Source organism: Pinus tabuliformis, chromosome 7 (assembly GCF_031772625.1).
Source record: "Pinus tabuliformis cultivar Carrire ecotype Pingquan chromosome 7, CPIR1, whole genome shotgun sequence".
In the NCBI taxonomy this organism is placed as follows: Eukaryota; Viridiplantae; Streptophyta; class Pinopsida; order Pinales; family Pinaceae; genus Pinus; species Pinus tabuliformis.
The window spans coordinates 1,615,324,087-1,615,468,265 of NC_142293.1; the positions used below are offsets into that span (position 1 = coordinate 1,615,324,087).

A 144,179-nucleotide genomic window follows, 5' to 3' on the forward strand; every position below is an offset into this window, starting at 1 on the left:
ATACATCCTCAACATGTCTTCCAATATTCTGTTGACCCTCTCTATCTGCCCATCTATCTACGAATGATAAGTTGTGCTGAAGGTTGACTCTGTACCCAAACCTACAAACAACTCTTTCCAGAATCTAGAAGTGAACTTGGCATCTCTATCTTACACAATCTTATTTGGTACACCATGCGCCTCACTGTATCTCTAATGAAGACATGTGCTATGTCACTAGTTTACACTTTGCTTTTACATGTTGACAGTCCAAACAGCTAGCCACAAACTCTGCCCCTTCCTTCTTCAGATCTGGCCAGTAGTAGAACTTCTTCATCATTGTTAGAGTCTTATAATATCCTAGATGACATGAATATGGCTTAAAATGAAATTCCTTCAAGATAAGCTTCTTGAGCTCACTGTTATCCGACACATAGATCTTGTCCCTAAATCTAATCAAATCGTTTGTTGTGAGACAATAGTCCACATCATGATCACATGTACCCTGTTATAACCTATGCCTAAGCTCCCTGCACCTGTCATCCTGTTGTCCTGCCTATAACATTTGATCTTGTAGATATGTCCCATAAGAACTCATAGCTGCTATATGATTCACCTGCACTGCAACCCTGTTTTACTTTCCCTTAATGTACCTGATCTCGAAATCAAACTCATTGATCGTGGCCAACCATTTAGCTTTACTAACATTTATATTCGGTTGGTCAAACAAGTATCTAAATCCACTATGATCACTCATTAGTACAAACCTCTTGCCAAGAATATAGTGCCTCCACATCTTCAAAACATGGATGATCGCTGCCAACTCAAGATCATGTGTAACATAATTTTTCTCGTGCTCATTCAGTTTCCTTGATTCATAACATACCACCTATCCCTCTTGCATAAAGACTCCACCAAGTCCTCTCTTGCAAGAATTTGTACACACTACAAGCTCTTTATTTGGATTTTTAATCTTTAGAACTTGATCTTTTGTCAACAACAGCTTCAACTACTCAAAATTGGTTGCACATTCCTCTATCCATTAAAATTTATTACCTTTCCTTTGCAACGATGTAATAGGATAAGTAATATGTGACAAGTTCTTGATGAACCTCCTATAATAACCTACTAACCCCATAAATGACCTTACCTCATCCACATTCCTAGGAGACGCCCATTCCATGATATCTTTTATCTTTTGTGGATCCATTATTATCCCTTCCTTGGAAACTACAGGCCCCAAGTAATGTGCCTTTGTCTGAAAAAAGTTGCATTTACTAAGCTTGGTATACAATTGATGTTCCCTTAGAAATCTCAACATTGTTGCTAAGTGTTTGGCATGTTCTTCCTCATTCTTAGAATATATCAATATATGATTAATGAACACAATAATAAACTTGTCCAGATAAGGACACAACACACTATTCATAAAGCACATAAAAGTAGCTAGAGCATTAGTCAAATCAAATGGAACTACAATAAACTCATAATGTCCACACATGGTCCGGAAAGTAGTCTTGTAAATATCCTCTTCTTTGATGCATACCTTATGGTATTGAGAACACTGCTCCTCCCTTCAACTAGTTAAACAAATCATCAATCCACGACAACGGATACTTGTTCTTGATGGTTAATTTGTTCAACTGTCTATAGTCATTGCACAACCTAAGAGTACCATCCTTCTTCTTTATGAACAATGTTGGTGCACCGCAAGGTTACACTTAGCCTAATGTATCCCTTGTCAAGCATTTCCTTCAACAGCAACTTCAACTCTACTAACTCTAGTGTGCTCATCTTGTATGGTGCCCTTAATGTTGGTGATACCCCTGGTACCAACTTAATGGAAATGTCCACTTCCCTATGAGGCAACAACTCTGAAATTTTTGTGAGAAATACAATATGAAAATGTTGTAAAATCGGGTACCTGCACAATACCTCTACATCCTCGACATACTTACCTTTATCACTGGAAATATGTACTGCAAATAACACACACCCTTTCCTGCGATTACACTTTTCCTGCATAGTTGTAACCATTCTAACTGATGTTTTCTTCTTCTTACCCTGCAAGATACTTTATTCTCCATTGTCATCCAAGCACTCAATAGCCTTGTCATAACAATCCACCTTAGTCCTATGAATATACAACCATTCCATACCCAACAACATACTATATGCTCCCAATGGAAGCACATTCAAATGCATTGATGTGGGCATACCATTCAACTCAAATGCACAAGCTCTTATCCAAAGATGAACTATTTTCTTTGTACTTGTAGCCAACTGCACTAACCAAGAATTTTCATGCACTTATTTATTCAAACCACACTTATCCACCAGGTCAGGATTAATATAACTACAATTAGATTCAGAGTCAATCAAAATATAAACAACTTGATCACAAAGCTTAACATCTATCTCGATAATAGGTGCCTCATGATTTGTCTGCCTATTATCCAATGTTGCATAGATCCGTGGAATGCTCTGCCCAACATCCCCAAATGTTTGTGCTTCCTATGCACTGTAAATCTGAGGCCTACCACCCTGATTCTACAGACAGTCCTTCTTAAGATGCTCCTTACCACATGTCCAACACTGCAATTGTCTCCTACCGTCACCTTTGTTCTGTTGTTCTCCAAGCTGAGGTCCATTAAAATTCTTGTATGGTGCAACATTTTCTTTCTCACCTGCATCTGGGGTCTTGTTCTTTTCGAATGCCTCTGCATCTTCTGCATTCTTCAAATCTCCATCAAAGGTAGGTGGCTTAGCTTTCTTGAACTCCTCTAGCAAATATCCCCTGTCATTCCTCCTGTAAGGATGATAATGGTGATAACCATGATACCTGTCAGAACGAGAACTATAATAGAACTTGTGTCCATCACCTCTCCTATCAGGTGTGTCCAAGAACCTTCCATCTCTGATCGTGTCATCCCTATCTGACATGTTCCCACCATGAGACCTACTCGCATATGCTCCATTAGTCTTATTCTCCTCTCCATGATTGATCCTAAGCAATCCCTGTCTCTGCAAATCTAACAAACTACGAAGGATAATTGCATTAACCTCTACTTTATTCTCTTGGTCGTGAATGATTTTGTCAATATTTGCTTTGGAACTTCTTATTTTTTCCTTCAAACTTCTCAATGTGTATGCTATGTCTGGAGAGTACCCATCACCATGTTTCCCATATGATCTATAGGGAGAATCTCATGAATTGTAGTCTACCATCTTTCTAGTCATCTTTGATCTTCTTCCTACAAGTATACCATGTTAGCTAAACCAAAATATAAACATAATCAACATACCTCAGTATGGTTCAAGGGAGGATATCTCATATGTAAGATAAACCATATTAGCACAATACATGTATAAACATAATCATAGCAGTATATAAACATCATATCAATCATCATCCAATTACCATGTGTGACCATACAAACTGCATAGCATGACCTCATGCACGACAACTATAACCATGACAATGCATGCATACATCTATATAGCCAACTTTCATACACAACAAAATCATATTCAACCAACATGCATTCACGACAAACACATCCCAACAACAACACCTTCAAATTCTACATGACAACACAACTAAAACAATAACCATCACCATGCATACACATCAAACAATTATACAACCTACATGCATGCATGACAACCATATTCTGCCCATCCACTCCAAGGGGTACACCATGTTCTGATACCACTCTATAACACCATCCTCCCACATTTACCCAAGCTAACCGGTCCAACGGGGTAAACGTGTGACGAAGAGTTACTATGATATGATTCAACTCCCCATGTATAGTTAAGTAAGTGGAACCAACAAGATAAGACCAATTTGACCTTCCTCGGGAGCTTGAAAACCTTCAGGATCTGACCAACCCCTCTAGGTGTCCAACCCCTGAGCCAACTTGATGTTTTTTTGAGCTAGACCTCCAGTCACTCCCATGACAAGCCTTCCATGCAACTAGGACCCAACAGTCACTCCCATAGCAAGGCATCCATGCAACTGTGGCCCTTTTCAGGCATTTTTATGCCACTGACTTTGGATTATGAACCATTTTTTTAGGGCCATGACTCAGGCATATGCCTAGAATTTGATCAAACTCTTAGAAATGATACATAACAGGATGACAAGGCCTCTAATGCAAAACTTGAGCAAGGACCAGATCTGACAAGACCTATCCATGACAGACATTTGGTAAAACACATCATGAACATGTAATCTACAAGTCATTAAACACATTTGAGCATAGGGACTCCATACTTATCTGAGAATCCTCAAGAAGGTCGGATACCCTCTCACAATATTTGGATTATCATGTATTACGGCATGTGCTTATTAACATTTCATTTAACGAAACAAAACAAGATGAGAGCCATGACTCAAGTCTGTCATAAACCATGCCTATAACCAGCATAATAACAATGATAGAACAACCATTATAACCACATAATAACAAACACATTTACACATAATACACAAAAGGAAAAGAGCTCTTATTAACATATGTAAAATGCAACCAAGTCAAGAACTTCCATGTACCACCCGACCATAGATTGGGTTGAACCAAATCTTTCTTTCAACCAATCACCCTCATGCCAAATTCCAAGCATGAATATGGGACTTACAATAAAACAACGAGGGCTTCCTCAGGATTTACAGCAATCCACCAAGGTATTCCTAGGCCCAAGCCCTCGTTTATACAACCAGGGTTTACCACAATCTTGCCAAGGGATTCCTAGGCCCAAACAAGAAACATACACTACCAGGCTTTACCACAATCCCACCACATACTGGTTTAGGGGGATCACTAGGCCTATACAAGAAAGGATGCCTTTGGATTTCTCAACCTAAGCCATGAGGAATTTGTCTGTCTCCACCCTCTAGGCTTTACCATATATCTCACCATTCACAGAAGGATTCCTAGGCTCAACGATGGCATACACAATTAGGTTCTGATGGGATGGGCTCCCTTGGGTCAGTTTTGGGGTTAAGATAACCCAAGTTTTGATACAATTTTGTTATTAATGTAAAGTCTCTGCGAATTGTGGATGTGAAGCACGTAGAGGATTAGGAGTCAAAGGGGTTTAGCCCCTTGTTTTATGTAAAGTTTGAGTCGGTTTTGAGATCCATAGAGTCTAAGACATGTCTTGGATGTGATGAAAAGCAATGGGTCGATAGAAGAGAAGTGATAACAAAGAGAAGTGGGTCAGATAGGAGAAGAACGGCTATGCAGCTGAGTGCGCGGAGGCCTAGGTAGAGTTCGTAGCTGAGTGCGCGGACCCCTACAGCTGAGTGCGCATGGTAGTTTTGAGTCTGTAATCCTAAATTCAAGATCAAGAAAGGCAGTTTCTGAAGAATTATTGTGTATTTCTGTTTATTGTTGTTAATATTATATGTTATCGATGAATGATGTGTTTTATGAAATATTGGTTGAATGTTGTGTGATTTTACTAAATAACTGTTAATGATGTACGAAAAGTATGTTTATGTATTTTTTTGAAGACTTTGATGAATTATATGATGCGTACTAATAACTTAAGTAAATTTGTGTGAACCCTAATTTAGGACTACTTTCTAATATGTGTAAGTAGATAGATTGACTATTAAGGGTCAGCATAGGCTAATCGTAGACCTTCGCGAAGGTATAAAAGCTAGTTTGACAGAGTTGCAGCAATGTGCCTTAAGGATGTATTGATTTGTGTGAAGGTAAATCAGAGGCGTTGGAAGACATCACACTAGTCTTTGGATGGAGAAACTTGGTTCTAACATCCCCCCATACTGCTTCAGGTGAGACTGCAGCCTGCGCTACACGGGTTGTTTCCAAAAGGGTCAGTAGTGTAGGAATTTATTGGTTCTCGCAACTAACTCCGAACCTGGGTCAGGACCCCCTAAGCCAATAGGCTTTATCGCAATCCCGCTTTCACTGGTCCATGGATTTCTAGGCCTTGTGTTTCCTCCTAAGACCACCCCACTTAGTTTCGAAACCATCTCGCAATCCAGCTCAACAACATGAAAGAACCTGATCACACAATGGCTATCCAAAAAACTCAAGGCAAGGCTAAAAACCGTTGTCACACCTGACAAAACCATGCCAATGACAACAAGATAACCAAATACACACATGCATGTATCATGCATTCCAAAAATAGCAAGGAAATCATACATGCAACTTGATACCTGCAATTAATCCCGTTGTAGCCACTTGATCCTACTTTTCCTTGCTTTAGGGAGAATCTCGTGAATTGTAGTCTACCATCTTTCTAGTCATCTTTGATGTTCTTCCTACAAGTATACCATGTTAGCTAAACCAAAATATAAACATAATCAACATACCTCAGTATGGTTCAAGGGAGGATATCTCATATGTAAGATAAACCATATTAGCACAATACATGTATAAACATAATCATAGCAGTATATAAACATCATATCAATCATCATCCAATTACCATGTGTGACCATACAAACTGCATAGCATGACCTCATGCACGACAACTATAACCATGACAATGCATGCATACATCTATATAGCCAACATTCATACACAACAAAATCATATTCAACCGACATGCATTCACGACAAACACATCCCAACAACAACACCTTCAAATTCTACATGACAACACAACTAAAACAATAACCATCACCATGCATACACATCAAACAATTATACAACCTACATGCATGCATGACAACCATATTCTGCCCATCCACTCCAAGGGGTGCACCATGTTCTGATACCACTCTATAACACCATCCTCCCACATTTACCCAAGCTAACCGGTCCAACGGGGTAAACGTGTGACGAAGAGTTACTATGATATGATTCAACTCCCCATGTATAGTTAAGTAAGTGGAACCAACAAGATAAGACCAATTTGACCTTCCTCGGGAGCTTGAAAACCTTCAGGATCTGACCAACCCCTCTAGGTGTCCAACCCCTGAGCCAACTTGATGTTTTTTTGAGCTAGACCTCCAGTCACTCCCATGACAAGCCTTCCATGCAACTAGGACCCAACAATCACTCCCATAGCAAGGCATCCATGCAACTGTGGCCCTTTTCAGGCATTTTTATGCCACTGACTTTGGATTATGAACCATTTTTTTAGGGCCATGACTCAGGGGTCTGCCTAGAATTTGATCAAACTCTTAGAAATGATACATAACAGGATGACAAGGTCTCTAATGCAAAACTTGAGCAAGGACTAGATCTGACAAGACCTATCCATGACAGACATTTGGTAAAACACATCATGAACATGTAATCTACAAGTCATTAAACACATTTGAGCATAGGGACTCCATACTTATCTGAGAATCCTCAAGAAGGTCGGATACCCTCTCACAATATTTGGATTATCATGTATTAGGGCATGTGTTTATTAACATTTCATTTAACGAAACAAAACAAGATGAGAGCCATGACTCAAGTCTGTCATAAACCATGCCTATAACCAGCATAACAAAAATGATAGAACAACCATTATAACCACATAATAACAAACACATTTACACATAATACACAAAAGGAAAAGAGCTCTTATTAACATATGTAAAATGCAACCAGGTCAGGAACTTCCATGTACCACCCGACCATAGATTGGGTTGAACCAAATCTTTCTTTCAACCAATCACCCTCATGCCAAATTCCAAGCATGAATATGGGACTTACAATAAAACAATGAGGGCTTCCTCAGGATTTACAGCAATCCACCAAGGTATTCCTAGGCCCAAGCCCTCGTTTATACAACCAGGGTTTACCACAATCTTGCCAAGGGATTCCTAGGCCCAAACAAGAAACATACACTACCAGGCTTTACCACAATCCCACCACATACTGGTTTAGGGGGATCACTAGGCCTATACAAGAAAGGATGCCTTTGGATTTCTCAACCTAAGCCATGAGGAATTTGTCTGTCTCCACCCTCTAGGCTTTACCATATATCTCACCATTCACAGGTCAAGGATTCCTAGGCTCAACGATGGCATACACAATTAAGTTCTGTTGGGATGGGCTCCCTTGGGTCTGTTTTGGGGTTAAGATAACCCAAGTTTTGATACAATTTTGTAATTAATGTAAAGTCTCTGCGAATTGTGGATGTGAAGCGCGTAGAGGATTAGGAGTCAAAGGGGTTTAGCCCCTTGTTTTATGTAAATTTTGAGTCGGTTTTGAGATCCATAGAGTCTAAGACATGTCTTGGATGTGATGAAAAGCAATGGGTCGACAGAAGAGAAGTGATAGCAAAGAGAAGTGGGTCAGATAGGAGAAGAAAGGCTATGCAGCTGAGTGCACAGAGGCCTAGGTAGAGTTTGTAGCTCAGTGCGTAGACCCCTGCAGCTGAGTGCGCAGGGTAGTTTTGAGTCTGTAATCCTAAATTCAAGATCAAGAAAGGCAATTTCTGAAGAATTATTGTGTATTTCTGTTTATTGTTGTTAATATTATATGTTGTCGATGAATGATGTGTTTTATGAAATACTGGTTGAATGTTGTGTGATTTTACTAAATAACTGTTAATGATGTACGAAAAGTATGTTTATGTATTTTTTTGAAGACTTTGATGAATTATATGATGTGTACTAATAACTTAAGTAAATTTGTGTGAACCCTAATTTAGGACTGCTTTCTAATATGCGTAAGTAGATAGATTGACTATTAAGGGTCAGCATAGGCTAATCGTAGACCTTCGCGAAGGTATAAAAGCTAGTTTGACAGAGTTGCAGCAGTGTGCCTTAAAGATGTATTGATTTGTGTGAAGGTAAATCAGAGGCGTTGGAAGACATCACACTAGTCTTTGGATGGAGAAACTTGGTTCTAACATCCCCCCATACTGCTTCAGGTGAGACTGCAGCCTGCGCTACACGGGTTGTTTCCGAAAGGGTCAGTAATGTAGGAATTTATTGGTTCTCGCAACTAACTCCGAACCTGGGTCAGGACCCCCTAAGCCAATAGGCTTTATCGCAATCTCGCTTTCACTGGTCCATGGATTTCTAGGCCTTGTGTTTCCTCCTAAGACCACCCCACTTAGTTTCGAAACCATCTCGCAATCCAGCTCAACAACATGAAAGAACCTGATCACACAATGGCTATCCAAAAAAGTCAAGGCAAGGCTGAAAACCGCTGTCACACCTGACAAAACCCATGCCAATGACAACAAGATAACCAAATACACACATGCATGTATCATGCATTCCAAAAATAGCAAGGAAATCATACATGCAACTTGATACCTGCAATTAATCCCGTTGTAGCCACTTGATCCTGCTTTTCCTTGCTTTATATTTGATTCCCTTTGCTTTCTTGTCCTTCCTTTCTCCAATGCTAAAGTGCTCCAAGAATACTCTAAGTATATGAGAGTATGAGAGAGTAGAGAGAATAGAGAGAGAGAGCTCCAAAACTGAACTGAAAAAAGTTGTGAAATGATCTATAAAAGCCTTTTTATCATTGAGGCCTCTATTTTCTTCAATTTCCATTATTTTCCTTCATTTTCCTACTCACATGCAACCTATGACCTTTCACCTTCCTTTACTCCTAATTTCCATTATTTTCGTAAATAAAATTCCAATTAATGCCTCTTACCTTTTCAAAGCCTTTGACATTTCCTTTGTCAATTTCCCCTTAGCCATATTAAACCAAATGAACACCCACACTAAGATTTTTTGCCTAACATTCATCTTGGAATAAGTGTCCCATGACCTTGGTATTATTTTGTCTTTATTAACATTATTACGTGGAATTTTTAACCCAGGGTTGTTACACTAGGGAAACCATACTAGTGGCAGTGTCATAGTTTATTCAACTCCAACATACTTTGAGTTTAGATAATATTGGAAGCAAAAAACTAATATGCAATGGCTTCAGACTAGCTAGAATAACTACCAACTTAAAACTAGAAAAAATAAATATCAAGAGTAACACGAAAAAAAGGAGTGAGTACTTCATGGAGACTAGAAGATTTAAATTTCTCAAAGATGATTTGTTCCTTATTTCTTTCTAGTTAACAACCTGGATCTAGAGGAATGCTTAGGCTTGACTCAAATTTCTCCATGTGTCAATCATGTCCATGAGAAATAAGTTGAATTTCATATAGTGTGAGCAACATTTCCTCCCTTGCTATGTTCCATTCCACTAACACTCGTCCCATGAGCATATTGAGATGCCAATAGATATCAATGGTCTAACAACTCCTGGTTCATTTCATATGTAAATACAAAATAAGGCCACTAGTACAAAATGGTTAATTAGTTACTGCATATAAACAACCAGTTTTCAGTTGGTGACCAACAGTGGCTAATTTACAGTATCTTATAACGCGGCCAACTTTTAGCCTTATTTAGCTTACACATTAATTGATTGTCTCAATTTTATCGTCTAGTAATATATTTAGTCATAAATTTGGTCATTAATTTAGTCATTAATTATCATAATTGATGATCAAATACACAACAAAATATATTATTACATTATCACCTAAGAAAACTTATTAATGACCAAAATGTTGGTCGCGTTATAAGATACTGTAAATTAGCTATTAATAGTCACATATATGCAAATTTTAATTATCGTTTGAAACCAATTCATGACCAAAGAAATATGACTAAATTTGGGTCGTGTTATAAGATACTATAAATTCGCTACTAATAGTTGTATATATAAAAAATTTAGTTCTCATTTGTAATCACTATTTTTTCATTTACACTAGTCATTTATCTTTTTTTGGTAGTTTCATATTCATTTTGTAAACGAATGATTTGGTAGTTTATATTCATTTCATTTTCTTTTCATTAATAATCATTATAGATGACTAATTTAGTCATTGTATATTCATTTTATTTGTGTTCATAATTAATAAATATAAACTATCAATTTAGTAGTTTTAGATTGATTTTATGTGTTTATTATTAATCAACATAAATTAATTCGTACGCTTTAAAAAATAAATGTCATACAATGTGCATATTCATCTAATAAGAAAACTCAAAGTTACATATCTCAATACTAAATAATATCAAGTACAACTATAAATTATTTGAACCACATAAATTATATTATATGAAATGTCAAGTATTATAATATGAGTTTCCAACTTAATATTGGTTGGACAACTTCATAGTTGCAGGGATTTTTTCGCTCGCTCTGCGGGAAACCTAGCGCGCGCAGCCTGCCGCCTTCGGCCTTCTGACCTGCGCTCTCCCCTTGATGGCTTCTCCGGAGGAGTCCGCCCAGCAACAGGCCTTCTCGGCTCTTGTCAGCTCTCTGCCGCCTCAGCGAGATCGCCCATCACTCTCCAAATTTGTTAAAAAGTTAGAAGGACTTCAGGAGGTTTCCCTTCCTCCTTCTATGCCTAGATTGGCTGCTCTAGCTCTGGCTGAGAAAGGTTTGATCGGACAATTCACTGGTCTTTGGCCCTCACCTAAAACTGTTCAGAGGTGGGTGGAAAGAAACTGGTTGGACAAAACACAAGGAAAAATTGCCATTAGATTCTGCGGGAAAGGCTACTTTACCTTTCACTTCGAGACAAAGAATGACAAGGATCTGATATTTCGCAACGGACCATATTTTATGGACTCCAGAGGTCTGTACCTAAACAAGTGGACACCAGACTTCGACCCAGAGCTTGACATTCCTAATGCAGTTCCTGTTTGGGTTCGTCTCCCACATCTCCCATTACACTGCTGGGGAGATGACTCTTTAAGAGCCATTGGAAACGCAGTCGGCAAATATATTGACAGAAGCGAACCAAGAGACAACATGCAAGCCTGCGCTCGTATCTGCGTCGAGGTCGATCTGGGCAAAGGACTTCTAGAAGCTATCAAGATCAAAGTCGATGAATGGTCACACATACAACAGCTCGACTATGAACAGATCCCCTTCAAATGTAAGGTATGTCATGAGTATGGTCATTTTGCCAATCGCTGCACTAAGATTATTAATGTGGATAATAATACTCAAGATCAGCAATGGGAAGTGGTAAAAAAAAAAAAAAACTGCCCCTAGCCCCTCTTTACCCAATGAACCTGGTCCCTCATCTCTTAAAACCTCTGCCCATATCCAGTCTCCTCCGCCTCCCCCTCCTCATCTATCTCACTCCCCCGTTCTTGAAAATCCCCTTCACTCTCCTCCATCCACCAACCCTTTCCATGTTCTTTCCCTCCCTGAAGATGACCCTTCCCCCTCGATCCCTTTCCCCTCGATTCCCTCTGCCCAACCCTCCTCCCCTCCTGAACAGTCCTCCTCCCCTCATATGAGTGCCTATCCTCCTCTCTTAACTGAACCTCTCCCTCCTAGAATTACCCGTAGCAACTCTAAGGATCAGGGTTCCTCCTTTGATGGACAAAAGAAGCCGGGAAGAAAGACTACAAAGCAGCACAGGGATGAAAACGCGCAAAAAGACATAGCACTTGGCCTGCAGCATCCAATAGAATCCTACATTCAGGCCACAAAAGATCAAGAAGTAGCCAGCAAAGACAAGGGAGGCAAAGCACCTTCTCGAAACATTGGTTTGAAATGATCAAAATACTCTCATGGAACAGCAGGGGACTTGGGCACCCCGCTAAAATCAATGCTCTAACAGACCTTATAGTGCAGGAGAAACCATCCATCATTTTACTTCAGGAAACGAAACAAAGAGAAATAGAAATCAGCAAAATCATTGGAAAGTATAAAAATTACAGACGAAGCATATGCGAAGCGAGAGGAGCTTCGGGAGGAATTACTACAATATGGAATCAGAATGACTGGCAATGTGAATCTGAGATAGTCGATCAGCATTGGATAAAATCAGTCCTGAGAAACAATAACAGCCATCAGCAGATTGTCATCTTCAACGTATATGTCCCCAATCACTACAGGGATAAAGGAAATTGCTGGGAAACTCTTAGCAATCACATTCTGGAAGGAGACAGCAACAATACCATCGTAGGCGGTGACTTCAACTTAATCCTCCATGCAAATGAAAAGCGAGGGGGGAATTTTCTGCCAGACCCATTCAGGAACCAAATGGAAAATGTAATGCACATTGGTGACCTGATAGACATAACTCCAAAAAATCGCAAGTTCACATGGAACAATCGAAGACTGGGCAGTCACAATATCATGGAGAGATTGGATAGATTCTTGGTGAACATTTCTCTTTTGTCAACCTTTTCATCTGTCAATTCCGCCATTTTGCCTTTCACTGCCTCAGACCACTATCCAATTACCCTCGATTTGATCACTCACTGCGCCCTTGGTCCGCTGCCTTTTAAATTTAATCAGATTTGGAGTGATCAACAAGCTGCCCGAAATATCATTCAGCTCACCTGGAGGCAGCATATTGAAGGATCCCCAAGCTACATATGGGAGAGCAAACTGAAGAACGTGCAAAGAGCACTTAGACAATGGGCCAAATCGTATTACAAGGAGCCAGAACAGGAAAAGCATGAGCTAAAGTTACAAATCGCTGAACTCCAGAGCACAATTGAGCAAAATGATTACTGCCACAGTAAAAAACTTCAAGAAGAAGAGCTGTACAATAAACTGAGCAAAATTAAAAGGTAGGAGGAGGAAAAATGGCGCACCAAATCAAGGCAAGTATGGTTGGAAAGCGGGGATAAGAATACTTCATTCTTCCATAAGCAAGCCACCGCTAGACAAGTCAGAAATACCATCACTGCTATCTCGGACAGCGCAGGGACACACCATGTGGAACAAGTAGATATTAAAGAAGCAGCTACAGAGCACTTCAAGGAACTGTTAACTGAGGTGCCAGAGGAAGAAACTTATGAAGACTTACTACATCATTTGCATCCTAAATTCACAGATGATCTAAACAAAAAGAGGAAGAAATCGTTGAAGCAATCTGGACCCTTCATCCCAACAAGGCTCCTGGTCCAGATGGGTCCCCTATTAGCTTTTATAGGGATTACTGGGAGCTGATAAAGAAATACCTCATCAAATACATCAAGTGGATTCAAAAAAAAGGTAAAATAGGTGGATACACAAATGCTACCCATTTGGCCCTTATTCCGAAGGAGAACCGACCATCCAACTTTTCTCGCTTCAGGCCCATATCTTTATGCAACTCATCATATAAAATCTTCACTAAAATCATAGCCTCTCGGCTTAAACCTCTTCTACCGATGCTGATCTCAGACAACCAAGGAGGCTTTATAGCAAACAGACAAATTTTAGATTCTATTCTTTTAGTTCAAGAGGCCATACATTCAAGTCATGCAAGGAATGAGAAAGGCTTCATTCTAAAACTAGACCTAGCCAATGCCTTTGACAGGGTAAGGCATTCTTTTTTATTTGCAGTACTCCAAAGGATGGGTTTCTCATCTCTCCTTATTAATGTCATCAGAGGCTGTATCTCTGGGCCTTGGATCGCCCCCCTCATTAATGGAAGACCTGGTCCTTCCTTCCAATCCTCAAGAGGATTAAGGCAAGGTTGCCCATTATCCCCTTATCTCTTCATCCTTATGGCAGAATCATTTAGCAGTGCCCTTGATCAAAAGAGGCAGTCAGGCCTCATTACGGGCATCAAGTTTGAAGATGGCATCAAAAATATAAATCATTCTCAATTTGCAGATGACACCCTACTGCTAGGGGGGGCGACCACCATCATTGCAAGAAGATTTAAGTCCCTGCTTGACAAGTTCATGAGATACTCAGGAGGTAAAATAAATTACCTTAAGAGCTGCATTTATGGTTGGAATGTCTCGGCCCAAATGATACATAATATCGCTAACACTTTTGGTGTCCCCTGCAAGTTAGATTGGGACAGCTTCAATTATTTGGGAATGTCGGTAACCATAGGGAAAGCAAAGACTGGAGTCTGGGATTTAACACTGGATAAAATGAAAAGGAAACTTCAGAGATGGGGAACTCAGTGGCTCAATCCAGCTGGGCGACAGGTTCTCCTAAAATCAGGGCTCTCTTCCCTCCCCTTATACCAGTTCTCTCTTGCCCATGCTCCAGCTTCATTCCATCGAAAAATGGATAGCATTCTCAGATTTTTTCTCTGGCAAGGAGGCAAGAATGAAAAGAAAAAGTTTAACTTAGTAAACTGGAAACAGGTTATACAAAGTCCTGAGAATGGCGGTCTGGGCATCAGGTCCCCATCTCTCATGAATTTAGTATTCGGTGGGAAGTTGATCTGGAGACTTATGGACAACCAACCAGCATGGTGGAAAAATGTCCTTGAATCAAAATATCTCAGCCAGCCAAGATCGCAAATCCTCAACGCTGAAATCCCTAATAGACACTGTACAAAGATATGGAAATTCTGCAAAAAAGCCATAGTCTTCATGGCGCAAAATGTCTCTAAAGTGCCAAAAGGAGGTGAAACTGTGAATATAGGTTCGGACAAAATCATGGGGAATCCTCCCATAAACAACCTCCCAGATACCGATCCTATTCTTCGTTATCTTCATAGCAAAGGCATATCCAAACTGAGTCAAATCTCCCAATGGGATGATTCAACTAATGCCTGGGTTCAATGGGAATTCCCACCCATACCCCATCATCTCAAAGTCAGTTTTGGCTCTCTCTGTAGCAGCTTACACAGTATAGCTCCCACCATCAAAGGCGCAAAGGATGAGTTTCGTTGGGATCCTTCAAGAACAAATTACTCCATCAAAGCAGGTTACAGCTACCTGAGCAGCAAGGAATTTCCCACCGCAGTCTGGGCTTAGAGGAAGATTCTAAAAAGAGCTGAAGCAATTCCAAAGATCAAATTCTTTATGTGGACTCTTCTCCATGGAAAAATCTTAACTGCTGAGAACCTCAAGAAGAGAGGCATCTTCGGTCCCTCCAGATGCCCCAACTGTCAATCGGCGGAGGAATCCCTACAGCATTTGTTTATAGCCTGTCCCTTTGCTGCCTATTGCTGGAACAATATCGCTCTTCCCGCCCCCTCCATTTGGAACCCCCATCTCTCTATTGTCGACATCTTAATCAACTGGAGAAGAAGCTATCCCTGGCACACAGCGAACCAAAACCCAGCTAGAAGAGTGTGGAACGCCATCCCGTTTGCTCTTCTGTGGTGCATCTGGATCGCCCGAAACAGCTTGATTTTCCGAGACAAAGCCACCACAACTAGACACGTAATTCTCAAAGCCATCAGTCTAGCTTCTGAAACAATCGCTGTCAAGCTAACTCAGAGAATCGATCCCAACAGTTTATGGACAGAGGAGAGGAATTTTATTTCGAATTTGATAGACAGGTCCAGCATCATACCAGCAACAAAGATGCGTAAATCCATTGGCAAATCTCACAATCCAGAATGGAAAATCTGCCTTACAAAAAATGAGTTCGGTAAATGGCTTCATTCAAAGAATACTCATTCATTATTTTTTGACGGAGCTTCCAAATCAAATCCGGGAGCCGCGGGCGCAGGGGGCATCATTCTGGATCCTTCAGGTGTAATGGTATCCTCTTTTGAATGGGGTCTGGGAAGCTTGAGTAACAATCGAGCTGAAGCTCTGGGTCTGTTTCAAGGCCTCTTGCAGCTTCAGAACCAAGGGATCAATAAATCCCTTGTCTTCGGCGACTCGGCTATAATAGTCAGCTTAATGAACAGCAACAGACAAGCATCCAATCTCTTCCTCCATCAAATCATAAGTCGCTGTAAAAATATGCTGTCTCAGAATCTGAAGTGCCAATTTTTTCATGTCCTCCGATCCAGCAACCAGGAAGCGGACAAGAGAGCTAGCCATGCTTGTTCACGGGAAAAAGGAAGCCTCTTATGCAATCAAGCGAGTCTGATTCAATTCATCCCTTGATCCACATGACAGCGCCAAAAGCCAAGGAGTCTCCTATCCATATGACTGTGATTCTAATATCAAGGAATTTGATCAAACTTCTTTCTTGCAGCAATTCCTATCTAAATGTACTTTTCAGCAGAACTTGTGATTCTTACAGCCAACCAGAAGCCTCAGCTGACTGACTATTCAGATCTAACATTTTTGTCTAAATGTACAGCAAAACCAGTCTTCTATTGTCCCAATTTATAAGAATCTATACTTGCTCTAGGACCTTACAAGCAAGCAGTAAAGGTACTCATGTGTACTGCCACAATGAAATCCAGAAACAAGTTACTTCTGTAACTCCATCTACTGTAAAATTGGAGCTTAGACTCCTCCATCTTTTTTGAATATAACAAGCATCCGATTTTGTTAAAAAAAAAAAAAATATTGGTTGGACTACAATTTACACATAAAATATTGTTTCATCACTTCAAAACATTATTATTGTGTTGTCAAGGAACATTATCATTGTGTTTCCAAGGCATTGCAAGCGAATTCACCAACTCTAAAGGCTTTACCATTAGTCTGTATGTGTGTGTCTCATGTGGGATATTAGCTTTAAGGGTGTCACTAGACCAGTTGTCTTCTCTCTCACTTTTTGCATTTGTCACTCTAGTGTTATTGTTCTCCTCTTTCTTCAATCCCTGCTTCTTACCATGAATACTGAGTTCCTCCTCTAAAAATGAAAGAAAATACAACACAGAGTATAAGATATAAAAGATGATGAACACTGAAATATAAACTAAATTAGATTATAAAATATTTATATGACATATACCTGAACATCAGCAATGTCAATGCCATTTTCCCCTTGGAAAAGCAAGAAACTCGAACAAATTTTCTTCAGTTGGGAGATAGTGGCCACTATATGGTCAGATGACCTATATAAACAAAACAAATAAAATGTCACCATAGAAAAGAACACCTTAGGAACTTAGTATTTAACCTTCACGAAAAAGCTTAGCCACAATCATGCCAACTAAGTTACATGCTAAAAAGCTAAGGTTGTAGATAACTTGTAAAAATAAATAGAAAGAAAAAGACAACATATAGTAAATAATGTATGACATCTTGCTAGCAAATTGCATCATAGACGAAAAAAATTCAATGAGGCAAGTACCATTTATTATAGAAATCATACATATTAAGCATTCAAAGTGAGGGAGCTAGTATCATGCTAGCACACTGCAGATTTCACCTCTCTTTGTTGGTTTTCTAAGCGAACGATATTAACTGCTAGCAAATAACTCCATAGGACTCGAGGACAATAGATCGTGTGACCATCTTGGACATTATGTCTTTCGTATAGAGGGTGTTGAACAAATTGAACTATCCCCTAGGATCAAACTCCATGTCTTGTCATAAATAGGGAACATAAATTTATGGTACGAAATTTTTTTAGAAAATGGACAATGACCGATATAAATTATATTCCATCCAATGATAAATAAGCCTAAAATTGGTTTTCTCCTCACTACTTCATTGAATCGGCATATCTATCAGGTGCCTCTCCTCTTTCAACAATTATTTGGATGCCACTAACCACTTTCTTCCCCTCCATCAGGAGGTCAATAAGAAGAAAATCAAGGATGACATCAACTCACAATACAAGCTACTTAAATCTCCCCTTCCCAGCCCTTGGAATGATGATAGTTTTAGAATATTTTTATATCAGTGAAGGATGGTATTATAATCCAAATAAGAAATTAAAACAATAGTATAGCCTACACTATCAAAGCAACATCACCAACTCTTTCATTGACGATGATGATTATTAATGTCCACTAAGACCAACTTTACTTTATTGGATCTTTGGAAAAATGGTAAGGAATTGATTGGTTTGCTTTAGAACTTTATTTTTATATGCAATAAAGTGAAGAGATGTTTTCCTATATTTCCATAGTTTTGATAAGTTAAAAAGGTTAGAAAATTTGTTATTATTGCACCATTTTGGGAAAAAAAAAAGAAGGTTGAACAATGTGGAGAGGTAAGCCATCCCACTAACGCTCTCACCCAAAAATGCTTAACTATGAAGTTCTAATGGAACCAGTACATTAATGCTGGTGTCAAATTTTTTCCTATTTCTGACTATACAAATGGTCCGTAGAACTTCAAACATAAAGCACCAAAAAAATTGCACCATATAAAACATATACATATCCTCCAAAGTAACAATTTCCCATTTGAATGTCGAAAGTGATGAGCCTAAAACACTATGCAAAAATTACATGGATTACATACCCTCAGATGGCTCCAAAAAAGGTGCATGGCACTAACAGGGGCAACACTTAAAAGAGCAATTTTTGATCAAAGTTAAAAAATTTACCCTCCAAAAGTGTTCTTGTGCTTCTATGAATTCATCCCCCTCTTAAAAGTAGTTTAGACATGCTCTAATGAGCATCCTACTATTAGCAGCTGGTTGAAAAATTTTGACGTGCTAAAAGTTGTATTTACTAGGCCTAAATCAAATTTAAAGGAAAAGCATTGGAAAAGATGCCCCGTTGTCAGTGCCAAATTTCTTTCCTCTAAAATTATTCTCCTTTCTTATGACTAACTGCATATCTACACTTAAATGGTTTGCATTATATATATGTTGGGACTCTTATTGTCCACCCTGAGTATACTTGGCATCATTGATATCAATAATCTCAAGGCCTCGGGGTCCAACTTACATAGTTCAAGGTAGGTTCTAAATAGCATCGAATTGACTCGCACTATAGCCCCTAGTAGGAAACAAGATGTTAGCTTTCCCATCTGCAATAAGTTGAGTCTAAGGAACATTTCATCTTCAAACTCCTAATCTTTAATGAAATCTGTGGGAGATACAACTGCCTATTCCATGAGTCAAGTCAACCCTATCAACATCAGATTTGCCTTTGTAAATCTAGGTGTTATTTTCCAGCATATTTCCATGGGCATCATTACAGGTGAGCTCAACATTAGATTTCACCATTTTGAAATGGAACTCCACTGTATCTGCTAGTTGTGAATACAGACGAAAATAACAAGGAAAGAGATATTTTATCTTCCTCCCTAACTATTTATCTTGGGGATCAAGAAACCCAATATGCAAGAAAAACATAATTAAATATATTTAGTATCAAGAAGTTCCATTCCTTGAGAGGTCAAAATATTGTGTTTTTTTTCTTTATATCAATTTTTTATTCCACAATGTATGAGTAAAAACCAAATCAGTGAAAGATTTCTTACCCTTGCTTTGCTTCAATGTCTCTACTGAAGTAGATATTGGGCTCACAATCCAGCACTAACGATGGAACCTGAAGTTGACATGTTTGCATTAGAAGTAGCCAATTAGCATCATAAAATATAGCAGCATTAGCATACAAGTCGATTATAAATATCAAAGATCAATATTTGGCTTACCTTCTGAATAATTGCATGTACATGCTCTACGTACAAAAAACGTGTGATCTTTGATCTCAAGATGTAGAGACTTGTTAATATCAAGAGGTAATTGGCTCATAGACAATAACTCATGACTGCCACTTTGAGTAGGGAAGATCCAGTTCTCATTTTTTTCGTGCAAACCTCTCAAATAATCTAATGACACGTTAATTACTTGTGCCTCTTTCGTAACTGCAAACGTCTATGGCATGTGTCTCGATTGGTCCTCAAGTAAATAAACCCACCAGGTACAAGCGCAGGTAAAATAGAAAAAATTGGATCAAACCTTGAATCATAGATGCTAAGCTCCATCCCATTCATCCACTTTGCCTCATGAACAACTCGCACAAACACCTAGTATATTCAAGACCAATAAATTTGTTTCTAACTTCTTGTTTCCAATGCTAAAATGTTAACAACTGCACTAAAAGCAGGCACTAGAACACAAAGTAGATATGAAGAAACAAAGAAAGAAATTAGACTGACTCTTAACAGGATAGATACACTACAACATCAATTTACTTGTAAATTTATTTATCTTTGACAATAATAAAATTAGACTTGAACAACATAGTGTATGAAAACTAAGACTCTCAAGTTACTACACTGCATAAATGTATGAGAGCCTATTGACCTTTCTACCAAAATGAACCTCAAAACACACCACCCAATCACCGAAAACACTTATTTCCATGAGTCATAGAGGCTTTAAGCCACCTGTAGACTCTCACTCTTGCATCACCCTCGTTACAAAAACATAATTATGAAATGTGTAGGCATATCGTTGAGGTTCAACATAGAAAGCATCCAATATATTGAAATGATCAGGCCCAAATCTTGAAACTTAGAAATAAGCTCAGGAACCACCTCTAAAAGGTCACATAACTCAAGTGTCTCTTTTGCAATCCTCTATAAAAATGTGGTTTTCCCAACACTAATATTACCTTCCTAAGGGGAGGATGTTGGGCACCCAATCTGTTAGGGTCATGGTCTAGAATGTGAACCGTCACAAGGATTCCAAGGAACATTGGAATTTGAATCAAATAGTCATGGACATTGTATTTATATAATTATCAACTTAATGAAAACAAATTTGCACATATTTATTCATTATGGTTTGCACAGTTCAACAATTGAAAATGGGTGAGACGTTATAGCCCTCTGACTTCTCAACTTCAAATGCATTACCTCCATTTTTCCTTCAAACTTGGAACTGGTCTTCTTCAGGTTCAACTTAATGTAGGTCCCTTTGGGATAGTTTCTCTTCTCAAATGCACCATCTCTTGATCACCATATACAAATAAAATAAATCTTTCGCAAGCATCTAGATTCTATGCTTTCCTGATATTTCATGCCATACTCCTATAATTTTTCTTGGATTTGTGCAAAGTTGGAAACCCCTCTATAAAAACTGACATTACATCTCCCTGTCTTGTCTATTGCAAAATCAAGTTTGCAACTCTCTTTGGATTCCCCTAGTACATAATTGAAATGGAGAAAACCTTGTCCACATGTTAACAGAGTTGTTACATGAGCATTGTTTCTGCATAAAAACCTGATCCCAATGATTTGGCTTATCTTCAACAAGACATCTCAAAATATTTCCCCAAGTTTGGACTACAATTTACACATGAAATATTGTTTCATCACTTCAAAACATTATTATTGTCTTGCCAAGGAACAATATCATTGTGTTGCCAAGGCATTGCAAGCGAATTCACTAACTCTAAAGACTTTACCATTAATATGTATGTGTGTGTCTCATGTGGGATATTAGCTTTAAGGGTATCACTAGACCGATTGTCTTCTCTCTCACTTTTTTCATTTGTCGCTCCAGTGTTATTGCTCTCCTCTTTCTTCAATTCCTGCTTCTTACCATCAATACTGAGTTCCTCCTCTGAAAATGAAAGAAAATACAACACAGAGTATAAGATATAAAAGGTGATGAACACTGAAATATAAACTAAATTAGATTATAAAATATTTATACGACATATACCTCAACATTAGCAATGTCAATGCCATTTTCCCCTTGGAAAAGCAAGAAACTCGAAAAAAATTTCTTCAGTTGGGTGATAGTGGCCACTACATGGTCAGATGACCTATATAAACAAAACAAATAAAATGTCACCATAGAAAAGAACACCTTAGGAACTTAGTATTTAACCTTCACGAAAAAGCTTAGGCACAATAATGTTAACTAAGTTACATGCTAAAAAGCTAAGGTTGTAGATAACTTGTAAAAACAAATAGAAAGAAAAAGACAACATATAGTAAATAATGTATGACATCTTGTTAGCAAATTGCATCATAGAAGAAAAAAATTCAATGAGGCAAGTACCATCTATTATAGAAATCATACATATTAAGCATTCAAAGTGAGGGAGCTGGTATCATGCTAGCACACTGTAGATTTCCCCTCTCTTTGTTGGTTTTCTAAACGACCGATATTATGCCAGCAAATAACTCCATAGGACTCGAGGAAAATAAATCAAGCGACCTTCTTGGACATTATGTCTTTCATATAAAAGGTGTTGAACAAACTTAACTATCCCCTAGGATCAAACTCCATGTCTTATCATAAATAGGGACCATAAATTTATGGTACAAAACCGATTTACAAATTGGACAGAGACCGATATAAATTATATTCCAGCCAATGATAAATAAGCCTAAAATTGGTTTTCTCCTCACTGCTTCAGTGAATCGGCATATCTATCAAGTGCCTCTCTTCCTTCAACAACTATTTGGATGCCTCTAACTATTTATCTTTGGGATCAAGAAATCCAATATGCAAGAAAAAACATAATTAAATATATATAGTATCAAGAAGTTCCATTCCTTGGGAGGTCAAAATATTGTGTTTTTTTTCTTTATATCAATCTTTTATTCCACAATGTATGAGTAAAAACCAAATCAGTGAAAGATTTCTTACCCTTGCTTTGCTTCAATGTCTCTACTGAAGTAAATATTGGGCTCACAATCCAGCACTAACGATGGAACCTGAAGTTGACATGTTTGCATTAGAAGTAGCTAATTAGCATCATAAAATATAGCAGCATTAGCATGCAAGTCGATTATAAATATCAAAGATCAATATTTGGCTTACCTTCTGAATAATGGCATGTACATGCTCTGCGTACAAAAAACGTGTGATCTTTGATCCCAAGATGTAGAGACTTGTTAATATCAAGAGGTAATTGGCTCATAGACAATAACTCATGACTGCCACTTTGAGTAGGGAAGATCCAGTTCTCATTTTTTTCGCGCAAACCTCTCAAATAATCTAATGACACGTTAATTACGTGTGCCTCTTTCGTAACTGCAAACGTCTATGGCATGTGTCTCGACTGGTCTTCAAGTAAATAAACCCACCAGTACAAGCCCAGGTAAAATAGAAAAAATTGGATCAAACCTTGAATCATAGATGCTAAGCTACATCCCATTCATCCACTTTGCCTCATGAACAACTCGCACAAACACCTAGTATATTCAAGGCCAATAAATTTGTTTCTAACTTCTTGTTTCCAATGCTAAAATGTTAACAGCTGCACTAAAAGCAGGCACTAGAACACAAAGTAGATATGAATAAACAAAGAAAGTAATTAGACTAACTCTTAACAGGATAAATACACTACAACATCAATTTACTTGTAGATTAATTTATCTTTGACAATAATAAAATTAGACTTGAACAACGTAGTGTATGAAAACTAAGACTCTCAAGTTACTACACTGCATAAATGTATGAGAGCCTATTGACCTTTCTACCAAAATGAACCTCAAAACACACCACCCAATCACCGAAAACACTTATTTCCATGTGTCATAGAGGCTTTAAGCCACTTGTAGACTCTCACTCTTGCATCACCCTCGTTACAAAAACATAATTATGAAACGTGTAGGCATATTGTTGAGGTTCAACATAGAAAGCATCCAATATATTGAAATGATCAGGCCCATATCTTGAAACTTAGAAATAAGCTCAGGAACCACCTCTTGAAGGTCATGTAACTCAAGTGTCTCTTTTGCAATCATCTATAAAAATGTGGTTTTCCCAACACTAATATTACCTTCCTAAGGGGAGGATGTTGGGCACCCAATCTGTTAGGGTCATGGTCTAGAATGTGAACCGTCACAAGGATTCCAAGGAACATTGGAATTTGAATCAAATAGTCATGGACATTGTATTTATATAATTATCAACTTAATGAAAACAAATTTGCACATATTTATTCATTATGGTTTGCACAGTTCAACAATTGAAAATGGGTGAGACGTTATAGCCCTCTGACTTCTCAACTTCAAATGCATTACCTCCATTTTTCCTTCAAACTTGGAACTGGTCTTCTTCAGGTTCAACTTAATGTAGGTCCCTTTGGGATAGTTTCTCTTCTCAAATGCACCATCTCTTGATCACCATATACAAATAAAATAAATCTTTCGCAAGCATCTAGATTCTATGTTTTCCTTATATTTCATGCCATACTCCTATAATTTTTCTTGGATTTGTGCAAAGTTGGAAACACCTCTGTAAAAACTGACATTACATCTCCCTGTCTTGTCTATTGCAAAATCAAGTTTGCAACTCTCTTTGGATTCCCCTAGTACATAATTGAAATGGAGAAAACCTCGTCCACATGTTAACAAAGTTGTTACATGAGCATTGTTTCTGCATAAAAACCTGATCCCAATGATTTGGCTTATCTTCAACAAGACATCTCAAAATATTTCCCCAAGTTTGGACTACAATTTACACATGAAATATTGTTTCATCACTTCAAAACATTATTATTGTGTTGCCAAGGAACATTATCATTGTGTTGCTAAGGCATTGCAAGCGAATTCACTAACTCTAAAGACTTTACCATTAATATGTATGTGTGTGTCTCAAGTGGGATATTAGCTTTAAGTGTATCACTAGACCGATTGTCTTCTCTCTCACTTTTTGCATTTGTCGCTCCAGTGTTATTGCTCTCCTCTTTCTTCAATTCCTGCTTCTTACCATCAATACTGAGTTCCTCCTCTGAAAATGAAAGAAAAAACAACACAGAGTATAAGATATAAAAGGTGATGAACACTGAAATATAAACTAAATTAGATTATAAAATATTTATACGACATATACCTCAACATCAGCAATGTCAATGCCATTTTCCCCTTGGAAAAGCAAGAAACTCGAACAAATTTTCTTCAGTTGGGCGATAGTGGCCACTATATGGTCAGATGACCTATATAAAAAAAACAAATAAAATGTCACCATAGAAAAGAACACCTTAGGGACTTAGTATTTAACCTTCACGAAAAAGCTTAGGCACAATAATGCTAACTAAGTTACATGCTAAAAAGCTAAGGTTGTAGATAACTTGTAAAAACAAATAGAAAGAAAAAGACAACATATAGTAAATAATGTATGACATCTTGTTAGCAAATTGCATCATAGAAGAAAAAAATTCAATGAGGCAAGTACCATCTATTATAGAAATCATACATATTAAGCATTCAAAGTGAGGGAGCTGGTATCATGCTAGCACACTGCAGATTTCCCCTCTCTTTGTTGGTTTTCTAAACGATCGATATTATGCCAACAAATAACTCCATAGGACTCGAGGACAATAGATCATGCGACCTTCTTGGACATTATGTCTTTCGTATAAAAGGTGTTGAACAAACTTAACTATCCCCTAGGATCAAACTCCATGTCTTGTCATAAATAGGGAACATAAATTTATGGTACAAAACCGATTTACAAATTGGACAGAGACCGATATAAATTATATTCCAGCCAATGATAAATAAGCCTAAAATTGGTTTTCTCCTCACTGCTTCAGTGAATCGGCATATCTATCAAGTGCCTCTCTTCCTTCAACAATTATTTGGATGCCTCTAACTATTTATCTTGGGGATCAAGAAATCCAATATGCAAGAAAAAACATAATTAAATATATTTAGTATCTGTTAGCGCTTGAGATTTCACCTCAGGCTGAGAAAGGTAAACCTCAAGGCAACATCAAACCATTCAGCCCCGTAGCTAGCCCTACGGGGCAGGAGAAGGCTCTCTCCGGTCAATCTCGGTAGATCTTCAATTGATGAGATGACCAAACGGGTAACACTGATATTAGGCTAGTAAACTGATTAGAAAGATTGATTTGGGGTTTTTAATTAAATAACGGGGTTTTTCTGGGCTGCATGGGCAAAATCACAGCTTGAAACAGAGAAATATAATGAACAACACAGGTTATCGACTGAGGCAAGGTAGGCAAGAAATTTAGCATCAAATCTAGATTTTAAATGGGATGGCAAGACTGGTGAGGAGCTGACAAGGGCATAGGAGATGAATCCTTGTCAAACAGAGGAAAACATTAAACATGAACAAACTTATAGGCAGAGCATGGCAGGCATGAATTCTTACCTAAACACTTCATTTGTTCAGTTAGAAATGATCATGTAGTGAAATGAAACATAACAGATTACATATGAAACAAGAGAAAAACTTATGCTAAATTATCATACCACAGGAATCTCAGAAGTCAGAGCTGTGAAATTTCATTAAAAATCCCTCTGTCAAAGACTGTACAATGGAGCTCAGTTCTCCTCCAGCGCTCAGAATTTTCTCCTCTGACTAACTCTAACCCTTTTCTTTTACAAATTATGGCTTAAATAAGCCAACATAGTCTCTCGGTTTCCCTGGACTTTAGGAAACAAACCGATATAAATAATTACAAAAAACATAAAAATCAAATTTCTTGGTTTGTCGAAGGTTAGAGTCAAATCCTTTTAAATCTGGATTTGCTCTTTGCTCGATGATATCCATGCTGAAAAGGTTGCCCCAAAATCTAGAAGTGTTAGCATTATAGGGTGAAATTTGCTAGTGCCTCTGATTCATCAAAACTGAAAATCGCCAGCTGCCTTTTGATGCCTCGAAATGTCCGATTGTTGAGTTTGAGTTGTCCTTACAATTGCAATTTCAATCCTTTGAACTGCTAACAAAATTCTAGGGACACACAAATACATCAACAAACTAACAATGATAAACTAAAAATAAAACTAGATTTAGGGAAAGTTGGAAGATTTCAATTTGTTGAAGCCGCTGATCTTTAATCTGATATTTCTCTGCTGCTAGGTGTTCAATCGTCCTCTTTTAAGTTTCCTTCACATCTGGAAAGTATATCTTCAAACTTATTTCATGCCTAGATATTCTCGATTTGATCTCCAAAAATACCCAAATTGCTCATAAGAATGTTGATTTATTGCCTTGTGTTCTTTGCCTACTAAGACTGTCATGTGCTTCTGCCTTCATTTCTCTAACTGACCATCGAATGCTTTCAATGAAAAGAACAAACTCTCAACTAGACTCCTGATATAGCGTGAAAGCCATATCAATTTCTGCGCTTTGAAATCTCATTAAAGATCTGCAAATTTGGATCCTCGTGACCTCATTCCTTTGTAATTGGTCCAATTTGTAGTGTATGTGTGCCTGTTGGATATTTTTAGTTCTCATCCATGGTCTTTTTCACAAAATCCAGGCCATCTTTCTATCCTTAGATGCCACGTCTATTGAGATAGAATGCCCTGTTTAGCTTACAATCCACAGCTTATAATCCACAGCTTACCCACGTTGCTTTAGCAACTTAAGAGCCCGGATTTAAACTATGCGATCAATGCCAGCAAGCGCTGTTTCAGCAAAAAATGCCTCCAATACGAATGCAACCACCAGGTTGACAAGAAGCAACACCGTTATTACATAAAAACTCAGAACTCAAATTGTTGCCAAATGTACTGGTCAGAATTGTTTTCAACATCTAACGTTGATTCAATGATAACTGTTATCAAATTTAGCAAAAGCATGAAAATAACAATGTAATCAAAAGCCTTGCTCTTCACAAAGTTCTTAATGCAAGTACACGGTGCTGAATGGTAAAAGTTTGGACATCTCTCAAGCCACGAAGGCTCAACCTCTTTCTCAAACCTGAAGGAGATGGCATCACAAAGATCTGTAAATTCTAGCTTATTTATCTTGAAATCATGACTGTAGAGCTGCTTTGAAATCCTCAGCTGCCATACGTAACTTCCCTTTTCTCCAGATTTTCTTCAGCACTCTTAGACTTTTTCAAAATATTCTTAAGTTTGAAATACTCTTTCTTCAGCTCACTGTGCTCAGGATCTAAACGCAACCCTTTTTTATAGTGCCTCATGGCAACATCATAATCTGCAAGGTAGTAATAGGCTTTTCCACGTAAGAGTAATGCCTCAAGATTATTTTCGTTGGCTTTAAGAATAAATCCAATTTCTGAAATAGCTCCTGAATAATCTTTTACTGCTATTAGTAATCTTGCTTTAAGCAGCTTTGCCTTAGAGCATTCTGGAGAGAATACAAGAACAACTTTATCTATGTACTCTAATGCTTTTGAAAAATCACCCATGTCCAAGAGACTCAGTGCCTTATCTAGTGCATTTCTACTCTGTGTTAGCTGAGACAATTCTTTCTCTGCCGCTGAATTTCCAGGTTTGAACTCCAAAAATGTTTTATAGTCCCTCTCAGACTCTTCAAATCTGCAAAATTGATGCAGAAGAGAGCCACGATGTAACTATGCTTGCAAAAACTTTGCATCGATATCCAGAACTTTGTCTAGATCTTCAAGTGCCTCAAAATGGTGCCGAAGCGGAATCTTCGCAGCAGCTCGTTTTCAATAACATCAGTAGGATGTAATTTATATACATGGTATAGTGTTTAATGGCTGTTGTATAATCCCCCTGTAAATATGACTCATTTGCATTATTAAGCATGTCCTCAACACCACCAAAAGTTTGCCAGAAACTTTTCCTGAGATATTTCGAATCTTTCCTTTAGTTCCAGCAACATGGATAACCTTGAGCTGTGATAAAGAATTCTCTAACTCTAGCATCTTCAAATATTCAAACATGATAAGAAATTCATTGGCTATATTGGTGTTGTTAGATGAAATTACATCTATGGCTGCCTCATACGATAAAGACAGATAACTCTGATTTTGTCCAGCTGCTGAACCTGCACCAGCATGTTTGTTTTCTTCAAACTGTTATATTAGCAAAACATAAATGAATTTGAAGCAGATTGTCGAGTGGAGCTAGAAATGCGGGCTTGTTGGGCTCTTGCTCTTGCCAGAGCCTGTTCATAAAGCTCTTCATACTGAGTAGCAGAAAAATCCCAGCTAAAACCTTTTGTCATCGCCTTCTTAAAAGTTCTAGCCACCAATTTGGCTTCTTTCTATAGTAATGCATGGTCTAGTCCTTGTTCATCAGCTGCGGAGAATGTAAATCCATTTCTAACTTTTGCAGGGATTGTCTCATCATCCACATCAAAACACTGTCATTTGAAGAACTGTAGAGCTTTGGAACATCATGACAAATTACATATTAATGATTTCTTCTTCAAAACGGGGTTTTGAAGAAGAATCAATCTCTGACATGAGACAGAGTCTAACAGTATCAAGAAGTTCCATTCCTTGAGAGGTCAAAATATTGTGTTTTTTTTCTTTATATCAATTTTTTATTCCACAATGTATGAGTAAAAACCAAATCAGTGAAAGATTTCTTACCCTTGCTTTGCTTCAATGTCTCTACTGAAGTAAATATTGGGCTCACAATCCAGCACTAACGATGGAACCTGAAGTTGACATGTTTGCATTAGAAGTAGCCAATTAGCATCATAAAATATAGCAGCATTAGCATGCAAGTCGATTATAAATATCAAAGATCAATATTTGGCTTACCTTCTGAATAATGGCATGTACATGCTCTGCGTACAAAAAACGTGTGATCTTTGATCTCAAGATGTAGAGACTTGTTAATATCAAGAGGTAATTGGCTCATAGACAATAACTCATGACTGCCACTTTGAGTAGGGAAGATCCAGTTCTCATTTTTTTCGTGCAAACCTCTCAAATAATCTAATGACACGTTAATTACTTGTGCCTCTTTCGTAACTGCAAACGTCTATGGCATGTGTCTGGACTGGTCCTCAAGTAAATAAACCCACCAGGTACAAGCCCAGGTAAAATAGAAAAAATTGGATCAAACCTTGAATCATAGATGCTAAGCTCCATCCCATTCATCCACTTTGCCTCATGAACAACTCGCACAAACACCTAGTATATTCAAGACCAATAAATTTGTTTCTAACTTCTTGTTTCCACTGCTAAAATGTTAACAACTGCACTAAAAGCACGCACTAGAACACAAAGTAGATATGAAGAAACAAAGAAAGTAATTAGACTAACTCTTGACAGGATAAATACACTACAACATCAATTTACTTGTAGATTAATTTATCTTTGACAATAATAAAATTAGACTTGAACAACATAGTGTATGAAAACTAAGACTCAAGTTACTACACTGCATAAATGTATGAGAGCCTATTGACCTTTCTACCAAAATGAACCTCAAAACACACCACCCACTCACCTAAAACACTTATTTCCATGAGTCATAGAGGCTTTAAGCCACCTGTAGACTCTCACTCTTGCATCACCCTCGTTACAAAAACATAATTATGAAACGTGTAGACATATTGTTGAGGTTCAACATAGAAAGCATCCAATATATTGAAATGATCAGGCCCAAATCTTGAAACTTAGAAATAAGCTCAGGAACCACCTCTAAAAGGTCACGTAACTCAAGTGTCTCTTTTGCAATCCTCTATAAAAATGTGGTTTTCCCAACACTAATATTACCTTCCTAAGGGGAGGATGTTGGGCACCCAATCTGTTAGGGTCATGGTCTAGAATGTGAACCGTCACAAGGATTCCAAGGAACATTGGAATTTGAATCAAATAGTCATGGACATTGTATTTATATAATTATCAACTTAATGAAAACAAATTTGCACATATTTATTCATTATGGTTTGCACAGTTCAACAATTGAAAATGGGTGAGATGTTATAGCCCTCTCACTTCTCAACTTCAAATGCATTACCTCCATTTTTCCTTCAAACTTGGAACTGGTCTTCTTCAGGTTCAACTTAATGTAGGTCCCTTTGGGATAGTTTCTCTTCTCAAATGCACCATCTCTTGATCACCATATACAAATAAAATAAATATTTCGCAAGCGTCTAGATTCTATGCTTTCTTGATATTCCATTCCATACTCCTATAATTTTTCTTGGATTTGTGCAAAGTTGGAAACCCCTCTGTAAAAACTGACATTACATCTCCCTGTCTTGTCTATTGCAAAATCAAGTTTGAAACTCTCTTTGGATTCCCCTAGTACATAATTGAAATGGAGAAAACCTTGTCCACATGTTAACAGAGTTGTTACATGAGCATTGTTTCTGCATAAAAACCTGATCCCAATGATTTGGCTTATCTTCAACAAGACATCTCAAAATATTTCCCCAAGTTTGGACTACAATTTACACATGAAATATTGTTTCATCACTTCAAAACATTATTATTGTGTTGCCAAGGAACATTATCATTGTGTTGCCAAGGCATTGCAAGCGAATTCACTAACTCTAAAGACTTTACCATTAATATGTATGTGTGTGTCTCAAGTGGAAAATTAGCTTTAAGGGTATCACTAGACCGATTGTCTTCTCTCTCACTTTTTGCATTTGTCGCTCCAGTGTTATTGCTCTACTCTTTCTTCAATTCCTGCTTCTTACCATCAATACTGAGTTCCTCCTCTGAAAATGAAAGAAAATACAACACAGAGTATAAGATATAAAAGGTGATGAACACTGAAATATAAACTAAATTAGATTATAAAATATTTATACAACATATACCTCAACATCAGCAATGTCAATGCCATTTTCCCCTTGGAAAAGCAAGAAACTCGAACAAATTTTCTTCAGTTGGGCGATAGTGGCCACTATATGGTCAGATGACCTATATAAACAAAACAAATAAAATGTCACCATAGAAAAGAACACCTTAGTAACCTTCACGAAAAAGCTTAGGCACAATAATGCTAACTAAGTTACATGCTAAAAAGCTAAGGTTGTAGATAACTTGTAAAAACAAATAGAAAGAAAAAGACAACATATAGTAAATAATGTATGACATCTTGTTAGCAAATTGCATCATAGAAGAAAAAAATTCAATGAGGCAAGTACCATCTATTATAGAAATCATACATATTAAGCATTCAAAGTGAGGGAGCTCGTATCATGCTAGCAAACTGCAGATTTCCCCTCTCTTTGTTGGTTTTCTAAATGACCGATATTATGCCAGCAAATAACTCCATAGGACTCGAGGACAATAGATCATGCGACCTTCTTGGACATTATGTCTTTCGTATAAAAGGTGTTGAACAAACTTAACTATCCCCTAGGATCAAACTCCATGTCTTGTCATAAATAGGGAACATAAATTTATGGTACAAAACTGATTTACAAATTGGACAGAGACCGATATAAATTATATTCCAGCCAATGATAAATAAGCCTAAAATTGGTTTTCTCCTCACTGCTTCAGTGAATCGGCATATCTATCAAGTGCCTCTCTTCCTTCAACAATTATTTGGATGCCTCTAACTATTTATCTTGGGGATCAAGAAATACAATATGCAAGAAAAAACATAATTAAATATATTTAGTATCAAGAAGTTCCATTCCTTGAGAGGTCAAAATATTGTGTTTTTTTTCTTTATATCAATTTTTTATTCCACAATGTATGAGTAAAAACCAAATCAGTGAAAGATTTCTTACCCTTGCTTTGCTTCAATGTCTCTACTGAAGTAAATATTGGGCTCACAATCCAGCACTAACGATGGAACCTGAAGTTGACATGTTTGCATTAGAAGTAGCCAATTAGCATCATAAAATATAGCAGCATTAGCGTGCAAGTCGATTATAAATATCAAAGATCAATATTTGGCTTACCTTCTGAATAATGGCATGTACATGCTCTGCGTACAAAAAACGTGTGATCTTTGATCTCAAGATGTAGAGACTTGTTAATATCAAGAGGTAATTGGCTCATAGACAATAACTCATGACTGCCACTTTGAGTTGGGAAGACCCAGTTCTCATTTTTTTCGTGCAAACCTCTCAAATAATCTAATGACATGTTAATTACTTGTGCCTCTTTCGTAACTGCAAACGTCTATGGCATGTGTCTCGACTGGTCCTCAAGTAAATAAACCCACCAGGTACAAGCCCAGGTAAAATAGAAAAAATTGGATCAAACCTTGAATCATAGATGCTAAGCTCCATCCCATTCATCCACTTTGCCTCATGAACAACTCGCACAAACACCTAGTATATTCAAGACCAATAAATTTGTTTCTAACTTCTTGCTTCCAATGCTAAAATTTTAACAACTGCACTAAAAGCAGGCACTAGAACACAAAGTAGATATGAAGAAACAAAGAAAGTAACCAGACTAACTCTTAACAGGATAAATACACTACAACATCAATTTACTTGTAGATTAATTTATCTTTGACAATAATAAAATTAGACTTGAACAACATAGTGTATGAAAACTAAGACTCTCAAGTTACTACACTGCATAAATGTATGAGAGCCTATTGACCTTTCTACCAAAATGAACCTCAAAACACACCACCCAATCACCGAAAACACTTATTTCCATGAGTCATAGAGGCTTTAAGCCACCTGTAGTCTCTCACTCTTGCATCACCCTCGTTACAAAAACATAATTATGAAACGTGTAGGCATATTGTTGAGGTTCAACATAGAAAGCATCCAATATATTGAAATGATCAGGCCCAAATCTTGAAACTTAGAAATAAGCTTAGGAACCACCTCTAAAAGGTCACGTAACTCAAGTGTCTCTTTTGCAATCCTCTATAAAAATGTGGTTTTCCCAACACTAATATTACCTTCCTAAGGGGAGGATGTTGGGCACCCGATCTGTTAGGGTCATGGTCTAGAATGTGAACCGTCACAAGGATTCCAAGGAACATTGGAATTTGAATCAAATAGTCATGGACATTGTATTTATATAATTATCAACTTAATGAAAACAAATTTGCACATATTTATTCATTATGGTTTGCACAGTTCAACAATTGAAAATGGGTGAGATGTTATAGCCCTGTGACTTCTCAATTTCAAATGCATTACCTCCATTTTTCCTTCAAACTTGGAACTGGTCTTCTTCAGGTTCAACTTAATGTAGGTCCCTTTGGGAGAGTTTCTCTTCTCAAATGCACCATCTCTTGATCACCATATACAAATAAAATAAATCTTTCGCAAGCATCTAGATTTTATGCTTTCTTGATATTTCATGCCATACTCCTATAATTTTTCTTGGATTTGTACAAAGTTGGAAACCCCTCTGTAAAAACTGACATTACATCTCCCTGTCTTGTCTATTGCAAAATCAAGTTTGCAACTCTCTTTGGATTCCCCTAGTACATCATTGAAATGGAGAAAACCTTGTCCACATGTTAACGGAGTTGTTACATGAGCATTGTTTCTGCATAGAAACCTGATCCCAATGATTTGGCTTATCTTCAACAAGACATCTCAAAATATTTCCCCAAGTTTGGACTACAATTTACACATGAAATATTGTTTCATCACTTCAAAACATTATTATTGTGTTGCCAAGGAACATTATCATTGTGTTGCTAAGGCATTGCAAGCGAATTCACTAACTCTAAAGACTTTACCATTAATATGTATGTGTGTGTCTCATGTGGGATATTAGCTTTAAGGGTATCACTAGACCGATTGTCTTCTCTCTCACTGTTTGCATTTGTCGCTCCAGTGTTATTGCTCTCCTCTTTCTTCAATTCCTGCTTCTTACCATCAATACTGAGTTCCTCCTCTGAAAATTAAAGAAAATACAACACAGAGTATAAGATATAAAAGGTGATGAAAACTGAAATATAAACTAAATTAGATTATAAAATATTTATACGACATATACCTCAACATCAGCAATGTCAATGCCATTTTCCCCTTGGAAAAGCAAGAAACTCGAACAAATTTTCTTCAGTTGGGGGATAGTGGCCACTATATGGTCAGATGACCTATATAAACAAAACAAATAAAATGTCACCATAGAAAAGAACACCTTAGGAACTTAGTATTTAACCTTCACAAAAAAGCTTAGGCACAATAATGCTAACTAAGTTACATGCTAAAAAGTTAAGGTTGTAGATAACTTGTAAAAACAAATAGAAAGAAAAAGACACCATATAGTAAATAATGTATGACATCTTGTTAGCAAATTGCATCATAGAAGAAAAAAATTCAATGAGGCAAGTACCATCTATTATAGAAATCATACATATTAAGCATTCAAAGTGAGGGAGCTGGTATCATGCTAGCACACTGCAGATTTCCCCTCTCTTTGTTGGTTTTCTAAACGATCGATATTATGCCAGCAAATAACTCCATAGGACTCGGGGACAATAGATCATGCAACCTTCTTGTACATTATGTCTTTCGTATAAAAGGTGTTGAACAAACTTAACTATCCCCTAGGATCAAACTCCATGTCTTGTCATAAATAGGGAACATAAATTTATGGTACAAAACCGATTTACAAATTGGACAGAGACCGATATAAATTATATTCCAGCCAATGATAAATAAGCCTAAAATTGGTTTTCTCCTCACTGCTTCAGTGAATCGGCATATCTATCAAGTGCCTCTCCTCCTTCAACAATTATTTGGATGCCTCTAACCACTTTCTTCCCCTCCATCAGGAGGTCAATAAGGAGAAAATCAAGGATGACATCAACTCACAATACAAGCTACTTAAATCTCCCCTTCCCAGCCCTTGGAATGATAATAGTTTTAGAATATTTTTTATCACCGAAGGATGGTATTATAATCCAAATAAGAAATTAAAACAGTAGTATAGCCTACACTGTCAAAGCAACATCACCAACTCTTTCATTAATGATTATGATTGTTAATGTCCACTAAGACCAACTTTACTTTATTGGATCTTTGGAAAAATGGTAATGAATTGATTGATTTGCTTTAGAACTTTATTTTTATATGCAATAAATTGAAGAGATGTTTTCCTATATTTCCATAGTTTTGATAAGTTAAAAAGGTTAGAAAATTTGTTATTATTGCACCATTTTGGGAAAAAAAGAAGAAGGGTGAACATTGTGGAGAGGTAAGCCATCCCACTAACGCTCTCACCCAAAAATGCTTAACTACGAAGTTCTAATGGAGCCAGTACATTAATGCTGGTGTCAAATTTGCTCCTATTTCTAACTATACAAATGGTCCGTAGAACTTCAACACAGAAAGCACCAAAAAAAATTGCATGGACCATATAAAACATATACATATCCTCCAAAGTAATAATTTCCCATTTGAATGTCGAAAGTGATGAGGCTAAAACACTATGCAAAAACTACATGGATGACATACCCTCAGATGGCTCCAAAAAAGGTGCATGGTACTAACAGGGGCAACACTTAAAACAATAGATAGAGGACCAAAATTGCTCTAGTGAATTGCCTTAGTTCTTTTGATCAAAGTTAAAAAATTTACCCTCCAAAAGTGTTCTTGTGCCTCTATGAATTCATCCCCCTCTTAAAAGTAGTTTAGACATGCTCTAATGAGCATCCTACTATTAGAAGTTGGTTGAAACATTTTGACATGCTAAAAGTTGTAGTTACTAGGCCTAAATCAAAAGGAAAAGGATTGGAAAAGATGCCCTGTTGTCAGTACCAGATTTCTTGCCTCTAAAATTATTCAATGCCTTTGTTTATTTATCGATCTAAGGATGATATATTGAACTAAATTGCAACTTTGCCTCCATCTTTTCCACAATGTTCACTAAAATGACTTTAAAATCTTCTAACAAATTGGGTTAAGAGGTGTCATGGTATCTAGAAGTCTTGCTCATATTTTAAGACTCAATACTTGGGTGGTTGGTGACCATTGATCATTAGTAACATCGTACAACTACATCACACTAGAGTTAAAGACATGTGTTCTATGTTTTGTCATAAAATTGAAAACGTTGATCATGTAATGTGGAATTGCGAAGTTAACAAATCATTTCGAGCTTGGATTGTGTTGTTTTTTCTATTTCTTCCCTTCAACAAAAAGGGCTATGAGGATATATGGATGATGCAACAACTAAGTGGAATATGTGGGATGTGATCATATTGGAAATCATGTCTTTCTTATGGAGATGATGTTGCAGAGCAATGTTTCATAAGGAAAAATAATCAATTCAACCTGGATATGAAAATATTAATGCACATGTATATATTGATTTATTATGAAAAACATGATTTGAATACAGAACTAAAGGTATCACATATAACAAATTAAGTGAATCATTGAATTCCAGAGGGCCCTCATCCAAGACCTTCCTTAGAAACTTCCTCTACTTCTCATCACCAGATGAAGCTTAACTTTACAATGGCCAAGTATTGATATATGTCATAGTATACATCCCAGGGCTTGCCACTTAATCAGATTAGGATATACTAATCATGCCCATGCATATGGCAATCCACTGTGTTGGTTAGTTGCGAATATATACAAACATAACATGGAAAAAGATCTATCTTCCCACCTAACTATTTATCTCAGGGATAAAGAAACCCAATATGTGAGAAAAAACCCTAATTAAATATGTTTATTATCAAGCAATTACATTCCTCAACAGGTCAAAATACTTCTTGTTTCTTTATATCAAATTTGTTATTCCACAATGTATTAGTAAACACCAAATCAGTAAAAGATTTCTTACCCTTACTTTGCTTCAATGTCTTTCCTCAAGTCAATATTGGGATCACAATCTAGCACTAACGTTGGAACCTAAAGTTGACATGTTCGCATTAGAAGCAACTGATTAGCATCATAAAATACATAGCAGAATTAGCATGCAAGTTGATTATAAATATAACATATTAGTATTTGGCTTACCTTCTAAACACTGGCATGTACATGCTCTCCTTACAAAAGAAATGTGTGATCTATGATCTCAGGATGTAGAGACCTATCAATATCAAGAGGTAATTGGCTCACAGACAACAACCCATGACTACCACATTGAGCAGGGAAGAGCCAGTTCTCATGCTTTTCATGCAAACCTCTCAAATAATATAATGACACTATTTTCTTCTGCTCTCTTTTGTAACTGCAAATGTCTATGGCATGTGTCTGGACTGGCCCTCAAGTAAATAAATTTGTCAAGAACAAGCCCAGGTAAAACAAAAACAACTGGATCAAATCATGAATCATAGATGCTAAGCTCCATCCCATTCATCCACTTTGCCTCATGAACAACGAGTCACACAAACACTTGGTATATTCATGACCAATAAAGTTGTTTCTAACTTCTTGTTTCCAATGCTAAAATGTCAACAACTACACTAAAAGCAGGCATTAGAACATAAACTGGATATGCAAAAACAAAGAAAGCAATTAGACTGATTCTTAATAGGATAGATAAACTACAACATTGATTTACTTGTAAATTTATTTATCCATGACAGTAATAAATTAGACCTGAACAAAAAAGAGTATGAAAACTAAGACTCTCAAGTTACTACACTGCATAAATATATGAGATCCTACTGAACTTTCTACTGAAATGAACCTCAAAACATACAATACCATCATTGAAAACATTTATTTCCATGAGTCGTAGAAGCTTTAAGCCACCTACAAACTCTCGCTCTTGCATCACCCTCATTACAAAAACATAATTATGAAATGTGTACCATTCAAGGTTTGGATGCGGGGCCTTGTAGGATTGTGGGAACCTGCGAGACTGTGGGAACTGCGGGGTAGTTGGGATGCGGGACTACAGGATTGCGGGGTCGCTGGGATGCAAGATTGCGCCATCGTCGGGATGCAAGATACCGCCACGTGGAGGAGAGAGAAAGGGACACCCCTAACTTGGTTTTATTCCGAATTTCCTTTGTTAAACTTTTTCGGCCCTCCCCTGGCGATTTCACACTATATCGCAAGATCGGCCCCCGCAAGTTTTGGATTTTGCTGTGACTGTGGGATTGTTGTGACAACCGATTTGCGGGATGCCCTCATAGCCATTTTTTTGGTTTTCTGAGCTTTCCAAAAGAAATCTTCAACATGCCCTAACTTTTGATCCAGGAGTCCTTTTTTTGGACTTCTATATACCATTGGAAATCTTTTTTTGAGCATTAGGCAATGGAGAGGGTCTGATTAAGCTCTAAGATCTTCTGTGGCCTAGGAAAGTGGCTCCAAACTTCACTGCTCTTGGGCAACTTTGACCAATTGAAACCCACAATGCAGTGAGTGACAACACAATTGAATCCCCAAATGCCATAGCCAGACCTGTCGCGACATAGATCTAACAGTTGTTGGAATCCATCCATGCCTCGTCTCTAGTCACTGCATACAATCAATATATATGCTCCATATATCATGAAATAATTTGATGCATGCTAAACTGCCTTGTGACTGCCACTGCGTAGTACTGATGACCGTTGGAAACCGCATGTGCTAAATAGCTACCCCTTGAATGCAGCCAATAGAAGGCTTTCTAATACTTGCAATCGACTAAATGTATGTGGATCCATCCTACTCCTACCAACCACCACCATTAAGTCTTCCATCCACCCTCTCGATAATGTGCCAATACAATGTTTGGAGCCCGGACACCCACTCGAAAAGTGCCTCAATCATACACACCATCCTTGTTCATGCAGGATCCCAACATTCCCTATGGAAAGAGTGGCACATGTCTCCCATATGACCAGCTCCCTAGGTGTAGGCTCAATGATGAACGATATGCCACCCCTACAGAATATCACCTCATCTCCCAGCCTGTGGCTTTCAACTCGCGCACCAATCCTACTTCTCCACTGGAGAATATCTATCATGTCCCTAACGCACTAAATCCCATTGCGTCATCTCAGGAAAATCCCACAAGTCCTGCTATCAACAATATGGGTCTGGATCAAACACAACAAGGCTTCCCTCAACCGCACATGGTGCCAACGAGCTGAATATGTGTGAGTTCTGATGGGTATGATCAAGAACCTGTATGGATGCTCCTGGCCTATCCCATGACCAATCCGCTCTCCTAACCTAGGTATGTCCACCCCAATGACATGCCTGACATCCTCGTCAAGGAATATCCCTGCTAGTGGCACTCCCTCAGTCAGCAGTGCAACCCCACACACTACTGCATATAACCATGTATCCTAGTGTCTCATGGCATACAACTGCACCCAATCACACATCTTTGTGCACCGTCGGAACTTGCTACATGTTGTTGCATCATCCCGGATCAACTGGTATCCCTCTTGTATCGATGTGTCTGTAACTCTGTGAGGGAATGCACTAAGATGTGAACTATTCCTCCTACACCACGATAGAACCCTGCACACCACTGTGCAACACTGTACACCTTCATGCTCCTCTGCATATTGTTGTGCACTGCTGCATACCCCTATACACCCCTACATATTAAGGTCTAAGACTAAGTCCATATGAAACATCTCACATCCTATTAGGGTCGCCATCACTACTACCACTTTGTCGATAATCCCTCCACGATGTGAGTTATATCTCCTCATCTGCCCAAACAAACCTAAGCAGCCTAAATCCTCACATGTTAACAAGAATTATACTATTGTGCTTAGCCTCAGTAGCTCCTACATCCCATGTGCCAATAAGAGAGCATTATCTCCATACAATGCCCTATCTGATAGCCTCCTGATGCCACCTCCTCCTACCAGCTCCTGCTAGAGTAAGCTAATCACCCTGTGATTCCACGCATAATCAATATGCCAAGACAACTCATGAAATATGTCTTCTCCCCTGTCAAACCACCCAGTATCTAGTGCTGACGAGGCTTTGATGGAGATCTGAAAACGTGTGGACCCAAACGTCGAATCCATCATGCCGCTACTACCATCACCTACCAGATCTATGATGTGATGTGAAATCCCACCTGGATCCCAACAACAGTCTGGACCTCGAGTCCCTCTGGTAATCCTTGACCTCTACTGAATTGTGGCCATGGATGTATCCAACTTCCTAGCCTGCTCCATCGGGTACCATCTCAATACCTCTTTTCATCCAATCCCGAAGGAGGGGATCGAATGTCTAATCTCCTATGAAAGGAACAAGCCCTCCAAGCTGATATGGTGTCATACTTAGCTCAGGTCGCTCAGTCCTGCTAACCTGGCCATCCCCTAGGGTATGTCTAGACAACGCTGCCTCCCTCAACCCAATGTGTAAGGGTGGGCTAATAACGTTGTAGATCCCATCAGTGTGCCTCTGAAGCGAACTATGTTGAAATCCCAATGTGTGGTCACTATGTTGCCCCTCATCAATGGCTAACCCAAAGGATGGTTGCACATCCTTCTCCATCATGGAGTCAACACAAGCCTCTACCTGCTCCTCCATAGACAACCCAACACGCAAGACATGTTCACCAGTCAGTTGTAGGTGACTGTCATCTGACAAATTTGTCATAGATTTGGATGCCTTTGTACCTATTGGCTCCTCATCAATAGTGGAGATGTCTCCCGACACCTCATCAACTTGCAGTGCACTACTATCACTGAGAACTCGGCCACAACCCAAGATACCTCAACAACAGATGGCATCTCATTAATGAGTGTATGATCAATTGTCTCCTTGCCAACCATGGCCCATTGAATTACTCTCTCATCTTCTTCCTTAATCCTCCTCATCATCCCTGCATAATTCTATTGAATCCCCACTACTTTGTGCATGCCTCTTAGTTCACATAACTCCCAAAAAGATAGGGATGCCTGAATGCGATTACCCAATGATTGCTATTCCCTCCAATTTGCTTCCAATAACTCCACACCAATTGCAATCATGTCTTTCCATCTTGATGCAATACCCATAATTTTGGGCATAGTGGATTTTTTGTATAATTAAGAATGGTCTTGATTCCCAATTGCAGAATGAATCAATTGCTCCCCCACATCAATAATCATTTGTCGCATCCTAATCACCCCATTCAAGGTTACTTCCATGATTTTTATTGTAATCTTTCTTTGGATCCCATGATTTCTTAGCTTTTTATTCTGGTCTTGTCATAGAATGAAGGGTTTCCCACAGGTTGAGCCAAGATTATGGCTCTGATACCACTATAATATTCCTGATTGGAATTTAACAGCTAATACCAAGTAATGGACTAGGAACAATAAATAAACTGGAACTCATACACAATAATTAAAACTCCAAAATGTCGAGCAACACAAACTGAGGCATCTTATTTAATTTTATGAAAAAGAGCACATAAAATGAGCTAAAGTTTTGGAACCCAGGTTTGCTATGCAAACCCCATGTAGTACAACTCTAATCTAGAGGAAATATTGGCCCAAACTGGTACTGCGCACTACCCAAAAAATTACTGCTACTGTTGCTGGAATGGAACTGAAGATTCTGCCTTGAAGAATACTCAGATCACCCTGAAATTGCAGCCACAAATTCCCCTCCAAAACAACAAAAATACCCAAAAAGGGTTTGGCCCAACTCCAAGCCAAAACTGAGCCCACCAAGTGATGCAGATTCCCTAGTTAACTAGCAATTCGCCTTGCTATAAGAATGAGAATTTTCGGCCTGAATATTGCCCAAAAAATTCTATAAAATTAGCCAAAGATTCCTCTCAATAAACCCATAAAAACCCACAAAGGGTTTGGGCTAAATCCAACGTGCCTCGGTGACCCCAAGAAATGTGTATGGTTCTAACTAGTTGGAAAAATGCCTTGTATAAAGAATCATGTTGTAGAAGGCCAATCAATTACTAGAAAAATCTCCTCCAAGCCTCTTTATTTCTCCTTAGCCCAAACTCCCCAAATCTCCTTGTCAAAATGTATGCACAATAGTTGTTAAAAAACCACTGAAATAGATAAATTCAGCCCTCCAAAATGCAGCACTCTCGGCCCTGCAAATAACCAAGGAAAAAATCACCCTTCCTATGGATAAATCTATGCAAATTCTCATGTCAAAACTCTACTCTTTGCTAGCTTCTCTCATCCCCTTCAAATTTCCTTATGCGCCCTAAGAGAAACACGCTCCAGATGGAAATGGTTTGCAACGTAGCTCCTAGTGAAGTCCTGAGATGGACTCCTTCTTACTCCCCTAGGGTGACACTCGAAGTTCACTGAAGGTAGAGGTGGAATTCTAGCTCGGAAATTCCTTGTGTTGAACAACACGGTTGTCTTGGCTAAGCAGCTCAAGAGAACTGATGTTGAAATTGTAAAATGACCAAAGATAATCCACAAAATGAGTCCATCCTCCTTTTATAATTTCTCCTCATGCCTCTAGGCTCCTTTTTTTAATATTATTTTATTGGTGGGGGCCATTTTCCACTAAGTCACTTTTGCTACCATTTAGTAAAATAATAATTTGCCGCTATTCTTGGACAAAATAATACTAGCCACATTTATCCAATAATATTTGCCCCTTTTTAATTAATATTACTAAAATTGGGCAAAACTCCTTAGTCACTCTCATGCTTACAAAATTGGGGATATTACAAATTGCAGAGTAATGAGGTTCCATCTTCTCATTGTTATTATCACTACTGGGCTCTAAATCGCACTCTGAAATCTTGAAAGATCTTCTTCGTTCTTTAATGCCTACCTTCTCTAAAGTGTTGGCATTTTGTTTCTCTGTGTAGTGCATGCTCTTAGCCTTTTTAGTGACTTGGATTTGGAGCGACCAACATTAGCCATGATAGATTAAGCGAACTCAGAAGAAGGAAAAAGGTGCCAAAGAACAAGTAACATCTCTAGGGATATTTGACCTCTTTGGAGATCTTAGTCATGATTGGTGTGGTTTACATGACCATAATGGGTTTTTGGGAAATTTACTATTTTGAGGGGAGGAGAAAAGAAGGTCTTGGCCCTAAATAAAGTTAAGTTTCTAAAGTTTAAATAACATGAAGTAACCCTCAAACAACCACATAGATACTCTCTAAGAGATATTCATATTTCAACTTGGATATGGGAGTCATGGCATGATATTCTACATAAAGAGCCACAAAAATTGTTAGTATGTATGTTTTCTAATTATAATGTGTGCACATTCTAAGAATGTGAATGCACTATTAGTATTTGTGCACATTTTTGTAATGCATGTATTTGTAGAATTATTTATTGAATAACGTGGATTTAGAGTAATCTAAATTTATCTTAATTGACCAAGTTTAAATCAACATACTTTGAATTCACATTAATAAAATCATTGTCTCTATCAATCTAGTGCAATAATCAACCATGTTATGTAACAACACCACAAAAACCCCACAATAAATAGTCTATCGTCTCTCTAAGATGTGGGGAGCAAATTCCTATTAACCCTTAAAACCCTTCTATATCAGTTTCAAACTCTCTTTCTTGTCCCTCCTTCCAACGGGAGTATAAAACTATTATATATTGGAAACTTATATGATATTGTATAAAATTGTTATAATTTCCGCATTATAAATGGATTCATTGACCCCTTTGAGGGCGTCATTGAATCCATTTACTTAAATTTTAACATTGCAAATGGATTTAAAGACCTCGTGAAAGGGGTCTCTAAATTTAAAAATTGTAGAATCTATCTGCAATGTTAAAATTTAGTGAAATGTAACACTTCATTATCAAAATTGCAATTTTCCATTTCCAGAGTGACACAATTAAAATGACTAGCATAAATGACTAATTCAAATATTTGTTGTACTTGTTAGTTGGTCATTTTTTAATTCTTGAACTATAGTAGTCATTTATGTGTCATTCGGATAAATCATTCTTGCGGACAAGACCGGTCTCCCTAGTATCTACAGATATCTAGCGACAAGCAAAACAAGCAAATTCTATCTTTCTCTAAATATTGTGATTTATAAATAACAGACAAGAGATGTTTTAGACCCTACCTTAAGTCCAACGCTAGTTTGTGGCAGCCACACTTCGACCGTCCAAATGAGCTTCCTTTTAAAAAACCTGCAAACACAAACAAGCACACATCAAATAACACCTGCGTAACCAATATAATAAATCATATTTATCATGATGATCAAGGAATTCATGAAATAAACCATAGAAGACAACTTATTAAGAAAAATGAACTTGATTGTATTAACTTTAAACAAAGAAGAACTTTACAACCTTGGTGCCTTGATGTTGTACAAGCTCCTCCCAGGGTCTAGCAAGAATCTCCTCTACTTTGACAAGCTTCACACTCTTCCCAATGAGATCAAAAGGTATGTAATCTCTCCTCTCAAGCTCAATTAGGAAGTCTAAATTCCAACAGCATTTACCCTCAAAAATATTCAGCTTTCAACCTCCTTAGTAACCAGCCCAATGCCTCATTTTATAGTGCAGAGGAAGGAAGTTACCAGGTCCACCTTCAAAGGGATAGAGTCCTCCTTCAAAGGGATAAGCTCCTCACATCAAGGGGTTAGCTCCTTTAGTTATGGGATGCATGAACCTCAAAGGAGCGAACTAACCACCTCAAGATTCCCTCTAGAAGCTTCCAGAAATAACCCAAAGTGAGTTTTTGAGAATGTACTTGCGCCTTTTTGACTTTTACAGGGGTCCGCACCCATTACACAGAAACAGAGCGGGCAGGTCCGCAGGGAACATGACCAGGAGGTGCCGGACAACAGGTAATGCTAAGAGAAAGTGCGGAACCAGAGTTTTAAAGATTTTCAAGGACTTTCTCTCATTTTTCAAGGCTTGACATGAAGAGCTGAGGTTTAAGACTTGCATAGGAAGAAAGTATGAGTGGTGATAGACTCACACTGATTGCAGAATGTCATGGTGACAATATTTTGTGCAACATTATGTTAATCATTTTTTATTTTGTCACTTATCATCTAGTCACATATTTTATTCCTAGACTAAATTAGTCATTTAAGTTAGTTGCTTTTAGTTGGGTCACTTATTATCTAGTCATATATTTTATCCCTGGACTAAATTAGTCATTTAAGTTAGTCGTTTTTAGTTGGGTCACTTAAAGTTGCTCAAATTTAGTAGTAATTCACTTGAAATAATTGTAGTGACTAACTTTTTTAGTCGCGTAGTCACTAATCTCTCATTTTGTACTAGTGGACCAAGGTCATGGGACACGTATTCCAAGTTGAATGTTGGGTAAACCATAGTGATGGGTATCACTCGTGATTAATAAATGGCTATGGAAATAGGCAAAGACAAAAATGCACTAATTGATATTTATTTAAGAAAATAAAGGAAAATATGAGAAAAGGGAGATGAAGGGTCACAAATTTTCATGAGGAGAAAATAGAGGAAAGTGAAGAAAATAGAGGCATCAATAATAAAAAGGCATTAGAGGATTATTTGATGGCTTTTTCCAATTTTGGCTTTGGCTCTCTCAATTCATTCACTCTCTCTTACACTCTAGTACACTTAGAGTATTCTTGGAGCATGTTTGGGGCACGCTAGTATTCACTTAGATTAGAGAAAGAAGGCAAAGGAAGCAACGAAGCACAATGAGAAAGCGGGATCAACAATTGCAACTGGATTGCTTGTAGGTAATAGGTTGCATGTATAATCTCCTTGTTGATTTTTGGATGCATTGTATATGCATGTGATTATTTGGTTATGTGTTGTTATTGACATGGAGGATTGCTTAGATTGACAATGATTTGAGCCCTGCCTTGCCATTTCCTAGATAGTCATGGTGTTATGGGTTTTTTCCGCTTGCTTGTTTTTTTAGTGGCTCTCAGTTTTTCCCTATGTCTGTGGGTTGGAACAAATGCTTTGGAGCCCTGGACAACTTGAGTTAAGTTACTAGTCCTCGAGCCTAGGTTGGGACAAATTCTCTGGAACCTTTGGTGGGTTGAGTTACTAGTCCCTAAATTCGGGTTAGGTTAGATCTATGGAGCCCTTCGACAAATGTGGGTTGAGTTATTAGTTCGTGGAACCTTGGAAAACTTGGGTAGAGTGTTAGTGATGTTTAGTCGTGGAGGTGGAATCACAGTGGTTGAGGGTTGGGGTGGTTTGGCCTCTAGAAGACCTAGTTTGGTTTTGTTTTGGTTTATTCCATGAGATCCCACATTCATGCTTCGAATATGGCATGGGGGTGATTAGATGAAAGAGATATTTGGTTCAGCCCAATCTATGGTCGGGTGGTATGTGTAGGTTAATATGAGGTATTTTCTTATTGTGATTTATGAGCACTTGTGTTGGATATGATGTTGATGTTTACGACTGGTTTGCCATGGTTTATATGTTGGTTATTAGTTGGTTACATGTTGGTTAGATGATGTATACCTTTTATGGCTCTTGTCATGTTTTGATAAATTAATGAATGGCTAATGAATGAATAAACTAATAAGTGTTATTGCAATTATGTGGAGAGGGCATAGAGCCTTCTTCATGATTCTTTGGTGATCTTATTGAATTAGTGAACAAATATGTATTTATAACCTACAGGTACTATGTACACAAAGTATTTGCATAAATAAGTAATTTGGACCTACAACTTCCAGGGGTCATAAGTTTGGCATATGATCTCCATTTGACTAGCATAATACCTTGTTTTGAATATCTCCATGAGAAGTTGAGCAAAATGTGAAAAAAAAAAATTAAACACTTTTTGAGTGTCTTCGTTTCCCTAAAAACATTGTTTAGGCCCTCAAAATGGCCTCGGAAGTTTATGACCCAAAAAACTGCCAAAAATAAGAAGTTGTGTTAAATTTAAGGAGACTAAACTTAAAGGAAATAGAGTTGGGTCAAGTTAGGATTATAATAGTGTGACTATGTGTCATTGGGTGTTTGCAGTCAGTTCTAGACATGTGGGCCCATTTTCCATAAGTGCATCTTGCATAGTAACTATCATCTCATGTTTACCCTGGTGAGCGGGTCAAAGTGGGTAAACGTGGGGTGGGGTTTTAGAAATGGCATGCCTGTAGTGATTGACACTTTCGCGGGTGTGCTCCACATTTGGAATCCAGTAAAAAACTCTCTAGAAACTTTTATATCTAACAAGAAACCTCTTTCTCTGTTGTTCTCTTGTTCAACATAGTCAATTTCTTCCTAAATCTGCACTAACGTGTTTTCCTTATACTTGTTGGTCGTGGTCGCTGCTTTCTCTTGGGCCCGAGATCTTCCCATTTCCCTGTAGTAGATTTCCCCCCTTTACACTTTGGCTCTTATTGTGGTATAATGATGGGTAAATTGATACCCAACTCAAAGGTTCTAAGAGAAAAGAGAAAAACATAAGCAAGAAGGAGGAGGGGCAAAGAAAAATCTAGAGCACAATCTATATATGTCCAGTTAGATTAGAGTTTCCCTATATTCAAAAAATAGAGAAGCATTGAGGGTCTCAGAGTGAAAACTATGGAAGAAAGGGCATGAGAGGGTGAGGTATCAGGGCAAGAGAAGGAATGGGACAACGAGGAGGAAACTGTGAAAGGGAGAGGCAAAACAAGCAAAGAAAACTATAAGTAGCAATAAAACTTGAAAAATTCAACATAGAAACAACTAGATGTGGAACCTATCAGCATCCAGTTCCTAACTTCATAGTTAAGCCCTTTTATTTGAACCTTGATAGTTGCAAGTGAAATATTGCCTCCACGAATGCTCATTTGTATCATTTGATGCCTAGATGGGAAAGGTAAGTGTTTCCCAACTTGGGTAGAACTCATTTTTGCACTGCTCTTTCATGCTTATGCATGCAAAGTGAAAATGACTTGCTTCGCAACAATTCTAAATGGTGCAGATGCATGACGTATTGGTGAGCTCTAGTATTGCAGCAATAATGCTGCAACTCCCGGAACTCCCTTCTTTAATTTTATCAACCCAGTAGTTCGTAACAAACTTGGAAGCGACGGTGTTGTATGCACAAGTATTATCTCTTGCCGCAGCTGTCACTTGGTCAGTTGGCACAAGTCCGCTAGGAGCTTAAGCCAACTTCTATGAGCTCTGAGAAGAAGTTTTTTAACTAATGGATGAAAGCTAACTCAAAGAAGGATGATCTACTTGCAGAAAGAAACTGGAAAGCTGAAAGGAAACGTAAACCCTAGCAAACCCTAATTTTACCAGCTATCCCTACTGATGCAAGAGAGAGGATGCAAGCTACTGAAAGAAATGCCATTGACTTCTAGGAAGGTAAATGCATGTATCTAAGCTACTTCTACAGTAACATCTGAAAAAAATAAATAAATAAATAAATAAAAATAAAAAAATAAAAATAAAAATAAATAAAATAAAAAATAAAAATAAATAAAATAAATAAAAATAAAATAAAATAAAATAAATAAATAAATCTTTTTGTATTTTTGAATAAGTTGCCAGAATTATCATGCATGCGATTTGACTGTTTTAATTGTGCAGAGGTGGATTGGCAAGAGGAAATGCTTGGAGGAAGTCGGGAAGGTTCAAAGAGGGCCTAAGGGGTCCCTAACACCCTTCCAAAGAGTTTCAGAGAGTTTGGTTATCAAGAAACCTCATTCGTGAGCTTCTTCAGGAAGTCTACAGGGGTTCTACAGGATGTTCTGGAATTTCTACAGGATGTTCTGTAATTTTCTACAGGATGTTCCGAAAAGTGGATTTTGGAGGGTTGATGGAGGAAAAATGGTGGGAAAGTGGAAATGGAGGTTGGATAATGATGTTAAGGGGTTTAGGACCTGGCGCATGAGGCTAAGGAGCGATTGGATTTGGTTCAAGGATGGAAGAAGCGATGATGCACAAGAATGTAGAAATTAGGGCAAGGTGGGAAAAGTATGGCAAATGAAAGGTAGGAATCATGGATTAAGGGTTGAAGCAGATTATCTGATGGAGGAAAGGTAGATAGAGAGGTAATACAGGTGATCTGCACACAATTTTCTAAAACCGACCAAACAAAGACTATGCAAACCCAAGATCTAGCTATCTTGACCTAAATAACAGCAAGGAAAATGAACAGCAGTTTATTTGCAACAAAATAATGTGAAATGCTATGCAAACTAAGCAATCAAGACTCTGAACATGTAACCAACTTCTGCAAATAAAAATCGAACACTAATGATTGCATGGCGAAGCAAAGACTATGTTTTTGTTGGCAGCAAGGTCACCTTGATCCCAGCTCCTGATCCCACTAAGGGAGAGGTGAAATCAGAGGTGCTTGATGGCCTTTTTCTGAAGCTCTTCCCTGTTAATAACCTATCAACTCAATCTAAACATAAAAATCCTTTTTAATCATCAAAAGCAATCTAAACAACAAAGCAAGATTTAAATCTAAATAGCATATTTTATTCTAAGAATGCAGCAAAAACACATAAAGATAAACAAAGGAGGTACTGGGCACTTGAGATGGGCCCAACCCCAAGAGCTATAGCCTCCTAAGAGAGATATAGAGCTGGTGCAAAGCTGGATTCATCTTTATTGAGCAAGAAAAGAAGAGTTACATCAAAAACTGTCCACAAGGGAAAGCTTGAAAATGTGCTGAAATACAAAGCTAATCTACTAACTAAAATTGAACTACAAACTAGCTAACTTCTGCCTACAAAGTGACTAACTGAAATGAGGCCCTAAGCCTTCTTATTTATACAAATTGAGGACCCCAACAGCCCTCCTAAACTTTAGGAACTCGGCTGCCAAAACTTGTAGTTAACAACACTTTTACTAGCACTTGCTCGGCTGCCCTTGTGATAATTGATTTGGTGGCCCTTGAACTCCAAGCTGATGGTGGAGAATTCGAGGTAAGGGCCCATAAATGAAGGGGAAACCTTCCTACAAATCCTCTCCCTTGTTCTCCCACGAATTTGGCTGCCAAGTGCTCATTAAAACCTTTGATTTTGTCTCAAAATTGACTAAAAATCTGCACAAAGCACCCATTAGACTTGTTGGCATAATGACTAACCCAATTCACTCTATTAGCATAAATATAATCAAAAACATGCAATAAACTAATGAGAATGGTGGATTAAGTCGAATTAGGAGGTTGAATGAGCCCATATAATTATCCATTTTTGGGGCTCATCATCACCCCCCTACTGAAAGTGTTGCTCATCCTCTGAGCAACTAATCGATATCCTCGTCTTTGATGGCCCTGGTGGCCTCCCTGTCATGCCAAGCTTCTGAAGTGATGTCCTCTTCTCGGTCATGAAACCATGCTTTTCTCTCTGCTTCTTCCCACTGCCTGTGCTCCTTTTCCTAGAGAATTCTCAGCTTCCTGTAGAACTGTCTCAGCATCCTGTAGAGAGGCCTTTGTGTCCAACATTTTCATTCTTTCTCTCCAAGTGGATGTCCTTGGGCTTCCCCGTTCATAGGTGATGGATGCCTTGGAGGGAGACCTCTCCTTTTGTGTAGTTGGGGTGTCTACCATTGTAATTGGCTCTTTTGACTGTGGTTGGGGTCTGCCAGTTTTTACCTGCATGCTCCTTCTTGCCTTAATATACAGGGAAGGCTCCCTCTTTCGCTTCCCTTTCTGCTTTGGAGATGTGCTTAGGGTGGCCAGCACAGCTGCTGCCTCCCTGGCTAAAACCTCAGGCGATTTTTCCTTCTATTGCCCTGGTTCCAGAGTTCCTGTAGAAAGTCCTGTGCTAACTGGTTTCTATCTTCCCGTAGAAACGGTTTTCTGGCTTCCTGTAGAACCGGTCTTCTGGCTTCCTGTAGAACCGGTTTTCATTGTTTTGGCCTGCTTGGCTGGGGGCGCCTTCTCTTTTAATTTTGCTATGGTTGCCTTTGGTGTGCCCTCACTTGCTTGGACTTTTTCAGTCCTTTCTGCCCTGATTTGCAACCATTTCTCCCTTGGCATTTGTGCCTTTATTCCACCCACAGTTTTGGGCTCAACAACTTGGGCTTTTCCTCGTTTCTTTTCTTGTTCTCTTTGTGGTGGTCTGTCCTAGGTTTCCCGCAATTTCCTGGAATCTGAGGGTTCCTTTCTGATAAACCCTCCTGGCATGATGAAAATGCTCTGTTTTGGCTTGTGCTCTGATCAGAAGGGGAATTCTGTGTATGGTTTCCTCCCCAGAACTTGGAAGACAGTATCCCTCAGGTGTTTATATTTCACTTTGCACCAAATCCCTGGTTAGAATGTTGTTGCTGCCCAAAACTCGACTGTCAAAAGGGAATTAGGCTCTCACAGACAGAGTGCAGAGCTTGATTTTTATCCCCAACCACATAAAAGTCACATTTTTTTATGCACAGGTTAGCCCTTACAGTGGTTTATCGTGTCTTATAGGAAGAATTTGTTAACAGGAACCGTGGAGGAGAATGTGACGCAGAACCAACTGGAAAAACTCCGTGTATCACACAGGCGAACTACTATTCTTGACCCACAGGCAGATTTGCTTCTAATTCTCCTACTCCAGACAGTTTAATTCACCGCCTTTCGAAATATCATGCATGAGAATGGTGTTTTTCGAGCCTACCTCTTTCGGGACTCCCAATTTGTCGAAGAAAAATCCAGGCTTTTCTGCTCTGGAAGGCTTTGCTGTACTTTCCTGTAGAACGCTGATCGGCTTCTGTAGGATGTCTCTGCGCCTCTGAATAATCTTGGTATGCGGGAAAATTTTGAACAGACCGAAAAACTTGGCGAAGGACGTCGGTTCAACAGAATTCATAGGCAGAGGACGCGTACTTCGGCCGAAGAGGTTTGCAAGTGTAAATGAACAACGATTAACGTGAGTCTTCAGCCGAGCATTTTGAATTATGGCGCAATTCATGGTGAGGGGATGAGGTGGCAAAATGTGTGTTGTCTTTATTCGAACTACAGTGATGTTATGAACTGTATGTTCTCTTCTATCTGTTAATCATTTGATGTCCTGTGCGCTGGAGTTCAACACATCTACCACTACCTATGTTTTTCAAATTTCACGTGAATGACTATACACGTATGCTGCGTGATTTTTTCCTGAGCGCTAGAGAACTGGATGAGAGTGGCCAGTTAGCTGGCCACCAATTTTTTAATCACAACCATCTCATTACTCATGCAGTTTTCAAATTACATTCATGCAATCAGAGGAACGAGTTTAGTCACGTACCTGGAAGTCGAATGGTTGTTGTGAGGTGTTGTGGCCTTTCATTTGCTGCATGCACTGGTTTCTGTGGTTTCATGGGTGCTTGGCTGCTGATTCATGGTTGTTTCCTTGTGCAGGTATCCTCTAGTCGGATCCACACTGCAGGAGCTCGCTTCCACGTTCAGATCTGCACCCTCAAGCTGCTGATGTTGATTTTCCACAGGACATAAACTTGTTTTCGCCATTGCTCCCGAACAATAGATCGGATCGATCTGAAACTTGCTGAGCATGTTCCTATCATCATTATGCACCTCCCATAGCAAAATTGCAATCAATGGAAGCACAGATTTCGAGAAAAATGGAAAATGGCTGAAGATTACAAAGATCAATTTCTCGGAAACCGTGCATCGTAATTGGCTGAAACTGCTTGGGTAGGCTACTATCACCCATGTGCATCTCCCCATGAAATAGGTTTTGAAACTGATGCACAGATATGGAGAAAATTCAAAAATGGCTGAAGGTGATGGAGGTTGGTTTCTTGGAAACCGTGCACCGGAATTGGCTGAAACTGCTCAGGCATGTTGCCATCATCCCTGTACAACTCCCTGTGAAATGGTTTTGCAAATGGATGCACGGTTTTCAAGCTAGGGAAAAAACAAATTTCAGCACTAGGTATTTTTGCTTCAAGGCATTCTGCAGTTTTGTTGCATGGTAAGAAAAATGAGCTCAGGCTATAATGCAGACTTGGAATTCATTGATGCAGAGTCTAGATGGAGCTTGGACAGGTAGAGCGTGCGAGACTTCGTTGCTTGACTTGTCACTTAAGAATTCTTGCTGTCAATCTAAGGCAAACAGGGTTTCTTGTATGACTGTGCAGGAACACATAACCAGGTGGGTGCAATGGAGGTGGAAAGAGATGGAACAGGGCGCCACATGGTGTTGGATTGCATAAAGGTGGGTTGTAGGCCTAACAAACTGATCCCAACCATCAGACTCCCTTTCAAAATTGAATTTGGCTCGTCCGAAGATTCTACAGGATGTTTCCTGTAGAAATTCAAAAATTCCTGTAGAAACGCTTGGAACTCCCTGTAGAAAGCCCAGAACTTCCTGTAGAAAGCCTAATCTTGACCTGAATGTGACCAAATCCCAGGAGAGGTGAGTGGCCATGGAGGGAGTGTCCGAAGGGATGTCCTGGAGCCTGGTACAGACTTCTTTCCTTGTTTTACGCACCCCTCTTTTCCTGCAAAGTATTCACTGCAACCTGCAATTTTTCACAGAGATTAGTCTTGCTTTCTTTTTTTCTTTTTTTTTCTTTTTTCTCTTTTTTCTTTTTTCTTTTTTTTTGAAAACAACTTGGGTGCCTCATCGAGGTTTTCACCCTAATTGTCTGCCCTGGGCACCTTTAAGGGAGGTTTTCACCCAGGGATCTTATTCTCTTTTTATTTCCTCTTCTTTCCAACCCATTGACCGCCTCATGGAGGTTTTCGATCAGTGAGCCAATCTGAGGCGCCTATGAGGAGGTTTTCACCTTAGATTTTTATTTTTCTCTCTTTTTTTTTTCTTTTTTTTCCTACCCTACCCTACTTGAAAAACAAAATCATTTTCAAGTGTAAGAATACTTCCAATGGAGCCATGTGCACATCGAGATTAGAGACAAAATGATGTGGAGGCTTGAAATGCATGCTTTGACAGCTATCTGAATTTCAGAGACCAAATGATCTGACTTTGAAGAGATCAAACATAGCTGAGGAAGAGAGTACTGCTGCAACTTAGTGACGATCTGAAACCATATCTCAATATAGCTCTGATATCTTTGGTCCTTTTGCTGATCTAGATCATGTTTCATGTCACCTTCTACCATGACTTTCTCATCTTCCTCTGTTTGTTGATCTTTCTCTTGAATACATGGAAGATTTGATGGTAACCATGAGGGAGCTTCCTTGATCTCTGATTTTGATGCCTTCTCTTCACCAAGTGCAGCCCATGGTTCTTTGATCTTTCCTTTTGAATCTTCTTTTGCCTTTGGTCCTTCAATGTTGTCAATATAATCTCTGTTTTGCAATACCCTTCCTGAGCTATGGTGAAGATCATCGAGCTCAAGAGGAGTCATTTGGACATGTTGTGCCTCAGCTTTGCAATTGGGTTGAGCTATTCCAATGTGCGGGTTTGGAGATGGTGGTACGGGTAGTTGAGTGGGGGTGTATTTTTGAGATGGATGTGGATGGGTTTGTGGTTGGGCAGGTGGTGGAGGCAAATGAGCGGGAGGAGAGTTGTATTGGGGCCTCCACCCCTGATGAGGTGCATTCCACTGAGGCTGTGGCTGAGCATAAGAGTGAAACGAATGAGCAACTGGTTGGGCATAATATGGATCTGTGAAGGAACAAGGAGGAGGTGTGAACCAGGAAGGATGAGCAGGGGGACCCCAAGAAGGCATGAAAGTGGCTTGATAGGGGTCATAATAGGTCTCGGATGTCCCTTGCAGTTCCTGCTGGTAAGATCTAGGTCCATGTGGCCTCCTTTGGTTCATATAATAGAGTGATTCAGTGGCTTCTTTGGTTCTATGATATGCAGCTTTAAGTCCAGGCAAGGAAGGGCACTGATTTGTAGGATGGTATTCGTCACAGACGAAACATACTTCTAGGGAGTGCATCGTCCCTAGGATGCTTTCTAGTGCACCTGGGACAAAAGATGGCCAAAGCCCTCTTGGCTTCCTCTTGCCTCCTTTGGATCCGCAGGGTATCCAATTGCATGGCAATAAACTGCCTCATATCACTCTTGAAATCTTCCATCTGATTTTCAAATTCGTTTTTGGACAAGGTACTGCTCCCAACATTTCTGCTTGCAGCCATTTGCTCCAGAGGAATGTTTTCTTCTTCTTCTTCCCTTGAGGTTCTTCAAATATGTCTTGTTGTCCACCTAAGGGTTCTTTAATCACAACCATCGAAGAAGAGAGAAGGTTGGCTGTGTGAAGCAGTGGGGGTGTTGTGCAATCATTTTTCTGAATTATCTCTACTCCTACAAGGCATGAAAGGAAATCTTTTTGGTTGATTTTTGTTTCTTTTTTCTACTTGTACCTGTAAAAACTAAAATAGATTAAACTACAACTAACTATCTTGCTGAAATAAAAATGCAGAATTGAAATGAAAGCAGGAAAGGACTAATCTATTTTGCTCAAATGAAATTGCAGGAATGAAATGCTAGGCTACGCTTGCGGAATTGAAATGCTAATCTATGCTTGCAGAAATGAAATTGCGGAATTGAAATGATAATCTGTGAAAGCAAGAAATATCTACTCTACTTTTGCGGAAATGAAATTGCAGAATGGAAATGAAATAAACTACTTAGCAGAAGGTTGTAGTAGAAAATAGAAGAAAAGCAGCAATCACCAATACTCTGATGCTTCCCCGGCAGCGGCGCCAAAAAGAGTGGTGAGCTCCAGTATTGTAGCAATAATGCTGCAACTCACGGAACTCCCTTCTTTAATTTTATCAACCCGGTAGTTCGTAACAAAATTGGAAGCGACGGTGTTGTATGCACAAGTATTAGCTCTTGCCGCATCTGGCACAAGTCCGCTAGGAGCTTAAGTCAACTTCTATGAGCTCTGAGAAGAAGCTTTTTAACTGATGGATGAAAGCTAACTCAAAGAAGGCTGATCTACTTGCAGAAAGAAACTGGAAAGTTGAAAGGAAACGTAAACCCTAACAAACCCTAATTTTACCAACTATCCCTACTGATGTAAGAGAGACGATGCAAGCTACTGAAAGAAATGCCATTGACTTCTAGGAAGGTAAAACAAAAAAAAAACAAACAAACAAACAAACAAACAAAAAAACAAAAACAAAACAAAACAAAACAAAACAAAAAAACAAAAAACAAAAAAAACAAAACAAAAAACAAAAACAAAAAACATTTTTTTGTATTTTTGAATAAGTTGCCAGAATTATCATGCATGCGATTTGACTGTTTTGACTGCGCAGAGGTGGATTGGGGAGAGGAAATGCTTGGAGGAGGTCGGGAAGGTTCAGAGAGGGCCTAAGGGGTCCCTAACACCCTTCCAGAGAGTTTCACAAAGTTTAGCTATCAAGAAACCTCATTCGTGAGCTTCTACAGGAAGTCTGCAGGGGTTCTACAGGATGTTCTGGAATTTCTACAGGATGTTCTGTAATTTTCTACAGGATGTTCCGAAAAGTGGATTTTGGAGGGTTGATGGAGGAAAAATGGTGGGAAAGTGGAAATGGAGGTTGGATAATGATGTTAAGGGGTTTAGGAATTGGCGCATGAGGCTAAGAGCGATTGGATTTGGTTCAAGGATGGAGGAAGCGATGATGCACAAGAATGTAGAAATTAGGGCAAGGTGGGAAAAGTATGGCAAATGAAAGGTAGGAATCATGGATTAAGGGTTGGAGCATATTATCTAATGGAGGAAAGGTAGATAGAGAGGTAATATAGGTGATCTGCACACAATTTTCTAAAACCGACCAAACAAAGACTATGCGAACCCAAGATCTAGCTATCTTGACCTAATTTGACCTAAATAACAGCAAGGAAAATGAACAGCAGTTTATTTGCAACAAAATGATGTGAAATGCTATGCAAGCTAAGCAATCAAGACTCTGAACATGTAACCAACTTCTGTAAATAAAAATCGAACTCTAATGATTGCATGGCGAAGCAAAGACTGTGTTTTTGTTGGCAGTAAGGTCACCTTGATCCCAGCTCCTGATCCCACTGAGGGAGAGGTGAAATCAGAGGTGCTTGATGGCGTTTTTCTGAAGCTCTTCCCTGATAATAACCTATCAACTCAATCTGAACATAAAAAGCCTTTTTAATCATCAAAATCAATCTAAACAACAAAGCAAGATTTAAATCTAAATAGCAGATTTTATTCTAAGAATGCAGCAAAAACACATAAAGATAAACAAAGGAGGTATTGGGCACTTGAGATGGGCCCAACCGCAAGAGCTACAGCCTCCTAAGAGAGATTTAGAGCTGGTGCAAAGCTGGATTCATCTTTATTGAGCAAGAAAAGAAGAGTTACATCAAAAACTGTCCACAAGGGAAAGCTTGAAAATGTGCTGAAATGCAAAGCTAATCTACTGACTAAAATCGAACTACAAACTAGCTAACTTCTGCCTACAAAGTGACTAACTGAAACGAGGCCCTAAGCCTTCTTATTTATACAAATTGAGGACACCAACAACCCTCCTAAACTTTAGGAACTCGGCTGCCAAAACTTGTAGTTAACAACACTTTTACTAGCACTTGCTCGGCTACCCTTGTGATAATTGATTTGGTGGCCCTTGAACTCCGAGCTGATGGTGGAGAATTCGAGGTAAGGGCCCATAAATGAAGGGGACACCTTCCTACAAATCCTCTCCCTTGTTCTCCCACGAATTTGGTTGCCAAGTGCTCATTAAAACCTTTGATTTTGTCTCAAAATTGACTAAAAATCTGCACAAAGCACCCATTAGACTTGTTGGCATAATGACTAACCCAATTCACTCTATTAGCATAAATATAATCAAAAGCATGCAATAAACTAATGAGAATGGTGGATTAAGTCGAATTAGGAGGTTGAATGAGCCCATATAATTATCCATTTTTGGGGCTCATCACATATGATCCCTCAAGCTAGTTCCTAATTAAACCCCTACCAGTGTTTGCATTGTTGTCCTAATCTAAGAATCCTCCTTCCCCCATCTTATTGCTCCTCTTTGATCCACCTCCCCTCATCGCTTGCAAGCCATTCACGATGGACCTATTTGGATCCTCCATCACCCTCTGCAATCATTGTGCCAGTCTTAAAGTGGAGCTGGAGGAAGTCAAGGAGATACACAAGTGATGGGTTCAAGAATGCCAACAATCTTCCAGCATTGAGATCAGATATCAACAAGTCAACACAACCTCAATCAGGGAAGCGATCAACCAAAGAAATCAACAATGATTCTTTATTGAAAAAGTGATCTCCGCTCTTCATGAAGTCATGAATGCACACCATGGTCACATTGGATCATTAGAGCAACGAGTTTCAGTGCTATAAAGGAAAGCTGCAAAGAATTCATATTCCAATATCCAAGATCATAACCAACACTTGGAAAAGGAACAATCCGTCAATAAATAACAGTATGGACAAGCAAAGTGTTACAACATAGAAGAAACAACAATCCAGCAAACAACATTTTATCAATAAGTGCTTTGAAATACATTTTGCTACTCCATCAATGTTGAGAAATGGCAACAAGAAATTCTAGTTTAATTTGTCATTGAATTGAACTAAGAATTAAAATCAAATTATATTCTCATAGCAACTTGTAAATAGTTAATTAAGTTTAATTAACTTAATTAGCTTAGGAATTTCGAGTTGGAAGTCTTTCTGTAGTCATGTATATGTTCTCCCTAAGTTTTAGGGGTCTAGTATGAGTTTAAATTGAGTTGGAAATTAGATCACTCAGTTTACTGAGTTAAGTTCAATTAAATTAGTTCTAAATTGTTTTTGGAACTAATAGAGGACTAACAGTCAATTGATGCACTAATGCATCCACTAGTGTTACTCCAGTTAACTGAAGATTCCCTCATGAGAAACTCATGCATGTCAGTTCAGAGAAAGACCAAGTTGAGACTAGAGTGGAGGGAGAGTGTACAATATCATACATGCATCAAAGATTGATCTTATGTCAGTTCAGTTCAGTGGTATTATTTACTGGAGTGTAAATATCATACATGCATCAAAGATTGATCTTATGTTTGGATTGCGGAGTTTTGGAAGCATGAATTCCCTTTAAATACGGGTTATTCATCCTAGGAATTATGCAAGAGATTAAGAGCTTGGAGAGTTGTTGAATAAGCTAAGGATTTAGCTTGAGCTAGCTTGTGAGCTGAGAGATTTGAGCATATGTGTGCGGAATTGTTCTAGTGAGAAAAAGCTTTGTATCTTCCCTCATATTTTTTATATATGCAATACATATAATGGGGTTTTGAGCAGTGGATTTCCCCAAACACATCTTGTGTTATGTGCCATTGGTTTGTCTTCTTCTTGTTCATATTGTTTTCATCGATCTATTGGCTTCTGCTAGTTGAAAGCAGAAGTAGATTATCATCATGTGCTTTAGTACATTGCATGAGCATGTGAATCTATAGGATTTTCTACATGGTATTAGAGTTGAGAACAATATACTAGAAGAGATTTCAAAGTTTTGAGTTTTGGGTTACAGGTGAAATTCAAATTTGCAATACATACTTCAGGATCGGCAGATGGCATTCTACAATGTGCGCCTTGAGTATGCCTTGGAACGAAGCTCAAATTTTATAGCATGGAGGGGCAAAATAGAGGTTGTGCTAGAGGATAATGGTTTGAAGGAATTTGTTGATCAAGAAATTCCTAAGCCAGCAACATCGGATGCACGAAATTTGGCCAAATGGAAGAAGTGTGTGGTGAAGGCGAGGCAGATAATCCTTGAGGGAGTTTGAGACCACATTGTCTCGAGTCTCCATGGCAAGGAAACTCCATATGCTATGTGGAAAGCATTGACAAACTTGTATCAGAACAACAGTGACCAAAGGAAATTGGCACTGAAGGACAAACTTCGAAAAATCAAAATGGAGAAAGGCGAGACTATTCCAAAATAATTGACCAATTTCACTCAATGTCGTGATGAACTTGGAAGTGTTGGAATCACGGTTTCCAAGGATGATATGGTGAGTCTTGCTCTTCTAGGACTCCCAAAGAGTTGGCATAGTTATCAGGACTATGTTAATGGTCGAGAGAAGCTACCAGATTGGGAACGACTGTGGTTGGATTTGATGTGGGAGGAGATTAGGAGGAACACCAGGGATGGCTCTTCCTCAAAGACTGATGATGAAGAGAATTGTGCCTTGGCGATTATGTAGTGGATATGACCTGCAAATATATGAAAATAGAAAATATGCCCATAAATAACAAGATCGAAATATAAAAATGCTTCTCCTTATTAATCAAAACCCTCTTCACCTAAGAAAGTGCTTTGATACCACTACAAATTAAGGCGAAAAAGGGGAAAGGGAAAGCTTCCCATTCCAAATTGGATTCTTATCATGCAGGTAAGAAGAAAGACATGACAAAATTTAAGTACTTTCATTGTCATGAGTTGGGCCATTTTGCTACAAATTGTCCACTCAAGAAGTCTAAGAAGAAGTCCTCAGGGTGGGTGAGGATTTGGCCTCTCAATTCGAATTGGAAGTTTCCCTCATTGCATGCATGGTATCATCGATGATGGGAAGTGTGTGGCACTTAGAGAGTGGAGCTTCATTCCACATGACTGGCGACAAAGAGGTATTCAGTGACTTGGAGGAGAAAGATGTCCAGATGCATATCAATATGGTTGATGACGAGAAGTATAGTATTATTGGATTGGGCACGATTACTTTTCAGAGGGAGCATGGGGCTCCAATCACCTTGAAAAATGTTATGTATGTGCCCGGGCTAAAGAAGAACTTGTTATCCGTTGCCATTCTTGATAATAGAGGCTATGATGTGATATTCTCGAAAGGAAAGGCGTTCCTTCGACACATAGCCATAGGTCAAGTAAAGAAGATAGGGATTTGGGTGAAGAATCTCTATGAGGTGGAGGTAGAGGAGTGTGCTGATTTGGGCACAAAAGCAGAAAGGGTGCAGAGCTGAGACGTTGGCGAGTTGAGGCACAGGTGATTGGGCCACTTGCATCATGGAGCTATGAAGATATTACAGCAGATCTCTATTGGTCTTCCAAAAGGTACACTTGAGCAAGTTGATACATGCAAGGGGTGTACTTTGGGAAAATACACCAAGTCTTCCTTTCACGACAGAGACAATCAAGTAGAGGTTATTCTAGAGCGAGTCCATTCAGATGTGTGTGGACCATTCTCGACAACATCCACGACCAAACACAGGTATTATGTTATATTTGTTGATGACTATTCTCGTAAATGCTGGATATTTTTCATGTAGAAAAAGGATCAAACTTTCACAAAGTTTTGTGAGTTTAAATCATTGGTGGAGAAAGAGTCAGGCAAGAAGGTTAAAGCTCTATGGAGTGGTAATGGTGGTGAGTATGTCTCAAACAAGTTTAATAAATTTTGTGCAGCGGAAGGGATTAAACGGGAGTTGACGACACCCCATAACCTCAATAGAATGGGGTGGCCGGGAGGAAGAACAAAAGCATAGTAGGGGCAACAAGGGCAATGTTGCATGATTAGGGCCTAGCACTACACTTGTGGGTTGAGGCATGCAACACAATGGTTTATGTTTAGAACTGTAGCCCACATCAAATACTTGAGATCAAGACCCCAGAGGAGGCTTATTCCGGTAAGAGGCCATATGTTGGTCACTTCAGGATTTTTGGGTCATTGGTATATTTCCATGTGACTAAAGATGCATGGAAGAAGCTTGAGCCAAAAACAGAGCTAGGGATATTTGTGGGGTACACTGATACACCTCACAACTATCAGGTGAACTTTTCGGCCAGCAGGATGACAATGGTTCGCAGGGATGTCATATTCGATGAGGAGAAAGCCATGTGAGTTTCCCTTGAGAAGGGGCTTGAGCTACATGCAGATGAGGAGCTTTTAGCTCCTAAGGTTGAGGAGCCTCTAATTGATTTGGAGCAGCCACATGCTGAGGATTCAAGAGTGGAGACATCCACTTAGGCAGAGTCTTCCAGAGAGGGAAGAAAGCACATGAGAGAGGCTGACAAATTGTTGGATGATGAACGGGAGAATGTGGGAGCTCGCACTTCTTAGCACAGGCAGAGGATGTCACCTGAGAGGTACATCGGATACATGGTTCTTATGGGCGAATGTGTTGTGACAAAACCATCTTCCTTTAAGGAAGCAGTGCAACAACCGATTTATGTTGATGTAATGGTGGAGGAGTATGACTCCATACTTTGTAACAGTGTTTGGGATGTGGTCTCAAGACTGGAGAACAAGTCAGTGGTGAGGTTCCATTGGCTTTACAAAGTAAAGCAAGCCATAGATGGTAGTGTGGAGAAGCATAAAACTAGATTTGTGGCCCGTGGCTTTTCACAGGTAGAGGGCATTGACTATGATGAGACCTTTTCTCATGTTGCAAGGTACTCGTCAATTAGATCTATATTGGCACTATTAGCACATATGGGTTGGAAGATACATTATATGGATGTGAAGACAACCTTCCTTAATGGCATGATTGAGGAAGAGGTGTACATAGAGCAGCTTGAAGGTTTTGAGACCTTTGACCGTGAGTCGCATGTGTGCCGGCTCAATAGAGCGTTGTATGGGTTGAAGCAAACACCCCGTGCTTGGTACACTAGGATAGATAGCTACTTCATCAGGTTAGGCTTCATGAAGAGTGAAGCGGATGTGAACCTGTACCACATAGTGGTGGAAGGTAAGTTGTTGATCATTGTACTTTATGTTGATGATCTCATACTGACAGGTGATGATCAGTTGATCAAGTCTTGCAAGGAGGACCTTGCAAGAGAGTTTGAGATGAAGGACATGGGGCTCATGCATTACTTTCTTGGCATGGAGGTATGGCAGGGAGATGGGGAGTTGTTTGTGTCTCAGGGCAAGTATGCCAACGAGATACTCAGGAGATTCCGCATGGAGAGCAGCAAACCCATGGAGACTCCTTTAGCAGGTAACTGGAGGAAGGAGGATGCTACTTCAAGGGAAGTAGTGGAAGCTATTGTTTATAGGCATCTTGTGGGTTCACTCATGTACATGGTGAAAACATGACTGGATATGTGCTATGCAGTTAACCAGCTTAGTCAAGCGATGGTTAGGCCTACCAAGTTATATTGGAAGGCAACAAAGCATGTGTTGAGATACCTCAGGGGCACTTCTCAGTATGGATTATGGTATAGACGGATAGAGGGAGTGAAGCTTCAAGGCTTCACCGATGCAGATTGGGCAGGGAGTCCATCTGAAATGAAAAGCACATCAGGAGGGATATTCAGTATTGGGTCAATGACAATTTCTTGGTACAACAGGAAACAAAGATTGGTTGCACTTAGTTCGGTAGAGGAAGAGTACATGGCTGCGAGTCAGGCAGCATGTGAGGCCATCTGGATGAGGAAGATCTTGGTTGGTTTGGTTAGTCAGCAGATGGATACAACTATGATTTACTGTGATAATCAAAGTTGTATCAAACTCTCTGAAAATCCATTTTTCATGATCGGTCCAAGCATATTGATATTCGATATCATCATCTCAGAGATTGTGTATTGAGGCAGATTATGTTGTTAGAGAACATTCCCACGAAGGAGCAAGATGTTGACATTTTGACAAAGGAATTATCAAGATGTAAATTCGAGTTTCACAAAGACAGGATCGGGGTAGCTGATAATCCCTTTCTTGTTGAGAGGGGGTATTGAGAAATGGAAATAAGAAATTCCAGTTCAATTTGTCCTTGAATTAAACTGAGAATTAAAATTGAATTCTATTCTCATAGCAACTTGTAAATAGTTAATTAATTTTAATTAACTTAATTAGCTTAAGAATTTCAAGTTGGAAGTCTTTCTGTAGTCATGTATATGTTCTCCATAAGTTTTAGGGGTCCAGTATGAGTTTAAATTGAGTTGGAAATTAGATCACTCAGTTTACTGAGTTAAGTTCAGTTCAATTAGTTCTAAATTATTTTTGGAACTAATAAAGGACTAACAGTCAGTTGGTGCACTAATGCATCCACTAGTGCTACTCCAATTAATTGACCTAGTTGAGACCAAAGTGTAGGGACAATGTACTATGAGTGGTATTATTTACTGGAGTGTAAATTTCATGCATGCAAGAGAGATTGATCCTATGTTTGGATTGCGCAGTTTTGGAAGCATGAATTCCGTTTAAATACAAGCTATTCATCCTAGGAATTATGTAAGAGAATAGGAGCTTGGAGAGTTGCTGAATAAGCTAAGGATTTAGCTTGAGCTAACTTGTGAGTTGAGAGAGTTGAGCATACTTGTGCGGAATTGTTCTAGTGAGAACAAGCTTTGTATCTTCACTCATATTTCTGACATATGCAATATAGATAGCGGGGTTTTAAGCAGTGGCTTTCCCCAGATACATCTTGTGTTATATGCCATTGATTTATCTTCTTCTTGTTCATATTGTTTTCATCGATCTATTGGCTTCCGCTGGTTGAAAGTAGAAGTAGATTATTGTCCTGAGCTTTAGTACATTACATGAGCTTGTGAATATACATGATTTTCTACAATCAATCCGCAAGAAGGTACACTAGTAGCGCAATAGGAAAAGATAGTCCCTCTATAGTCACTAGCACTTTTGTAATGGAAATTCTTCCATTAGAATTGCCCTTCCTCTTTGCAAAATGTATCAAGGCTCTTAGCCTTAGTTTTTTGAAATTAGTATAAAGATAGTCGCTTATGTTAAAAAGAAACAAAGCAAAAATTGAATTATAATTCACATATTTTTTTGTTGTTGTGAAATTTCGAACTCTCATGATTTTCCAAACATAAGATGTGTGGAAATAAGTTTTAAAAGAAAAATACGCAAATGCCTAAAAGACACAACATAGTTTTCAAAACCTTGGAAATAAAATAAAATATAATCAAGCAAGGTCACACAAATTAGTTCACACTTGCTGAAAATCCTTGCAGAAAAATAAGTTTTGCAATGTTAGTGTAAAGTAACTAGAAAAATAAGTTTTGTTGTCGGATCACTTTGGTTATCAGTCACAAGATTTTGATGAGCTCTCTGCTATGTAGTATGATTGTTATATTCTCTAAAAAACAACAACAACAAACAAACAAAAAAACAAACAAAAAAAACAACAACAAACAAAAAAACAACAAACAAAAAAACAACAAACAAAAAAACACAAAAAAAAAAAACAAAAAAACAAACAAAAAACAAAAAAACAAACAACAAAAAAAAAAACAAACAAACAAACAAAAAACAAACAAACAAAAACAAAAAACAAAAACAAAAAAAAACCAACATACTCCAAAGAAATGGGCAATTTTTTCCTTAATAGAGGTAGATGAAGTGAACCCTTGACCTAAATAACTTTGAACTCCAAAACTCCCTCCATTGACATCACAATTGCTATTAACCATCTTCATCATATGCATTTCCAGACTACTACGAGATCAATTTCTTATGGAATGGGTGGCTGAAACAAGAACAAATTCTCTATTGCACATGTAATGTCACATAAGATAAATCCATTCCTCTACATCAAGTTGTACAAATAACGGAGGGAATGATAACTACATGCATGGGTGATGCCAAATAATAGTGTTAGTGTGACCAATGTTGGGGAATTGTTTAAACACCAAGCTACCCTCCACAAACTATATCAAATATTCAATCCAATAACTAGGTGAAGAGCAATGTCCCAATTGCTTGAAGAGAACACCTTCATAATGAAAGTGGCATTTGAGAAATTATGATTTAGTGTCTATCTACAACAATCTCATGAAATTTGTACCATTAATACAAATGACACTCACAAACATTTAGATCTATATAATTATCATATTACTAAAAAAAAAAAAAAAAAACTTTGTATATTTTTAACTAACTATCATGTTGTAGAGAGAAAGATTCTACAACCCAATATGAGATAAATGTTGTAGTAGTGCATAACATGACACATGAGATCAAAAAATAATAATAAAACATAATATCAACTAAATTAAAAAACTAAAAATAAGAATAATTCTATTTAATTCAATTTGTTATATTATAATATAGTTTTTATTAATAAAATTACAAACATATTTTTAAAGTAAAAATCAGAATATCACACTAAAATAAATTTAAAGAATAATGATTCATATTCCTAACCACAATATTTCAGAACATATAAGAACTTAATAAATTTAATTATAAACATATGATTAAAAATAATAATATTTTTATATCTAGATGTGATATATATATAAAATATAAATAATAATTCATATCCGTAATCATTATATTTCAAAACTTGATTTTTAAATTTAAATAATAAACATATAACAAGTTAATACTTACAATAAAATATTTTGTCTAAGCGTTTTCTATAAAATCAATGCTATCTATATCACATAAAAAATCAAATAAATGGGTGGTAGAGGGAGATAGGTGTTTTAGGATCCCAAGGAAACTAAATTTCTGAGTATTCATGGGGTTTAGGACATTTGATGAACAACCAAGCATAAGCCTATGGTCTCTTCCAAGGCCTTCAATTGGCTAAAGAAAATCAAGTCCATTCACTCACAATTTTGGGAGATTATCTTCTCATACATCAACCTATGGTTAAAGGTCCACTCTGAAGGATAAATCTTTAGAGATCCTTATGAAAAGAATAAGTGGCAAAAGAAATACATTCAATAACATATTTTCATGTTCTTTGTGACTTGAATAAATAAACTAATTATTTTATAATGAAGGTTGTAAACCAGGGATGGGGGAGTTGAGAGTTAAGGGTTTTTTTCAGACCTTCTATAATCTCCTGATTAAACTTGAAATCAATCTCTCTTGATTAAAAAAAAAATCACTACATGAAAAAATTGGTGGGGGGGGCATGGGCAATGTGGCAATCCACATGATCAGTAAACATGTAGACAAGCCAAACACTTACATCCCATTCACTATTCAAATTGTGCAGTACAAGATTATAATCCTTCTCTAGCATCAAAGTACAAAGTTCCCTTCATTTGAAATCTAACATAGGTGGGTTGATATCATTCTCTAGCAAGGGATAATTATGAAGAGTAATGTTTCTCAATGGTCTCTCAGATGTGGGATTCATGAGAAGGTATTGGCTCGGGATTAGCTCGTCGCCACCCTTCATTGGACATCAAGCAACAAATGTAATAAATTTATCACTAAGGTGACAATAAGGAGCATTTTTTCAGTGTTGGAAAGTTTCCCCGAGTATTAGTGATTTTTGGTTGACGAGAGGACAATTTTCCTTTAACCCAAGCTCATGCTATGACAACGATAGGGAGATGACAAACTTTATTTCTATACATATTTGTCCTCTTTGTAGAGTAAGTAATGCACATGTTAGTTATAAAATTATTCACTTAACTGTTCAATTAAATGCATGTACTACGGAGAGTAATCTGGAATGAGAAAAAAACTCAAAATAGGGTGAAAAGAGCCTCTAGTGCCTATTTGAAATTATGGAATAGTGTTATATATTGAATTAGGGGTGTTCCTTGGTCGAATTGGGGAGATTTTGGTGGTATATTTTGTTCAAGGAAAATTATCAGTTAAGGGAATCGACTACCAACCTACTAATTGGTTGGTGGTGAGATTATGAAAACTTCAACAAGGTTTCACCTTATTACACATTGGCTTTGGTGAGAGGCCTCAGGGGCTCACACATTTTGAATGTTCCTTAGTTGATTTGAGGAATCTATTCAGGTAGAAAAATTACATTCTTGGAAAACTTGTGATCGGGGAAGTCAACAATCAACCTGGTAATTTGGTGGTTGAAGAATTGTGGCAAACATGGGGTGTTTCCACCAATTTGCTTGTTGGGTTCAATGAGAGGCCCCAGGGGCTCTTATCTGATACAATTTCAAGCCAGGTTTTGTGGGCTTTGTGTTGATCTCATAACATTATTCAAAAAATTGGATTGTTGTATTTTCTACTTGGTGAAAGTCATTGTTGCTTGAAATATTCAGGGAATATTTTAAGGATGGAAACTAGTCTTGAAGTTTAAAAGCATTAGCGAATCTCACTAGTCCCTAATATGCAAACTATAAAATGTTTATTGATGTGTTTGTAAATTAATTCACATTTATAATGATTTTATATATAGTCTCTATATAATGTTGGCGATTTTTAAGCTAAAATAATTTTATATTGTCAAATTTGGGCAAATCATTTTTATAAAAAATGGAAATTGGCAATTTTTGTTGTTGTTGAAAAACGATGGAAAATTAACCCACCTGCGAATATTAGCCCCTAAAATTTTCCATGGACATATTGTCAGTGTAATCATGGGGTGCAACCATAAGAAGGTGATAGCCCAACTTGTAGAGAAGATAGATTCTCTGCAATTGGATGTCTCGACTCTTAAATTAAAACACAATGAACACATTGCATCAAATTCCTAGGTGATGGAGGATCTGCAAGGAGTGAAAACAAAAGTAGCAAAAAATGGAGAGGAAGTGGATGCTTTGAACTGAGAGATTGAGGAGCTTCAAGCACATGTAATAGTTTAATTCCTAGTTTGAATGACACTGCCACTTCATGCAAACCAAAATCTATCACCTACCTGGACTTAGATGAACCCGCTGAGGACTATAGTAGATTATAATGATAAAGGATTATAATTAATCAATAGTGGAATGGTTTGTAAAGTTTGTTTTTTGTTGGGGAAATTTTGTAAGATGTACACCTACAAACCCCCACTTTTTCATGTTCAGAATAGTGATCCTCTAGAGGAGGTTGTCAACTCATATATGTACTCGACGTATTTGCTGCGATCTAGACACATAATTGAATATATTACAAAATCCTAGTTCTGGTTAAAAAAAAAAAGTAAATAATTTTTTTTATAAAATTTGTTAAAAAAAATACGAAGTATTCACACACACAAAATTAATCATATATAATTAATAAAATGTATTATTAAGTTTTAATAAAATTAAAATAATAATATTTCTCTATATAAAGATGTGAAATTTATATAAATATAAATAATATTTTTAAGAACTAGAATGGATCCATCTTAACTCTTGATCTACCAAGTGCAAGGTGCAAACATTTTATTGAGTTTTACATTTGCATTTTGAAAGATTTAATCATTTGTACACTTGATAGATATGAAATTAAAATAAATCTATATAATTGATTTGTGTGGGGTTTAATCCCCACCAGGTCATAGGTTCAAATCTCATGGGGAGGGGTTGAAGATGGGAGCTACCTCTTGGGGAATTAAACTATCCCAAGGGGTGTCCAAGCTTGATCAAGGTTTGCACAATTTTGGTTGAGCCGAGAGGCTCATTCTACAACCTAGTATGAGGGGATGTGTAAGTTTGTATGTCCTTCCGTTCCCCTTGAAAAAAAAAAAAATTATGTTCTAAACAAAAAAATAATGTCGACTATAATATAAAAAAAAAGGAATGAAGGCAAAAAAATGTATGAGTAAGATGTTTAAATCTTATATTTTTCAAAAATATTTCAACAAGAGATTTAAATAAGGGCTACATAGTAGCTAGTACATGCCACTTAGCTTAAATATAACTTAATTAAACAAAAAAATAACAAAGACAAATTTATTCACAAAAATAAAACAACTAATAAAATATTGTATTGTTGAATGACATCACCTAAAATTAAGAAATGTGATTAACTAATATTGATTATATTAAGGTACACACATATAAGCGTTTATAATTAAATTTATTAAAATATGTTTTTAATACAATAATAAGTCATCATGCTCAAAGCGCCACCAAGAAGTAGGCTGCTCATGTGGACCATTCTAAGAAACAAAATACCCGCGGGAGACAACCTCCTCGAGCGATCACAACACAGCCCATTCTGGTGTTGTCTCTGCAAATGTTGCAATGGATCTGTCTTGCATTTATTTTTGGAATGTTCTGCAGCAAAGAATCTCTGGAATACTATTTTACCTTCTGCTGCTCCTCACAATACTTGGGAGGGCGCATCTATTCTTGAGGCATGGACGAACTGGTGCACCTTTGCCTCCCCTACCAGGCTACATAATATCCCTCTTCTTGTCTGTTGGGCCCTTTGGATCGCCCGGAACAGACTCACCTTCCGGAATGACTCCCCTCACTGGCCCTCCATTGCTGCCTGCGTGCTGGCTAATTACTCCCTCATCCTCGAAGATGCACCACCCCCTCGACCGTGCAACATTATACCTGAGACGATTGATTATCAGAGGCCGTGGGCTTACTTTGACGGCGCTGCACAGGAGAATGGGTGTGGCGAGGGTGCCATCCTTCATATTAATGCACATCACTCATACAATATTATTATGGGATTCGACAGAGGCACTAATAACTATGCCGAATTATCCGCAGCAAAATTCCTCATTCAATTTGCATTGGAGAAAAACTGTAGAGATCTACAAATATTTGGGGATTCAAAAGTTGTTTGTGATTGGCTAAATAAATCTTCTAGATGCAATGCTTATACTTTGAGTCATATTCTGGACAAGGCACTGAGATTGATTACATCATTTGACTCTTTTACATGCCATCATATTTACAGGGAGCAGAACACAGCTGCTGATAGGCTATCCAAAGAGGATGCGAATAGGGATCCAGACAATTGGTTGATCCAGGAACAACGTGATGGTGCACATTACCAATTTTACCATCGGCCATTTATGGATATCGCTATATAAATTTAATTTTTGTTGATCTCACAGGAAGAACAGACTTCATATATATGTCATCTATAAATATTCATAGTTTCTTTTTTAACATTTTATCTACACTCACAAAGTGCCAGATTGATATATAGAACTCCTATTCAGTATATTTACAGCGATTGATACCTCCCTACGTGGACACAAGGTATTAATGTTTTGATCACATATGTCCCTGAACATAATTTTGTTGAAGATAGGCAATGCCTCTCTATTTGAATATGCTTAAATGCATTTACAAAATGTAATTTCCTTTTAATAGAAATTACGATTTTTTCTATGAGAAACAAAAAAATAAAATGTCATCATAATTTTTTTTTCTAGATCTGTCTACTTCTATTATTATACAAAAAGAGAAAAAATTACAGCAAGGTTGTGGCCTTGAAAGTCTTGCCAAGAGGTTGGCAATTTGCACAAGTGTTCACATTGTTAGTTCTCAGAGGACCTCCATTTTTGATATGGCCTCTTATAAGACCCGACACATATACATAGCTGAACAGAGACAGTAAAGTGCCCGAAACAAGGCTAAACAGAGACAACAAAGACAGTAAAGTACCCGAAACATTGCTAAACACAGACAGAGACCCGATACTGGCATGAGTCAAGAAGCAAAACAGAGTGGTGTTCCTGCTGCTGAAGCTGCCTTTAGCGGAGAGCCGAGAGAGAACAATCATCATCAGTGGTGTATGGTTCCTCTACAACTCTGCAACCAAATTGTAAAGAGTCCTCTGTATCTGAGTGCCGAGCCCCCGAGCCTGTTGGTTCTCTCTGCACTGGCTCGCTTGGACCTGCAGTGACCGCTTGATTCACCATCGAGGAGCTTCCTGAGACTGGGCGCTGACTGTCCATTGGAGACGCCCTTCGTTGGACGGCCGGCATTTCCGGAGGAGCATCTACCTGGCCTCTGGGATCTTCACATTTCTCAATTGTGACAGAAACAATAAAGGTCGAATGAGCAAGAGTGCAGGGGATTCGATAGCGAACCGTGGGGTGTGCCTCATGCTCACAATTATTCCTTCTACCGCACCCTCGACCTCTGCCACGACCAAATCTTGTGCCAGGAGGACTGCTTCACCCGGAATCCTGCACCTCCGTGAAAGAGCGCGTCGGGGAGGTTGACCGCTGCGAGGTGGCGCGACCCCTGGAGCCTCCTCGCCTACTTATCATCCTGAGCCGTTCTTGCGGCATTGCCAGGCCCTGAGGTGGAGCGAATGAACCTGGAAAGTAATTTAACACTGCCACGCTGAGGGAGAAGCTCTTCTTTACACTGACCACAGTATCCCAAGAGACTGGAGCAGCAGGAATGAAGTCGGAAGCATCAAGAGAGCGAAGGATATGGTGCTCCATGGCACAGTTAACCGGGAGTCTAGTTGAGGAATTAATGTCTCGCATTAAAAGCATTAAAAGCCTTGTACACCACCTTGTATCAGGCGTGTTCGGACACTTGTCCAAGTGACCGACCACGTGCCTGCCCTCCTTGCCGTCAGACACCCGCATCCGGGGAAATGTCATCATAAATTGAAAATATGGTGAAAAAATTATAATTCATGAAAATATAAATAATAGAAAAAAAGGAAAAAATAAAAAATTTAAATAAAAAGGAAATAAAACTAAAAACAAAAAATTAGTAACTAATAGAAATGGAAGTTACTAAACAATCTTACCTCAACCAATCATCTTACAAATAAATAAATTTAAATAATAATAAAAAAGTAACAAAAATTGAATTCTCAATATTAAACTATGGATAAGCGTCATAATTCTCAATGTTAAACTTGGATGGAGTTCCATACATGCTGAAAGGGCAGTCATGGCTATTACCCCAACGGGGGCCTGAGATTTTTTAAATATTGCCTTGTTCCTTGATAACCATATTTGCCAACATACATACTTAGGAAGAGATGACCATATTTATTTAAATTTTCTTTTGGCCTGAAGGGAGGCCAAATAAGATTTGGGTCAAGAGCTAAAGAAGATTAGGATGTCTAAAGGCCAGGAAGTTATGCAGAATAGAGGCCCAAGGACTACAAACCAAACTTATTTAGCCACATGACAATGGAGAAAGAGGTGGGGGATAGATTCCTCCACGGATTCACATAGCGAGCATCTTGAGGGGTCGATTTGTCCCCTCTTCCGAAGATTTTCCATAGTAAGAATTTTTTTATGCAATAGCAACCAATAAAAAAATTGACTTTTGGGATGGCATTTGTTTTCCATATTTTTCCCCAAATAGAGTTTTTAGAGGTAATTGGGAGTTTAAGAGCATGTGCAAATACCCTACTTTGACAGTATATCTGGAATTCTTCCATCCCCACTTGTCTTCCTCTGTAAGAGTTATGGGGGTACAACCTCTTAACTTATTTAATATATTATCTATTTGGAGGAGAAGAGCCTCCGGGATATTTTCGAGCTTCCAGTCCTTCCAACCTCCTTATTGGTTCCACTCTACAATGTGGCCCAGATTTTCCTCCCCCTATGTCTCAAGAAGTTTTTAAGACCCACCAGGGAAAGTTCAAACTCCAAGGGATGGAGTCCTAGAATCGAATCGGAAAAAATCTTGGTGGAGGCTCCATTTCCTGGAATTTTGGTGATAATGTCCCTGGCGAAGTTAATCAAACGCCTAATCGGGGAACCCAATCCAAGGGCCTCGTGTCATCCATGGTCAAATTTATGAGGTAGATATTTAGCCCAAATCACTTGGGACCACGATTGGCTCAGATTTGTGATCAAACTCTAGTACAATTTAGCTCCCATTGCCATATTAGCTATCAACGAGCCCCTAATTCCCAATCCTCCATGCTGTTTCGGAGCTCTGACTATTTTCCAATTCACTAAGTGGTATTTATTTGTTTCTGTTTTACCTCCTTCCCACTTGAATTTCTTATATACATACCCATTTGGTGAAGCACGCCCTTGGGGGCTTGTAGGGCGGTGAACTGATATAGAGGGATCGCTAACGGGACTGACTTAATAAGGATTTCTCTACCTGCATAATTAAGCCAAGTCCCACCTCAGTTTACAATTTTGGTTTTCATTTTATCTTGCACTTTTTGCCAGACATGGGGAACAACTCTTCCAAGGAAGATTGGGATCCGTAAATAGTTGAAATCTTTCCACTCATGGACTACTTTAAATCCGAGGATTTCTTTTATCTTTTTTTTTTCCTTATTTCTTGAGATGTTCCAGCTGTAGATGTAGCTTTTGCAGTCATTAGTAACACCCCCAAATGCACTAAGGAATCTATCTAAGGTTTTCTTAAATCGTCGAGCGATTGTGGTCGAGGCTCCGCCCATCAAAATAGTATCATAAACAAACTGACCATGATTTATACTTCTGATGCCATCCTTATAACGTATGCCCGAGAGGTTGAGGGAAGCTCTTTCTAGTTCCAATTTCCTGCTCAGGGCATCAACCATGATGATATATAAGAAAGGAGAGAGGGGGCACCCTTGTCGAAGGCCCCTCGAGGCTTTGAAGAAGCCTGCGACCCTTCCATTCACTAGCGAAGCAATCCAAGGAGAAGCAATACAAATATTTATCCATCTAATAAAGGTCTCATCCAACCCCATTTTTCTGAGGACTTTTAACAGGAATTCATGCCTAACACGGTCAAAAGTGTTTGCCATGTCCAGCTTAATGATCATTCCTTGGTCTCCCCTGCGCCAACTTGAGTCTAGAGCTTCTTGGATCAGGATAATATTATCGAAGATTTGCCTACCTGGGACAAACCCCCCCTGATTTTCAGAGATCAGAGAGGGAAATAAAGGTTTAAGATGATAAGCCAACAACTTCAAGAAGATTTTGTAGGAGACATTGCAAAGGGAAATAGGGCGGAATCTGGAGAACGAGGAGGGATTCGATTCTTTAGGGATTAAGGCCAGGAAGGAAGAGTTTATGCCGCCCCCCATAACAAAGCATTTGAATGAGTATCCCACCAATCTGCAAAGGTCCTTCTTAATAACATCCCAAAAGGAGTGATAGAAGCTCATCGTGAATCCATCCAAAACTGACGCCTTATCTAGGGGGAAGGAGAAAATCACCTTTCGAATTTCCTCCACCGTTGGAGGGGAAATCAGAGAGTGATTCCACTCCTTCGACACCATTTGAGGGATGTTCTCGAGAAAGAAGTCTTCGCTGGCAAGATCCCAAGTATGATCCTTAGTGTACAAATTTTTATAATGCTCAACTGCTACTCTTTTGATTTCCTCAAACTTATTGATGGTCCCCCCCCCGCCATGAATAATCTGAGTTATATTTTTTTTTTGATTCCCCAACCCTAAGCCATTTATTTCTAGATTTTAGTCTCCAATACTCTTGTTCCTTTCTTAGGTTTGTGTGAAGTGTCTGCTTCCTTATGAAAATTCGATTCCTGTACTAGCATTGATTCCATTCTCCCTTGGATTGCAACAAATTTTTCTTCCATATCTTTGATGTTTTCCTGTCTTTCAAATTTATGATCCTTTAACCACTTTTTATTGTCGTCTTTCAGTCTACGGATCTTGGACTCCCAGATGGTTATTGGGCTTCCATCAATCCAAAACGACTAGGAAAGGGAGACCACCTCCAAGAAATTGGGGACATCCAGCCATTGGGGAGAGTAGCGAAAGGGGATAGGGCCCAGATCCAGGGGATGAGAGATAACCACGTTGATTGGTCGGTGGTCTGAACCAGCCTGTTGGGTATACGACCAAAGTCCCATATTGACTAGAAGTGGGGAGGATCATGGGTATATAAGGATGTACAAATATCTCCATTGGTATGAGGCCTTTTGGGGTAAAGCCCAAAAACAAATCCATGAGGGCTTAGGCCCAAAGTGGACAATATCATACCATTGTGGAGATATGTGGTGTCCAGAGTCCTTACAACTGGTATCAGAGCCGAAGGTTTATTTGGCTGATAAACTCGCAGGAAAGAAGGGTTCTTGGTTCGAGTGGGAGCAATGGCGGAAGATGGTAAGTTTAGGGTCGAGAAATTTAACGGCCAAAACTTCTCGCTGTGGAAGATGCAGATGGAAGATTATCTGTATCAGAAAGATCTATACCTACCATTGGGTGGAAAAACAAAGATGTCGACGGGTATGAAAGACGAAGAATGGAACCTTCTCGATAGAAAGGCACTCGGAACAATACGGTTGTGCCTTGCTGCGTCAGTCGCCTTCAACATTTCGAAGGAAACCACGACAGAGGGTTTGATGAAGACGTTGTCGAAACTATATGAAAAACCCTCGGCCTCAAACAAGGTATTTCTTATGAAACAGTTATTTAATATGAATATGTCGGAAGGTGGATCTGTTGCAAACCATTTAAATGATTTTAATATAGTTACAAGTCAGTTAAGTTCTGTAGGGGTAAACTTTGATGATGAAGTTAGAGCTCTGTTATTATTATGCTCATTACCAGAAAGTTGGAATGGTTTGGTAATGGCCATTAGTAACTCCGTTTTTGGATCTAGTACTTTAAAGTTTGATGATGTTGTCGGTGCTATCCTTAGCGAGGAAATGCGACGGAAAAGCTCCGGTGAGACATCGGGAAATGCTTTGAGTGCAGAGTCTAGAGGAAGAAAAATGGAAAGAGGAAAGAGCTCAGGATATCGCAGTAAATCAAGGAAAGGCAGATCCAAGTCTAGATCGGGGATAGTGTGCTGGAAATGTGGAAAGAAAGGACACCTAAAGAAAGACTGTAGATCTCGGAAGGGAAAAGAAGGAGATGCACAGCAAGAAAACAATCATGAAGCAAATGTGACAGGTGAGGTGTTACAAGATGCTTTGATTCTTTCTTTCGAAAATATTACTGATTCCTGGGTGATAGATTCAGGGGCTTCATTCCATGCCACACCTGATAAGAAATACTTTCATGACTATGTTCAAGGAGATTTTGGACAAGTTCGTCTGGGTGATGATAAACCCTGTAAAATCGTTGGAATGGGTAAGGTTCTTCTAAAACAGCAGAATGGAAACCAATGGCTATTAAAGGAGGTAAGGCATGTTCCAGATCTAAAGAAAAATCTGATTTCAACAGGGCAGTTAGGCGGTGAAGGTTGTGTGACAACTTTCACAGATAAAGCTTGGAAGGTCACTAAAGGAGCCCTGGTAATAGCAAAAGGTGAAAAGGTTGGTACATTGTATTTATGCAATGGTATTTCTAACTCTGTTAATGCTTTAACTTCCAAAGGAGCAGATGCAGCATTATGGCATCATAGGCTCGGACACATGAGTGAAAAGGGGATGAAGATTCTTCACTCAAGGAATTTGTTGCCGGGTTTGAAGAATGTTGATTTGGACTTCTGTGAGAACTGCATTTATGGAAAACAGAAGGGATTCATATTTCTCAGAGTTGGGAAAGAAAAGAAGAACGAAAAATTAGAGCTTGTGCATACAGACGTATGGGGACCTGCTCAGGTATCATCTCTCGGTGGCTCTCGTTATTATGTTACTTTTATTGATGATGCAACTAGAAAAACATGGATTTATTGTATTAAGAATAAATCTGATGTATTTGATGCTTTCAAGAAATGGAAAGCTTTGGTTGAGATTGAGACAGGAAAGAAATTGAAGTGTCTTAGATCAGACAATGGAGGTGAATATTGCAGCAAAGAGTTTGATAGGTAGTGTTCAGAGCATGGAATTCGCAGAGAGAAGACAGTTCTAAGAACACCACAAGCAAATGGTGTGTCAGAAAGGATGAACAAAACAATCATGGAGCATGCAAGGTGCATGGGATTGCCTTTACAGTTTTGGGTAGATGCTGTAGATACTGTTGTTTATCTAATAAACAGAGGGCCTTCAAGTTCCTTGGATGGTGGTGTTCCAGAGGAAGCATGGACAGGTAAAAAGGTAAACTACTCCTTTTTAAAGCCTTTTGGTTGTGAGGCCTTTGTCCATATTGATAAAGAAAATAGAACAAAGCTTGAGGCAAAGTCAAAGAAATGTACCTTTATTGGATATGGTGTTAATGATTTTGGTTATCGCTTATATGATTATGAAAATCACAAAATCATTAGGAGCAGAGATGTAATATTCAATGAAAAGGTCTTGTATAAGAATCAGTTGCAGGAAAAGAAGCAAGAAAAAGAAAACAAGGAATACGCAGTTCTTGACAAAAACACTGAAAAAGTAAAGGTGCCTGAAAATAATAATAATCGAAAACCACAACAACAACAACCACCACAACAGCAACAAGCATCCCAAACACCTGAAAGTGGTGTTAGAAGATCTACCAGGATAAGTAGACCCCCTGAACGATACTCTCCTTCATTATATTATTTATTGTTGACTGATTCTGGTGAACCCGAATGTTATGAAGAAGCAGTGCAGGTAGAAACCAGGAAGAAGTGGGAGCAAGCCATGAAGGAAGAGATGGACTCCTTAGCACATAACCAGACTTGGGACTTAGTCAGGTTGCCTGCAGGTAAAACAACATTGCAGAATAAATGGGTTTATAGGCTGAAGGAAGAAGATGGAGGAAAACAGAGGTACAAAGCTAGACTTGTGGTAAAGGGGTTTGCACAGAAGAAAGGTATTGATTTTGATGAAATATTTTCTCCTGTTGTTAAAATGACTTCAATCAGAACTATTTTAAGTCTAGTAGCAGCTGAAGATTTGCATCTTGAGCAGTTAGATGTAAAGACAACCTTTCTCCATGGGGATTTGGAGGAAGAGATATATATGCAGTAGCCACAAGGATATGAGGTGAAAGGGAAGGAGAAACTAGTGTGCAGGTTGAAGAAGAGCCTATATGGCTTAAAACAGGCTCCAAGGCAGTGGTATCTAAAATTTGACAAGTCTATGTCTGAACAAGGTTATACTAGATGTCACTTTGATCATTGTGTTTATCTGAAAAAGCAAAATGATGGCAGCTATATTATATTGTTATTGTATGTGGATGACATGCTTGTTGCAGGATCTAACATGCAGGAAATAAATGTACTCAAAAGAAAATTAGCAAATTCATTTGCAATGAAGGATTTGGGAGCTGCAAAACAAATCCTTGGTATGAGAATCACTAGAGACGGGAAAAATCGCAAATTAACATTGTCTCAGAATGAGTACATACAAAAGGTGTTAAAAAGATTTAATATGCACAATGCAAAACCAGTTAGTACACCTTTTGCTAGCCATTTCAAACTTAGTAAGGAAATGTGCCCAAAGACCCAAGAAGACATGGATTATATGTCTAAAGTTCCATATGCATCAGCGGTTGGAAGCTTAATGTATGCAATGGTCTGCACAAGGCCTGATATTGCACATGCAGTGGGAGTTGTAAGCAGGTACATGAACAATCCAGGAAAGGAACATTGGATGGCAGTGAAATGGATTCTCAGATATTTGAAAGGCACCACAAATCAAGCATTATGCTTTGGTGGTTCAAACATATCCCTACTAGGATATGTTGATGCAGATATGGCAGGTGACAAAGATAACAGGAGAAGCACTACAGGATATGTATTTACTGTTGGAGGAACAACTGTCAGTTGGGTTTCAAAAATCCAAAGTGTTGTTGCACTTTCAACAACAGAAGCAGAGTATGTTGCTGCTACAGAGGCTAGTAAAGAAATGATTTGGTTACAAAGGTTTATGGGTGAGTTGGGTAAGGAGCATGATATGGGCACGTTATACAGTGATAGCCAAAGTGCCATTCATCTTGCAAAGAACTCAGCATTTCATTCCAGGACTAAACACATACAGCTCAAGTATCATTTCATACGATCAGTGTTGGAAGATGGAGAGTTGAAGCTGGAAAAGATACACACTAGCCAGAATCCTGCAGATATGCTAACAAAAGTTGTAACTAGGGAGAAACTGAGAACATGCTCAGTTTCAATTGGTCTTCAAGGATGACGATGAAGATGAGAAACAGCCAGGTCCAAAGAGGAGTCATTGTCCAGCAAATGAAGCAGCGGTGGAGTTGCTACAATCATTCTCCAAGTGGGAGATTGTTGTGTGTGGAGCATGATTGTTCAGAGGTCTTTGTTTCAACCGGATGTATACCCCAGGAAGTTTTGTACACCCCTCCACGCGGGGGTCCGGGGGCCAGCGGTCCCCCGGCGGGGAAATAAATCTGGGCCATTCATTAGGCGGATGATCTGACGGTAGAACTTATGTTTAGTTTAGGGTTTTTTGCCCTAGAAGGCAACCCCTCTATTTGTATGAGGGTATTGTATTTGAGGCTGTGATATAGATGTGTATTATGTGAGCGAGAAACAGAGAGGTGAGACTGTGAGAGAAAACAGATGATATTACAGCGGATTTGCTGTAGGTTGTGTCTCTTCATTTTGCTGGATAATAGAAAGGAAGGACTGGCTGTTCGGGGTGGACGTAGCCCAAACTGGGTGAACCACGTATATCTGTGTCTCTCTTGTTTTGTGTGTTTTCTGTGTTTATATTTCTGCAATATTTTATGTGTTCCATTGCTCTGTAATATATAATTTTCTAACAACTGGTATCAGAGCCATGCCCCGAAGTTAGCCAAGTGGATGAATCCTTGGAATGCCGAACGAAGGTGGTGGGCCCCGGTAATATCACGATGGGATCCGTGGATGAGCTCAGTTAGACAGGCAGTGTGCTCCAGATTCTTCATGGACGTGTCCTAGTTCCAACACGGTGAAGAGGAGTTGACATGGGACAGAGCAAGCTCTCGAGGCAGGTGGTGCTTCCATGTAAGGCGTGTGCTTCCAACGCATTGGAGCGGAGAATCCTGGTTGGTAGAGAGTGGACGGATGGATAATCGTTTGAGGGGAAGCTCGATGGTCCTTTGTTCGAGGGGAGGATTGTTGGGTATACGACCAAAGTCCCATATTGACTAGAAGTGGGGAGGATCATGGGTATATACGGATGGACAAATATCTCCATTGGTATGAGGCCTTTTGGGGTAAAGCCCAAAAACAAATCCATGAGGGCTTAGGCCCAAAGTGGACAATATCATACCATTGTGGAGATATGTGGTGTCTAGAGTCCTTATGTGGTGTCCAAAGATATGTAGTCTCCAATACTCTTGCTCCTTTCTTAGGTTTGTGTGAAGTGTCTGCTTCCTTATGAAAATTCGATTCCTGTACTAGCTTTGATTCCATTCTCCCTTGGATTGCAACAAATTTTTCTTCCATATCTTTGATGTTTTCCTGTCTTTCAGATTTATGATCCTTTAACCACTTTTTATTGTCGTCTTTCAGTCTACGGATCTTGGACTCCCAGATGGTTATTGGGCTTCCATCAATCCAAAACGACCAGGAAAGGGAGACCACCTCTAAGAAATTGGGGACATCCAGCCATTGGGGAGAGTAGCGAAAGGGGATAGGGCCCAGATCCAGGGGATGAGAGATAACCACGTTGATCGGTCGGTGGTCCGAACCAGCCCACATGAGGATGGAAGATTTGAGGCTGTAACTCAGGATTAGGAGATTGTCAGCAACAGGGAAACAGTACAGTAGGGCCGCAATATGGTTTGCACCCACTCTTTTGTTAGTCCAGGTATACAAGAATTTTTTAGGTTTGACATCGAAGATGTTTAGGGTTAAGATGAGGTCCTCCATATATTCCTGTTGGACATTAGGAATGATGGAGCCCCCTCTTTTTTCATGATATCCCATTGTTGTGTTGAAATATCCAGAGGCATCGAGATGCTCCTCTTGAACTGATTGTTTCTAGATTTCCAGTATTCCAAAAGTTGTTTTTAATAGAGTTGATAGACTCCTCGTCCAACTTGGTTTCCTATAGGAGAGTAACTTATGGTCTTTCTTTATTGACGAGGGATTTCACTTCCGTCATTCTTTTTACTGATCCCAGACCCCTACAATTCCAAGATATGGTATTCATTAATCACCTTTTTGAGTTCCTCACCCCCTTGCCAGGGCCCGTATTATTTCCTTTTTTCCTCCACCTCCTTTATTCCCTACACTTGCTAGCTGATGAGGAATAGTGTGTTGGACTCCCAATTCTTTGTCTTTTTCAGTTTTCTCCCTTTTAACTTCCTTATTTCTTTTTCTTCCTGCTTTCTTCTCTTTTCTGACAGGCTGCTTCGGTCTTGCACCCTCTGGTCTATCATCAACAAAGGTCAGCTACGTGGAAGGCCCCAGGCCTTCTGTAGATGTCATGAAACCATCAAAGTCTTCTTCCTCCTTCGATGATTCATATGAACTGCTGTCAGTGTCAGGGCTAGAGCTAGACTCCTTATGACCTTTTGGCCCCCCCGAGGGAGCAGAATGAGTGTCTGGGGCCTCCTGAGAGGATGAGGGGGGGGGGGTGTACTGGACCTTATACAATAATATCATAGTCCAAGCACCTAAAATGATTCTCCGATTCCAAATCAAGATCGCCCCCAACAGGCGTGGGGTGGGGGGGGGGCAGATTCAATCTCCTTTGTTACTGGAATAGAGCCAGGGGTGCTGGCTTGAGGTGAAAATTTTGAAGACTTGTGCCGCTTGACCTGCTGCCATTGATATTTGGGGTCCCCAGATTGTTTCTCCACGGAGTCCACTCCTTTAGGGCAACCTTTTGCAAAGTGTCCATATTCATGGCACAACTTACACTTGAAGGGCAGTTGGTCATAATTGACTTCTTGCCATGCGTGCAACTATCCATACAAAGATTGACAGTTGCCGAGAGATCCTTCTCTAAATTCACCTCCACACAAATCCTCACACATGAGAAGAGGTCATCTTTTGGTTCATAACAATTGATATACCTCCCCAAGGAGTTCCCAATGAATCTGAAAGTGGCATCATTCCAACGATGAAGGGGGGGTAAGGTAACTTCACCCAGACCAGAACCTATGAAGGAACATCACAATTCGGATTGAAGCTGGGGCTCCAGCTGTCTAGATCGAGCCCCTGTGCCCCCATAAAATATGGACCACTCCTAAACATTAAATCACGGTCCAATCTATTCTCAAAATAAAAGTTATAGAAAATTTGCCACAGAAGGAGGAGATGACTACACCTTTTATAAGAGGATTACAGTTCTTCTCAACCGAGGCCTTTACTGTCCGAGGGGACGCCCAAAGGCCCATGAAATGGCCAATAAGGCCCTTGTCCATAAGCTGCAGAGTACGAGAGCGGGCCTGCGGGGCACATATTTCTATCTTGGGGATCTTAACAACTTTCTTCATGAACTTGGAATCCCCTTGCTTACAGAACTTCGGAGCAGAGGCCACCAGAATATTGAAAGCAACAATCTCCGCTTGTAGCGGCGCTTCTTGGGATGGTTCAGACATCGAACACCCAACCCCAAAACCAATAAGGCGGGTGGCGAAAGAGACACAAACGACTAAAAACCTAATCGACGAGGGCCAACCAACAAAAGTAGGAAAGGGGGGTCAAGCCCAAGCAGAGCGAGGACCGATAGTGGGGACCTAGCAGATGGATACAATGCCAGACTGACGCACGAAACAAGGGCGCTAAAGATGCAAAGCACATGAAGAAGTCTGAGGATTTAGATGAAAGAAACCTAGACAACTGCAGATACGACCAACAGGGATCAACCAACACATGCAGGAAGGGTCAAGCCCAATAGAGGGGGCAAGGACCCGCCGCGGGGACCCAACGACCAGTTACAACACCAGAACTTCACTCCATAGGTCAAGGCGCCATAGTTGCAGAGCAACTTCTTTTTTGAAAATATTCTTCTATTAATTGTTTCTGAAAGTTTTTATGTGTTCCCGCCCTACACATGGATTTCTACTTAAAAATATATTAATAATAAAAAACCAGATTAATTTGTGTGATAAAGTGTCTTGATGTACATGTGATATAAAATATTTTAATGTAAATTAAGTATATATTATATATCATCATGACAAAATTAAGTTTTTATAGTTAAAACCTTTATTTGTTCCTATATATACTCCATTTAGCATTCAAAAACATAATTTGAACAATGAAAAATAACACATTGTATTTTACACTCTAAATAAGTTTGCACTTAAAGAAATGTGATCCCTCTCTGCTCATGTTAGATCCCTACTTAAGATAGATCTATGCTGATAATAATATCCCACTAGTAGGTAAATCATTCTTCCATCCAATATTAGAACTGACCCTAACTTAGCTTTTGAAGAAAAATCAAATATAAAAATAAAATATTTATTATAATTTTAATAAGGTAAAATATAAATAATTAAAATATATCAATATTTTAAAAATATATAACTTAAATATAAATTTCAAATATCTTTATAAACTTTATTGAGAAGTGTTTTCGGTGAAAATCACATCATAATTCATTTGTCGACGCATTTCAAACCAACAAGTGTGGTTCATCGTTAGGACAAGTTGAAGAACCAAATCGGATCATGGCTGCATGTTAAATAGAGAGAACATATCATTCAACCACTACATTTGACCAAAAAAACAACGACATTGGACTAGGCAACTAGACTGGACCAAGAGATAGGAAAAAGAAACTTTTATTAGTTAGTTAGTTTTTGTTATATTTATTTCCATCTATAATTAAATTAAATGGGAAAATTTTATTAATTAATTAGTTTTTGTTATATTTATTTCCATCTATAATTAAATTAAATGTTAATTACAGATAAATGCTCATATTTAATTAAATTAATCTAAACTAAAAACTAATTAATAGACATTTTATTATTTTAAAACCACATAAACTATATAAAAAACATATACCCTGTAGCCTCTCCCCTTGGGGACTACCCACATCAATTCACCTATAGATCATGATACAAACTACATGAAACATAGGCTGACCCCCTTCACTCCCCACCCTCCTCCCCCACGCGAAATAAAAAATAATAATTAAAAATGTTTTTTAATCTCTTAGGGTTTTAGGGTTAGGGTTTTGTACAAGTCTGGGTAAGGGCCACTAGAAGTTTTCTTTTCTGTTGGTGCCAGAGGAGAGCGGAAGGAAGGTAAGGGAGAGCGTTTGCAGGCGTCCGGAAGAGGAGGAGCGAAGATTTACAAGGTGTGTATGATGATTGCTGATACTCTTATTCTTGCATATCTATAGAAAACCCTTGAAGGGTTTCTGATTGCATAACCGGGGAATCCCAATTCCCTGTTCTAAACCGTTTTTTTCCTTTAATTGTTTTGCATCTCCGTTTCTGGTAAAATAGATGTCGATGATCAAATAATAATCTGCACTGACAAAAAAAGCTCATGTCGTATTCCATAGTGCGATTCACGAGGGATGTCACTTGTTAGTGTTGCGTGTGCAAGAGGGCCTATCGTTTCCTAAAATGCTTTATGATATCAGATGTAGTTCAATGTTAGAGCGCAGCTTCTCGGATAGCTTGTTTGGCGTTCAACATTTGTTCAGTTTATATAGCAATAGGAATCCCAATTCCCTGTTCTGTTTTTTTTTAATCTCCGTTTCTGGTAAAATAGATGTCGATGATCAGATAAGAATCTGCACTGACAAAAAGAGAAGCTCATGTCGTATTCCATAGTGCGATTCACGAGGGATGCCACTTGTTAGTGTTGCGTGTGCTAGCTGGTCTATCGTTTCTTAAAACACTTTATGATATCAGATGTAGTTCAATGTTAGAGAGCTGCCTCTCAGCTAGCTTGTTTAATGTTCAACATTTGTTCAGTTTATATAGCAATATGATTGAGTTGGCTCGGAGGTTTGAGCCATAATGTTCCAGTTTTCAGGTTCAGTTTCTAGGCTCTCCAGTTTTCAATATTCCTAGGTGCTGTTGGACTCTCGATGTCTACCATGCAATTTTTTACCCAAGCCCTCCTTACATGGTAAACTTGGTGTAGCAATATATATATTTAGTTCACTTGCTCATCATGAAGGGGCAATCAGATGGCTGGTAGAGCAGCTCATTGACTATGGCCTGTGGGCATCTGCTAAGTTATGGGTTTGATTCGTTGCCCATCTATTTTGCGATATCCCCAGGCACTCTTCGTTGCCCATGAGTATATTATGTAAAGCTATAACTGAAGCCATGCTGAAATGCTGCAAATTTTGCAAATTAATAAGTTCTTTCTATAAGTTGCGATCTATGTCTTACCAGCCTTGAAATTAAAATCAGAATTGAAACTTTGCTCCCTTCCTAGGAAAGATGCCCACTTTTATCAAAGTGGATAACTATGTTGGGTAATGATGCTGAGTTTTGGTTAATACCCAAATGGGCAGGTATGTTGCATTATGTCTCAATTAAATGTCTAGTGATTATGGTTCTTTTCGTGCTTTCTAGACAGAATATAACTTTTGTAGAACTGAGTGGCCTGCTGCTTCATAATTAGGAATATTTTTGAGAGATATCTGTGTATAATAGTTAGGGGACTTCCCTTAATATGTTTAAAATTCCCAAGGCTTATTTATTAATATTTGAGAGTATACGTAGATTTGGTCAATCTTCCGCAAGATTATAAAACCATTGAGCAAGCTACCTTATGCAAGTAACTACCTTAGACATTGATGTTGATAGTTGATACATGCGAAATGCTATTTTATTTCAACAGAAGTTGAACGCCCACGCATGCAGACGCGCTTGCGCACACATACACACACATATATATAGAGAGAGAGCGTGCTTAATCTTACAATAAAATAAGAATGATATGTGTGTGGTGTGTGTGTGAGTTTCATTCAACAAAGCCAAGAACCTGTGGTGAATTTCAGCTTCCATTACATAGAATTGGGCAACCCAAGTGAATTTCGAATTGTAACGTGACATGTTTAGGGTGAAATTCTGTTATTGTCATATATATATATATTTATTTATTTTTTAAGGTTGCTTGATGAACACAATATATTTATCTTTGAGATAAACCATGTAAATTGTTATATCAATAAAAATTCACTTCAACATCTTATTGGTTATAATTTGCCTCAAGTTTTTTAAGAGATGTTTGAGTATAATAATTAGGGGACTTTCCATAACATGCCTTAAAATTCCTAAGGCTTATTTATTAATATTTTAGAGTACATATATTATGTAAATCTTCCGCAAGATTATAAAACCATTGAGCAAGCTACCTTATGCAAGTAACTACCTTAGACACCGATTTTGATACATGGGAAATGCTATTTTATTTCAAAAGAAGTTGCATGCCCATGCGCTCGCGCGCGCGCACACACACACACATATATATATAGAGAGAGAGAGAGCTTAATCTTACCATAAAATAAGAATGATATGTGTGTGTTTGTGTGTGAGTTTCATTCAACAAAGCCAAGAACCTGTGGTGAATTTCAGCATCCATTACATGGAATTGGGTAACCTAGGTGAATTTCAAATTGTAATGTGACATGTTGAGGGTGAAATTCTGTCATATATATATATATATAGGTTGGGTGATGAACACTATATTTATCTTTGAGATAAACCATGTAAATTGTTATATCAATCAAAATTCACCTCAACATCTTATTGGTTATCATTTAGCATATGGATGAATTTTTGCCCTTTTTTTAAATGAGCAGGAATTCCATTAGGGGTTTTGTAATTTCACCGCTGGTACTTACCCTGTTTCTTGCCAAATTTAGGGACCTTTTGAGATATTTTAGGGCTTTCCTAACCATCATTGCATTATCTTTTACTGATATTCTAAAACTGAAAAAAATTGTGGTTACTTATCAATTTGCATAATGGTTTGGCACATATTATTATATCTAGGTTTTACACAATTCATTTCTAATGTTGTTTTTATTTAGAAATGTACTTGTTATGATAGATTCTACGTAGTGTGGCCAAAGGCTTGGAAAGACTAAAACATAATGAAATCTATTAAAAGAGCAAGGTTAAGTGGATGGAATCAATAGAATTTTCCTTCCATCTACAAAAGGATATTGTGATGTTAATGAAGGAACCATTTCCAAAACTAAGTTTGGTCTTGAATAAATATTGATTATTGACAAGTTGCAAAGTCATACTAAAAACGGTTATCTCGCCTCAAGATACAAGTGTTGTAAAGGGACTAGAATTTCATGCTACTGCAAAGAGGCTGCAACATTCTTCCACTAGAAGCACTGTAAGTAAAAGTGATCATATAAATAATGTGAGAATAAAGAGGGATATGCCAAGACAAATGGATGAAAGTAAGACACCCCATTTAGTCTTGGAGATTAGAGAGTAATTCCCTCTGGGCGTTACTCCACAGATGACATTAGGAAGATTGATGCTTATGATATTCTTACAACATTCAAGGCTACAATGATTAGTCTGTGAAAATGACAAACAATAATACCTAGTAGATCTCAACTTGGAGTGAATCACCAACCGATGAAGAGGGTAGATATGGAAGAGACCAACATAAATTATATGGTATTGGAAGTGAAAAATGTCATGATGCTTCAGATTGGGATGGAGTGATGGAATCTTGGAAAAGCAGATGCAATAAAACAAAACAATTGAAGAATAGTGAAAGTTGACATTTATGCATCATTAATGTGTTTTTTGAATATATATATATATATATATCTCTCTCTCTCTATATATATATATATATATATTGTTGGCTTGACCTACGGGGATTTTAACCTCAAATCTCATTGTTTACATAATGCTTCATATCACGACGATTGCGAGTTTTATATTCCTTCTCTTTATTTAATAAATATATACATATTATTGCTTCCCATGACCTACAATACCTCGGTTCATTTTACTTGATGTTTGCATCTTGCTTTATTTAGGAGCCACCATTTGGGTTTCAACCATTTATTAATGCATGTACTCAACAATCCTATTTAATTACTTTTATGGTCATTTGTTGGAATTTAATAAATTTTCTATTTTTTTTGAAAAGAAATCGTAATTTTATTCAATTTGAAACAAGGAAAAAATTACATTTTGTAGATCTTGTTAAGCATCCAGTTATATCAACCTTTCAGAATGAGCAATAAAAATAAAATTGTATTAAATTACATAAGTTTTGCGGGGGTCAAGTGTGATAAAATTCACTTAACTTCTCCTTTTTGGCTTTATTTTTCTAAACCGTTTGACAAACCCCATAATTGGCCTCAACAGTCACCATTGCCAATTCATTACCAGCTACCTGTAAAGGGACTTCATTGTCCGAGTATGAGCTCTCAGATACATGGGTTCTCTTTATATGCCCCATGCCCTTTTCATTCGGTATTTCCTCTTTCTACTGCTATGATGCTTTTGACATCTACTAATTCAGTGCCCTTCAGTATATTTGTCGTGGTTCCTGACCAATCCACTGTTGAAGAATCTAGGGCAATTAGATATAGTAGGATTCTTCTAGACTTGATAACAATTTGTGAAGCTCTTTTACAATTTATCTTGTTAGCTTAATCTTCTTTTCTTCTTATTAATGCATGTGTGTTTACTTCATCAAACTGCTACCAAAAACATAAGAAAAAGAACACAAGATGTTGGCTCTCTGCCAGGGCAAAACCTCTCTCTCTTAGAGAGGAAAACCCTTTTGTAAATTTCTCTTATTGAAGCTTCTTATTGATCAATGCCAAACCCTAGACCCTTGACAAAAATATCCTCCAAGCACAAGTCAAGTCCTTCCTCCTTCCTGCACTTCGTTCCTCGACACTTTGTCCTCCTTTCAGCACTTCGTTCTTCTTACAATTGTTGATAGTCCTTGTTGCACTTGCTCTAGAAGAGACACTTATCCTTGATCTTTAGTGAGACCCTTTACTTGTGATGATCCCTTCCTTCCTCTTGACCAACTGAGCTCCTTCTTCAAGGTGTAGTTGCAGACTTGATATGACTGTCCTGTAGCCCTAAATTCTCGCACGTGTGGGAGGTTTCCTTGAGTATTTGGTTCCTTTCTTCTTCGATTGAGAGAGTCTCTTCTTCGTTCTAGTGGGAGGCCTTATAGGCCTAAGTTTCAAGCCCAAAAAATGATAAGTATGAGACGTTGCTGCTGTTATGACCACAGAAATGCCTCCTTTTCTCGCACATGTGACTGTGTTTTACTCTAGAGACAATCCTCCAACCTTTGGTAATGACTTCTCCTTCGCTACACTAGAGGCTCCTTATACGTGTCGTTTTTCCCCCTTTTTCTCGGTCTTCCTTGCTCGCTGATTTCAGTGGTAGTTTGCTTGTTGTTTGAGGGAGTGGACAACCTCTATATATAGAGGACTGTCCCTCGTTTAGGCCAACTTGAGGCTGACATGATGACTGTAGGCTGACTTGAGTTTCCTTCATCGTTTTTGCTCCTTTTAGTGATGTTGTTGCATGGAGAGGACTTGTCTTTGCTTGGAGGGATATTCTTTGACTCTTATACAAATATATACATGGTGTAACATGCCCTTAAGAGTCTTCAACATTTTCTTTTTGATTCTTTGACTCACTTATAACACTTTGACATGTGCTAGACCTATTTCAATGAGCAAGAAATTCATTGGTAAATATAACAAAAATAATATTTCTTTTTCTTGAATAAATACAAATATCAAAAGTACATTTATGAAGGCCGAACCTAGTTACACTTTCTTCAACATCCACAACATTTCCCTTTGCTTGGTTAGGTTGCTGTACCTGTGCATCCATATTTGAATTGTTCTCCTCGGTCTCTTCTTCTTCATAATGGTAAGGGTCAGATACCTGCCATCCCTTTGGCTTATGGGCCCACCTCATTCTTTTTTGGTATCTATTGTGCCTATGTGCATGTGTTCAACAAGTGTCTCGTTTGAAAACAAATTCGACATCTAAATGTTGTGTTCTCATAATTTAAAACTTGAGTCCACTGAAAGTTTTTATGTTTTAGTTGGATACGATCAGGTAGACCTTTACTGAGGTTGATCTCTACACAAATTCTGGCAAAAGTGAAGATACCTTTTTTTGTATTGTCAATGTCCATCTTTTTGAGTTTACCAAGAGTATTTCTGATATCCTTGAGGACCTGATGGTGCCAAAAAGGAAGAGGGAGATTTGGCAATCTCACCCAAACCAACATTGTTGTGACCGCCATGCTTGCGGCATCAAAATATAGGAACGATGGGGTTATGAAGAGCCCAACTCTACCCCAAATCCATGGCCCATAACTTGGGACTTTCTCCAAATCTTTTTGTGTATCAAATTGAACTATGAAGAAACCTTTAGAACATGGGTACACATCGCAATTGGGGGTCCAAGAAGAAAAAGCCCACTAGTGTAAGTCTTCGGATCTCGGAAATCACATATTAGTGCCTTGGATTGAAGATCAACAAAAAGCAAGTTGACCTTTGTATGTTTAACTTCCATGGCTGGCACTTGTTTTGTTTGTTTGACAATGTAGGGTCTTGGCATATTTTGGAACTGGTTGAAAGGAATAACAACCTTCCCTTTCACCGTGTCCTTGAAAGAGATAGATCCATTAGGGTTTTTGAAGCACGAAGCTCCACCCCTCAACCTCAAATTTAATATGATCATTGCAATATCGTAATCTTTCAGTTGAAAGGAATCCTGTGGAAATTTCCCCTCATATAGCAAACTTTGAAAAAGTGAAGGTATACCAACCATGTTTTGAATGCTTTGCTTCATGTTTTCTACTAGATCTGAGCCCCAGATCTGGAAGATGGATGTCTTCTTGTTGAAATCTGGAATTTCTCAGCATCTGCCTGTCTTTTGGCCAGACCTGGGAGTAAGAGAGAGAAGGGCTCCTTTGGATCTGAATTTTTACTTTGATTTGCTATGATCTGGGAACTAAAGAATGAAAATAGATCTAAAACCCACCTTCATATAGAAAAAGAAAGCGACACATGCCCAATGCTCCAAGGGGGCCGCCTTGTCCAAAGAAAAACCAAATCCCATAACATTATATAAGTGGGAGAGCCTTGATTTGGTGGATGAGGGGATTAGTAAGCCAGATCTGAAATAATCTAGCTGCACTAGCCTTGATAAACAAAACAACCACCCAAGATCCACCAATGGTGTGTGCGATCTTTTTGAGAAATCACCCACTTGACCTCGAAAGATGCTTTCAACTTGCAGTGAAGATGGTTCATAATCACCCATCGATCGTTGCCGAAATAGATCCAAAGGACTGCTCTGTCTCCATGTCTGAATAGATGCAAGGGGCTTCACATGCAATCCAACGCAAGCTCGTGAACTATCTTACAGACTCTGGATCAATGATGGTGCCCTGAAAGGAACCAGAGTGATCCAAAACCCTAGCACAATTCACACTCTCCATCGTTTTTTGAAACTGTTCATAAATTATCTTATCTTACCTAACAGTTCCATTTAATTACTTTTATGGTCATTTGTTGGACTCTAATAATTATCTTATCTTACCTAACAGTCTTATTTAATTACTTTTAGGGTCATTTGTTGAACTTTAATATATAATTCTCATCTTACATAATAAACACCCATTCCCTTGTTCTGGAAACTCTTGCAACATAGCTTTAAAGGTTGTTAGTTATTGTGTCAATACAGAATATTCCTCCAGCAATGTAAATTCATGTGTCATCATATACATCTGACTCACTTTTTCATGCTGGAGATCTTTTTTCATGCAGTGCTAGACAAAAGGTACTATTTTTGTCACAATTATTGGTTAATGGAGCAGGTGCTAATGATAATTTGTTGTGACAGTGTTTTTAATGGCATACTGATTGTTTCAAGTTCTTTTTCATAAAGTTGAGATAATTTTATTAGTGTTCGACAAATGACAACAAATGTAGTTCGGAGGGACTGAAGAGTACAACCAATATGCACATGATGTGGGAGTGCAAGCACAACTCCAAGAAAATACTGAAAAATAATATAAAGAAAGAAACCTAGATAACATCACAGAACATATGTAGAAAACCGTGACAAAGGTATGGTGATGCAAAATACTAAATGAGTTTGTCCAAGACTAGAAAGTTGGACAACCCAAGAACCTTTCAAGAGAGAGAGAGAGAGAGAGAGAGAGAGAGATCAGATGATGAGGTTGATGATGTCAAGGTCTCCTGAGTCTGATGGTGGAGGGGGTGAGAGGGGCGAACAGGGCACTGGCTTGCTGTCTGAGTCCTTTGGAACTATGGGTGGTCCAGCTGTATGATTGTACGAGTGAGGGAGACTCCTAGCATCAAAGGTCGAAAGAAAGAAACTCTGAATGACTCTTTCGTTTCCTCATCTAGAACTGGGGGGTACTCTAATGAGCAGTAGGCAGTCTACTCTGGATCCGTATGGAGCTGACCTCTCTAATGCTCTGAGAATGTGTAGGTAAATACTAAATATAGTTGTTAATGATTTATCATTATAGAAACTCTCTTGAATGGTCATATCAATACAGTTGCAGTTTGCAATATTTTATTGTCTGAGATTTACTATGGAATGGGCTCATGATTAGATGCCCTACTAGTGTTGACATATTTGAACATGTGAAAAATCATTGTCAGAACCATTTGATGCTCATTTAGTGAGAAATTTAGTTTTTTAATTCAATGCAAACAGTATTTTAATTTAATTTGTTTAGTGCTTCAGGTAAGTGATGGTGAAGCACAACAATGTTGTGCCTAATGGGCATTTTAAGAAACACTGGCAAAATTATGTAAAAACATGGTTCAATCAGCCTGCCCGCAAGAAAAGGAGACGGATCGGTAATGCCATAAAACATGCTTGTTTTACTTTTTTTCTTTGTTGAAGATGAACTTTGTGTGTCCAACATGCTCATTTTCTTGTTAATAATGCCTTCTTACACGAGTGTTTGACCATGTTTATGCAGCTCGTCAGAAAAAGGCTGTTAAGATCTTTCCCCGCCCTACAGCTGGCCCTCTTCGACCAATTGTACATGGCCAAACCCAAAAATACAACATGAAAATTCGTGCGGGGAGAGGATTTTCACTTGAAGAGCTGAAGGTGAGATTATACTTTCCATATGCAATTGTAGTGTAAGGAGTAAACAGCTTTTGCTTGATTTTTACATATACTTTGTTGATCTTTCTGGATGAAGTTGCACTTGTTATGTTTGGTCAGACAATATCATCTCTCCTATCATTGCCATTAATTTTATGGCTCTATCTTTTTGCAGCCTTTTTGTCTCTTATTCATCATTCTTTTGTTTGTAGCCTTCTATTATCTTATTCATCACTCGAGCGTTTGTTATTTTAAAATTGTATATTTACTTATTGCCATTAATTTTATGGCTCTATCTTTTTGCAGCCCTCTGGTCTCTTATTCATGACTCTTTCGTCTGTAGCCTTCTGGTCTCCTATTCATCACTCTTTTGTTTGTAGCCTTCTATTCTCTTATTCATCACTCGAGCGTTTGTTAATTTTAAATTGTATATTTCCTTATTGCCATTAATTTTATGGCTCTATCTTTTTGCAGGCCTCTGGTCTCTTATTCATGACTCTTTTGTCTGTAGCCTTCTGGTCTCGTATTCATCACTCGAGTGTTTGTTATTTTTAAATTGTATATTTACTTGATTTTCAGCATATTGAGCGGAAGAGGTTAGACAAACATTGATCAGCATTAAATTTTGCTTCGAGTAAGAAGCTTGCTCGAAAAAATTTGAATAAATTCAAGGTATCATACAAATATATTTTCCCAAAATTTCGAAAAGGATGCATACTTCACTGTTCCGTGCATGTTTCAGTTTCATTGTTCTTTTTCAAAGGTTTTCTTTGTACATGCATATTTATCATTATCTGTTATCAAAGAAGCATTTTTGAAGGTATGAAGTCTCGTTGACCTTTTCACTTGTCTGCTTCATTTTTGTATCTAATTATGCTGTCAGAAGCTTTGCATAGAAGCCTGACGGTAATTTTCTTCTGCTTAGTTAATTTGTTATTGCAAATGGCTTAGAATTGGTCAAGATCTGCTTAGGAGGGCCATGGAAGGCTTTTCAATTTATTTATCGTGTTCTCACAAGTTATTTACAGTACACACTAGCATCTACTTGCATGGAAGTTTAACTTTAGTTCAATTGCACTAAAGGCTAAAGCTACTTAAATAAGAACTATATAATTGTGATGTCAAATATATTTAATTCTTAAAACCTGTTGTAAGCAGAAGTGGGAAATTTTTGCTGGGAAGAGCTTAATTCAACAGAAATTTGGTATAATTTTTGAGGAGTGTGATTTTATGTGATGTATGTGAGTTACCTCGACATAGAGTTATTCCCAAGAAGCTTAGTCCTTTAGTGGCTAAAGAGATATATATCCATAGGTATATTTTTCATTTGACTAACATTATTCATAGTAATGGTAAAACTATTTTATTCCATGTTAACACACTGTATTTGTTCTACAGGCTGCAGGCATTCCTAAGAAATATGCACCTACAATAGGTATTGCAGTAGATCATCGCCGGAGAAATCGCTCCCTGGAGGGTCTTCAAACTAATGTTCAGCGGCTGAAAACATACAAAGCGAAGTTGGTTGTTTTCCCAAGGAGTGCTCGCAAGCTTAAGGTGAGATTCTTTCTTTGAATTTTATTTAGTAGTTTAAATTCTGAAACACTAATCTTTTATGATGGTCTTAATCTTTAGGTTTGATGGAATAATTATTGCATATCATTTTGCAGGCGGGTGATTCTAGTCCTGAGGAGTTGGCTACAGCTACTCAAGTTCAAGGAGTGTATTTGCCGATCAGCCAAGAAAAGCCATCGGTTGAAATTATCAAGGTTACAGATGAAATGAAAAACTTTAAAGCATATGCTAAATTGCGTGTCGAAAGAATGAACAAGCGATTGGTAGGAGTTCGGATGAAGAAGGCTGCAGAGGCAGAAAAAGATGAGAAAAAGTAGATGTCCGTTGTGGAAGCAGTGTCAGAGATATATTTATGAAGTTTTGAATGTCCTTTTTTCGCGTTTTTCATCTTCAGATGAGAAATGCAGTTTGTGCTGCATAGAAAGCCAGCGAACAAGAACCTTAAGGACTTTCGTTAGCAGTCGTAGGATGCATTACTTAAGATGAATGTTTTGATGGTATTGATGTTTTTTATACTTGGGGCGCTTTTAATTTTTCCCTGCTTTAAAAATATTTTTTATCATTATTTTCAGCTTACACAACATGATTAAATGAAGGTAAAAGAGGCCTGTTATTTTTGTTTTTTTGTTGCCTTCATCAGTCTTTCAGGTTTTGTATTTCTGTTTGTCTTTTACTTGTATTAAAAGTTAAAACTAAGATGGGTCTGTCTTTTTCTTCCCTGCGTATCTTTCTCTCCCTGCCATATATATGTTTTTTTCACCAAAATGTATTGTTCACAAGGAAACATTCCTTGCAGAAACATGTATTCAGGTAAACTAATAAAAATGTATTGTTCACAAGGAAATATTCCTTGCAGAAACATGTATTCAGGTAAACCCAATTAATTGTTTCCATCAATTCAGGCACCATACAAGGTTGCATATTAGAGTGAGTGAAAGCTCTAGTGAGTTAAACAAATTGATGTACACAAAATGAATACAAGTCTAAAACAGAGGCAGACTATCTTGTTTCTAGAGCATGCAATAACCTAAGATGACCAATGATTAAAAATGACAAGCTGGACCAACCTGAATTGTTCAATCAATTGAATGTAAATTTTCAAATAGTGGTCAGTGTCGATGTTTACAGGCACATAGATGCAACTGTAATATTTTCCACCTCTTGTTGACTGTGTAATGTAATTTAGTTTTCTTGTTAAGTGAATATTGGGGGACTTCATGTCATTGCAGTTTTCTTGTGTTGCATATTCTCTCATCTATCTGAGTGCACACCTTCCGTAATTTGTTTGGCTAGTAGCGTGTGGTGTGCTTTGGTCCCCAGCAACTGGTTTGAGTGAGAATCAGGTGCTATCTATACAATGGAAATAGATCTCCAAATTTGCTTGTGGGAACTTTCCCTAACAGTTTTTGAATTGCCTATGATGCTTTAGTGCCTATCTATTTGAATGCAAGGTTTGCAAATAGAATGTTAAATCTGTCAGATATCTAATTAGTTGTGTAGGATTAAGTGTCATGCCTGCTTTTTTTGCCTCTCCTGAATTGTTCAATCATTTGAATGTAAATTTTCAGATAGTGGTCAGTGTTGATGTTTACAGGCACGTAGATGCCACTATAATATTTTCCACCTCTTGTTAAGTGAATATTGGGGGACTTCATGTCATTGCAGTTTTCTTGTGTTGCATATTCTCTCATCTATCTGAGTGCAGACCTTATGTAATTTGTTTGGCTAGTAGCGTGTGGTGTGCTTTGGTCCCCAGCAACTGGTTTGATTGAGAATCAGGTGCTATCTATACAATGGAAATAGATCTCCAAATTTGCTTGTGGGAACTTTCCCTAACAGTTTTTGTATTGCCTGTGATGCTTTAGTGCCTTTCTATTTGAATGCAAGGTTTGCAAATAGAATGTTAAATCTGTCATATCTCTAATTAGTTGTGGGATTAAGTGTCATGCCTGCTTTTTTTGCCTCTGCCTGAAGATGACTTCCACCCCTCCCCCCGCCGCCCTCCCCCACAGGTTATTTGTGAGTTCAATATGATGATGGCGCCTTTCTAATCTTATTTTTTTTATACTAGAAAGCTCAATATGATTACTAATTAGACGATGGTCCCTTACTTCCTTTGGTTCTGTGTGGAATAAGCGTTAATGAAATATTCTTGTTTTGTTTTCTAACACTGTTACGTAATCTAAGCATATAGAGCAAGCATGGTCCTTGGTATCCTTAGGCAAACCCTCTTGCTATATTTAGTGACTTGGCAAAATTAATGGATCCATATTTTTTCCGTCCCCTCGTCTGTAGCTGGAGGGGGACTTTTATGTGCTAGAGCCATCAGCCATCTTATTGCGCTGGCCTGGAGTCATCCCGTGCACTCAGGCAGCTACCATTCAGTGTCCAAATTTTGGAATCATTTGCACTCTCATTTGGTAGTATCCTTCTGCAATTGTTATCTGCTTTATACATTGGAGTGCAGTGCTATGCATTACCTAATAATAGTAAAGCATTGATTTTGCAAAATAGTTAGTCATTGTGTGCAAGTTTTGGACCTTAAGTCTTGGTGTTGGTGTCTCCCCTTCATCGGATGGCATTCTTAGTCCAGATTTTGCTTTAGTTATTTTCACTACATTTGTTGGTATCCTGCTTTTTCTCTGCTGGATAAATTGGAGTGCAGTGTTTTGCATTAGTTCAGAGGTAAACCCTTGTTCAGGCAGTTTTTCAAGAACGATTCTGCAAGTTCTGTTATGCAGCTAAGATACATAATTAGATTAGATAAATAACAGTGGGGGAGTCAAAATTTGTTTTCCTTGTTAGCCTCACAACCCCTGGCATATTTAAAACACTATTTTGCTCACGATATACACCATATGGCTTGTTTTCTTTTGTTATGTTGATTTTTTTTTTTGCACTAAGCATAATATTTAATTAAATATACTAGATTTCACGATACTGTTTTTACTTTGAATTTATAAATCAAGTCGTTGAATTCAGAGGAGCCTTTCATAATAAACCCGTCATTATTCGGGATTGGTTTTCTTCAATTTCCCACCTAGGATTAATTCCTTTGACTCACTCGTAAGGTTTCCAAATTTTGAGGATCTGCAACCAAAGATTTATAGGCTGAAACATTATACAAGTTCTAGGCATATGATTTCGAAATTGAGTATGTGAAGGGCAAGAACAATGTATTAGCGGAGGCCCTTTCTAGAATCCCCATCCACACTCTCTCTTATGGAGATTTCTGGTGACTAGAAATCTCTTTTGTTGGTGTAGTATTCCAAAAACAAATATGCTTGTGAGATCCTTGATGGGATAATCTAGGATGATAGGGACTCATGACAATATCTATTACAAAGATTGGATTTACTTGGCACTGTAGTCTCAACTCAAGGAAAAGATTATGCATGCAACACATAGCTCACCACTCCTAGGGCACATTGGGTACCTGAAGACCTATAGACAAATCAAAGAGAGGTTCACATGGAAGGGCCTTAAGACAAATGTGTCGAGATTTGTTATAGAATGTCGCATCTCTGAACAAAACAAAGTAGAGCACACTCACATCGCAGGGTTGCTATAACCGCTTCCCATCTTGGAGCAAAAATGGGGAAACGTTTGTGGATTTCATCATAGGATTGCCCTAGGTGCGGGGGAAGATTGTCTTTATGTAGTGGTGGACATGCACATGAAGTTTGCACACTTCTTTGTTGTTCCTTCCAAATATTAAGCATCACAAGTGGTAGAGTTGTTCTTCAGAGAGGTATTATGATTGCATGGGTTGTCGAAAACCATTATTTGTGACATAGATAGCAAGTTCATGGGAGGAATCTGGTAGGAGTTGTTCAAATTGGTTGGGACGAAGCTAACGTCTAGTACTAGCTACTAACCACAAACTGATGGGCAAACTAAGATAATCATCGAATGGCTGGAGGGCTATTTCAGAAACTATGTATCTAGCCATCAAAAAACATGGGTAAAGTGGTTACACTTGGGAGAGCACTATTATAACATCACTTACAACATGTCAATTGGAAGGACATCCTTCAAAGCCTTGTATAGATATGAAGCTCCAACATTCGTGGATTGGGTATTTGGGTATGACCGAGCTCCTTTGGCAAAGGGTTGAGTTCAAAAGAATCAGGATATACGATGGGTCCTCAAAGACAATTTGTAGATGGGGCAAAAACCAATAGAGAATCTATGCAGTTAGGCACAAGATAGTGTGTAACTTTGAGGTTAGGGATTGGAGGTATCATCGTCTACAACCTCACAGGGAGTCATCGCTCAAGAAGGGGTAGAGAAGCTTAAGCCCAGATTTTATGGACCCTACTAGACTGTGAGGCGTGTAGGGGAGGTGGCTTATGAGCTAGAGGTCTCAGAGTGGTGTAAGATTCACAATGTTTTCTCTGTCTCTTGCCTCAAAAGGGCCTTGGGTGAACATGTAGTTTGCTTCGAGAGAGCTTCCACCACTAGATGATGAAGGGGAATTGATTCTAGTTCCAAAGGAAATTCTAGAAGTGAGGGAGCGAAAGTTGAGGAACAAGACTATAAAGGAGTACTTGCTGAAATGGAAATATTTCCTAGTTGAAGATGCCATGTGGTAGGGGGAATAGGTGCTCCAACATTGAGGACTAAAGTTGCTTGAGGACATAATTTTTGGGAGGGAAGGACTCTAATGTCGCCATCCACTTAGGAATGACTTCATTTACTGGTGCCACAAATTCGCCTAGACGGTAGTTTTCTCGTTGGAATTTAGTAATTTTTTTTCTTCAAAAAATCAGAATGTTGGAGTGTTTGAATTGTTTTTTTTATGGTGGAAATGGATTCAGCACCATCAAGAACCCTTTGGCCACCAAAAATCTTGAAGTTTGACAGTTGTAACCGATATAAAATCTTGAAGTTTGATGGTTGTAATGCATATTTTAAAAAAATTATGCTTGATTATGTCATAATTATGCTGGAATTTCCATTATTTTCAGGGCTAATTTGTGAGTTTTTTATTGGCAAAGGGTTGAGTTCAAAAGACTCAGGGTATATGACGGGTCCTCAAAGACAATTTGTAGATGGTGCAAAAACCAGTAGAGAATCTATGCAGTTAGGCACAAGATAGTGTTTAACTTTGAGGTTAGGGATTGGAGGTATCATCGTCTACAACCTCACAGGGAGTCATCGCTCAAGAAGGGGTAGAGAAGCTTAAGCCTAGATTTTATGGACCTTACTAGACTGTGAGGTGTGTAGGGGATGTGGCTTATGAGTTAGAGGTCTCAGAGTGGTGTAAGATTCACAATGTTTTCTATGTCTCTTGCCTCAAAAGGTCCTTGGGTGAACATGTAGTTTGCTTCGAGAGAGCTTCCACCACTAGATGATGAAGGGGAATTGATTCTAGTTCCAAAGGAAATTCTAGAAGTGAGGGAGCGAAAGTTGAGGAACAAGACTATAAAGGAGTACTTGATGAAAGGGAAATATTTCCTAGTTGAAGTTGCCATGTGGTAGGGGGAATAGGTGCTCCAACATTGAGGACTAAAGTTGCTTGAGGACATAATTTTTGGGAGTGAAGGACTCTAATGTCGCCATCCACTTAGGAATGACGTCGTTTACTGGTGCCACAAATTCGCCTGGACGGTAGTTTTCTCGTTGGAATTCGGTAATTTTTTTTCTTCAAAAAATCAGAATGTTGGAGTGTTTGAATTGTTTTTTTTATGGTGGAAATGGATTCAACACCATCAAGAACCCTTTGGCCACCTAAAATCTTGAAGTTTGACAGTTGTAACCGATATAAAATCTTGAAGTTTGATGGTTGTAATGCATATTTAAAAAAATTATGCTTGATTATGTCATAATCTTGCTGGAATTTCCATTATTTTCAGGGCTAATTTGTGAGTTTTTTATTTGCAAAGGGTTGAGTTCAAAAGAATCAGGATATACGACGAGTACTCAAAGACAATTTGTAGATGGTGCAAAAACCAATAGAGAATCTGTGCAGTTAGGCACAAGATAGTGCGTAACTTTGAGGTTAGGGATTGGAGGTATCATCGTCTACAACCTCACAGGGAATCATCGCTCAAGAAGGGGTAGAGAAGCTTAAGCCCAGATTTTATGGACCCTACTAGACTGTGAGGCGTGTAGGGGAGGTGGCTTATGAGCTAGAGGTCTCAGAGTGGTGTAAGATTCACAATGTTTTCTATGTCTCTTGCCTCAAAAGGGCCTTGGGTGAACATGTAGTTTGCTTCGAGAGAGATTCCACCACTAGATGATGAAGGGGAATTGATTCTAGTTCCAAAGGAAATTCTAGAAGTGAGGGAGCGAAAGTTGAGGAACAAGACTATAAAGGAGTACTTGATGAAATGGAAATATTTCCTAGTTGAAGATGCCATGTGGTAGGGGGAATAGGTGCTCCAACATTGAGGACTAAAGTTGCTTGAGGACATAATTTTTGGGAGGGAAGGACTCTAATGTCGCCATCCACTTAGGAATGACTTCATCTACTGGTGCCACAAATTCGCATGGATGGTAGTTTTCTCGTTGGAATTTAGTAATTTTTTTTCTTCAAAAAATCAGAATGTTGGAGTGTTTGTATTTTTGTTTTACGGTGGAAAAGGATTCAGCACCATCAAGAACCCTTTGGCCACCTAAAATCTTGAAGTTTGACAGTTGTAACTGATATAAAATCTTGAAGTTTGATGGTTGTAATGCATATTTAAAAAAATTATGCTTGATTATGTCATAATCTTGCTAGAATTTCCATTATTTTCAGGGCTAATTTGTGAGTTTTTTATTGGCAAAGAGTTGAGTTCAAAAGAATCAAGGTATATGACGGGTCCTCAAAGACAATTTGTAGATGGTGCAAAAACCAGTAGAGAATCTATGCAGTTAGGCACAAGATAGTGCGTAACTTTGAGGTTAGGGATTGGAGGTATCATCGTCTACAACCTCACAGGGAGTCATCGCTCAAGAAGGGGTAGAGAAGCTTAAGCCCAGATTTTATGGACCCTACTAGACTGTGAGGCGTGTAGGGGAGGTGGCTTATGAGCTAGAGGTCTCAGAGTGGTGTAAGATTCACAATGTTTTCTATGTCTCTTGCCTCAAAATGGCCTTGGGTGAACATGTAGTTTGCTTCGAGAGAGCTTCCACCACTAGATGATGAAGGGGAATTGATTCTAGTTCAAAAGGAAATTCTAGAAGTGAGGGAGCGAAAGTTGAGGAACAAGACTATAAAGGAGTACTTGATGAAATGGAAATATTTCCTAGTTGAAGATGCCACGTGGAAGGGGGAATAGGTGCTCCAACATTGAGGACTAAAGTTGCTTGAGGACATAATTTTTGGGAGGGAAGGACTCTAATGTCGCCATCCACTTAGGAATGACTTCATTTACTGGTGCCACAAATTCGCCTGGATGGCAGTTTTCTCGTTGGAATTTAGTAATTTTTTTTCTTCAAAAAATCAGAATGTTGGAGTGTTTGAATTGTTTTTTTTTTATGGTGGAAATGGATTCAACACCATCAAGAACCCTTTGGCCACCTAAAATCTTGAAGTTTGACAGTTGTAACCGATATAAAATCTTGAAGTTTGATGGTTGTAATGCATATTTAAAAAAATGATGCTTGATTATGTCATAATCTTGCTGGAATTTCCATTATTTTCAGGGCTAATTTGTGAGTTTTTTATTTGCAAAGGGTTGAGTTCAAAAGAATCAGGGTATACGACGGGTCCTCAAAGACAATTTGTAGATGGTGCAAAAACCAGTAGAGAATCTATGCAGTTAGGCACAAGATAGTGCGTAACTTTGAGGTTAGGGATTGGAGGTATCATCGTCTACAACCTCACAGGGAGTCATCGCTCAAGAAGGGGTAGAGAAGCTTAAGCCCAGATTTTATGGACCTTACTAGACTGTGAGGCGTGTAGGGGATGTGGCTTATGAGCTAGAGGTCTCAGAGTGGTGTAAGATTCACAATGTTTTCTATGTCTCTTGCCTCAAAAGGGCCTTGGGTGAACATGTAGTCTGCTTCGAGAGAGCTTCCACCACTAGATGATGAAGGGGAATTGATTCTAGTTCCAAAGGAAATTCTAGAATTGAGGGAGCGAAAGTTGAGGAACAAGACTATAAAGGAGTACTTGATGAAATGGAAATATTTCCTAGTTGAAGATGCCATGTGGTAGGGGGAATAGGTGCTCCAACATTGAGGACTAAAGTTGCTTGAGGACATAATTTTTGGGAGTGAAGGACTCTAATGTCGCCATACACTTAGGAATGACGTCGTTTACTGGTGCCACAAATTCGCCTGGACGGTAGTTTTCTCGTTGGAATTCGGTAATTTTTTTTCTTCAAAAAATCAGAATGTAGGAGTGTTTGAATTGTTTGTTTTATGGTGGAAATGGATTCAGCACCATCAAGAACCCTTTGGCCACCTAAAATCTTGAAGTTTGACAGTTGTAACCGATATAAAATCTTGAAGTTTGATGGTTGTAATGCATATTTAAAAAAAATTATGCTTGATTGTCATAATCTTGCTGGGATTTCCATTATTTTCAGGGCTAATTTGTGAGTTTTTTATTTGCAAAGGGTTGAGTTCAAAAGAATAAGGATATACGACGAGTCCTCAAAGACAATTTGTAGATGGTGCAAAAACCAATAGAGAATCTATGCAGTTAGGCACAAGATAGTGCGTAACTTTGAGGTTAGGGATTGGAGGTATCATTGTCTACAACCTCACAGGGAGTCATCGCTCAAGAAGGGGTAGAGAAGCTTAAGCCCAGATTTTATGGACCCTACTAGACTGTGAGGCGTGTAGGGGAGGTGGCTTATGAGCTAGAGGTCTCAGAGTGGTGTAAGATTCACAATGTTTTCTATGTCTCTTGCCTCAAAAGGGCCTTGGGTGAACATGTAGTTTGCTTCGAGAGAGCTTCCACCACTAGATGATGAAGGGGAATTGATTCTAGTTCCAAAGGAAATTCTAGAAGTGAGGGAGCGAAAGTTGAGGAACAAGACTATAAAGGAGTACTTGATGAGATGGAAATATTTCCTAGTTGAAGATGCCATGTGGTAGGGGGAATAGGTGCTCCAACATTGAGGACTAAAGTTGCTTGAGGACATCATTTTTGGGAGGGAAGGACTCTAATGTCGCCATCCACTTAGGAATGACATCGTTTACTGGTGCCACAAATTCGCCTGGACGGTAGTTTTCTCGTTGGAATTCGGTAATTTTTTTTCTTCAAAAAATCAGAATGTTGGAGTGTTTGAATTGTTTTTTTTAATGGTGGAAATGGATTCAGCACCATCAAGAACCCTTTGGCCACCTAAAATCTTGAAGTTTGACAGTTGTAATCGATATAAAATATTGAAGTTTGATGGTTGTAATGCATATTTAAAAAAAATAATGCTTGATTATGTCATAATCTTGCTGGAATTTCCATTATTTTCAGGGCTAATTTGTGAGTTTTTTATTGGCAAAGGGTTGAGTTCAAAAGAATCAGGATATACGACGGGTCCTCAAAGACAATTTGTAGATGTGCAAAAAACAATAGAGAATCTATGCAGTTAGGCACAAGATAGTGCGTAACTTTGAGGTTAGGGATTGGAGGTATCATAGTCTACAACCTCACAGGGAGTCATCGCTCAAGAAGGGGTAGAGAAGCTTAAGCCCAGATTTTATGGACCCTACTACACTGTGAGGCGTGTAGGGGAGGTGGCATATGAGCCAGAGGTCTAAGAGTGGTGTAAGATTCACAATGTTTTCTATGTCTCTTGCCTCAAAAGGGCCTTGGGTGAACTTGTAGTTTGCTTCGAGAGAGCTTCCACCACTAGATGATGAAGGGGAATTGATTCTAGTTCCAAAGGAAATTCTAGAAGTGAGGGAGCGAAAGTTGAGGAACAAGACTATAAAGGAGTACTTGATGAAATGGAAATATTTCCTAGTTGAAGATGCCATGTGGTAGGGGGAATAGGTGCTCCAACATTAAGGACTAAAGTTGCTTGAGGACATAATTTTTGGGAGGGAAGGACTCTAATGTCGCCATCCACTTAGGAATGTCGTCGTTGACTGGTGCCACAAATTCGCTTGGACGATAGTTTTCTCGTTGGAATTCGGTAAATTTTTTTCTTCAAAAAATCAGAATGTTGGAGTGTTTGAATTGTTTTTTTTTATGGTGGAAATGGATTCATTCCCATCAAGAACCCTTTGGCCACCTAAAATCTTGAAGTTTGACAGTTGTAACCGATATAAAATCTTGAAGTTTGATGGTTGTAATGCATATTTAAAAAAAATTATGCTTGATTATGTCATAATCTTGCTGGAATTTCCATTATTTTCAGAGCTAATTTGTGAGTTTTTCATATTACGTTCTTAGGAATCATAAGGGGGCTCTCTTAACCTAATAAGGTTCCCATAGGCTAGGGCAGGGAAAAAATAATCAAGAGAACATGATTGTTGGTGAAAACACTAAAAAAGCTAAATTGGTGAAAAAAGAACAAGGGTTCTATGCTAATGAGGAGTTGTTTTATCAAAGATTGCATCAATTTTATTATATTGAATAGTTTTTTAAAGTTATTTATTACAATATGAAAGTTTTAGTTATTCGTTTGAACTTTTGTAATAAATATTAATAGAGGTTTATTGAATAAACAAGGTATGTTCACATACTTGGTTTATATATATATATATATAGCGTCGAAACATTGTTAATAGGTATATTTTGACGTTGAAAGACTCTACAACTCAATATGATCAATTACATTGTTATATATATATATATATATATAGTGTCGAAAGATTCTACAACTCAGTGTGATCAGATACATTGTTGATATATATATATATATATATATATATTGCGTCGAAACATTGTTGATATTTATATATATTGCGTCGAAACATTGTTGATATATATATATATATATATTGCATCGAAAGACCCTCTACAACGCAATATGAAGGATTTTTATTTTTAAATTTAATAAATTTGGGTCATAGACATAGAGTGGCTGCTACATCCATGGGAAAATTTAGATAGATCAACTCGAAGGGATCTACCCGTCAACCAAATTAGCGATGCTTAACCCCAAGGGCGTCGAGGAGATTTGACCCTATGACCTCTTTGTTGGCGAGATCCTTAGCAACAAGAGCTCGACCAACTAAGCTACTCGGGGCTATTCCTTTGTTAATACTTACATTAACAAATTTATAAAAATATTAATAACAAAAAAAATCATTGTTGGGCATAAATAAAATATTTCAATTTCCATTTCAAGCTTACAACAAACCTTATAGAGAGAGAGAGAGTAATCGAAAGTAAACCAACATAGATCCATTTTAATCCTAGATCTATCAAGTACAGAGATTTCTCGAAGTGCAAAGCTCTTTTTTTTAGTGCAAAACTAGAGAAAAGGTTTGTACCTCGAGAGATTTGATATTTCTCGGGGCTTGATAGATTTGAGTTAAGATGGATCCATGCTGGTTTCAATCGTGTGCGGCCATGGAAAATTTGTTGAACATCTAATTAATATGATAATTTTTATATGTTAAATATGTCTAAGATTAATTTGGTCATTTTAATTTTGAATTTGCTCGGTTACCTTAGTGTGTTGAAATGATAGACACGATTAATAACTTGAATGATGAAATAATTTTTTTGAATGCACAATGACAATGTAATAGTGTTGAACGATACTAAATGTGAATAATAAAAATGTAGTCAATTACAAATAGTCTTCACTGTGATCAATGTCAAACTGTTTTTTTCTATTTTTTTTATTGTCACACTTGTTAGTTTTTTCATCTTAATAGTGTTGAATGATACAAAATGTGAATAATAAAAATGTAGTCAATTACAAATAGTCTTCACTGTGATCAATCTCAAATTGTTTTTTTCTACTTTTCTTATTGTCACACTTAGTTTTTCCATCTTTTCATATCGATCATATGAAAAAAATGGTTGAAATCATAGACCATTAATTTTTTTTACTTGATTTATTGTAGTAAATGTCATATCTTGTCTCTCTTGCTCTTTGATAAAAATAGTAGCTTTCTCAAATGTCAATCATTGTGGCTTATGGAGAATTAAACCCTAAGTGTGGGTCAATGGTAGTTGTTTTCTATTACTTCATTTGAATACAAAGTGACTAACAATGTTGAATGATGGGATATGAAAATAATAAGAATGCAGTAAATTACAAATAGTTTACCGTTTACCGTTTCAAGAAGCAAACATTTCAGGTACGTGAACATTTTATTTAAGATGAAAATTATAGTTTACCGTTTCAAGAAGCAAACATTTCAGGTAAGTGAACATTTTATTTAAGATGAAAATTAAAGTATTTTATTTATGGTTGAATTATTGTAACACAGAAATTAATGAATGTCGTCAATAATTTTTTTCTTTGCACTAAAATCAATGTACATTAATCTCATTAGTTTGAAATCAATGTACATCATACATTTAGTTATATCAAATCAGAAATCAACATTTACACTAAAATCAATGCATCTATTGCAAACAATCAAATAAGATTAGAAATCAACATATGCACTAAAATCAATCCATTTAATGTAAGAAATCAAATAGGATTAGAAATCAACATATTTACACTGAAATAAATGCATCTAGTGCAAGTAATCAAATAGGATTAAAAGTTAGCAACTATAGTGAAATCAATTCATCCAGTGCAGTTAATCAAATAAGATTAGAAATCAACCTCTACATTGAAATCAATGCATCTATTTTAGTGAACAACCAAAATTTTCGTGGATTTCTAAATTCAACTTTTTTTACCTTCTGTAAAAGCCTTACTTCCTCTTCCTCTATGGTTAATAACTTTCAATATTATAGACTACTATATAGTATCTTTATTTGTTTATGTGCATCTCTTTCTTTTTCCCTCTGTCTCTCCCCCACGTCTGTGTCTATCTCCCTCCCCCTTTCTCTACTCTTTTTTCTCCCCCTCCCTCTCTCCTCGCCTTTCCCTTCCTCTCTCCCCCCCACTATCTATATCTCCCTTAATCTCTCTCTTTTTGTCTCTCTATCTCAACTCCCCAAACACACATGTTTTCTGTCTCCATATTTGTTTCCCATCCTTCCCTCTCTTTGCCTCTTTCTTCTTCCCTCTGTCCCCACTCCATCTATATCTCTATGTCCCTCCATCTTCGTTTCTTTGTCTCTTTATCTCACCTCCCAAACATAAACGCTCTCTCCATATCTATCTGTCTCTTTCTCTCCCTTCCTCTTCTTCTCCCTCTCTCTCTCTCTCTTTTCCTTCTCTTCTCTTTCTTCCCCTTTTTCACTCTCTCACTCCCTCTTCTTCCCCTCCTCTCTCTCTTCCCCTTCTCTTCTCTCTTCCCCCTTTTCCCTCTCTCTCTCTCTTCCCCTTCTTCCCTCTTTTGCTCCTCTCTTTCTTCCGTCTAGCTCTCCCCTCTCCTTCATTTCACTCTCCATCTCTCGCTTCTCATTAGCTCTCTCTCTTTCTTTCCCTCCCTCCTTCCATGTCTTTCTTTTTCCCTCCCCACCCCCTAACTCCATCTCTCTCTTTTCCTTCCTTTTTCTTTCTCTTTCTCTCTTCCTTCCTCTCTCCCCCTCTCTCCCACCTCCCTCTGTCTCCCCCCATCACACTCTCTCTTTGTCTCTCTCTTTGCTCTCCAAATCTGTCACTATCTCCCTCCCTCTCTCCATCTCTGTCCCTCCCTCTCTCTGCCCTCTATCTATGTCTCTCTCTTTCTCTCTCTTCCCCTTCTCCTACTCTCTCTCACTCTCCTCTCCTCTCTCTCTTCCCTCTCTTATCTCCCTCTCTCTCCCTTGTCACTCCCTCTCTCTCTCCACCTCTATCTCTCTATGTCTTTGTTCTTCCCTCCCTCTCTCTCCCTTGTCACTCCCTCTCTCTCTCTCCACCTCTATCTCTCTATGTCTTTTGTTCTTCCCTCCCTCTCTCTCCCCCTCCAACTCCATATCTCTCTTTCTTTCTCTCAAGTCCTTTCTCTCCCACCTCCCTTTGTCTCACTCTCTTACTCTCTCTACCCTCTAATTTTCTTACTATCTTCCTCTCTTTTCCTCCCCACTCTGCCCCCTCCATCTCTATGTCTCCCTATCTCTCTTCCCCTTCATTTTTTTTCCTCTCTCTTCCCTCCTTTTCTCCTCTCTCCCTCACTTTCCATCTCTCCCTTGTCACTCCTTCTCTCTCTCTCTTTAACTTTATCTCTTTGTCTTTGTTCTTCCCTCCCTCGCTCCCCCCCTCCAACTCCATCTCTCTCTCTCTCTTCCTTTCTTTGTCCTCCATCACTCTCTTTGCTTCTTCATCCTCCAACTTTGTCACTATCTCCCTCCCTTTCTCCTTCTCTCTTTCTCCCTCTCCCTCCCCACTCTTTGGATCTTCCCCTCTTCTTTTTCCCTCTCTCTCCCCCCTCCATCCATATGATTGAGAATTATTACTTTTTGTAATCATAATCAATATTATTGATTATTATACCAATAATAATATATAACGAAATAAGTTATTAAAGAAACATTAATATTTTAACATTTTTTTTTTCAAAAAGAAAAAACCAACAAACTTATATTAGATAGAAGTTGTTTACATATGTCATGCGACCTATATTCCACAAAAAATAATAAAATATAGTATAATGGTTTTTTGTTATCTCGTCACACTACATGTATGCTATCAAAACAAATCTAAAAAAACCGTCACACGTCTTTCAAACTAAACATATATGTCCATCCGGATGTATCATTGATGTGATCTAAGAGATTCAAAGTCCGCCAGGAAAAATAAAAAAAGTCACAGAGCTCTGTCAAAGATGATAAACATCTTTCGCCCACCCACCAATATCCATTGTTGTTATATGAATGTCGAGACTTGTTAATAAAGTAAAAAACAGAGTCAATTATCCATGGATATCTAAAAATATATGTTCCCTGCTGTGCAATCACGAAGAACTTTATAATGCCAACATCTTGTACACCAGAAAGAAAAAACGCCCCCCAGACAACCATTATAGAACCAATGCAACAACCATGATTATGTATGTCATGCAATGAGAATCTTTCCAGCACTCTAGAGTTTGGAATTTTCAAACCTGGTATAATATATTTCACTGAATATATGATTGAGTCCCACTTTGGATAGAGAATCCACCATTTCATTCAGTTCCCTATGGATATGAATGAAAGTCACCAGTTGGAAAAGTTTAGTTATCTACCTAATTCTCTGTAACCAATTGATCCATACTAGAGGGTTAAGAGATGTCCTCTTTGAAACCCACTCGACCACCACCTTTGAATCACTAAATGCGTCTGATGTGTCACTTAAGAGCCATTTAGCACATAATAAAGTACCCCATAGTGCCAATACCTTGGCACATGTATTAGAACTAGAGCTCCCATTCTAGCTGAATCGGTAACAAAGTCTGGGATTTATAGTAAAGAAGGCACCACACCCACACACACACACATTTTCCTTTGAAACACCATCAAAATAAGCGAGAGGGAATCTATCCCTAATGTTTAATGGTAGTAACATCCTCAAAGATCGTTGTGCAATCATAAGACCAGATTCATTGTAGTTGGCAACTACCCCAATACACATGCCAGTTATATTCAAATGAGTATTTTCAAATATAAATAATTTTCTGCTTCTCCAAATGCCCCCTATGATATATAATGGAAGTGAACAATATATCTTGTATTCAGATATCTAATCCATCAGTGAATTCCAAATAACATTAATATTTAAGATATGCATAACGCCCAACGAGATTGAATGTGCAAAAGAATATTTCAGAAAAAGGTGGGTCACATCCTCCAATCAACATCCACATAAAACACATCTACTTGGACCACAAAATCCAATATGACAAAAATTGCCCCACGTCAACACCCTATTTCACCATGCCATCCAGCGAAAACATTTAAGTTTGAGAGGAATATGCCAACCCCAAATTATCTTGAACCAACTATAGGTCTCTGAGTGTGGAGTGATATACAAGTATGCTTCCACCACCAAGAGATGATCCTGGTTAGATGTGCCTCCCCACGAGAAAATATCATCTTTATCTCTAAGTGTAATGCCAACCAATGTAAGATTAAGAATATACATGTCCCAATATTGAGCCATCTCGCCAATTAATTCTAGGTCTCGAGATCAAGTATAGACCAAAAAAGGAACACCATAATTTGTTAATATCTGATCTAATGTATAAACACCACAATTATGAATAAGACGAATAAGTGGCACCGATAAAAAATGGTCACTAGTGAAGCCACATATAGGATCGAGACCAATTTCAATTATGTACCATTCCCTAGCTTCCACTTAATGTTACCCAATAACCATTGTCCAACCATCATCATACTCTTTCATATATATGAGACCGCATATGGAAATCAAACACCTTCCTTAATCCAATTCACCATTGATTGATTCCTCATGTATTTCTCCTTAACCATTTGATTCCATATTTCTTTTCTAGTGAGAGCCCTCCATAAAATTTTCATCAATAGTGCCCAACCAAATTTTTCTAGGTCCTTCATACCCCAACCCCCATCTTCTTTTATGAGTGATAACACCTCCAAATAAGTCAGATGATAACTTTTGTGCATATATTGAACCCGCCCAAATGAAATTTGAAATAATAGAATTAATCTTGTTGATTATGGATTTGGGAAGCATATATAGATGAAGCCAATATACCTCTATGCTTTGTAGAATCCCCTATACTAAGATTAGTCTGTCGCCCAATGTGACCAAGAGGCCAACCTGTGTTCAAATTTATCAATAAGCCAACGCTATTCTTTAATTCTGTAATCATTAGGTTTAAGAAAAAATTGGAATATTTAAAACTATTATCCAATGCCACAAACTCCACATTAAAAAGACCAACAATCTCCAAATAAAGTGTCGATTGCAATGAAGAAGTAATCAACAAAGATTTAGAGGAGTTCATATGTAATCCATAAGCCTCTCCAGATAGGCTAATGATCTGATGTAAAGCCTACCATTCCAATATTGATAGTTTTCCACTAAAGGATATCATTTGTAAATACCAAATGTGTGAGATGTAAATTTCTAGTAAGTCCCACACCCGAGAAAATACCAAGACGTTGTGCATCCATGATCAATCTGCTCATGCCCTCAATAACAAGTAAGAAGAGAAGAGACGATAGTGTACATCTCTGTCGTAAACCTCATGTAGCCTTAAAAAATGAGGAAGGCACTCCATTGAACAAAACTGCGAAGTTAGTGGTTGTTATATAAGCCATGATCCACTTCACAGCTTGAATTGAGAGATCAATCTTATCTAAAATCATACACAAGAATGACCAATCAACACAATAAAAGGCCTTATGTAAATCAAGTTTCAAAAGATCAACCTCTTTCTTTTTAATCTTGATAGAGTGAATGCACTCATGTGCAATAGCAATTGCATCTTGAATCTGACGATGTTGTAGAAAGCCAAATTGTTTCGGCTCTATTGTTTAGACAAAGTGGATTTCATCCTGTTGGCAATGATCTTTGATATCATTTTATATACAGTGTTTCACAAGGAAATGGGCTAGCAATCCATAAAAGAAGAAGCATTTGATGCCTTGGAAATCAGAGTTATAAAGGTGGACTTCAATGCGCTTGATATAAGACCATAAGTTCTTGATTCTCCAGCCATAAGCAATAAATCTTGTCCCATAATGTCTATAAAGTGAATAAATAATTCAATCGACCAACCGTCTGATCCAGGGCTTTTATCTCTCACAAATGACTTCAGAACAACCATTAGCTCATCTAATGTAATCGACCTGTCCAATGTTGCATTGGCCTCCTTATCAAACATAATCAGAAATGAATTTATGACTTCCAATTTTTTTTCTATATTCACCCCATCCCTGGATTTATATTGCATACCAAAATGTTGAACAATATCCAAGTGAAGTTCCTTAAGGGAAGTGATAGAATTAACAGTTGAATCTTGCAACTCCCAAATAGAGTTTTTTCGCCTCCTCTTACAAGCATAGTTGTGAAAAAACATAGTGTTTTTGTTGCCTCCAACAATCCAAATGGCCCTACTTTTAAGCCTTCATTCCTCCTCTTGAAACATAAAGATCCACCTCTTACGCCCTTCCAGTTCCAAAGCCAAAGATTTATGAGAAGTTGTAGCTACATGTGTTACATTTTATACATTTTACGTTATATTTAACATTTTAATTTTTTATTGTGAAATGAGTTATGCTTTTAGGGCCTGTGGTATTGATAAGCCATGGTATTATCCCATGGTGCTGTAACAAAATCTATTTACAAGTTAATAATATCCATGGTAAACTGAGGGTGAATATCCATGGTTAGGGATTTTGTTATAGTGTAAGTTTATTGTAAGTATTAAGTTTTTATGTGCTTATTAATTAAATTTAAATATGGTTACAAAATCCTTATTAGTCCCTGCCAAGGCTTGACTCTAACAATTGACCTTTGCACAATATAATGCCATGTGAATAACTATCCATAATTTATGGATATGGTTGCAATATTCATGCATGATTTTTAGATATTTGTGTAGTGATTTTTTATTCTTAAGCTTTGTAGGAAAACCATCCAAAAATAAAATTCTTCAAAATAACTCACACTTAAGTAAATAACATATTTACCATCAATTACTTCCCATCATAATTTAAGTAAGTCTTTGCATAAAAATGAATACAAATAATATGTAAACAACTATACTTAGTAGGGATTACTTCCCACCATTATTTATGTTTTCCTCGGCATTTATGTAGGAGTAAAATTGCACATGTGTAGACTTGACTTTTAACTTTTATTTATTTATTAATTGAGCCAACATTTAAATGTTATACACTCATTTATGGACACTACAACATCTCCCCCATACTCGGATATATATATATATATATATATATAAGCTGACATATAAATATTAAATACTAAATGTTAAATGTTTACAAATATTTACGCCTACACATCCCCTATATTGCGTTGTAGAGGGCGTCTCGAAACAACAATTTTCTTTTTAGTACAAGAGACGTGTAATTAGCTTGTTACTTAAAATGGAGTTGACAAATGAAATGTAAAAATAATATTATTAATACTAGATGACATGTGTAATTCATTATGTCAGGCCAGGAAGTAACTCCTTAATGCTAATTGTGTTTTTGCGTTAAGATTGCTCATGGATATAGACATGGAGGGAGAGACTCTTGGGCTTCACCTCTCAATGTCTCTTCATATTCCTAATCTCCTTATTTTATATTTACATTATTTACATGAATTTCCTAATCCTAAAGATTAGGTGTAACCATTCCCCCCTTAATCCGAAAGGATGTTGGTGAGTCCACACATCATTTTGAATGTTTCAAACTTTTTTCTTCCAAGTGCTTTGGTGAAGATGTCTGCAATCTACTCATTTACGGAACAATGGCGTAGATGGATTGTCTTGGCCTCAACATGATGTCGAATCAGATGGTATTTTGTATTGATGTGTTTCGTTCGATCATGGAACTTTGGGTTCTTGGCCAACTTTATTGCAAAAGTATTGTAAATCATGAGAGGAGTTGAATGCATTTGTTTCTCCTACAAATCTTCCAGAATTTTCTGGAGGCACACAATTTCCTTTATTGCTTCAGCCGTTGCCACATATTCTGCCTCAGTTGTGGAATTTGTTGGAACTGATTGTTTGCGTGATCTCCAGGAGACAAATGCCGATGCAAGACTTATAACATAACCTGAAGTAGATACCCTAGTTTCTTTGTCTCCATTGAAGTCTGAATAAGAGTATCCAATCAATTTGAAGTCGCCCACCTGTGTATACTTGAGTCCAAAGTCTTGAGTTCCCTTCAAGTATTTTAGACCTCTTTTTGCAACAGACCATGTCCCTCACAAGGCTTTTGCATAAACCTAGAGAGGATTCCAACAACAAATGAAATGTCTGGTCTGGTAGTATTCAGGTAGTTGAGACTTTCTACAAGCTGTCTATACTTTTTTGCATCCTCAAATTCTTTTCCTTCAATGGATGTGAGCTTCAAGTCCTATTCCGTTGGAGTAGTCAACATATTGCACTCAACCATGCCAAACCTCTTCAACATATCTCCAATGTATTTCTTCTGAGAGGAATATAAACTTCGGATGTTGAGCTACTTCAATACCAAGATACTAGTGAACATAGCCCAAGTCAGTCATTTCAAAACCTTTCCTCAATTCCTTCTTTATGGATTTAATGTAGCTCTCATTGTTACCTTCCATCAAAAGATCATCTACAAACACCACAAGATATACAATTGTTTTGCCAACTTTCTTGACAAACAAATTTGCATCATCAAGATCATAATGTTTGAAGTTGAGTTTCAGAAAATGCTCAGTTAACTTTTCATACCAGGCTCACGGTGCTTGCTTGAGGCCATACAAGGATTTCACAAGCTTGCATACTTTGTGTTCTCGGTTCTTCACAACAAATCCTTTTGGCTGCAACATAAAAACATTCTCTTTCAAATCTCCATTCAAGAAAGCAATTTTTACATCCATTTAATGGACTTTCCAACTGTTCTAAGCTGCAAAGGCAAAGAGTGTTCGGATGGTAGCCCATTTTGTCGTGGGGGAAAAAGTATTCTCATAATCGACCCCTTCCTTCTGTGCAAAACCTTTTTCCACAAGCCTAGATTTTTGCTTGTCAAGTGAGCCATCAGCTTTATACTTGTTCTTGTAGACCCACTTGCATCCAATTGGTCTGGTTCCCAATGGAGGATCAACCAACTTCCAAGTGTAATTCTTTATCAAGGCATCATATTATTTCTACATTGCTTCTTTCCATTCATCATGAGAAGCGACTTCTTTGAAGGAACTTGGTTCAAAATTTGTAAACAAATTCAGTTCACAATCATAAGAAACATCCATATCAACAAGTGAATCAAAATCGTCTACATCACCTCCATTTTGCCTCGTTGAATTTCTTGATCCTGTCTTTCCAAGCTCATTAGGACGAACACTTTCAAATGTCTTTGTCATCCATTTTGGAGGACCTTTCTGAGATGGTCCAGGCTTCTTAGTTGACGAAGTTGGGGCTGAATCAAGATTTAGTCTCCCAATTCTGTCAATCACCTCACTCAAAGTGTCAATAGTGGTCGGAGCTTCATTTGGGGGAGAGAGTGTTTCAAAAGAATATTCCACATATTGATCCAATATAGGAATCCCCCCTTCAATATGTGGAATCTGATTATCAAATGCTTGAAACGACTTTGCATGTCCGAATCTATCCAAGCGATCAAGCTGCCGCTCAACAACATTGTCAGCCTTGGAAGATTCAAGAAAGATCACATCTCTAGATACAACAAACTTCTTATTAAATTCATTATAGAGATGATATGCTTTGGAGGTATTTGAATACCCCAAGAAGATACACTTACGACTCTTTGCACAAATTTTGTTTCTTTGTTCCTTAGGTATCAAGGCATAACAGGTGGAACCAAATACTCTGAGATGCTTTACCAAATGAATGTGCCCATACCACATTTCATAAGGAGTCTTGTTTCTAATAGCATTAGAAGGACACCTATTCTTTATATAGACAACAAATAAAATTGCATCAGCCCAAAACATCAATTTAACATTCTTGAAAAACATCATGGAACGTACCATATTTAAGATTGTCATGTTCATTCTTTTAGCTACTCTATTCTGTTGGGGATTATAAGGCACAATTGTTTGATGTTTGATCCAATGTTGGCGAATATATTTTTAAAATTCATTTGAAGTATATTATTTTCCATTATCACTGCGAATAGAGCCAATATGGTTTGTGCATCATTTTCAATCCATGCATGAAAGTTTTTGAATGTTTGAAAAGCATCAGATTTGTTCTTCAATAAATAAACCGAACACATTCTGTCATCATATATTTATTTCCATTTGCAGAAGGAACATGCATTGGGTCACATAAATCTGAATGGATAAGTTCAAATTTTCTATGGGCTCTCGAATGAGAATCATGAAAAGACTGTTTGCTATGCTTTACTAGAATACAAGCATCACACTACTTAAGTTTCATATGAATTGTAGGCAAACCAGTAACACCACTTTTCTTAAACATACAAAGGTTGTCATAATTCAAATGTCCAAATCTAGCTTGCCATACAAAGACTTGATGGAAATGTACCTTCATCATAATGGTAACTATATGAGAAGTTTTGTGCACGAGCATAGGTACCTTGCAGCTTCAGAAGTCTTTCTTCTTTTATCCCAGTCATGACAAGTGAGTGATCTGATGCTTTTCTGACCTCAACCTTACCATCAAACATATGAATGGAGTGTCCTTGCTGACGGATGTAGACCAAGGACAACAAGTTTCTCCTCAACTCCGGGAGGTATAGATCATCATGTAGAAGAAATTCTAGAAGACCAAGGAATCTGAGCCTGATTGGGCCAAGCCGTGATGGCTTAAGTTTTGAATTATTTGCAAAATATACGACTCCATCAACATTGTCAGTGAATTCTTCAAAAAAATCTCTCCTAAAAGTCATGTGGCAAGTTTCTCCTGAATCAAATAACCAATCATATTTCCATGAAGAAGGTGAAGCATTGAACAAGTCTTCATTTACTCCAATATTGCAATGTGCCAGAACATAATGAGCAGATTCGGGTGGTTTACTTTTCTCTTTGTCATGGATTTTACCTTTGCTTCATTTCTTTCCCACTCAATTCTGTCCCAAGGAAACTTACATGTGGATGCATCATGTCCATCTGTATTGCAACGCATGCAATGAAGATCATACTTTTCTCTTTGAAACTGTCTGTAGTAGCACCAGTCTCCAGGCAAGGAATATCACTGTACAATATAAGCCAGAATATAAACTGTATAAAATACAAAACCTCAGCCTTCACAAAAGAAAACACTCACAGTGGATATTCGTTGCAACCTTGAGGAATATGAATGCACAAAATATTGCAGAGAATATAGGAACAGAATATGGTAGAGAAATGATAGGAGTTACAACACAAACTAATTTGGGAGCTGGCTGTGATACCATGTCAGGCCAAGAGGTAACTCCTCAATGCTAATTGTGTTTTTTCATTAAGATTGCTCATGGATATATACATGGAGGGAGAGACTCTTGGGCTTCACCTCCCAATGTCTCTTCATATTCCTAATCTCCTTATTTTCTATTTACATTATTTACATGAATTTCCTAATCCCAAAGATTAGGTGTCAACACATTTTATGTCCAGCTAACATGTAACATTTAAAACTATAACATTTTTTTTTTTTTTTTTACTATTAACCATAGATAACATAATTTTATATCAACTTCATATAAATAAATTCAAATTATTATTTCTTATATTTTCACTTTCTAATGTAAGGAAGACGTATAACTTATTCCATTTTTTCTATTATTATCAATCAACAACATTTCATTAATTCCTAAAAAAAGTATTACAATAAGCATATCAATTCATCTTCACCCTCCTCGCTTCACTATGACCAAATTTTTTAGCCAGGAGAGTAATTTATAATATCTACAAGGCTTACATATACAAAAATTAATTACTGCCCAAAACACCAGTAAAACCAGAAAACAACCTACAGAGAGAATTTACAAAGGAGGATGCGGTGCATCAACCACACCTTGGCCCACAGGGTGGCTCGACCTTGATGAACATGGAAATCAATGTGAGTCAACCGTGATTCGATTTCATCCATCCTTTCACTAATTCGACGCTGACTCTGACACACAAAGGCAAGACAATCAAGGATTTCTCCTTGGTTGAATTGAATATCATTAGTGTAGGCAACAATCTCGTTGAAGTCTTTGTATCTCTACTCTCGCGGGACATCCAGTATGTTTGCAATAACTCATAGTTGTTTTGCAATTATGATAAGCGAGGGCGGTTGCACCACCCTCCCAAGAGACTGCGGGACTGTGACCTCTTCCTCCTCTTCGACGCTACTCACTAACTCATCTTGTTGCATCCCCAGATTGGCTCGCTATCCCTGCATGCCTCTCGGGCCAACTCCCCATTGAGCATGACCCTACTAACAATTCATTTTCAATGAAACAATGAAACACCAAGGGATAATACAACCCAAATCCTCCATAGAGGTGCACAACCAACCGCCTACTTTCTTACTTCTGCATAGAGGCATAGACACTCGCTCTTTCGACAACTACCCAACCGACCAGCCCTGCCATTCAAGAGGGCCACAACATAACCCTGCAATGGCACTCTTCCATGGAGAGACCTCATCACAAAGAACTATGCCACCAAGCTCCCTACTAAAGTGGAAAGCGACTCCCCCTTTTTTCCTACATCATAACATAATGTCGCCACCCTGTAATGGCAAGACCTTAACCAGGTCCACTGAACCACCACACTTAACCCACCTGGATAAAAACCTAACCCATCGAGACAAACCACAAAAAGAGAATCCACCCACAGATAAAACCACGTGCAAATAAATAACAAAAATAGACACTTACCCAAATTTCGCCCCTTGTAGAAAAAATGCAACTAGGACTGAAAGAGCATTCCAAATTCTTTGAGACACAACCAACCCTTTGCACTTCTTTCCTAGGCTGCAAGCAACCCCTACACCAAGTGCCTGGATTCCACACCGCCCAACTCTTCACCACAACCATCAACTCCTTGAGCTCATACTCCCTTTTGTCAGACCAAAGCATAGTCACACCACCAGGACCTGAGGAGATGCACAGGGAAGGATTTTGTGCACACTCAATTGGGGTAACCTCGTTTACCTTCCCTCCCATACCAAAATGTCGAACGACGTGGAGAACACTAGCCTTCCCAATTTTATGAACTGCCTTAACCTCCTTGATTGTTTTGTCTCGCTTCCTCCACTTGGCTTAGTCGCCGCCTAAGCCATTACCATGTTCCATATTGATTGTAAACTTCATTCTTTTTTACATCCGGTAGTGTCAGGGCTATCAAATTAGTCACCCCCATCGGGGTATAGCTTATTCCATTCTTAATATGGAGTTCATATATAAAATTTAAAAATATGAATAACATGAAAAAAGTTTGAAGCGGGTTTAAATAAAAGATTTCACTATGTAGGTTGAGTAGAGAAAGAGAGAGAGGGAGAGAGATTATTCCACATTAATAAGTTCTTTCTCATTCAAACTATGATAGAGAATTGAATTTCTTCAATGTTTAATATGGAGTTGACATGTAACATATTAAAAAATATTAATAACAAAAATGATTAAAAAATATTAATAATAAAAATAATTCAATCTATATATAGAAAGAGAAAGCAAAAAGAATTCTATATATTATACAAAACAAATGTTGTTTTGTTGTTTTGTTTTTAATTTAGACAATAGTAATAAACAACATAGATTCATCTTAACTCCAGAGATACCAAGAGCTGAGAGGAATTAAATCTCTCGAGGTGCAAACCTTTCCTCAAGTTTTGTAGTCAAAAAGAGGTTTGTATCTTGAGAGATTTGTTTCCTCTTGACACTTAGTAGATCTCGAGTTAAGATGGATCTATACTAGTTTGTAGACAATTACATTAATATATCAAAGATCCCATCAACTTAACTACATCAAATGGCTTTGAAGTAAATTATTATAATATAAAGGTTTCAATTATTGACTTGAGCTTTTGTGATTGTGCTTAGAGGTGCTTTACTACCCAATATGGCAACGATGTTGTAAAACATTATATAAAGCATTATGTATGTAATGTAATGTTATGTTGACTTGACAAATTAAAATTAAATGTTTAGGCTATAGACTAGTTAAGATAGGTTTGTGTTAGTTATTTTATGGGTTTATCGATAGTGGTTTACAAGACCATGGTATTTGTCTGTGGTATTTGTTATGATAAAACCTATTTAAAGGCTTGAGAAAATACATTATGAAATGCAAGAGTACCAACTTAGATCCATACTAACTCCAAACTTGATCTTTTTGGCCACCTGGTAGATCTAAATTTAAGATGGATATATATTAATGGAAGTTTATTGAATAAACATTGCATACTCATGTACAATATTGATACACTAAATGCAATCTTTGTTTTGTTTCTCTATAACAAACAATGAAAAGAATTCTTGGTGAACAAAGTCTAAGAACAATCGTTCAATTGACATTTGTTGCATAGAGAATTTGCAAAATTGATTATTTTTTTGGGAAAATTTTGCAAAGTCAATGATAATACGATTTTTTCCACTATAGATTATATAAAAATAGTAAATTTTTTAAACATTTATAATTTTATTTTTGATTTGAATGATATGATAAAACCATATTAATAATAATTAGTGTAAAATCTCTCTCTCTCTCTCTCTCTCTCTCTCTCTCTCTTCATATATATATATATCTATATATATATATATATAAGTTGCATGAAACGGGGAAACATGTACAAGTTTCTGAAACGGGCACGGTTACGAAACGCGACCTCCCCAAATTTTGGAAATGGGGAAACGTGTGTGTGTGTATATATATATATATATATATCTATATATATATATATATATTAGAAGTTAGGACATTTAAGAAATGTTATGTGCAATCATAAAGCATAGATGATACATTATAATTTATTACATTTAAACATTATGATTAAATTTACATCACATTTACTCATGAATGATCACATAATGAAAATAAAAATATCGGAGTATACAAAAGCAACCTTTATTATATATCCAAATCTCAAAATCAGCCTTTATTATATATATGATGCTGCAAGTACAATAAAGACTATAAGGCTGCAAGAACTATAGAGACAAAAGACTAATCCTCATCATCATAATCCTCATCAAAAATAGAAGCAGAACCATGTTCAACAATGGATGGTGGTGTTGAAGAAGATGATGGGCCAATTCCACTTCTAGGCTGGACCTCAATATTCAGGGCAGCAAGAGAGAGATCCAAATCATGACTTTCTACATCCACATCCCATTCTTTAGAAGGACCACTTGCAACTAGAAGCCACTTTAGTCGCCCAATAAAAAAATAGAAAACAAAATAATAATAAAAACATAAGAAAAAGTCAAGTTGCATGAGGAAACTCCGTCGTATGGTCTGGAAACTCGTTTTTGGCCGTACTAGCCATGTTTCCTCCTCGAGAAATGGGCCAATACGGTCGGAACCGAGTTTCTAGGCCGTACGGTACGCATTTCCTCATTTCCATACGAAAACGAACCCTAGACCCACGTTTCTTGCAACTTATATATCTATCCCATGGTTGTTGATGTCTTTTGTAGAGAATCATCATAGTTGCAGGCTTATTGGAAAGCCATAATATGATGACTATGATGGATGGGAGTCCCAAGATTTGGAGCAGATTCTGCCTCAAGATATCAACTCGGATACTCATGGAAGTGGCACAGTTGGTTATTGCTCGAAAAGATATTTCCAACAGTATGTGGAAGTCTGCAAATGGCCTCCTTGATCAAAAGAACGAGCTAGTAAAAGATATAGACCCCAAAAGTCAAAATGTGCAGAGATAAAAGGCTTGGAGACCATTTTGGAGTAAATCCAAGTTTTGCATAGTTCCCAAACCCAACGAGAAAGTTAATGGACTAGCCAAAGGAGGACCGGACTAACGTGGTCGACAGTGCAACAACGAGAGCATTTATTTATTGGCTCAAGTGGAGCCCACTCGATGGAGTTACCTTGACGGATGTACCTCAACAGTTTGAGAAGGGTGCACAAGTTAAAGCACCAAGATGCAATCAGGCGGGCTGACTTGGAGCGCCAACAGTGCAACCGAGAGCCTTCTTATTGGCGCAAGTAGAGCGCACCCGACAGAGGAAAGTCTGATGGTATCACCTCGGCTTAACCTTTTGGTGCAAAAAAGGAATGAACCGAGAGATAGTCGTCGGGACGCAGAAGCAAAGCACAAACCAATGAAAGTGAGTGAGAGGTCCCCACACAAAAACTTAGCCTACTGAGGGCTAGCCTGGAGAGGCAATTCTATATGATAATAAGGCAAGCTCACATGAATGATCCTAGAGGAATTTTAAGGCTTGCAAAAGTAATGCGTTAGGATAAAAAGCATCGGGAGAAAAGGCATCGAGACATGGAGGAAAGACAGCTTGGAAAAGACAACATATCAGAGGGCGAAAAGTGGCATCACCTTAGAGGAACGAGCTCAAAGTTTTATTAACAAAGCACAAACAAAAGCGCCAGGATAGAGAGAGCCTCGACCTTAGCACTAACACTTGGTCATTTCGTGTAGAAATAAGACCAAGGGCACAAAACATATAATAAAAGGAATTCAACCTATGAAGGGCATAAAGCGGCTTAGCTGACAGTCATAGGCAATGGTTCTATGGCGGAATCGAACTGGTGCTAGCATGAAAGTGACTTAAGGCCAAAACGTTTTCTGGCAGCACTGTTTAATAAAATAAAAAGGGACCGAGGTAAGTTAATCTAACAGTGAAGTTTTCAAATAAGGCTTATGGGTCTATAGCAAAATTCTTAGGCACTTGGATGAATGAGTCGACAACTGATTAAATGTGCATAGCAAGGTTGGTGTTTCTGATTAATGGCGACTGTAGAGAGGACCACAATTTGCAAAGTTAGTAGTTGTATCCTGAACAACCATGTTTGAGGCTTCATGCACGCTAATAAAGAATTAAATGTAAAATATGGCAAACTACAGAAGCGTTGATCACAGTAAGGAGAGCCATACCTGAAGTACAATCTGAGCTCTATGGGAAATTAAGAAGAATGGAGAGCCTTGGTAGAGCACTCTGTTTTGTCTGTGAATGAATTCTTAGCATGAAAAATGCTCAGATGCCCATTCTCTGAATTAATGGTGTTGCAGTGAGCAAGTAACCACATGTAAAAACAACATGAATAGCCACAAGAGTACACTCGGGTAGCATGAAAGGGAAAGTTGTAACACCCTACTCCCACATTTACCCAAGCTAATCAGTCCACCGGGGTAGACGTGACATTATTCAACTCCCCAAGTACAGTTAAGGAAGTGGAACCAACAAGACAAGACCAATCTTACCTTCCTTAGGAGCTACAGAACCTTTAGGAGACAACCAACCCTTCCAGGTGCCTAACCCCTAAGACAACTTGATGTTTTGCTGATCTAGACCCCCAGTCACTCCCATGACAAGCCATGCATGTGAATGAGACCCTCCAATCGCTCCCACACCAATGCATGCATGCGATTGTGGCCCTTTTCAGACAATTCTCTGCTAGCGACCCTAGATTTTGTGCCACTTTTTCAAGGCGAGGACTTAGGCCATTGCCAAAAATTTCATGGACCTACCAAAAATGATAATTAACATTGATACAAGTTTACTAATGCAAACACTTGACCAATGAATTGATCTGACCCCTACTAGCCATGACAGGAATTTCGTCAAACATATCTTAAACATGAAATGTATAGTTCATAACAACAAATTTGAACATAGGGATCTCATATTTATTTGAGAATCATCAAGGAGGATTGATATCTCCTCCCAATAGTTGCATTGTTATCTATGAGGTCATTCATTCATTACTATTTCATTTACTAACCAAAACATGATGAGATCCATACATCAAGATTATCATAAAACATGCTCGGAGCCAGCAAATAACCAGATATATAGCAATGATGAAACAACTACTAAATCCACATAATGACAAGCACATTTTCTCATGAAAATACCATAGGAAAAGGAGCTCTTATTAACATTTGCAAATCCAACCGACTCAGGGACTTCCATGTACCACTCGACCATAGATTGGGCTGAACCAAATCTCTCTTTCAACCAATCAACCCCGCACCATAGGCCAAACCACCTCAATCATCAACCAGTGATTCCACCTCATGGTCCGACATCACTAACCACCACCATATCGATCTCTACCCAAGTTGTCCAGGGTTCTAGAGCGTTTGTTCCAACGAAGGATTCCAGGACTAGTAACTCAACCCACAACTGTTGTTGGGATCTAGAGCGTTTGTCAAACCAGGGATTCTAGGGCTAGTAACTCAAGCCACCAAGAGCTCAAGAGCATTTTTCCAACCAAGGCTTCTAAGACTAGTAACTCAACCCAAGATGTTACAGGGCTTCCAGAGTGTTTGTCCAACCAAGGCTTCAGGAACTAGTAACTCAACCCACAACCAAAGGAACATGAGTAGCAACTAGAAAACAAAGATAAAACCTAAAACACCTTGGTTATACAATAAATGGAAAGTTTAGGCAAAACCACTGTGAATGGAGGGAATCATCCATGCCAATGGTAGATCATGAATAAGAAACCACATGCATGTGCCATGCATGCCAAAACTAGCAAGGAAATCATATATGCAATTTGGTACCTACAAGCAAAACCCATTGTAGCTACTGATCCCACTATCCTCTCACGCTTTCCTACTTTTCCTTTGCCTCCTTGCTCCAAATCCATAGTATGCCACACTCCTCCAAGAGTGCTCCAAGAAAACTCTAAGTGTTCAATAGTATGAGAGAGAGAGAGAATATAAGAGAGAGCTCCAAGCTAGGACTGACAAAAAAGGTTGTGAACTGATCCTGAGAATCCTTTTTATCAATGAGGCCTCTATTTTCTTCATTTTCCAATATTTTCCTCCTCACATGAAACCTGTGACCTTTCACCTTCCTTTTCTCTTATTTTCCATTATTTTCAAAAATAAATGCTAATAAATTCCACTTTTCCTTTTCCATCGCCTTTGCCAATTTCCATAGCCATTAATTAATCATGAGTGATCCCCATCACTATTTTTTTTCCCAACATTTAGCTTGGAATATGTGTCCAATGACATTGGTTATTATTTTGCCTTTATTAACTTTATTACATGGATTTTTTACTAGGGTTGTTACAGAACCCTGCCCCTTGGGGGAACATGTCCTCGGCATTGAATGACACCTACAAACAACAAGATTGCTAAAAAACAAAACATACTTCCCATAGAGCTTTATAACTTAGCTCGTTGCGACATTTACAATGATCAACTTACTGAGGAAGAAACCAACATAACCAACATGAAAATCATAATTACATGACAACCATACTGCTTATTGGAGCTTTATAACACAACTCATGGCGGTATTTACATCCATATACATATACCAAAATACCAGACCAAAACATATACCAAAGACATGCACTCAACCAACGAATAGATAAGGATACATTTCTCGCATCTAATCAACCATCTCCCATGTAGCTTCATTGGGCCCAAAGTGATTCCATTGCACTTTCACTTGCTCAATTGCTCGATTCCGGAGCATGAGCATCTTTCTTTGTAAAATGCACTGAGGTTCCGGCTGTTCTCCTTCTGGCTCCACCTGCAATATAGACCAGTCAATCACATGATCAACATCTTTAACATACTTCTTAAGTAATGACACATAGAAAACATCATGGACTTTCACTATCGGAGGTAGTGCAAGTCGATAGGCTACTGGTCCAATCCTCTCAAGAATCTTGAAAGGTCCACAAAACCGAGGCGCCATCTGGCACATGATGCAATCCTCAAGGAGCTCTTCTTTGGCTTGATGTGCAAGTACACCTGTTCCCCAACCTGAAAGTCCTTAAACAACCTGTGCTGATCTGCATAACTTTTCTGCCTCTCTGTGTTGCCTTTAAATTCTGCTTGATAACATGAATTTCCTGTTCCATTTCTGACAACATGTCCGATCATATCAACACCCTATTAACTGGATCACCCCAACTGATGGGAGTATTACAACTCTTCCGATAGAGTGCCTCAAACAAACTCATCCTCAAATATTCCTGATACCCATTGTTGTAAATGAACTCAACCAGTGGAAGATACTCTTCCCACTTTCACTGCTGATGCATAACATACATCATCAACATGTCCTCCAAAATCATGTTGACCCTTTATGTTTGTTCATATGTCTACTGATGATAAATCGTGTTGAAGGCCAACTCTGTACCCAAACCTGCAAATAACACCTTCCAAAACTTGGAAGTTAACTTAACATCTTTGTCTAATACAATCTTCTTCAGTACACCATGCAACCTCACTACCTCTCTGATGAAAACCTGTGCTACATCATTAGCTAAATATGTAGACTTACTGGAATGAAGTGCGCTACCTTTTTCAACCTATCAACCACAACCATAATAGAGTCATGTTGTCTAGACGTCCTCGGCAAACCTGTAATGAAATCCATGGAAATGACCTCCCATTTCCACTCTACAATAGGAATCAACTGTAGTAATCCGACTAGATCCTTACATTCTACTTTTACCTGTTGAAAATCCAAGCATCTAGCCACAAACTCTGCCACTTAATAGAACTTATTTACCACTGTCAATGTCTTCTGATATCCTAGGTGTTATGAATACAATTTTGCATGGAATTCTCGCAAGACAGTCTTCTTGAGCTCACTGTCATTCGACACATAGATCCTGTCTCTAAATCTAACCAAGCCATTTGCTGTGAGATGATAGCCGACATCTTGATCACCTGTACCTTGTTGTAACCTGTTCCTAAGCTCCATGTACCTATCATCTTGCTAACATGCTTGTAAGATCCGATCTTGTATATTTGTCTCATATGAACTCATAGCTTCTATGTGATTTGCTTGTACTCTCCTGCTAAGAGCATCTGCAACCTTGTTCTCTTTACCTTTAATGTACCTAATCTCGAAATTGAACTCACTGATCGTGGCCAACCATCTATCTTGCCTGACATTCAAGTTCGGTTGGTCAAATAGATACCCCAATCCACTGTGATCGCTCATCAATACAAACCTCCTGCCAAGAAGGTAATGTCTCCACATCTTTAATGCATGAACAATCGCTGCCAACTCAAGGTCATGTGTAACATATTTTTTCTCGTGCTCACTCAATTTCCTTGTTTCATAGCATACTACCTATCCTTCCTACATCAAGACTCCACCAAGTCCTCTCTTGCAAGCATTCCCATTCCATGATAGCTCTTATCTTTTTTGGATCCACTGCTATGCCTTCCTTGGAAACAACATGTCCTAATTAATATACCTCTATCTAAAAGAAATTGTAGTTGTTGAGATTAGCATACAACTGATGCTCCCTCAACAATCTCAACACTGCTGCTAAGTTTTCTACATGCTCTTCCTCGTTCTTAGAATGTACCAATATATCATCATTGAATAAAATAAAAAACTTGTCCAGATAAGGATGAGACACACTATTCATCAATCACATAAAAGTAGTTGGAGCATTACTCAAACCAAAAGGAACCACAACAAACTCATAATGCCCATACCTTGTCCACAAAGCAATCTTGTAGTGTCCTCTTGTTTAATGCGTACATGATGGTATCCTAATCTCAAATTAATCTTTGAGAACACTGTTGCTCCCTTCAACTAGTCAAAAAAATCATCAATCATCGATAACAGATACCTGTTCTTGATGGTCAATTTGTTCAATTTCCTATAATCAATGCATAACATGAGAGTATCGTCCTTCTTTTTCACAAACAACACTAGTGCACCCCAAGGCGATACACTTGGTCTGATGTATCCTTTGTCAAGTGTTTCCTTCAACTGTAACTTCAGCTCTAGTAACTCTGATGTGCTCATCTTGTATGATGCCTTTGATGCTGGTGCTACCCTTGGTACCAACTCAATAGAAAAGTCCACTTCCTTATGAGGCAGAAACTCTGAAATATCTGCTGGGAACACATCCTGAAACTACTGTAAAACTGGATACCTCCTCAAGACATCCACATCCTCAACGTCCTTAACCTTGTCACTAGAAATATGCACCGCAAACAAAACACACCCTTTCCTACGACTGCGCTTTGCCTCCATAGCTGTCACCATTCTAATTTATGCAACTTTCTTCTTACCCTGCAATATTCTTTGTTCCTCATTGTCATCGAAGCACTCAATATCCTTGTCATAACAATCCACCTTATTCATGTGAAGATATAGCCAATCCATACCCAAAAAAATACTATATGATCCCAACAGAAGTACACTCAAATGCACTAATGTAAACATACCATTCAAATCAAATGCACAAGCTCTTACCCAGTGATGAACTCTTTTCTTTGTACATGTAGCCAACTGCACTAACTAAGATTCTGCATGCACTTCTTTATTCAAACCACACTTATCCATGAGGCCAGGATTAACATAACTATAATTAGATCCAAGGTCAATCAAAATAGAAACAGCTTGATCAAATAGCTTACTGTCCATCTTGATAACAAACGTGATCGACCTGCTTGTTATCCAGCGCTGCATAGATCCGAGGAATACTTTGTCCAACGTCCCCCACTGTTAGTGCCTCCTGATCACTGTCGATCTGTAGTCTTCCACCTTGATGCTGGGCAATATCTTTTGTGATGCTCTCCTCCACAAGTCCAACACTACAAGGGCTTCCTATCATCACCCTTGTTTTGCTCCTTAGACCAAAATCCCTGTCCTTTGTCAGATGCATTGAAATTCTTAGGTGGTGCTGCATTTTCTTTGTTACATGTGTCCTGAGGTCTTGTTTGCTTCTTATTCCATTTTCCTTTATTTTTATCATTACCTTTCCAAACCTACTTAGTCTCAAATATGCGCTTTGATTTCTCATAACAATGCTTTAGCTTCCTAATGGGTTCCTCTAATGATCTAGGCTCATCAAACTCAATCATGTCCTTGAATGCTATCGACAACCCACTGATGAATCTCTGAATCTTCGCTTTCTCCTCCTTCAGATAAGGCACATACCTCAACAACTCCAAGAATTTTCTAGTGTACTCCTCATCGCTCATAGACCCCATCTTCAGCTCATATAATTCTTTTGCCCTGTCATCGTAGTACCTCTCTAATAGATGATTTTTCTTGAAAAGTATCTCGAATTCTTTCCAAGTCAACTTCTCTTCATGAATACCTCTAACATTCTTTACATATTCCCACTAGATGTCTACTTTACCTTTAAGACTAAATATAGCTATTATGACCTTCATGTTCTCTTAGTAATCATGCAATCTGAAAATATTTTTCATCCCAAGCAACCACTCTTCTGCATTCTGTTACTTCTTCATTTCTCCATCAAATGTAGGTGGCTTTGCTTTCTTGAAATCATTCGATAAGGAGCCCTTGTCACTCCTCATGTAAGGATGATAACGATGATGACCATGATACATGTCTGACCCAAAACTAGAGTAAAACCCATGTCCATTGCCTCATCTATCTGTTGTATCCAAGAATCTGCCATCTCTAAACGTGTCATCTCTATCCAACTTGTGCCCACCATGTGACTTGCTACCATATGCTCCATTAGTCCTATCCTCCTGCCCATGACTGATTCTAAGCGGTCCTTGTCTTTGCAAGACTAACAAGCTCTGAAGGATAACTGCATTAACTTCTACTTGTTTCTCTTGTGCCCTAACAAGTCTCTCTTGTAATTGAATGATTCAGTCATTATCTTCTTTGCAACTCCTTATTTCTACCTTCAAACTTCTCAAATTCTCTGCTAGGTCAGGAGAATATCCTTCACCATGTTGCTCATCTGATCAATCGGGAAAATCTCGTTAGTTGTAGTCTACCATATTACTAGTCATATTTATTCTTCTCTTCCTACAAGGTATATCATGTCAGCTAAATCAAATTATAAACAAACCAACGTATGATCTGAAAGGACCATATGTTAAACTGAAGTAGAATTGATTTATGCCAACAATAAACCAATGTTAACTTAAAGTGCTTTAACCATGAGAATTGATTGAAAAGGAAAGACTTTACAACAGATGAGAAACATAAGCAAGATGTAAACAAAAGTGAAAAGCAGCAAAAACACAGCGATACTAGATAGCAAGATTGATTACAGAGTTCGTCCCTGATGGACTACGTCTCTGGGTCCGCTTTCAAGATGGGCAACTGCTTTATTAGGATTGAATCCGAGGAGGTCGGTTACACAGGAAATTAACCAGACTGATTATACACGCAGGAACTTCTGGTCACTGTCACAAGAAAGCTCTATGAAATAGCTTTCTAATGCCTGTCACGGTTCCCAATTCCAACTCCAGATGCTCCTATTACACTGAAAACAAAACATCCTATATCCTCCAGAATCTGCATACAAAACTCAAAACCACTCTAATATGCCTCCAATGCACCAATCTTCCTTTATAACCCTCCAGATTTATTCGAACTCCCTCTTGCATAGTTTAGGAATGAATCTGCTGCTCCTTCGGGTTAATTTAGGCTTTATTGGTTAGGAGTTAATGTCAAATATGACATTCACCACTTAGGAGTAATTGAATTATCCAAAAATACACATAAAAACCCACTTTTAGACTTTGGATAGGTCGCGGACTATTAGCAATTAGCTAACCGGGCAGAGGGCACTAACAGTGCATGTGAGCAGTTGCTATAGCCGCGGTTAGTGCGCCGGAGGTTCTGTTGACTTCTAACGACTAACGATTAGTGAGCTGCATTGTTCACATGCCAACAATTTATAACTCCCCATGCGGTCAGTCTTTGCTACGGAAACCCCGACAGCTTATCCCCTTGCCACTCACATGGTCTGCCGCGGTCAGGCCGGCAATTAGGAGCTACGGTTAACCTGACGGTTGATCACTTGAATCCGCTCATGTGTCATTGTTTACTCCGTCGCGGTCAGGGTAACCCTCTGTGGTTTAGAGCCTGCAGAGTATTGATATTTGAACATTTGTTTTGTATTACAACCCAAAAGAGTTTTAGACTTAGGTTTAATGTATTTTTAATGTATGGTTTAGGTTCTAGGTATAGGTTAATGTGTTGTAATTTTTACAAAGGTCCAAGGGTGTGGTTATATGCTTAGGTGTTAGGTCTTAGATCTTTAGACCTAGGTTCTAGGGTTTAGGACTTAACATTTAGAATAGGTCCATACATCATGTCACTTCCCCTTAGCTTAGGGTTTAATAATTAGAACCATTACAATTTTGTAAAACCAAAACCATCACCATGTCAGAAGAACTTGAAGAAGACCAATACCATAATGACCATGAAGACCACAGCAACCATCAACAACATCGACGGAAATGAAAATCAACACCGGACAACCTGAACCATAAACATCATTGTCGAAGCTGAAGACACCAGACACTGAATGCTGACGACGAATAGTAGCGAAGTTGATAAAGTTCAAGACCTCATTGACCATGATCATTTGAAGATCATTTCGACTTTGAACCACTGAAGACTTCGCTCATGGTGTACATACAAGATCCCCTTGGATCAATCCTCTCCACTTGAAAGATTTTGGACCACAAAAGTTTGACTAGACAGATAGCAGGTGAGGGTAGAGCTCCCTCACTCTCCACCTTGCCCTGATGATGTACCAATACATTCGATCAACAACCTAAAAGTGATGATCCCGATGATGCTGATCATGGCACATTTTGAATTTGTGAACTGTTCCATCCATCTGCAGTATGCACAACTTGCGAAGATGGTTAAACAACCTGTTATGAACATGGCAATTGACTTCTTTCCATGAAGTACCATGAATTAGTGATTCATAAACATCTTTGAAAACAATCTCTACATGATATTGTTCAATACTATTGACATGTATTAACAATCTATTTTGCGGAATGGTAGAAACACTCAAAGACATTTTGGACATCATACCAACTACTTGATTTGATATACTTTCCCGATTCTTGAGTATTAAGTGAACTTGCTGCAATAAACTCATCAAACTATAAGGTGAAAATTGCTGCAACTTAGTTTGATTTTGAAAGTATTGAAATGTCGAATGATTTATTTGAATCACTATTTCTTCATTCATTAAATGATGTTTCCATTGATTAACACTTTCCCTTGATGCATAAGTTTCCCTTAGATGTACTGGATACTTTGGCATTGCTTTAGAAAAGGCTTTGATATGAAAATAAATGGGCTTCCTCTCCACTTGAAAAGAGGCTTCAAAACTGTTTGAAACATGAAATGGTGATACAATACAAGAGAAATATAATACTAACTTTCCCCAATACTGACCTACATCCCTGTAACTTATAACTCCCAAACTTGGACTGAAATGATACATTTTGACATTAGGAAGAGGAGATTTGGACATCAACTGTAACTCATGTTGTATTCCCTGCTTATGAGTAAGATGTTTGGGTTCTTTAAATAGAACTGAAAAAGTTTCTACCTTCTTGACCAAACTATCTTTAAACTGAGACTCACAACCTGAACAAACATCATGTCGATTCTTATGTTGTTCCTTTACACACATGAGTACAAATCTCTTATTTGAACTTATTAATCGCTTCATCTGATTAGCAACAACTAAATTCAAGTGAGTTTTACTTTTATGTGCCCTGACAATAAATTCAACCCCGTCTTTCTTAAGGTGGTATTTATTCTCTTTCCTATAAAATACTACATCACGATCATAATGATAAGGACTTCCTAAGACAACTCCACATATGTCTACTGGAACCACATCTAATTCCACTTCATCAATGTAATTAGCTGTAATGGAAAATCTTAATCGACACTGTTTTGTGACTTTTATTTGAGTTGATTTATTTAGCCATCCCAATGGGTAAGGTCTTGGATGATTCCGTGTCTCCAGACCCAAGTTCTTAACTAAATATTCAGATATTAAATTGGCCTGTGATCCACTATCAAACATTGTATCTATCTTCGTGTGCTTAGAAGTTATCCTTATGTTAAATAGTTCAACTCTTTTATCCTCATTTGAAGGATTTATGTTTGATGAAGATGCAATAGTATTCGAACTTGAACCAATGTCAGAAGTTTTACCTGTTGAAACTATGGCAGTTATCCTCCTTTCATCACCTGAATCGGAACCTAGATCTTGCTGGATTACTGCAATTGCTTTCTTTTCATCCTTCTATTTAAGGAACATTTTGGGCTTAAGTTCGGGATGAAGTTTCCAACACCTAAATTTATCGTGACCGATTCTCTGGCAATGAGAACTAGTAGGTCTTTCCTTCTGAGCTGTTGTTGATTTCTTTCTCTTCGAATTGTTCTTCCCCTTACTGTCATTGGAATCCTTGATTTCCAACTCTTTGGATGATTGCGGTGAAAACTTGAATGGTCTTCCACCTAATTCAATATGTATGGATTGAACACACACTTCATCAAAATCATCAGGATTAAACATCAATAATGTATGCTGTAATATGAATGTAAACTGCCGATGTATTTTAATAAAGTTTCACGTGTATCCAATGAAATACCAAGTGCCAATGCTTTCTTTCTGAACTCCTAAGTAAACTTCTGAACACTCTACCCTTTACCTTGCCTCAAGTGTTGCCAATCAATAACAACTTGCTGCATGTATCCTAAAGGATAGAATTGTCTCCTAAGAGATTTTAAAAACTTAGACCATGAAGAGATGACTTTGCCTTTGTGCTTTACATCTATCCGAGTTTTACTTTCCCACCAGATTAAAGTAGCTCCCCCCATTCTAAGTGTAGCTAACTAAATTTTTGTTTTATCGTCAGAAATGTTCTGAATATGACAATACACTTCTAACTGCTTAATCCAGTTATCTAACTTTTCAGGATTCATTTCGCCATCATAAATAGGTAACTCAAATTTTACATCAAGTTTCAAAAGAGATGTTTTCTTAGGTTTCTTTTCTATTTCAGATTCTGAACTGGAAGAAGAAGAAGATGATGATGATGGAGATGATGGAGGTGAAGGAGGTTTATCAACCTTGCCTTTACCTTTGTCCTTCTTTGATGTCTTTGAAGAAGAAGTTGCATCTCTCGCCTTCTTATCTTCGTAAAGTTCTCCCAACATCTGTTGCATACTCAAGAATGCTTGCTGAAACTGTTCCTCGCTCATCTTAGTTTCTGGAGTTTCACCTGCATCAAATCCTGTCATGGTCGATTTATGAGCGACTCTTCACTTTCCAATCTCTGGATCAAAATCCTCAAGGATTCCTTCTCCACGTTGCGACTTAGACCTGGTTAACATTCATTGGAAAAATTATACAAACGCAATGTGCTCTGATACCAAATTATATGATCTAAAATGATCATATGTTAAACTGAAGTAGAATTGATTAATGCCAACAGTGAATTGAATGTTAACTTAAAGTGCTTTAACCGTGAGAATTGATTGAAAAGGAAAGACTTTACGACATATGAGAAACATAAGCAAGATGTAAACAGAAGTGAAAAGTAGCAAAACCACAGCGATACCAGACAACAAGATTGATTACGGAGTTCGTCCCTGATGGACTACGTCTCCGGGTCCGCTTTCAAGATGGGCGACCGCTTTATTAGGATTGAATCCGAGGAGGTCGATTACACAGAAAATTAACCAAACTAATTGTGCATGCAGGCACTTCTGGTCATTGTCACAAGAAATCTCTCTGAAATAGCTTTCCAACGCCTATCACGGTTCCCAATTCCGACTCCGGATGCTCCTGTTACACTGAAAACAAAACAACCTATATCCTCCAGAATCTGCATACAAAACTCAAAACCACTCTAATATGCCTCCAATGCACCAATCTGCCTTTATAACCCTCTAGATGCATTCAAACTCCCTCTTGCAAAGTTTAGGAATGAATTAGCTGCTCCTTATTGTTAATTTAGGGTTTATTGGTTAGGAGTTAATGTCAAATGTGACATTCACCATTTAGGAGTAATTGAATTATCCAGAAATACACATAAAAACCCACTTTTAGACTTTGGATAGACCGCAGACTGTTAGAGGTTAGCTAACCAGGCGGAGGGCACTGACAATGCATGTGAGCAATTTACATAACCGCGGTTAGCGCGCCAGAGGTTTCGCTAACTTCTAATAGCTGACAGTTGGTGAGCTGCACTGTTCACATGCCAATGGTTTATAACTCCCCGTGCGGTCAGGATCTGCTACGGAAACCCCAACGGCTTATCCCCTTGCCGCTCACATGGTCCGTCGCGGTCAGACTCCGATGCGGTCAGGTCAGCGGTTAGGAGCTGTGATTAACCTGACGGTTGATCACTTGAATCCACTCATGTGTCATTGTTTACTGCACCGTGGTTAGGCTAACCCTCCGTGGTTTAGAGCCTGTGGAGTATTGATATTTGAACATTTATTTTGTATTATAGCCCGAAAGGGTTTTAGACTTAGATTTAATGTATTTTTAATGTATGGTTTAGGTTCTAGGTATAGGTTAATGTGTTGTAATTTTTACAAAGGTCCAAGGGTATGGTTAGATGCTTAGGTGTTAGGTCTTAGATCTTTAGACCAAGGTTTTAGGGTTTAGGACTGAACATTTAGAATAGGTCCATACATCATGTCACTTCCCCTTAGCTTAGGGTTTAATAATTAGAACCATTACAATTTTGTAAAACCAAAACCATCACCATGTCAGAAGAACCTGAAGAAGACCAATACCATAACGACCATGAAGACCACATCAACCATTGACAACATCGGCGGAACTGAAAATCAACACCGGACAACCTGAACCATAAACATCATTGTCGAAGCTGAAGACACCAGACACTGAATGTTGACGACGAATACTAGCGAAGTTGTTAAAGTTCAAGACCTCATTGACCATGATCATTTGAAGATCATTTTGACTTTGAACCACTGAAGACTCCACTCATGATTTACTGACAAGATCCTCCTAGATCAAAATACCTCAATGTAGTTTAGGAGATGATCTCCTGCCTACAAGATCAACCAGATTAGCACAATACACGTATAATCATAATCATCACAATATATAGACATCATCTTAATCGTCATCTAGTTACCATGCATAATGCCATAATTATAACACCGACTAGGTACTATGCATAATAAACATATGGATGACACACATGCATAACAATACATACACAATCGACATACATTCATGAAAACACATCTTAACAACAACATCATCATCTTCAACATCACATTCGAATGACAACAATGACTAATACAATGCATACTTAAAAAGCACATAGACCAAAAGCATAATGAACATATATGAAACTTACATGTATACATGACAACACATTCATCCAAGGAGAACGGAAACCAGACATCTCCCAAGGAGAATGAAACCATGCTCTGATTCCACTCTGTAACACCCTTCTTCCACATTTACCCAAGATAATCGGTACACCGGGGTAAACATGTGATGAAGAGTTACTATGATATGATTCAACTCCCCAATTACAATAAAGGAAGTGGAACCGACAAAACAAGACCAATCTGACCTTCTTGAGGAGCACATAAACTTTAGGATAAAACCAACCCTTCCATGTGCCCAACCCTTGAGAAAACTTGATGTTTCACTGATCTAGACCCCAGTCACTCCCATGAAAAGCCATGCATGCGATTGAGACCCTCTAGTTTCTCCCATAGCAAGGAATGCATGCGACTGTGGCCCTTTTCAAGTAGTTATGTGCTAGCACCCCTAGATTCTGTGTCACGTTTTATGGGAAAGGACTCGAGCCATTGCCAAAAACTTCATGGAACTACCAGAAATGATAATTAACACTGAGACAAGGTTACTAATGTAAATACTTGACCAATGACTTGATCTGAACCTTACTATACATGGCACGCATTTTGTCAAACATATCATAAACATGAAATCTATAGGTCATAACGACAGATCTAAATATAGGGATATCAATCGTCAAGGAGGATTGATATCTCCTCCCAATAACCTCATTGTTATCTATTAGGTCATTCATTCATTACTATTTCATCTACTAACCAAAACATGATGAGAGCCATACATCAAAATTATCATAAAACATGCTAAGAACCAACAAATAACCAGGGATATATTAATGATGAAAAAACTAGTAAATCCACATAATGACAAGCACATTTTATCATGAAAATACCAAAGGAAAACGAGCTATTATTAACATATGAAAATCCAACCAAGTCATGGACTTCCACGTACCACCCGACCATAGGTTGGGCTGAACCAAATCTCTCTTTTAGACAATCACCCTCGTGGCATATTCCAAGCATGAATGTGGGATCTCATGAAACAAATCAAACAAAACCAAACCAGGGCTTCTAGAGGCCAAACCACCTCAACCCTCAACCAGTGATTCCACCTCATGGTTAAAAATCACTAAACATCACCAGATCGGTCTCTACCCAAGCTGTCCAGGGCTCCAAAGCATTCATTCCAACCAAGGCTTCTAGGACTAGTAACTCAACCCTTAGTTGTTGTCCTGCTCTAGAGTATTTTTCCAACCAAGGCTTCCAGGACTAGTAACTCAACCCACCAAGGTATCTAGAGTGTTTTTCCAACCAAGGCTTCTAGGAGTAGTAACTCAACCCAAGATTTTACGGGGCTTCCAAAGTGTTTGTCCAACTAAGGCTCCAGGAACTAGTAACTCAACCCACAACGAAAGGAACATGAGCACCAACCAAAAAACAAAGATAAAACCCACAACACCATGGCTATCCAGGAAATAACAAGGTTAGGTAAAGCCATTGTCAATCCAGGAAATCCTCCCTGCCAATGACAAATCATGATCAATAAACCACATGCATGTGCCATGCATGCCAAAACTAGTAGGAAATCATACATGCAATTAGGTACCTGCAAGAAAAACCCATTGTAGCTGCTGATCTCGATGTCCTCTCATGCTTTCCTGCTTTTCCTTTACCTCCTTTCTCCAAATCCCCAGTATGGCACACTCCTCCAAGAGTGCTCCAAGAAAACTCTAAGTGTCCAAGAGTATGAGATAGAGAGAATAGAAGAGAGAGCTCCAAGCTAAAACTAAAAAAAAAGGTGGTGAACTGGTCCTTAGAAACCTTTTTATCAATGAAGCCTCCATTTTCTTAATTTTCCATTATTTTCCTCCATTTTCCTCCTCACATGCAACCTGTGACCTTTCACCTTCATTTTCTATTATTTTCTGTTATTTTCATAAATAAATTGCCAATAAATTCCAATTTTCCTTTGCCACTGCCTTTGCCATTTTCCATAACCATTATTTAATCACAAGTGATCCCCATCATGTAGAAATTTTGAATAATTTAACACATATTCATAGAGATTATCCTGATCATACAATTATAAGCGAAACATGTATAATACATAATCTCCTTTACGTTGATCATCAATTTACAGAAGCAGAAACATTCACAGGCGCATATAGAAGCATCAATCAAACTCATTAACACAGTATGTATCCCGGGGAAAGCATCTCGCTAAAAACCCCAACTATCTGTATATTACATTGATTGAATCATGTAACATTACAAAGTACAATGCTTATCACAAGCAATCCAGTACCAGCTCCACCTGTTACACACAATATAGCTCAGATTTGATCTCCAAATCTCCCCTGCTGCTTGCCTGCCTCCACTGCTCAATACCTGCTCAAGAACTGATGAGAATGGCTTCCCAAACTCGTATTTCACCTGAAAAATAGTCACTCACACTTTGTTGGACGTGAGCACAAGCTATAATGTGGGCAAATACGTGAGCAAACTTATTGGCATACTCAATCCCTTTATTGTGCAAGATCTGGTGCACATCTATAGTCACAACTGATAGCAATCTGATTCTCTAACACCTGTCCCTGCTGAACTAAACATGCACTGACATGCAACTGAGTTAACTGATGTATTCATTAGTTGTATTATGAGTTAATAACTTGTGAATTAATTAATAACTAATTCACCCAACTCATCTCTAGTCTATTTGCCAGTTAGACTAAATACAACCAGTTTAACAAAGCTAAACTGAACACAACTCCATCAACTCCACCAAACTCAACTGATTGAGTTCTAACTGAAGTCATGCATGCAAATATTAGTCATCCCATAGGTAACCATGTATTTCCCTCTGGGATCTGCATGTACCACATCCGTAGCTCATCCTGAAGTGCTCCAAGAGAATAAGATTAAGTTTATAGTCCAAATATTATTGTGAGATAATAATATTTGACTTTTCTATTTTTGACTTTGATCACTCACACTGTGATCACTCACACTTTCATCAAAAATAAAAGTCCATCTATTTTTTTCCCAACATGATCAATCATCCATAAACAACAACCTGCAATCCATAGACATGATCCATATGTCTAAAAATAGACATAGTCTAAAAATAGACTTGTGCCAAAAATAGCCTGCGGGCCCACTTAGTGAAGGCGACTCTTTTCACTAAGCTCCATCATCTTGTTGCAATCTCAACAAGCATTTCTTGTTGCACACTTTTCAACACTCCCTCTCAACAAGAAAGGCTTCCTCTCAAACCCGATCCTGTAACTCTGGAATGTTCTCCATGCAACACATCTGGCCGGTCCACTTGCTCTATCATCAAAGTCTCTAACTGCTATTGCCTCTGTCGACTGAAACTCTGCATCTCTGTGCTCTTCAGTATCTGACTGCTCTAGCCTCTGTCACTTTGATCTCTGACTGCATCCGTGCTGTTGCTGGTTCTATCTCCCAGCATTGCATCCGCACTGCACCTCCCAACTGACCTCCCTGTTGGGATAGAAACACCCTTTGATGCTGAAGCTCTACCTGCTGCTGACAAGTGCTCCCTCTCTGACATCTGTGCTACTGCAACATCTCCATGCATCTCGCACCATTGCACACCTCTCTGTGCCACCTAGCACTGTGCAAAACACTTGTGCCTCTCGCATTGCTACAGCCTGCTAGCTATGCGCTGTCCTGGGATTCCCTGCACTGTCGCTCTCTCTGCCACTCCATCCGCATTTGTCTCTACCCAATCAGTCAGTTCCTGCTACTACACATCGGGGCTCCCGTAGCAAGGTCTCATCGAAGAGGTTGGGTACCTCAAGGATCCTGCCCCTCCTCCTTGGGACAATCATTCCACATCACCCCACCTCCTACCTAGAGGTATGGCTGCATGCGATCCCTCAGCCCACCTGGCTTGAAGTTTCCCCCTACTGGAGGTCTCTGGATGAGTAGATGTCTCTACTCGATCTCCTCTCAGCTTCCCCTGTTGTGGCTCCTCCACAATCTCCTGAAGCTGCTGCACCAATCGTGGCTCCTCCACAATCGTCTGAGACTTCTTCTAGCTCTGCATGTTGAGAGGTAATATACGCTCCCTCTCAACCACCAAATCTCCATCAGTTGCCTCGCTGCTCAAGGCTTTGCATGCATCTTGAACCTCAAGAGCATACAGGTTCTTGACCCGTGAACCAATCTGCTTCACCTGTCTAGTGATGATGTGTCTAAGGAAAACCTTTCCCTTACTAAAGACCACATCATAGCCTCTGTCTTCCAACATCACGATCGACAACAAGTTTCTCTTCAGTCCTGGTACATACTTGACATCGGTCAAGGTAAGGCGAGCTCCATGCTCCCTCTGAAAAATAACCGTGCCTACACCTGAGACACTATACTTCTCATCATTACCCATCCCTATGAGTATCTGGAAATCTTTCTCCTCCAAAGTACTGAACAAACTTTTGTCACCGGTCATGTGGAAAGAAGCTCCACTGTCAAGAAACCAACCACTTCCCACCATGGATGAAACCATGCATGCGAAGAGTGTGAAGTCCAACTCAAACTGTGAAGCAAGTGAGGTTGCCTCACCTTCAGATCCTTCCCCGGATCCCTTCTTGGACTTCTTCTTTGGGCAATTAGTAGCATAATGACCCAACTCATGACAATGAAAGCATCTCACCTTCGCCTTGTCAACCTTCTTCCCATCATTGGAAGAACTGGATTCGGAAAGAGAAACCTTCCCCTTCCCCTTCTTCGCCTTACTCGCTAAGGCACAGTTCTCCTCATCCTGCATGGATGAAGAACCGTCTCTGGTGCTCCGTCTAATCTCCTCCTGCATCAAATCCGACCATAGTCGTTCCCAATTTGGAAGTTTCTCCCTTCCATTCACCGAGTCCTGGTAGCTATGCCAACTCTTAGGAAGGTCAAGGAGTGCTAGACTCACCATCCTCATCCTGACAGTCACCCCCACACTTCCCATCTCATCCCTACATTGGATGAACTTCGTGAGTTACCTAGGCATACTGTCTCCATTCTCACACTGAATGTTTCTGAGTTTTATCTCTTGCTTTGGAATTAAATCCAAATTCCACCAGCTCAAAACTCAACCGCTTCCGATCTAGAATTCGTGAGAACAAAGTATTTCTTGTACAGAGATCGACTGTATGGGCTTTTACCAGATATCTCACCTTCCAAAAGAAGGATGAATCCAGAGGCTACCTGGCTCGATTACAGACTCTGCCTGAAGAAATAAAATGTAAACACTTTCTGAATAATAGATCCGATGATCAATCCTCGCTTGATATCCTGTAAAAATCTCTTCTACAAATCAAGCAGCTCCGATACCATGTAGAAACTTTTTCTACAAATCATCTAGCTCTGATACCATGTAGAAATTTTGAATAATTTAACACATACTCACAGAGATTATCCTGATCATACAATTATAAGTGGAACATGTATAATACATAATATCCTTTACGTTGATCATCAATTTACAGAAGCAGAAACATTCACAGGTGCATATAGAAGCATCAATCAAACTCATTAACACAGTATGTATCCCGGGGAAAGCATCTCGCTAAAAACCCCAACTATCTGTATATTATATTGATTGAATCATGTAACATTACAAAGTACAATGCTTATCACAAGCAATCTAGTACCAGCTCCACCTGTTACACACAATATAGCTCAGATTTGATCTCCAAATCTCCCCTGCTGCTTGCCTGCCTCCACTGCTCAATACCTGCTCAAGAACTGTGAGAATGGCTTCCCAAACTCGTATTTCACCTGCAAAATAGTCACTCACACTTTGTTGGACGTGAGCACAAGCCATAATGTGGGAAAATACGTGAGCAAACTTATTGGCATACTCAATCCCTTTATTGTGCAAGATCTGGTGCACAACTATAGTCACAACTGATAGCAATCTGATTCTCTAACACCTGTCCCTGTTGAACTGAACATGCACTGACATGCAACTGAGTTAACTGATGTATTCATTAGTTGTATTATGAGTTAATAACTTGTGAATTAATTAATAACTAATTCACCCAACTCATCTCTAGTCTATTTGCCAGTTAGACTAAATACAACCAGTTTAACAAAGCTAAACTGAACACAACTCCATCAACTCCACCAAACTCAACTGATTGAGTTCTAACTGAAGTCATGCATGCAAATATTAGTCATCCCATAGGTAACCATGTATTTCCCTCTGGGATCTGCATGTACCACATCCGTAGCTCATCCTGAAGTGCTCCAAGAGAATAAGATTAAGTTTATAGTCCAAATATTATTGTGAGATAATAATATTTGACTTTTCTATTTTTGACTTTGATCACTCACACTGTGATCACTCACGCTTTAATCAAAAATAGAAGTCCATCTATTTTTTTCCCAACTTGATCAATCATCCATAAACAGCAACCTGCAATCCATAGACATGATCCATATGTCTAAAAATAGACATAGTCTAAAAATAGACTTGCGCCAAAAATAGCCTACGGGCCCACTTAGTGAAGGCGACTCTTTTCACTAAGCTCCATCATCTTGTTGCAATCTCAACAGCCATTTCTTGTTGCACACTTTTCAACACATCATTATGTTTTTTCTCAACATTCAGTATGGAATAAGT

The 144,179-nt window shown here is 38.3% G+C and overlaps 1 protein-coding gene and 6 pseudogenes across 1 annotated transcript; 1 reads left to right on the top strand and 6 right to left on the bottom strand.

The window, feature by feature from the left end:
• Positions 1-15,928: 15,928 nt before the first annotated feature.
• On the bottom strand, positions 15,929-21,382 carry LOC149254387 (uncharacterized; annotated as a pseudogene).
• A 1,737-nt stretch (positions 21,383-23,119) lies between these two features.
• LOC149254388 (uncharacterized) lies at positions 23,120-24,511 on the bottom strand (annotated as a pseudogene).
• A 3,700-nt stretch (positions 24,512-28,211) lies between these two features.
• LOC149254389 (dnaJ protein P58IPK homolog pseudogene) lies at positions 28,212-28,975 on the bottom strand (annotated as a pseudogene).
• Positions 28,976-29,159: 184 nt separating this feature from the next.
• Positions 29,160-31,153, bottom strand: LOC149254390 (uncharacterized; annotated as a pseudogene).
• Positions 31,154-32,878: 1,725 nt separating this feature from the next.
• On the bottom strand, positions 32,879-34,271 carry LOC149254391 (uncharacterized; annotated as a pseudogene).
• A 3,612-nt stretch (positions 34,272-37,883) lies between these two features.
• LOC149254392 (uncharacterized) lies at positions 37,884-70,987 on the bottom strand (annotated as a pseudogene).
• A 14,184-nt stretch (positions 70,988-85,171) lies between these two features.
• Positions 85,172-96,317, top strand: LOC149254393 (large ribosomal subunit protein eL13z-like). Its single transcript, XM_089460145.1, has 5 exons — positions 85,172-85,328; positions 93,754-93,869; positions 93,995-94,128; positions 95,524-95,682; positions 95,796-96,317. The coding sequence occupies exons 2-5, from the start codon at positions 93,761-93,763 to the stop codon at positions 96,015-96,017; spliced, it is 624 nt and encodes a 207-aa protein (XP_089316271.1). The 5' UTR covers positions 85,172-85,328; positions 93,754-93,760; the 3' UTR covers positions 96,018-96,317.
• Positions 96,318-144,179: the final 47,862 nt, after the last annotated feature.

Excerpts from the sequence above, each read along its gene's own strand:
- LOC149254393 (XM_089460145.1), top strand. The coding sequence starts at position 93,761 with ATGGTGAAGCACAACAATGTTGTGCCTAATGGGCATTTTAAGAAACAC. Across the intron at positions 93,870-93,994 it reads CAAGAAAAGGAGACGGATCG|CTCGTCAGAAAAAGGCTGTT; the intron begins GTAATGCCATAA and ends ATGTTTATGCAG. Across the intron at positions 94,129-95,523 it reads TTTCACTTGAAGAGCTGAAG|GCTGCAGGCATTCCTAAGAA; the intron begins GTGAGATTATAC and ends TTTGTTCTACAG.